This window comes from Hylobates moloch, unplaced genomic scaffold (assembly GCF_009828535.3).
Source record: "Hylobates moloch isolate HMO894 unplaced genomic scaffold, HMol_V3 SCAFFOLD_23, whole genome shotgun sequence".
Lineage (NCBI taxonomy): Eukaryota > Metazoa > Chordata > Mammalia > Primates > Hylobatidae > Hylobates > Hylobates moloch.
The window spans coordinates 24,427,945-24,572,123 of NW_026652298.1; the positions used below are offsets into that span (position 1 = coordinate 24,427,945).

Sequence of the window (144,179 nt, forward strand, 5' to 3'; positions counted from 1 at the left end):
TCCCTCTCATCTCCTGACGAGCTCTATTCCTGGAGAGGTGAAAGGCTCTGATCTGTCAACCACTGTTACCTCTGATCATCCAGCAAACACTGCCTAATGTGTGCTAGCAATCATCACCATCACGCAGTGTGCCAAGGGTTATGGTAAAACTTTGCAGGCAAAAAAACAACAACACAACTAAACAAACAAACTCTTTGCAGGCATTTTCCCAACTAATCAGCCCTAAGGGTTAACAACTGTCACCCTATTTCTGGACATGGTGGTATGTGCCTGTAGTTCCAGCTACTTGGGAAGCTGAGGCAGGAGGATCGATTGAGCCTAGGAGTTCGAGACCAGATTGGGTAACATAGTCAGATCTGTCTCAAAATAAGAAAAAAAAAAAAGAAAAAAAAAGAATTGTCATCCTATTTTTAGATGACACAGCCCAGTGGAGTGTTTAGCTACACTGGCTCTGACTTAGTTTGCTAGGGCTGCCTTAATAAAGTGCAACAGACTGGGGCTTAAACAACAGAAATTCATCGTCTCACAGTTCTGGAGGCTAGAAGTCTGAGATTGTGTCAACAGGGTTGGTTCCTTCTGAGGGCTGAGAGGGAAGATTTGTTCCAGTCCTCTCTCCTTGGCTTGTAAATGGCTTTCTTCTCCCTGTCTCTTCACATCTTCTTCCCTCTGTGTCTGTCTCTGCATTCAAATTTCCTCTTCTTTTTTCTTTCTTTTTTTGAGACAGAGTCTCACTCTGTTGCCCAGGCTGTCATGATCTCAGCTCACTGCAACCTTTGCCTCCTGGGTTCAAGTGATTCTCCTGCCTCAGCCTCCCAAGTAGCTGGGATTACAAGCATGTGCCACCATGCCTGGCTAACTTTTTTTATTTTTAGTAAAGGCGGAGTTTCACCATGTTGGCCAAGCTGCTCTCGAACTCCTGACCTCAAGTGATCTTCCTGCCTCAGCCTCCCAAAGTACTGGGATTACAGGCATGAGCCATCGTGCCTGGCCAAATTTCCTCTTCTTATAAGGACTCCAGTCATATCAGATGAGGGCTCACCTCATGACCTCACTTCAACCTGATCACCTTTGTAAAGACCCTCTCTCCAAATAAGGCTACATTCTGAGGTTAGGACTCCAGCAAATCACCAACCCATAACAAGGTAGGCAGCTGGGCCTGGGCTGGCTTTTTATCTCTATTGTAGTTACTTGACACTTAAACTTATTAAATCTTGACTTCCAGCTGGGCGCAGTGGCTCATGCCTGTAATTCCAGCACTTTGGGAGGCTGAGGCAGGTGGATCACTTGAGGCCAGGAGTTCAATTCCAGCCTGGCCAACATGGTGAAACCCTGTCTCTACTAAAAATACAAAAATTAGCCAGGCATGGTGGTGCACACCTGTAATCCCAGCCACTTGGGACGCTGAGCCAGGAGAATTGTTTGAATGCAGGAGGCAGAGGTTGCAGTGAGTGGAGATTGCACCACTGCACTCCAGCCTGGACAACAGAGTGAGACTTTGTCTCAAAAAAAAAAAAAAATTGTTTTGACTTGTTCAGTATGGTTTGTTACACAGCAGTAGTAGCTGCAATGCCCTCCCACCTTCTATGTCCTGTGTTCAAGAAGAAAAAGATAACTCGAATGCATGGCACAAATAAATAATCTTTAATTTCAATAAATAGCTCCCCGTCACACCAGACATTATGCTGTGGAAAAAGATACAGAAGCATCCAACAGAGAGGAAAGGGAGAGAGAGAAAGAGAGAGATAGAGAGAGAGAGAGAGAGATCTATTCTAACTACACTAATTCCTTAGCATGAGAGACATGACATTGGTTCACAGACAAACACAGAAAGATCCTCAGAATATGATTAAGGAAGAAGATCATCATGGATGGGGTGTGATGGCCATTTTAATCCATGTATCAGGTCTTTGTATGTCTTTCGTGGGTCACAATCACCATGATTCGGTCAAAAAATGTTACTTTTGCTCTATCATATCCTATTTACTTTACACACACACACACACACACACACACACACACTACTGTTACCCAAAATGGGATCTCTGACAGACAGGAGGACACTGGTTGGACTCTCACTGGACAGGAGAGGCAGACAGAAGGCAGTGCTCAGGGCTGAGGTCCTGGCCCATCGCCATGCTCTCCAAGAGGACACATAGGCACACACGTGTTCGCCTGTGAGGGCACATGCATGAGGACATACACATATATACCCACAGGGAGTTCCCTGGGATGAGCTAACACAAGGACAATTCCGTTAAGCCAGGAGAGGCTTCTGACACTGGAATAGTTTTGGTTGCCATTTGGTTTCTCCAAATGGTCCATAATCTAGTTATCACATTTACTAAGGAGAAGACAAAGATACTTACACCTTTGGAGAAAGGTATCAGGTTTGAAGAACCCCAGGGAACAGCAGCCTGTTCAGAAGTTACCCAGTGGGTGTGTGTTTTGGGAGTGGGGGGTGGTCAGGTCTCCCACACACTGGCCAAACTCTTGGTAAATTTAGTCTTGATGGAGGTTGGCACCCTTTGGGAGGTCCTTTCTCTGGCCTGAGGGTTGAAAGTGCATTTTGGGGCAGGAGTATTGACAAGAGCAGGCACTGCCAATAAGTCCCACGGCAGAGCCCACTGAACTTGTGATCTATGGATGGGGCTTCCGGAAAGTTCCTAGGCCTCACTCACTGAGGGCGGCCATTTTGTGATCATAGTCAGCTTCCTCTGTTTTGAGAGGATTTGGGGTGTCTGTGTGTCTGTGTGTGTGGACATGTGTAGACATGTTGCGAGTGTGTATGCAGGTGTGGATGTAATAGTATGTGACACATTTTTTTCCGTCTTTTTTTTTTTAAAAAAAAACAAATGAAAGCTGCCTTCCCTGCAGCCCTCAGGTCACCTCCAGGGAGGCAGGAGACACGCGGTCACACTCAGCTCGGGACCTCAGGCTATGCCACTGCTCCACGGCTGTGCGGTGCGTGTTGAGCATGCGCCTCCAGTGGTTGGACTCAGAGGGGCCTGAAGAGTACTGGCCAATGACGATCCTCCCGATGAAGTCGTTGCTGCTCTTCATGTTGTGGCCGAAAACTAGGGAGCCAGAGGGTCGAGGGCAGGAGGGAGGCAAGAGGAAGGAGGGGAACAGAACAGGAAGGCAGGCAGAAGACAGAGGCCATTAGTCTACACATTTGTCAACTGCAAACATGGGGGTCATCGTTTAGGGCACGTTGTCTTTTTCCTTTTCTTGGTGAGAACTCCAACTCCCTCATCTCGTCCTCCTGTGAGTCTCTGCAACAGCTGCACCTGGTTTCCTGCCATCCCATGCCAGCCAGATTCTTACCTCTCAGCCTTGGCATTGGCTGTTCCTTCTGCCAGATAGCTGCACTGCCTGCAATATGCAGCCTTAAACCTATGTCCCACGGCATCACCACACTGCATATAGAGCTCTGTAAGTGGATAGTTCTAGTGGAACAGTGAGCCTGTCAATGTAGTCCAGTTGAGCGATTAAACAAGGGTTTCTCAATCATGGAACTGTTGACATTATGGGTGGGATAATCCTTTGCCGTAACTGTCCTGTGCATTGTAGGATGTTTAGCAGCATCCCTGGTACCTACCTACTAGATGCTGGTAGCAGCTCTCTCTATAGCTGTGACAACCCAAAATGTCTTCGGACATGGCCAAATGTCCCCTGGGGAGGCCAATGCATCCCAAATGGGAACCGCTAGGTTAAGCCATGGGCCAGGGGACCAAATATCCTGGGGGTGAATCCTGGCTCTATCATTTGACCAAGCTCTGGGACTCTGAGGCAGGCGAAGTAACCTCTCTGAGCCTCAGTTTCTTTATTAGTTAAACAGGAATTTTAGTAGTGCTTCTCTCATAGGTCAATGTGCAATTTCTATGAAATAATGTGTGTAAAGCTCTCAGCACACAGTGCCAAGCAAGTGGTAAGAGCTCAACAAATGTTATACTGCTATTTCGATCCTAAATTTCTGTCTGTTGACTTTTTATAAAAGAGACTTCATGTCTCCTCTGTTCCATCAAATGGTGGAAGTTTGCTGAGAGTAATGGCTACGGCAATTTCTTCCACCCCTTGTTGTGCTGCATGTCTCTTTGAAAGGCTTCTCTGTTAATCTCAACTTAAGCTTAATTTGTGTCTTTAATGCCTAATGAGATGGTTAACTTGATTTATCTTCCCGGCCAAGTTCTGCCTAATTCTTGATCTGTGTGTGGGTAGTCCAGGCATGCCATCTCACTAATGGGAAAGCAGGCTATGCCTGTGTTATAAATGAAGGGCTACAGAATGGGAAATATCACAGATTCACCCAGCGTGAGCTGAGCAAAGGCGGGCTAGATCCCAGAAGGGATGCTGAATATCATATAAACCAACTAAAATATGCAGCCAAAAACAGAGCTTGAATGCTAACGAGCCTCTGTTCTCCCCTGTGGGTTTCACACCATGAATTCCAAATGATGAAAATGAGGGAGAAAAAGAAAAATGGAAAAATAAAAACAAAAACTCCATCCATTGTCCAAAAGCCAAAAAGACTTAGGGAAAACTAGGCTACGTGAAATACTATGTCATCTTCAGCAAGAGGGATAGGTACCTGTTAGCTCTGTGGAGAAAAATTGGACCATGTATATTTTTTGTACATTTGGTAACATGCTCAGTATGCATAGGTGGACCTCACTTACATGCAAATTACTTACAAAGAGAAATAATAGGAATGGAAGCTTTGCTTAATAAATGAAATTGCTAAGGAGCTCTCTGCATTTGAAAAAATAATTGAACAGGTAACACTCAAGGCTTTTAGGAATGACACTTAGTGGGCAGTGTAAGGTTTGATCTCACCAAATGAGGACAAGTAACCAGAGTCCCCTTCCCTGTGAGCCTCAAATCTAAAATAAGACACTATTATGAGACCACTTCAGGCCCCATTTAGTTTTCTTCTTTGGGGGCAAAATGTTCTATCTTCTTCTTCCTCTCCAAAGCTCAAGAATGACAATGCAGAAACTCCCCTTCTAAATGGGTATGGGTTCTACTTCTTTGTGAAAGGGATTTAAGAAAGGAAATTTTGACTGGGCACGGTGGCTCACATCTGTAATCCCAGCACTTTGGGAGGCTGAGGCAGGTGGATCGCTTGAGCCCAGGAGTCTGAGACTAGTCTGGGCAACATGGAGAAACCCCGCCTTTACTAAAAAATACAAAAAATCAGCCAGACATAGTGGTGTGTGCCTGTAGTCCCAGCTACTCGGAAGCCTGAGGTGGGAGGATCACCTGAGTCCGGGGAAGTCAAGGCTGCAGTGATGGTGCACTGCACTGGATCTAGCCTGGGTAGCAAAGTGACCTTGCTTGTCTCAAAAAAAAGATGGGGGGGGGGGGGGGGAATCTCAGTCTCAAGTACTCTCATGTGCCACTGGTGGAAAGGCAAGTTGGTTCAAATTTTGGGGTGGTTCACAGCATCTGTTCAAAATAAATATGTCATAACTCATGACTCAGCAATTTCACTTCTAGGAATTGATCTCATAGAAATTTCTGCACAAATGGACAAAAATACACATACAAGGATATTTTATACAGCAGGAATGGGCAAACTAGAGCCTCCCAGTCAAATATGGACTTTTATTGGAACACAGTCAAACCCATTTGTTTACATAATGCTGCTTTTGTGCAAAAAGGGCAGAGTTGATGTCTTAGTCCATTCAGGCTGCTGTAACAAAATGCCATAAACTGGGTGGCTTATAAACAACAAAAACTTATTGCTCACAGTTCTGGAGGCTGGGAAGTTCAAGATCAAGACACTGGCAAATTCGGTGTCTGGTGAGAAGCTGCTTCCTCATAGGTGGTATCTTCTTACTGAGTCCCCACATGGTGGAAGGGACAGGCTAGTTCTCTGGGGCGTCTTTTATAAGGGCACTAATCCCAATTATGAGGGCTTCAACCTTCATGACCTAATCATTTCCCAAAGGTCCCACCTCCTACTGCCATCACTTTGTGGGTTAGGAATTCAACATATAAATTTGGCAGGGTGGGGGGACAACTATTCAGACCACAGCAGCTGAATAACCTGGAGGCCATGTGGCTCTCAAAGCCTCACATATCTGCTGTCTGTCTGGTTCATCTATGTTGTAGTGCTACTTTTTATGGCCAGCTAATATTCCATTGTATGGATATGCCATGTTTTGCTTATCTGTTCATCAGATGATGGACATTTGGGTTGTTTCCACCTTTTGACTATTATTATGAATAATGCTACTGTAAACATTTATGTCCACGCTTTTTCTTTTCTTTTCTTTTCTTTTTTTTTTTTTTTGAGTCGTAATTTCACTCTTGTCACCCAGGCTGGGATGCAGTGGTGCAATCTCGGCTCACTGCAACCTCCGCCTCCCGGGCTCAAGTGATTCTCCTGCCTCAGACTCCCAAGTAGCTGGTATTACAGGTGCCCGCCACCATGCCTGGCTAATTTTTGTATTTTTAGGAGAGACAGGGTTTTGCCACGTTGGGCAGGCTGGTCTTGAACTCCTGACCTCAGGTGATCCGCCCACCTCGGCCTTCCAAAATGCTGGGATTACAGGCATAAGCCACCATGGCTGTCCTATGTACCAAGTTTTTAAGGTCATACATTATGATCCATTTATATGAAATGTCCAGAAGAGGCAGATCTTTAGAGACAGAAATTACCATTAGTGATTATCAAGGATAGAGGAAAGAGGAAATGGGGTGTGATAGCTAATTGGCACAGAGCTCCTTTTGGGGGTGATAAAAATGTTCTGGAATTAGATAGTGGTGTTGATTGCACAACCTTGAAAATATACTGAAAAGCACCGAATCATATACACCAAAAGGGTGAGTTTTAAGTTATGTGAATTTTATCTCAATTAAACAAATGCCAAAAGGGAATACAAAAAAAAAAAAAAAGATTATCTGGCTCCTTATAGAAAAATTTGCTGACCCCTGCACCAGGGCATTGTTTATAAGAATGAAAAACTGGAAATGGCAAGACTGTCCCTGAGGGAGTGTAGCTGGGGCTGGTGGTGCCCTGCCTACCCCTCAGCCCACCTTGGAGGCTACTCATGGTTTCTGTAGATAGTGTCCTACCTCAAGCACCTGCAGCTTCCTGCCTGAGCCATGCCAGCTTGTCTATGCTAACTGTGATTTATGGTGAGGACCTTGGGCCACTCAACATTAGCTTGACCTCTGCAGGAGCTGGAGACTAGGCTCAGCTACCCAGATGGTCAGCCATGACTATATGACCGACCTCCTCTAACTATGCTGGACACCAAGGCTCAGGTGAGCCTCCTTGGGGGCAATACCCTGAGTGTGTTGTCACACATCCTTGCAAGGAGAATTAGGCACTGCTCATATAACTCCAGTTGAGGAGAACAACTGGAAGCTTGCATCTAGTCTCTCTTGGACTTTTTCCTATGACAAAGAGGACTCTTTCCCCTTTCTTAGTTTGCTGGGCTGCTATTACAAATTACCATAAACAGGGAGGCTTATAAACAACAGGAACTTATTTCCTAATGGTTCCAGAAGCTAGGAAGTCCAAGATCAAGGTACCAGCAGATTCAGTGTCTGGTGAGAGCTTGCCGTCCTTCATATTGCCTTCTCATGCAAGAGAAGCAGCAAGGCAGTTCTCTTGGGTTTCTCTTATAAGGGCACCAACCCCATTCATGAGGACAGAGCCTTCATGGTCTAATCACCTCCCACATGGGGATTAGGATTCAACATAAGAATTTTGGGGGAACAAAACATTCAGACCATAGCAGCAATCTTTCACTTTGCTGATTTTGGTCTGTATGCTTTTTCTATAATAAACTATAACCATGAGAATAACAGTTTTTCCAAGTTCTGTGGTGAATCATTGAACCTGAGGGTGATTTTGAAGACCCCCCTATACTGCAGATATCCACTCGCCAAACATCCTTGATTTGTTTTCCTCCTTTTCCTGTCTCATCTGCCATTCCCTTATTCAAGCTTCCTGAGGTCACCTCCTAGTAGCCTACTTGTGCTCAAGTCACTAAGTTCGTCTTTGGGAGATACCTAGAATAAGACTGGAGGAAACGAATTAAATAACTTCTGAGATAATAATACCACAGAAATCCATGTTGCCATTAAAAATGAGACAGACTTAAATATATGAAATGGAAAAATCTCCAAGACATATTGCTAGGAGACAAAAGCACATTACAAAACAGTATATGTAAGCACAATCTTTTTGTTAAAAAGAATGTTAATATACATAAAGAAAACAATATGGATGTTCACCACACCATTCAGAGTGGCTCTCTCTGGGAGGGGGAAACAGAGGAAAACATCCACTTTCTGTATCATGTATGTACAGTTTGAACTTCTTACAGCAAGTACATATTATTTTGGAAAGAAAACAAAGGAAAAATAAGTCACCGTTAGAGAATCCACATCTAAGTCTCCAGAAAGGATGAAAACTACAAGGAAGTCTAATATCCTACACTCCTCATCCCAATTTGTAAAGTAACTTGGCTAGTGAATCACTTGGCCCTCGAAAGGTGGGAGTGCTTGAGTGATTCAGCCTTTCTGATGGGAGGCAGTACCTGCCATGGCCATCTGAGTTAATTAGCAGGCACTGGAACTTGCAAATCACTTGGTAAAGTTATGGCAATCTTAACAGTCTTAAAAAAATTTAAAATGCAAATTATAATAAAGTGAAGCTGAAGATAACTAATGACTTCTAATAGAAAAGTTGCCTGGGAGAGTATCAAGATTGCCATCACTGTAAATTCTAAGAAGTGTGTTGGAGAAAATAGAGAATTAAAACTAGACATGTCAGGGGCCAGGTGCAGTGGCTCACACCTGTAATCCCAGCACTTGGGGAGGTCAAGGTGGGAGGATCTCTTGAGCCCAGGAGTTCGAGACCAGCTTGGGCAACACAGCAAGACCCTCTTTCTAGAAATTTTTTTTTTAAAGACTAGACATGTAGAATCCAAAAAGGGGCTTAGGGACAGTGGGTCAGATACCCCAGCTCTCTCCATGTTCTAGGTAAGGAAACCAAGTCACATAGCTAATTGGTGATAAAATTTGCAGTATTTGAATAACCTGTGAATGAAGCCAATTCCTTATAACCGCATTCCTAAATTCCTTCTCTTTAGAAACATCCATAACTAAAAATTTTGTTGTAAAGTACCTCCCCCAAATATTTCCACTGATGGTTATGGGGGACTCTTTTTAATGTAGTCACTAATATATTTCTGGATATTGTAAGCCAAAAATACAATTCTAAGCCCGCTAACCATCTGAATGGACGCCTCCTCTTGGTCAAGGGCATTCCAAAGGTGGCCTGAAAAGCTAGTTCAGGCTGTGATGGGAAGAGGAAGTCAGACATGCCACCATTAACATCAAGACAGATCTTAAGACTGATAGAACTAATTCTTTCTTTTTTCTTTCCTTTCTTTCTTTTTTTTGAGACAAGGTCTCACTCTGTTACCCAGGTGCAGTGGCATGATCTCAGGTCACTGCAACCTCTGCCTCCCAGGCTCAAGTGATCCTTCTACCTCAGCTTCCCAACTAGCTGAGACCACAGGTGCACATCACTATGCCGGGCTTTTTTTTTTTTTTTTTTTTGTATTTTCTGTAGAGATGGGGTTTCACCACGTTGCTCAGTCTGGTCTCTAACTCCTCAGCTCAAGTGATCTTCTCGCCTTGGCCTCTCAAAGTGCCGGGATTACAGGTGTGAGCCATTGCGCCCAGCCAGAAGAGACTCTTTAAGTCTGGTAAGAAACATGTACCATCTATTCTCTCTGAAGCCTGCTACCTAGAGGCTTTATCTGCATGATAAAACCTTGGTGTCCACAACCCTTTATTGTAAGTTAGACATTGACTTCAGGTCTTTAGATAATAACCAATTGCCAGTCTTTGAATCCACCTAAGACCTGGAAGTCACCCCACACACTCCCCAGTCCCTGTTTCCAGCTGTCCCATCTTTCTGGACTGAACCAATGTATGTCTTACATGTATGGATTGATGTCTTATGTCTCCCTAAAATGTATAAAACCAACTTGTAGCCTGACTACCTTGGGCACACGTCCTCAAGACCTCCTAAGGCTGTTTCATGCACAGGTCCATAACCTTGGAAAATAAACTCCTGAACTGATTGCGACTTGTCTCAGATGCTGTTTCGTTTACAAAATGTACACACTGTAAGTGTACCCTAGTCATCTGGAAGCAATTTCTCAACAACCTGTACAGTCTGGAGTGTGGCAAGAAAAAAAAAAACATCAAAACACTCAGAATTGATGTCACAAGCCTATGTACGAAATCCATGAAGAGGGCTTTCTCTAAGAACCTATTTAATGCTCATGGATTTAGACATAATTCAAATAAACTCAGTCATCTGGTTTTCCCATCTGGAGTAACTTAATATAGTGGATTGTGAGTACCAGACAGATACAAGAACTCAAAAAACTACAATAGAATGGAACCATTTGGTGAAGAGGCAAATAACATTTTCGTCCTTCACAGGGCTGGGGGCTATTCTCAGTGTGATCATTTATTTTTATAATTATGATCATGAATCCATTAGAATGTTCTGCTGAATGGATCAAAGGAAGTATGGGAATTGTGGTATCAAACACAGTTAAAAAATGTTAAGCCTTGTTTAAAGCTTACGGGGAAAGGGATCAGTAAGTGGAAAGTTGACTCTCACCAGATGCTTTTAGTTCTCCTCCACCAATGACTATAGAGTGACACCTTGCACAGTACCTTGCTCTAATGCTTTCTCTTCCGATTTCGCTGAATCTCCAGCACCCTAAGGCTCCCCTCTGGGGACAGGCAAGTACCCAGAAGTCCAGTTCCCTTCTTCAGACAATGCATGGACACACTCTTCCTATTCCACTTTTAGGAATTTGAGACCCAACTTACCTGTAGAGTTATCAACATATCTGTCTATTTCCACCGTATCCCAGCAATTCAAGTTGGGGAAACACAACCAGGAAACAAAAGTGGGGTGGGAGGCACCTACCGGGGCTCAAAGATCAGGCTTTGAAGGAGCCCGGGATAAAGATCAGTTTATTAAGCACCTACTGTGTATTAGGGCCAGGGCTAAGCACGTCAGTGCATTGACTCATTTAATCATCACGTCAAGCCTCCGAGCAGGGTTTCTCACCCTTGATACTGCTGACATTATGGGCCAGATCATTCTGTGTTTTGCGGTGCTGTCCTAGGCACCCTAAAATGTTCGGTAGCACCTATCATCTCACACTAAATATCAGTAGCAATTCCTCCATCTCCCCTGTTTTATTTTATTTTATTTCATTTCATTTCATTTATTTTATTTTATTTTTTATTTTGGAGATGGGTCTTGCTCTGTCGCCCAGGCTGGAGGGCAGTGGTGTGATCTCAGCTCACTGCAACCTCCACCTCCCGGGTTGAAGTAATTCTCCTGCCTCAGCCTCCTGAGTAGCTGGGACTACAGGTATGCACCACCATGCCTGGCTAGTTTTTGTATTTTTTAGTAGAGATGGGGTTTCACCATGTTGGCCAGGCTGGTCTCAAACACCTGACCTCAGGTGATTCGCCTGCCTCCTGATGTGCTGGGGTTACAGGCGTAAGCCACCATGCCTGGCCTCCTCTATCTCTCTTGTGACTGCCAAAAGTATCTCTAGACATTGCCAGATGTACCCTGGGGACACAATTGCCACCCTTCCCACCCCCCACCTCCCACATTTGAGAAGTGCTTTAAGGCAGTTGCTTTCACTGGCTCATTTTACAGCTGAGGAGAGTAAGTTCTAGAGGGTGAAGGGAGATCATTCACTGCTCCAGTCAAAACCTAAGTACCCTGAATGAGTCAGGGACAAGTTGAGGCTTTCACCTGTTGATATTTGCTGTAAAAACGAATTTGTTCTTCACCATAGGAGCTAAATTCTTTGGTCGCTAATTTAGTTTGCCAAGGCAGACGGTTCTGGAAGGGAAGCTGGATGACTTAGAATGTGGGTGTAATAAACACTGCAAATTAAAAGGAAAAAAAAAAAACCATCTTTACCGATGGGAGCAGACTCAACAGCTTCTCATTTTGCATATTTGTTCACAAGGTAATGAAGGACTCTCATTTGTGCCCTAGGCTCTCGCTGCTCCCATATGCAACACTGAGTCTGACAGCACAGTGCAGGGACACCCCCAGATTATGGCTGGCACCCCAAAACCTCATCACTGTACCCTGCGATCTACCTCTTTGATGCTGGGTTAAGATGTTCCCCTATTTTTGAAAAGAAAAAATGCACAAAGCCAGCAAGACCACCCTGGGCTGTTTCATAGTCCTGCCTACTTCCTCATCCCCGAGGGGTCCCCACAATTCATCATCAGGGTGTTCATGAGTTAGCTTAACTGTTGGAGGAGACATAACGCAGTCTACACAGGCCCTGCTTCTTCCCCTTTTCTTTCTTCCTACAGGGCAGCTCAGACAGACTACAACACAGGTGGTCCTCATTGTCTTTCCAACTTTTGCAAAACCTCTTCTCACTGGAGCACTCTCTTTTTTTTCTTCTTTCGGAAACCTAGAAGCTTTTTCGTTTTTGTTTTTTTTTTTCCCAAAACAAGGTACATTATATCCCTTCCCTGGGCCTCAGTTTCCCCCTGTATACAATGAGCGGGTATATGTAGATTTTGAGTTCTTTTTTAGCTATGACATTTCTTTGGTTCTAAGAAGTTTCATCCATGACTTAAGGGTGATGTTTTTCAAGCTCTTCTGGCTCACTTCGTGATTCACAGCAGCTGCTGGGACAGAACTTTTTTTCATGTTTTTCCTTCCAACAGTCATAATGACAATTCAGTTAACTTTATTATAATAATTAAAAATCAGTAACAGCAAATCTCGAGGTCTGTGTACTAGGAACTGAGAAAAGCACTTTATATATGTTGTTGTTTTTCTTTTTTAAACTTAAATCCATATCACAGCCCTATTTTTATTGCCATTTTGCAGATGGGGAATTTGAGGCTCGGAGAAGTTAAGAGGTTGAGTGCTCAAAGCCACCCAGCCAGCACGAGGCACAGTAGAAATTGAAACTCAAAGTCCAGCCTAATTTCTTCCTTTATCTCAAAAAGAAAAGGCCAAGCACAGGGGCTTATGCCTGTAACCCCAGCACTTCAGAGGCCAAGGTGGGAGGATCGCTTGAGCCCAGGAATTCAAGACCAGCCTGGGCTAGTGAGACTGTCTCTATAAAAAAAATTTAAAAGTAGCTGGGCATGTTGGTGCATGCCTGTGGTCCCAGCTGCTTGGGAGGCTGAGGCGGGAGGACTGCTTGAGCCCAGGAGGTTGAGATTGCAGTGAGGCATGATCACACCACTGCACTCCAGCCTGGTCGAAAGAGTAAGACCCTGCCTCAATAATAATAATAATAATAATAGTCTCACCCATTTCCTACTTCCCTTGACCCTCTCATGTGATAAGGGCCAGATTGGGTAATAGAGATCTATGGTACGTGTGTGTGTGTGTGTGTGTGTGTGTGTGTGTGTGTGTGTGTGTGTGTGTTTGAAGAAGGGTTAAAACCTCAACCAGCATATAAGGGAAAAGACCAACAGTCAGAATGGCCCTGGAAAGTCCCACGAAAATCCTCATAAAGGCGCCATGTTGGGGCCCTTCTCGCCATCTCTCTAGGGTCCAGCACGGTCAGGATTGGCTCTGACTTTTGAATGAGCGGCTGCCTGTTCAGTCAAGCAGCAGATAAGGAAGGGAGATGTCCTATGTTAAAGACTCTTGATACGAAAAATACAATGATAGTACCCAACAGTTCTATAGTGCTTATCACATACCAGCCCTGTCCTATGGATTTCAGTACACAAATTTAATCCGCACAACAAATCTATGAGGTTTGTACTATAATTACCTCTATTTTATGATTTCCTTGAGCCTAGAGGGCACACACCGACAGCATGGTGCATCGTCCTGAGGACTGACCTAGACCAGCCCTGAGTAGGCCCTGGAAATAGGCTTCTGCTGTTTGGGTGGGAAATGCTGGGATCCCAGTATTTGCAGATGATCTAGAAAGGAAGATGTGGGCTCCTTGATGCCTGGACTCCTCACTCCATGAATTTCTTGCCTCCTCCCATTTACAGCATGAGGCCCAAGGTAGAAGCCCTCTTTGTCCTGGTCTGCAGGCAATATGACTTAGAATGAATTATTTAATTTTTATTTTAAGAGAGTACAGTGGAGTGCAGTGGTGTGGCATGATTATAGCTCACTGAAGCCTCAACCTCCTGGGCTCAAGTGATCCTCCTGGCTCAGATTCCTGAGTAGCTGGGACAACAGGGGCACCTCACCACGCCCAGCTAATTAATTTTTTTTTTTTTAGACATGGGGTCTTGCTATGTTGTCCAGGCTGATCTTGGACTCCTGGCTTCAAGCAATCTTACTCTCCTCGGCCTCCCAAAGCATTGGATTACAGATGTGAGCCACTGTGCCCGGCCTGAATTTTTTTAATGCAGTTGTTTTCAACAGGGACCAATTTTACCCCACAATCTGGAGGCATTTTTGATTGTCATGTCTTGGAGGGAGGGGTGCTGCTGGCCTCTAGCGGGTAGAGCTCAGGGATGCTGCTCACCATCCTACAATGCACAGGACAGGCCCTACAGTGAAGAATAATCCAGCCTCAAATATCAGTGTAAGTGGGGAGGTAGAAAACCTCTGCCTTAAGGGAAAAGCAGCAACGATAGGAGTTCCCTTCATTAAAACCAAAGCCTCCCCTCTCCCAACCAAAGGAAAGCCACTGAGATTCAAAAGACTATGGCAGATCCACAGGGTAAAGGAGCTGGGAGACTCAGGAGCGGGTGGGAGGAAAGTCACCTCCACTGAGCTAGACAGAGCTTGGGAGCTCAGCACAGAAAAAAATCTAGAGCGAATTTAAGGGGAGAGAAACGGGGGAGTGGAGGAGAAACCTCTGAGAAATGTTGCTTTGGCTTATGAATGAGATCTCTTTCTCCTTCCTCAAGAGATGAAAGTCAACAGTGAAATTTCTTTTAAGATTCCTTTGGGGCTGTGGGACCCCTTTATGCCTCAGTGTGGAGACTGAGCCACATGGAGCCTGCAGTGACGATGACATATGGGTTGAAGAATCACTTTCAGATCCACGTGTGAATCACACCGACTAGAAGGAAACACACTTAAAGGTGTCACTATAAAGCAACGTGCTTGTTTTGACATGAACAACCAAAAATGTATACATCTGACTGAGGGTCGTCTCTATATTTGTTTCAGAGAAGCTGGCATCGCTTGGGGGATGATGTGCACTGCAAACTGTCTACAAGCTAGTTACAATATTTCATCTATGTCATGAAATGTACACTGCAAACTGTCTACAAGCTAGTTACAATATTTCATCTATGTCATGAGCTTTGGGAATGAGGTAAGGCCTGCAGAAGGTCTGGAATCAAATTCCAGGTTCACCATGAGCACCTGAGCAAGTGTGGTGATATCATTAGAATGTTATGTTGTGACCTTCCAGTTTCATTTTTGTCTTTAGAGGATAACAAATCAGATCTTCCCCCCTCAGTGCCCAGCTTTACCCCCAAGAGATTCTGTTGATTGGTTTGTGGTTGGGGGCCTGGGTGGCAGTGGTTTTCAAATGCTCCCCGAGTGAATCTCATGTGCAGTCAGGTTAGATGCAGAATCAAAATATGAGTTGACTGGTGGCTTAGCTGGATTGTAGAAAGGGGCCTGATCCTACTATTTCCTCTTCTTGATTTAAAACTCTCTGATCATAACTGTGCAGGTTTTGTCCCTGCAAGGTGAAGCCTGTCCAGGAGGCTCACTGAGGAAGTTGCAGAGAATAGTGCCTATGGTGGGCAGGCAGGTCCCAGAAAGAACAGCAGAGCAAGAAGACCTTTAACAACTTAGTCCCATCCCACAGAGATTGGGACCTCTACATGCACACTCATTATGTTCTCAATTACGTAAGTCACCTCTTCCCTGGAAAGAACAAATAAAGAATTGAAAGAGGGCTGGGCGCAATGGTTCACCCCTGTAATCCCACCACTCTGGGAAGCCAAGGCAGGTGGATCTCCTGAGGTCAGGAGTTTGAGACCAGCCTGGTCAACATGGTGAAACCCCATCTCTACTAAAAATACAAAAAATTAGCCAGGCATGGTGGCGGGCACCTGTAATCCTAGTTATTAGGGAGGCTGAGACAGGAGAATCTCTTGAACCCAGGAGACAGAGGTTACAGTGAGCCGAGATCACACCACTGTACTCCAGCCTGGGCAACAAGAGTGAAATTCCGTCTTAAGAAGAAAAAAAAGAATTGAAAGAGAGTCCAGAGGTGTTACTCTAGGGCCGGGGTAGATACACTTTTTCTCTTTCTTTTCTTTTCTCTTTTCTTTTCTTAAGAAGCAGGGTCTTGCTCCATTGCCCAGGCTGGAGTGCAGTGACATGATCATAGCTCACTGCAATCTCAAACTCCCAGGCTCAATCTAGAGTTCTCAATCTCTGTGGGATGTGACTAAGCTGTTAAAGGTCTTCCTGCTCTCCTCTTCTTTCTGGGACCTGCCTGCCTCAGCCTCCCAAAGAGCTGGGACTACAGGCACACACGACCACACTTGGCTAATTAAAAACCATTTTAAAAAAATTTTTTTAAATATTCAGGGTCTCACTTTGTTGCCTAGGCTTATCTTGAACTCCTGAGCTCATGCTGTCCTCCCACCTCGGCCTCCTAAAGTCTTGGGATTACAAGCATAAGCCATCATACCAGGCCAACATACTTTTTCTATAAAGGGCCAGAGAGTAAATATTTTAGGCTTTGAGGGCCACCTATGGCCTCTATTGGAAGCATTCAACTTTGCTACACTAGCAGAAAGCAGCCACAGACAGTATGTTGATGAATGCATATGGCTGTATTCCAATAAAACTTTATTTACGAAATCAGGAAGTGGGCTGTAGTTTGCTGACCTCTGGTCTGTCTAAAGCAGTGGTTCCCAAAGTGTGGTCTCCACACTAGCAGTAGCAGCATCACCTGGAAACCTGTTAGAAATGCAAATTCTCAAGCCCACTCAGCTATACCGAATCAGAAACTCTTGGGCAGGGGCTCAGCAGTCTGTTTTAACAAATCTCTGGGTGATTCTGATGCATGCTGGAGTTTAGCAGGACTACACATAACTACCTAGGGAGCTTTTTAGACTATAGTGATGGGGGAGGGGATCTTCCTGGCCAATTGACACAATCTCTGGAGGTGGCACCCAAACATCCAACCCAGCTTTTTAAAGTTTTCCCAGTGACCCTATGTGTAGCCAGGTTTGAGATTCACTGGCCTCATGCAAACATTAAGTAGAGGAATAGAATCCTCTTCAAAATATCCAAAGAAATCAGCCTCATTTCTTTAGAATGATGCTTCATTTCTAATTTTTTAAAGGTGCTGCTGAGCTTAATCTAGATGAACCATTCAGCTTTCCATGACCTCAAGGTATTAAAATATATATATATATGTCTCAGCCAGACACGGTGGCTCACTCCTGGAATCCCAGCACTTTGGGAGGCCAAGGCGGGTGGATTGCTTGAGCTCAAGAGTTCGAGACCAGCCTGGGCAATATGGTGAAACCCTGTCTCTACTAAAAATACAAAAATTAGCTGGGTGTGGTTGTGTGCACCTGCAGTCCCAGCAACTTGGGAGGCTGGGGTGGGAGAATTGCTTGAGCCTGGGAGACAGAGGTTGCAGTGAGCCAAGATGACGGCACTGCACTGCAGCCTGGGTGACAGAGTGAGACCCTGTCTCAAAACAAACAAACAAAAACATACATGTTTCATTTCAAAGGATGAAGAATTCTGCCACATTTATGTTTTCTTTCAATGTGGGGCAGGCTCTTGAGGTAATTTCAAAAAGATGTCTCAAACATGGTTTTTTTTTGTTTGGTTTTGTTTTGTTTTGTTTTGTTTTGTTTTGAGACAGTCTTGCTCCGTCGCCCAGGCTGGAGTGCAGTGGCATGATCTCAGCTCACTGCAACTTCCGCCTCCTGGGTTCAAGCGAGCACATCTAGCTAATTTTTGTATTTTTAGTAGACACGGGGTTTTGCCATGTTAGCCAGGCTGCTCTCGGACTCCTGACCTCAAATGATCCGCCTGCCTCGGCCTCCCAAAGTGCTGGGATTACAGGTGTGAGCCACTACACTCAGCTCAAACATGTTTTGAATAGCGGTAACATCCCTTAAAATCAGTAGACCACATATAGAGGCCCTGCGGCCCTGTGTATGCACAATCCCATTCCACCCTCACAGCAGCCTAGGAAGAAGGTTGTGAGATGCTCCCATTTTCCAGAGAAATTGACGGAGGCTCAGGGTGTAAATACAATGAGCAGAATCGTCCAAAAGAGGCTCTGGGAGCTTAGGCGAAACATCTGCACCACGAACTGTCTGGGACCAGCTTTCCTCCCCCCCTGGGGGCTTCCCCCCCTGGGAAGAGGAAGCTGTCATTTCCCATGGGCCCTAAGGTCTCTGGTCACTGGTGCTAACCCACCTGCCCCCACTGACAAGGCTGCCTACTCACCCTTGCGCTATAAAATGGCGGGATGGTGGGCACAAAGTCCTGGCCCTAGAACTCAGACACACACCACAGACCTGCAGCATCTCTCCAAAGGATGGTGGCTACGGAGAGTGAATTCAAGCCTCTTCCTTTCTTGCCAATGCCTGTCCTACAGGCCTTTTCCTTATTCCCCAACAGAGTCCAGTCCTTAACCTATGCTGTGGATCAATGTGGCACGTGTCTGGAATCCTCGTGCAAGACAAGGTGTCAAATCCCAGTGACAGGAGGAGGTCCACCTGGGACCCAGCCTGTGGTCCACTGGTAGAGCAGGATTTGAATTCGGGTCCTGATGACATTTTATGAGTGAGTTCCAACTCCTAACCTCAGCTCTTGGCATATGCGGCATCCCAAATTACGCTCTGAAAGAAATGCCACTTGTTTTGATAGGCAAATTCTAGCATGTTTTAAAAATCACCCTATTACTAGAATGGATATGTAAATTGTGGTATAGTGACACTCTGAAACACTATTATCCCCAAAATGTGAATAGAAAAATGACAACTACACACAATGACACAAATTTCACAAAGATAATGCTGAGTGAAAGAAGGGGTATGATCCCATTTACATAAAGGTCAAAAAGAGGCAAAATGAATGTATGGCAGGAAAGGTCAGGATGATGGCTGCCCTGGGGGAGGGGTAAGTAACTGACATGGGCTATGAGGGAATTGCCGAGAATGTTTCTGGTTCTTAATCTGAGTACTGGTCACATGGGAGTGTTAATTTTGTATAAATTCATGAATTGCACCTTTCTGCATATGTGTTGGACTTCAACAAAAAGTCACCTTAAAAAAGAACTAATGGGGCCAGGCATGGTGGCTCACACCTGTAATCCCAGCACTGTGGGAGGCTGAGGCAAGAGGATCACTTGAGCCCAGGAGTTCGAGACCAGCCCTGGGAACACAGCAAGATCTTTACAAAAAAGATTTGAAAATTAGCTGGATGTAGTGGGGTGCCCCTGGAGTCCCAGCTATTTGGGAAGGATCGCTTAAGTCTGGGAGGTCGAGGCTGCAGTGAGCCACGATGGCACCACTGCACTCCAGCCTGGGCAACAGAGTGAGACCCTGTCTCCAAATACACACACACACACACACACACACACACACACACACACAAACATGTTTGAGACATCTTTTTGAAATTACCCTGAGAGTCTGCCCCACATTGAAATGGGATTAACATCAGCAACTGACTTTGAAATGTATGATAAAAATATGAGTCGAGAGAGAGAGTTGGATAGATGTGTGATAAAGCAAACAGCAAAATGTTCACTACAGAATCTGATGGGTAGGAATATGGGTGTTCATGGGACAATTATTTCAATACGTTAAAAAAATTTTAAATAAAATGTTAAACCAAAGCCTTTACAATAAAAGCAACCAGACACACAAACAACTCAATAATCCTACTTTTATTGCCTCTACTTGCTTCTTTATGCCATGGAAATGTTCATTTCCAGGTGAGGGTATCCAAGGACTGATACCATGAGCTGGGTGACTACTCAGTTCGCAGGCTGGTATGGGGCTGTTGGATCCTGAAGCAAAAAGAGGACTTGGTGAATCTGCTGGGGACAAGGGAGTGAGCAAGACAAGACAACCTGGATGAAAGTATGGAGCCCCCAGTGACTCCAGGTTATCCCAATGATTCCAGTAACAGACCAAACATGGCCAGAAACACCAACCAGGGCCTGAACCAAAGAGTCTGGAACCTTCATATTTTGTCTACCCAGAACACCAAACAAAGGTTCAATGGTCCTTTGTACCAATAAGCACACTGGATCCTGCTCAGAGCCCTCTCCTGCCTTTAATGCCTTCCACCTTCCACATGAAAAGCACTTGGAAAGATGTTCCACACCAACAGTCATCAGAAAATGCAAATTAAACCCACATCCACTTGTTTCATTTTAAAAAAATGTCCCTGTGGTCTTATTAAAGTCTGATTTACACAGAATAAAATCCATCCATTTCCAAGTATCTAATTTGGTGAATTTTAATCACTGCCTATGATTGTGTAAGTACCACCATAGATAATCAAGATACAGCTTTTTCCCTAAAGAAAGTTCCTTCTTCTTGTCCCTTTCCACCCCATCCCCTCCCTGGCTCAAGTTGGCTGGACACAGGTAGCAGTGCCTTGTCTGCTGCTTTCTTTCACCATAGTTTATTTACTTACTTACTTATTTATTTATTTATTTTTGAGATGGAGTCTCACTCTGTCGCCCAGGCTAGAGTGCCGTGGCGCGATCTTGGCTCACTGCAAGCTCCGCCTCCTGGGTTCACACCATTCTCCTGCCTCAGCCTCCTGAGTAGCTGGGACTACAGGTGCCTGCCACCACGCCTAGCTAATTTTTTGTATTTTTAGTACAGACGGGGTTTCACCATGTTAGCCAGGATGGTCTCGATCTCCTGACCTTGTGATCTACCCACCTCGGCCTCCCAAAGTGCTGGGATTACAGGCGTGAGACACCACACCCGGCCTCTTTTACCGTAGTTTTGCCTTTAGTAGAAGTCCATAAAAATGGAATCATACAGTATATGGTCATTTGCGTTCACTTAGCATAATGTTTTTGAGATTTGGCCACGTGTATGTGTACTAATATGTCCTTCCTTTTCACTGCTGAGTAATATTCTTTTTCTTTTTTTTTTTTTGAGAAAGAGTCTTGCTCTGTCACCCAGGCTGGAGTCCAGTGGCACGATCTCAGCTCACTGCAACCTCCGCCTCCCGGATTCAAGTGATTCTCCTGCCTCAGCCTCCAAAGTACCTGGGATTACAGGCACCCACCACCACGCCCAGCTAATTTTTTGTATTTTTAGTAGAGATGGGGTTTTGCCATGTTGGCCGGGCTGGTCTCAAACTCCTGACCGCAAGTGATCCATCCACCTCAGCCTCCCAAAGTGTGGGGATTACAAACGTGAGCCACCACGCCCGGCCCCGTAGTATTCTAATGTATGAATGTCTCACAATTTGTTTATCCATTTATTAGTTGATGGACACTTGGATCATTTCCACTTTTTTGGTGATTATAAATAATGCTTCTGGGAACATCTGCATACATGACTTTTTTTGTAGACATATGTTTTTGTTTCTCTTGAGTAAATACCTAGGAGTATAATTTATGGGTTGGATGGTAAATATATATTTACCCTTATAAGCCACGTTCATAACTGTTTTCAAAGTGGCTGTAGCATCTTGCATTCCCACCAGAAATGCATGAGAGTTCCAGTTGCTTCATATTCTCACCAACACTTCTTGTTTTCCATCTTTTAAACTTAACTGTACTAGTGTGCAGTGGTAACGTACTGTGGTTTTAATTCGCATTTCTGTTGACTAATGAAGAGCAGCATCTTTTCATATGCTTCTTTGCCATCCATGTATTCTCTTTTTGTGCAGTGTGCCTTTTCAAACCTTTTGCCCATTTTTATTGGGGTCTGCACTGTCTTATTGAGTTACAAGAGCTCTTTATATATTCTGGATATGGGCTCTTTGTTGGATATATGTTTTGCCAAAAATTTCTCTCAGGGCGTGGCTTGGCTTTTTATTTTCTTGACTATGTCTTTTGAAGAGCAAAGGTTTTCAATCTTGGTGAAGTCCATTTATCACTTTTTCACTCATTGCAAAAATAATAATCCACACACTGGATTTTGGAAGGCAGTAACCAGTATAGAACTGCTTTGCCTATGCCAACTATAAAATAAAAACTAAAGTCAAATCTGAAATTATTACATAATTAAAAATAAAGATGCTTTTTAAAGGTAAAGAGGGGTGATAAAAAATGTCACCTTGTGGTTGTTCAGAACTTAACAATTTTCAAAGCTTGCTTATGTCATTCTTACAAGAATCTTCTGCGGGGCAAGGAGTTGGGACCTCCCTGAGCTAAAACATTTTCCCAAGTCATCCGTTTCAATTGGATGCTTCAAGAAGACAGAACAAAATAAAAATTGTGCCACTGGCTGGTTGCAGTGGCTCATGCCTGTAATCCCAGCAGCACTTTGGGAGGCCGGGACAGGAGGGTTGCTTGGGGCAAGGATGTGCCATTTTTTAAAAAATTGCAAATTTGACAATATCTATCAAAATTGACCAACATGTATGCTTTGACCCAGCCATCCCGCTGCTAGGATTTAGGTCACAGTACATTTGGACACATCAGCAGAGATATATGTGAGGATGCTCACTCTAACAATGTTTCTAAGCACAGAAAAAGTGATCAACCTCAATGTTGACCAACAGGAGACCTACCAAATAGATTACTCTTCAACTAATCAACTGAATGGGATATCATGCAGCCATAATAATGAGAGGGCTTTATACTTCTCCACCTCAATCACTTGATCTCTTTGCTGTTTCTCCTGCCAGCGCCTTTGTGCTGCTGTTCCCTCTGGCTGGAATGCTTTTCCCACAAACATCCACATGGCATATCTCTGATCTCCTAAAAGGCTAGGATCAAAGGTCACCTTCCCCCTGGCCACCCTTTAATAACTGTCACCCTCACCCCATCCATCACGACCCTCTTTCTCTGTTTCCATTTTCTCATTTGGATTTAATATCACCTCTCAACTGCAAAATTCAGTTATTTGTTTTGTTTATTGCCTGTCTTCCCACATTAAAGCATTAGCCTGCTGAACCTGGGATTTTTGTCTAATTTGCTCACCGTCAATAGCTGCAGTGCCTGGCTCATAAGAGGGACTCATGAATATTTGTTAAATGAATAAATAGGTGCTAATTTGGAAAACTGTCTAAGATGTATGAAGTGAGAAAAGCAAGTGGCAGTAAAGCATATACATTTTGGATGCTAACAAAAGACAGTAGAGATATAGACATACACATACACAGATGTGCACATATATACGCACACACATACATATACATACCACGCACACACATATGTATACATATATACACACATTGGTGCATACATTCCGGGAAAGAGCCTAGATGTTAAAAAGTAGTTACCTCTAAGTAGGGGAAATTAGGGACTTTTACTTTTTGTCTTATTTCTCCCCATTCATGGTTGCACATAATACATATGTCTGTGTAGTTTCTAGATATTTGAATAATATATAAGTGATATTCATTTTTACATATTCATATTGCAAATATTCATTAATTGGTATCAATGTATTAATATCCATTACTAATATATTGATGGCTAATAATATTTATAGAAATAGTACATACAATATACACATATAAAATATATAAATTATAGGCCAAATATGGTGGCTCACACCTGCAATCCCAGCACTTTGGGAGGCTGAGGCGGGCAGATCACCTGAGGCCAGGAGCTTGAGACCAGCCTGGCCAACATGGTGAAACCCCGACTCTACTAAAAATACAAAAATTAGCTGGGCTTGCTGGTGGGCGCCTGTAATCCCAGCTAGTTGGGATGCCTCTTGAACTCAGGAGGCAGAGGTTGCAGTGAGCCAAGATCGCGCCACTGGACTCCAGCCTGGATGACAGAGTGAGACTCTGTCTCAAAAAAATATATAAATAATATACAAAATATAGGAATTATATCTAAATAATAATATGCATACACACATATGCATATATAGGCACATATATACATACATAGAGTATGGAAAAATTATATCTTTTATAACAGCAATACTAAAAAGCCATCAGTACTGCCCCTTCCCATGTAATCCCTTCACATCACCACATTCAGGTGACATGTTCTGCTCATCTTCCCAAGAGGGCTCCCTGCTCCCTCTCAAGCTGCGCTGAGCTGCATTCCATCTGCCCAGGCCCTGCCACCTGGGGGACGGGGCTTGTTTGCAGAGCAAGGTATTTCTGTTTGCCTAAGTTTTTATGGGTGGAGACAGGGAAGCCATTTGAAAAATCTGCACAGATGAGCGTGGACTCACTCAGCATGCTCTGGCTCTGAGCTCTTCACACTCAGGCAGTTAAAGAGAAGCCACTGGGAATGATGAGAGGTTAAAATGCCATAAGGAGAGTAAACAAGCCTCAAACAGGTGCAGAACAGGTGCTAACTGGCTCTGAGCCCACGCAAACCTGCCCTTCTCAGCGCCTGGTGGAGATCACCATCTCACCCCGAAAACCTCAGGGGACCCACAGAATCCCATCATTCTAGCTCAGGGTTTCTTAACTTTGGCACCATAGGTATTTGGGGCTGGATGATTTTCTGTTGTGAGGGGCTATGTGTTCACTGTAGGATATTTAGCAGCATCCCTGGCCACTACCCACTAGATGCCAGTAGCATCCCTGAGCTGTGACAATAAAAATGCCTCCAGGCATTGCCAAATGTCCTCTAGGGGGACAATGTCACCCCAGGTTGAGAACTACTGGTTTAACTGCTTTCATAAGTCAGCAAGTGACCCGGGCTCTCCAGCCAAAAGGTTTTCCAGGCTCTTGCCAGCCTGGAATTTGGTGGCGTGAGATTCCCCCACTGTTGACCCTGACCATAAACTCAGAGGCCACAGGTGCTCAGGGAGGTCGCGGAGCAAGCATGTCGAGGGCATGGACTGGCGCTTCTATTTGTCTGCTTGGGTATCTGAGCAGAGATGGCTGTGTGGTCACCAAAGCCTGTTCACTCTCTCCCTCAACATGTAGCTGGACTACATTTCCCAGCCTCTCCTGCAGAGTTTCAGCCAGTAGAATATGAATAGAATTGGAAGTGGAAGTGATGTGCATTACTTCTAGGCTTGGCCCATGAACACTTCCCATGCAGTCCTCAACTCTCTCTCCTCCCCAGCCACCAGCTAGAGAAGAAACCCCCCAAGGCCAGAGAAGATGGCAGAGCCATGAGATGGAAGACGCCTGGGCCGCTGAATCACCACATGGAAGGTCACTCATGACAGGATCCTCAAAGGACCATGGTGCAAGAAAGAAATAAGATTCTGGTCCAGGCTGGGTGGCTCATGCCTGTAATCTCAGCACTTTGGGAGGCTGAGATGGGAAAATTGCCTGAGGCCAGGAGTTCAAGACCAGCTTGGGCAAAACAGTCACACCCCATCTCTATGAAAAATTTTTTAAAATGGCAGGCACGGTGGCACACACCTGCAGTCCCAGCTACTGAGGAGATGGAGGCGGGAGGATCACTTGAGCCCAGGAGTTCAAGGCTGCAGTGAGCTAAGATCGTGCCACTGCATTCCAGCCTGGGCGACAGAGCAAGACCCTGTCTCAAAAAATAATAATAATAGAAAAGAAAAGAGAAAAGAAAAGAAAAGAAATAAGCTTCTATGGTGTCAAACCACAAAACCTTGGCAGCTGATCTGTTACAGCAGCTAGCCATACCTTAACTGATACAGTGACTTCTAGCTTTGTAGTGAGTCATGTGAGATCTCTGAGCTTCCGTTTCCTTCCCTGTAAAATGGGAAAACATCAGAACCTACCTTGTCTGGTTGTTGTGAGATCAGTTGAGACAGTGCTTATAAAGTACTTGGGACAGCAATTGGAGGATTCTAAGACTTTAATAAATGTTGGCTATTTTTATTATAAGAGCTACCGCTAAATTCCTGCCCCTCATCCAAGTTAGGAGCTCTTCCCATGATGTCTTTTGTGCCTTCTTTTCCAAGCCACACTTAATAACTTGGAAAAGTACAACTTGCCCTAGTCCTCAAGTGCCTTAGAAACTTATTGAGTCTTAGAGGCACTTCTTGTAATGAGGCTGGGGCCCTTATTTCATCATGAGGTTGTCCGGACATATCTTTTTTTTTTTTAGATGGAGTTTTTTCGCTCTTGTTGCCCAGGCTGGAGTGCAATGGTGCGATCTCGGCTCACCGCAACCTCTGCCTCCTGGGTTCAAGTGATTCTCCTGCCTCAGCCTCCCGAGTAGCTCGGATTACAAGCATGCGCCAACCATGTGCCCGGCTAATTTTCTATTTTTAGTAGAGACAGGGTTTCTCCATGTTGGTCAGGCTGGTCGGCTGGTCTCGAATTCCCAACCTCAGGTGATCCGCCCGCCTCAGCCTCCCAAGGTGCTGGGATTACAGGTGTGAGCCACCGTGCCTGGCCAGATCAGGCATATTTTAAGTGTCCTGGCTTCTCCTTACCAGACAGGCCACCAAGAGGGTAAGGGTGACCTTGCACAAGGATGGAAGAGGAACCCACCCACAAATCATCTAAAGGCTGCATCCTCTCTGCTTCTCTAGCCCAAATACAATTAAGCAGCATAAGATCCCAGAGCAGACATCTAAGGGGAACTTTGGCAGCCACATCAGCAGATACTCTCCCTGGTTCCCTGGACCAGTCACTCAAGATCCTCAAGGAAGTGAACAACAGGCCCCAAAGAGCCTCCTGTGGCCAGTGTGGGCATCTGCTCATGAAGACAGAGGCGAAGATCTTTTGCCCACTGCCCGCTCTACTGACTCTTCACCCACCTGTTTGCTTTGTTTTGCTTGGTAAATAATGCCCTTGCCTATGGCTGTTTCTAAAAATAATTTCCATGATAAGCCAACTACATTCTGTCCTGCTCTAACGCAGGGCATGGGGGGAGGCAGAAACCCAGAGAAGCAGTTTTCATGTCAACTCACAAATAGGAAGAGAGAGAAAATTACACCCACTGAGCATCTGCTGTGTGCTACGTCCTTGCATGCATGTCATCTCACCCAGTTCTTCATGGAGCCAGGAGCCATATCTCTTCTTCAGTTCTGTTTCCTCCATGCCTATCAGCCTTAGGCACACTATGGGTGTTCAACAAATACTCACCATCTAAGGCTGGGTGTGGTGGCTCACACCTGTAATCCTAGGACTTTGGGAGGCTGAGATGGGCAGATTGCTTGAGCCCAGGAGTTCAAGACCAGCCTGGGCAACATGGCGAAACCCCATCTCTACAAAAAAAAGTACAAAAATTAGCTGGGCATGGTGGCACACACCTATAGTCCCAGCTACTCAGGAGGCTGAGGTGAGAGGATCACTTGAGCCTAGGGAGGTCGAGGCTGCAGTGAGCTGAGATTGTGCCACTGCACTCCAGCCTGGGCAACAGAGTGAGACCCCATCTCAAAAAAAATTTTTTTAATTTAAAAAAAATGTATCATCTAAGTTCCTTGCTATAGTCTCTGCTAATTGCTCAGACCTCATTGCCTAATTCACTCCATGCGTTCACTATGTTTTGGACACTCTGGCCTTCTTTCTCTTCTTTGAACAAAATAAGCTCATTCCTGCCCCAGGGCCTTTGCACAATTCCCTCTGCCTAGAATGCTGCTTTCCTCCATCCTTGCACTGCTGGCCCTTTCTTACCTTATATATCAAATTTAGAGTAATTTTCCAGGCCTTCTCTGTTGGCTCACTCCACTATTATTTAGCTGTTTGTTTATTTATCATTTAACTCATCCCAACTAGAACGTCAAGGTCATGAAAGGATGAATTTTTTGTTTTTCTGTGTTTCTTCAGCAACTAATGCAGCACCTCAACAAAGCAGGGGCTAAACACTTGAGATATGTAACCCAGTAACTGAGAGCTCAGATTCTAGTCCAGATGATCAGGGTTTGAATCCTGGCTCCAGGATCCTAGGTAAGCTACTTGTCACCCTATTGTTGCGTCACTTTCCTCTTCCATAAAATGGCAATAATCACTCCTACTGATGGTAGCAAAGGGCCATCTGGAGCAGCCACTGCCATTGCTCTGGCTGTGGTGGTCAGGGGCAGGTGCAGGGAACAGGCAGTGGTGGTGGGAGAGACTGCAGGAGTGGCAGCAGTGGTGGTGGGACCCCTGTACCCTGTGTCCCTGTGCCCCACGTGCCGAAGGCAGCCAACTTTGCTGTCCCCACCCTTGCATGACTGGATGGGACCCACTCCCAGGCCCAGAGCCTCTGTGACTCCCGACCCTGGCATGCCTCACCTCTCTCTGCCCCTGCTGTAGCTGTGGGGAGGGCGCAGGAAAGAGGTGGATGGTCCTCAGAGCCTGCCCCCAGGAACCTTCACTGGAGCCTGCTGCCCTAGGGGCCACTGCAACGGGACTGGGCTGCGCCATCCACCAGCGGGAGAGCAGTGCGGTCAGGCATGGAAGAGTGGGCAGAGAGCGGCCCAGTGAGGACCTGGGCCCCCGCCCCAGGCTGCCAGGAGGTGCGGCCAGGGCTGCACACTCCAGCATGCTCCACAGAGTGGGTGGGAATAGTCACAAGCGGGATCCCTGCCTCTTCCAAAATGGCAGGGAGGGAGCTTCCTGGGTGCAGCCACAGCCACCTAGCACAGCTGCAGACCCAGGCATCTATGCACTCTTGGGGGCCCAGGAAAGCACCCTTCCCTCCCCACCCCCAATCCCCCATCCTGCCTTTGCTGCCTGGCTCCTCCCTGCTTTCAGCACCCACTCCTATCTCGGAGCAAAGTCAGAACTGAGCCTAGGTGCTGTGGCCCCCTGGCCAGGTATGCACATGCTTGGGGCAGTGCTGACATGACAGCCCCCTGATGCCTTGGCCCCCTCCAGACTTTGGGTGCCAGCAAGCATGAGAGGGAGGCCCAGGAGGGGCCTCAAAATTAAGACCCTGCATGAACAGCCTGAGCACCATGAGCAGCCTGGCCTGAGCAGCAGGAGACAGACAGGCTTCTGGGCAGAAGAGGGTTGGTTCCTGGTGAAGCCCCACCTTCAAACCAGGGAGGGCCTGAAGCCTGGGGGCCAGGCCACCAGTCCCATGGACCAGAGTGGAAACTTCTGGTGCTTTTCCCTGGGCACGCCCATGGCTGCCCATGGACCAATCAGCATACACTTCCTCCCCACTGAAGCCCATAAAAACCCTGGACTCAGCCAGACTCAGGGTAGAGAACAGAGAGATGATGGGTAGACTACAGGCTGACCAGGTGCTGACAGCTGGACACTTGGATGACCTGCCTAGCAGAGAGAAGCTACCCTCTCTGCTGAGAGCTGAACACTCGTTGGGACACCCTGGCTATGGAGAGGAGCTACCTGTTACAGGTCTCCTCTGAGCTGTTGTATTGCTCAATAAAGCTCCTCTTCGTCTTGCTCACCCTCCACTTGTCTGCCTACCTCATTCTTCCTGGATGCAGGACAAGAACTCAGGGCCTGCCAAATGGCAGGGCTAAAAGAGCTGTAACACAAACAGGGCTGAAACACGCCCCTTGTTTGCCATGTTACAGGCAACAAGAAGGAGAGAAGAAAGAAGGAGAGGAGAGTTGCAGCCCTTCAGAGGGCCCAGGCCTGGGAGCTCTCCAAGCCAGGTTTGTGACTCCCCCTTTGGGGCCCTGCGGTTCCTGGTGTCTCCAACCTTCTGGGCACCACTGTGTTCCCCGGTGCCAGCCACTGAAGCTGCTTGTGGTGAGCCTGGGCCAGCCACAGCCTCACAGTGAGCCAGCACCCATGCTGCCACCTGGAACTACCTGCCCCACTGCAGCAGCTGGTGTGCCTGACTGTGCACAGTGGCTGAACCCCCTGCTCGCTTGCTCGTATAACCCTTGCTACTCTGTTCCAGTCTCTTCAGAGGCATGGGATCCAGCCTGGTAGTGTGAGCCGAGCGCAGCCTGCCAGGATGAATGGGCCCAGTGGTTCCGGGCAAAACTCAGACAAAGGCGCCACCAGGCACAGTGGTTTCCAGCCAGAGAAGCAACACCCTCAATGATCTCATAACACTATGTCACAGCGTTTCTATGCAGATTAAATGAGTTAATTCATTTGAAATACTTGGAGCAGTGCCTGGCACACAGGAAGCACTATTTAAGTGTTTGCCATTATTACCATCAAATACTGCATGAACAACCCTGAGATAGATTTTATATGCATCTGATAGAAGAAAAATAAGAGGCTGAAAGAAATTAAAAGGTTCTGCTCAAAATGATACAGCACTAAACTCTGGGAGTCTGGTTTTCTAAGCCAAAGCTATTTCCACTACAGCACATTTCCTCAAAATGTAGGCAGACAGGTGGCACTAGAAGCTGTGCCCTGCAGGCCCTGGTATTTTAAATTTTTATTATACGTATATTTAAAATGTTTAGTTAATTAATTAATTAATTTTGAGACAGGGTCTTGCTCTGTTGTCCGGGCTGGAGTGCAGTGGTATGATTATAGCTCACTGCAGCCTCCAACTCCTGGGCTCAAGCGATCCTCCCACTTTGGCCTCCTGAGTAGCTGGGACTACAGCCACACGCCACCATATGTCCAGCTAATTTTTTTCATTTATTTTATGTAGAGATGGGGTCTTTCTATGTTGCCCAGACTGGTCTTAAACTCCTGGCCCCAAGCAATCCTCCTTCCCCGGCCTTCCAAAGTGCTGGGATTACAGGTATAAGCCATGGCACCTGGCCAGGCCCTGGCATTTTAAAAGTTAAGCATTCTGCTGACTGGCAGTTCTGGATTGGGAAAGTCAGAATGAGATGATGGATAGAAGGGATGTCTGAAAGCATATTCTTGGTTTCTGGTTTGATTTCGTGCATAAGTCTTCATCTCGAACCTACCCAGGTGCTGGCCTTGGCTTCTGAGCATAAGATTGCATCTTGCCACCACCAAGGCACAAAGCAAGCCTGAAATCTGGCCTCTACTGAACCCCTTGTATAGCTCAGGCCCTGCAGGCACACATGTGGTTGGATAAACCCTCAGCTCCCCGATGCCTTCCCCCCTGGGATCTGCCTGGAACAAGGTTCTATCCAAAGGCACCAGAGTCATTAAACAGCCATTCAAGTGGAATAAAAACCCTCAGGAGCCCTGGCAGCTGACCTGGTCTTCAAAAGCTGCCACTGGAACCCATAATGGATGTGTACAATCCAGCCAAGTTCTACCACCTGGTGGATGTTGGCAGACTCAAGGAGCTCTCAGGAGGAGAAGTTGAGGTCAGAGTGCTACTGGGGGCTCTGCCAGGAGAACCCCAGGGTGACAGGTCAGGTCTATTCTTCCATCTCCTGACCACCTGGCTAGAGTTCTGGCCTCTGCCCACATCCAGGTTCAACACCACAATCAACTGAGCCCTTGCTTTATGCCAAGCACTGCACTGAGCCCATTTACACACCATTTCCTTTTGTCCCCACAATAGCCTGTGAGGTGGGAACTGAGATCTACAGACAAGAAATCTTGATTCAGAAGAGATAAGTAACTTGGCCAAGATAGGGAATGGTCCTTTACAGCTGATCCATCAGCACGTTCTGTTGATCCTACCTCCAAGATTATAGTCCAGTGAGTGACTTCTCTGAAACCCTTCTGCCACCTCTCCAGTCCAAGCTGCCATTAACACAGGGGTCTTTCAGATGATTCTCCTCTCAACAGCTGGAAGGACATTTTTCAAACATCTAAGCCACATCACTTCCCTGGTCAACATCCTCCAAAGACGTCTCAATGTACTTAGAAAAAACCATCAACTTCTTATCCTACAGGCTCTACTTGATCTCCCCACTGATATTTCTGCAAACTCATAGTCCCCCAACCCTGCTCTGGCCAGATTGGGGTGACACGGGAGAACAGAGAAAGGGTCTCCTAGCTATTCAAAGTGATGCAGGGCAGGTGAGCCCCAAAGTAGGGCTTAGTCTGTGAGAGTTCCTGGGTTTGCCCGGGGAAAGAATTAAAGGGTGAGCTGGTGGTAGAGTAGAAGAAAACAGCTTTATTGAAGCAGCAGTGTGACAGCTCTGTGACTGCTCCTGCAGAGCAATGCTACCCCATAGGCAGTGTGCTGAGTAGCAGCTCAGGGCAGTTTTTTTTTTTTTTTTTTTGAGACAGAGTCTCGCTCTGTCACCCAGGCTGGAGTGCAGTGGCGCAATCTCGGCTCACTGCAAGCTCCGCCTCCCGGGTTCACGCCATTCTTCTGCCTCAGCCTCTCCGAGTAGCTGGGACTACAGGCGCCCGCCACCACGCCCGGCTAATTTTTTGTATTTTTAGTAGAGACAGGGTTTCACCGTGGTCTCGATCTCCTGACCTCGTGATCCGCCCGCCTCGGCCTCCCAAAGTGCTGGGATTACAAGCGTGAGCCACCGCGCCCGGCCTCAGGGCAGTTTTGTAATCGTATTTATACCTAAGTTTAATTACATGTAGATTAAAATGTGGATTATGCAGAAATTTCTAGGAAAAGAGTGGTAACTTTTGGGTTGTCGGGTCATTGCCGTGGAAAGGGATGGTAACTCCCAGGTGTTGCCATGGCAATGGTAAACTGACATGGCGCACTGTTGGGCGTGTCTTATGGAAAGCTGTTTTCCCCCATCCCCGTTTTAGCTAGCCCTCAATTTGGTCCAGTGTCCAAGTCCCACCTCCTGCCTCAGACCAGCACAGGTGTCACCTGGAACTTATTAGAATACAGATGCTCAGGTGCCCCCTCAGGCTTATGGGATCAGAAACTGCATTTTAACAAGACCCCCAGTTGATTCACAGGAATATCAATGTCGTGGTTAAGAGTGAGTGAAAAGGGCTTTGGAACCAAGCAGCTTTATGTTGGAAGCTCAGCTCAACCACTCACCAGCTGGATGACTTTGCACGGTTGCTAGTTACTACCTAAACAGTGAAAAAGTAATCTTACCCAAAAAGAGGCCTAGCCTTTATCTTTGGCTCTTAGGGGCTGATCTCTAGGTCCCTGGAATGTTCTGCCTAAGAAGAGTATCTTTGTTTGCCTAGGGGCTTTGACTCTTGGCTAGCCTAGCAATGTGATTTATGATGGGGGCTCTAGGATCACATAGTATCAATTCAGACTTATGGAGAAACTGCTCATGAAAGGTCTTACCCAGACCTCTGGGAGGGGATAGAGACTGAAGATCAGCAACCTGAGCAGTATGTGATTGAGGCTCAGTGAAAACTCTGGATGCCAAAGGCGTGGCAAGCTTCCCTGGCTGGCTATACTGTGTGCATTGTTACACACAGTGACTGAGTAGAGGTAATGCTGTCTGTGACTCACAAGGCAGACAGATGACTAGAGTCTCAGAGTTTGACCCCTCCTGGACTCTGCCCTATGCATCTCCTCCCTTAGCTGATTTTAATTTGCACCCTTTTGCTGTAATAAAACTGTAAAAATAAGTAGCACTTTCCTGAGTTCTAGTAGTCTTTCTAGCAAATTATTGAACCTGAAGGAGGTTATAGGGGCCCTGAAATTGTAACCAACTGGTCTGAAGGGAGGTGGTCCTAGAGATCTCAGCACTTACAGCTGGTATCTGAAGTGAGGGCAGTTTTGGGTGAACTGTTCTCTCACTCTGCAGTTGGCTATACTCATTGCACTTCCCACCCCTAAGCTTCGAGTTCCCCCAGCTGAAAAATGATCATAAAATAGATCATAACTTATATGTTTGTTGAATGATTAAATGAGAAAATCAACACACAGGTGGTTCATGATAAATAGAAGTATTACTGTCCCCATTGTTCAGACAAGAAAAAAACTGAGGTTCAGCGTGGTAAAGCAACTTGCCCACAATCACACAGAAGCCAGCTCTGGCTGACTTTGACCATGGTGCCACACAGCTTCCTCATGAGTTGCTAATGTTTTCTGAGAAGGGAAGAACAAGAGTGGTTTGGTTAAGCCAAGAGCCCAGCAATCTGGTAAGGAACTCAGGGGTTGTCTGGGGTGAGTCGCCTGCCTCCATGCCAATGCTCCCCACTGTTTTTTCTTCTTTCCTTCTGGGATTCATGTGACATAAATGTTCTGGAATCCATGTGACATGAACATTAAACTTTTTGATATTTCTCCATAGGTCTTCCCACCCTTTTCTTTCCCCCTGATTTTTTCACTCTCTGTTGCATAATTTCTCTGGATCTGTCTTGGAGCCCACTAACACCTTCCTCTGTCACCTCCATTCTGCTATTGAGTCCATCCAGCAAATATTTTATTTCAGTGATTGCACTTTTTCAGTTCTAAAATTTCCACGAAATTCTAATATCTTCTATTTCTCTGTTGATCTGCTGACATTTTCTACCTTATCATTCTTTTCAAGAGGTTTCACCCTTACTTCTTGGAGCATGATTATAATAGTTGCTTCAAAGTCTTCATCTGATAATTCCAATATCTGGGCCATCTTGTGGTTGGCATCTGTTGATTACACTTTCTCTAAGAATTTGCCAGATTTTGCTAATTCTTCGTAAATCAAGTCATTTTGGGTTGTATCCTGGACATTGTTAATATTATGAGACTCTAGGTCTTGCTTAAATCCTATTGAATATGTTGACTTTTTAAGAAATTGACATGGGAAAGTTCAGGCTACAAGTTCTATCCTGCCTTCTGTTTGCTGTTATTTTGATGTCAGTTCAGTTTTCAAAGGCTTTGCAATGCTATTCGTATCTGCCCCTCAGATGTGTCCCCAAGGGACCTAGGTGGTGAGCCACCCTATAGTTTGGTTTTCAGTGTCTTTAGTAAACTGTTTAGAATAATATCTACTTGTGCAGCTTGGAGATGAGTCCAGTAGTACATACACAGTTCTATGGAATCCATTCTTAAGTTCTTCCCCTTTATAATACTCCCCATACTGTAGCTGCCAGGGGCTCACTTTTGTGGCCCTCTGGCTTTAATCCCTTCACTCTGCAGCTCACTTCCCATGACTGGTCTGGCTCTAAGTGCCTACTGCCAGGTCTTGCTCTGACCTATCTCCCATACTGCCAATCCCAAGGAACTTCAGGGACCACAAACGCCTGGTTCTGCATCTGGGTTGGCACAGATTTGGTGTCAATTCCTGGCTCCCAGACATCATACCACTGGCAGCTTTGGAATGATGGTGAACAGGTGAGGGAGATGCTGGGGAAACAACCACAGGCTGCTGGGCTGAGCTATTAAATACCTCCAAAGCACCAGGTTTTCAACTGTTTCACAGACTGCAATGATTAAAACAGCAGATATAATTTTCCAAGTGGCCACTTCTGGATGGGCCCACAGGCTGATTTGCCTTTAACCCCCATAAAAAGAATGATTGCTACATTTTACACAAAAGTAAGCTGGAGCTCAGAGAGGCAGTATCACTTGCTTGAGGTCACACAGCTGATTTATCATGGGGCCAAGATTCAAACTCAAGTCTGTGTAATTCCAGGTCCTGCTCTTCTATGGCAGGGTCCATCAATTATCATCATCATCATCAATCATATTTCGCATTTATTGGGCACTAACTGTACAAGGCACTTTCTAAAGGTTTTTATGTAAAATAGTGAGATTTTCAGCATCAGAGGAAAGGTAAAAATAAATATATAAAATAAAAATTGAGATTGGAAGCTCATAACAGAGGAGAAACCTGAGATCCATCAAAAGAATAGTTTGCCTGATGCCTATACACTTGCTAGGTGGTAATGGTGAATTTCTTTCTTTCTTTTCTTTTCTATTTTTTTTTTTTTTTTGAGACAGGGTCTCATACTGTCCCCCAGGCTGGAGTGCAGTGGCGTGATCATAGTTTACTGCAGCCTTGGACTCCTGGGTTCAAGTGATCCTTCCAACTCAGCCTCCTGAGTAGCTGGGACTACAGGCACACACCACCATGCCCGGGTAATTTTTTAAATTTTTGTGGAGATAAGGTCTCGCTATGTTGCCCAGGCTGGTCTTGAACTCCTGGCCTCAAGCAATCCTCCTGCCTAGGCCTCCCATATTGCTGGGATTATAGGTATGAGATGTGAACCACTGTGACTGGCCAAAAGGTGAAATTTGAACCAAACTGTAGCTCACTCCAATCCATACTCTGAATAGCCATGCAACCCTCTCTCTATGAGGCAGAGCTGAGCCGGGTGCTCACTAACTCAGGCTAGAAGGGGAAAAGACAGAGGCTGCGGCATGGCTGCAGAGAGAAGGTATGTCATGGGTGGGCTGTGGCCAGGGTGGGGCTGTGGGGAAGCATCTGTGCCCTGGAACAAGCCCACACATCTCTCCATCCCAACCGAATTTCAGGCTCTCTCAGAATGCTGTGCCCCACTCGGAATTCCTTCCTCTTCTCTTCTCTGCTGGAGACCCTCTGCCTCTCCACTGTCCTGCTTCCCAAACTCCAACACTTTTTATTTTTAATTTAATTTTATTTTTTGAGACAGAGTGTCACTCTGTTGCCCAGGTTAGAGTGCAGTGGCATGATCCTAGCTCACTGCAGCCTTGACCTCCTGGACTCAAGTGATCCTCCCACCTCAGCCTCCTGAGTAGCTGGGATGACAGACATGCACCACCATGCCCAGCTAATTTTTAATTTTTTTTTTTTTTTTTTTAGAAATGGGATCTTGCTATGTGCCCAGGCTGGTCTTGAACTCTTGTACTCAAGTGATTCTCCTGCCTCGGCCTCCCAAAGTACTGGGATTATACATGTGAGTCACCGTGGCTGGCCCCCAACCCCTTTAAAGAACATCCTCCAGTACCCATTTGACCTGGGGTCTTTCCAAGCAAGAGGCTGGCATGCTGCCCTCCAGCCCTCCCATCCATTCCCTGCCACGCCTTCCCACCCATCTCATCTCACCAGCAGATTCAATTAGCCGATTTGATGCTACCGCTGCAGAAAGCCAAGCAATTATGGAACACAGACCAAGTGCCTTAGCACTCGCTCTCACAGAGGGGCCTGGGAGGCCTCCAGACAGACAGCAGGGCATGAGGGAGGCGGAACAGTAGAGGCAAAGATTGGCCAACCCAGCCTGCACAAGAGAGCCACCTGGGAGCTTTGAAGAATACAGATGCCTTCCAAAACCCCCAAAAAACCCAGATGCCTGGGTTGATTCAGTTTATCTGTTCTTGGAACTGGGCATCAGAATTTTTTTAAAGTCCCTGAGTAATACTAATGTATAGACAGGGTTAGGGAGTCAAATGATGTGCAGGGGTAGGGACCAATGCTAGAGAGTTTATTTATTTATTTATTTATTTATTGAGACAGGGACTGGCTCCATCACCTAAACTGGAGTGCAGTGCCGCAATCTCAGGTCACTGCAACCTCCACCTCCCAAGGCTCAAGCGATCCTCCCACCTAAGCCTCCTGAGTAGCTGGGACTACAGGCATGCACCACCACACCCAGCTAATTTTTGTATTTTTAATAGAGATGGGGTTTTGCCATGCTGCCCAGGCTGGTCTCAAACGATCCACCCCCTTCAGCCTCTCAAAGTGCTGGGATTAGAGGTGTGAGCCACTGTGCCGGGCCAAGGGTTTAATTCTGATTAATGCACTGGCATAATCAATCATCACTCACCCTGATGCCCTTCCTGGGTCTATTTGTTTCCCAAAATGTGTCTGCAGCCCCACAGCATCGGCATCACCTGGGAACTGTTAGAAATGCAGAATTCCAGGCCCACCTTGGCCTCCTGAGTTACTGAGTCAGAATTTGCATTTTAATAAATCCCTGGGCGATGCAGATGCATGTGAAAATAGAGACGCCACATTCTCTAGTCTTAGAGAACACCAAGGGTTGGCAAAAATTGAGGCATGTCTGTCATTGCCTTCTTTTCTGTGTATTCCATAGCTGTCCTGCACTGGTTATTATTGATGAGGCCCCTCTAAGCCTATGCCCTGGTCAATTCCTGCAGCAGGCAGCAGGGTGTGGGGGTCTTTCATGCCAACCCCTGGCAGTCTTAGCTCCCAGGTTGAAATATGACGTCAGCCTCCATTTCTCTTCTGGGGCTGGAGCCCGGCTGACCTCTGCATCCCCTGCAATCCTCCCTGCTGATTAATACCTCCTCATCCTTCAGCTCCCAGCTCACGTGTCAGCTCCTCTAACCCCACAGACTGGGTCAGACACTCTGAAATGTGCCCTGCATCTCTCCTTCAGAGCCCTTAGACCAATTTACAATTCAATCGTTATTGGTGCGGCATTTAATTAATGTCCGTCTGCCTCTACTAGAATTAAGCTCCATGAGAACACAGGCCGTGAATGTCTGGTTCTCTGTCGAATACATAACATCTAGCACTGTGCCAGGTACATAGTAGGTGCTCCAAAAATTTAATCAGTGAGGACAGACACATGGTCAGCTCCTGCCCTAGGGAGCTGGTCCCACCCCCTCCCACCTCAGCCATAACAGGTGGCCAGCAAGCAGCAGTTCCTCCACCTGCCCTCCCCCAGGCTTTGGGAATGCTTCTTAAGCCAAGGGCCACTTGACCAAGTTTGCCAAGGGAACAAGATGTTTTTTCTTTTCTTTTTTTTTTTTTTTTTTTTTTTTTTGAGATGGAGTTTCACTCTTGTCGCCCAAGCTGGAGTGCTATGGCATGATCTTAGTCTCCCAAGTAGCTGGGATAACAGGCACCCGCTACCATGCCCAATTAATTTTTGTATTTTTAGTAGAAACGGGGTTACACCATGTTGGCCAGGCTAGTACCGAACTCCTGACCTCAGGTGATCCACCCACTTCGGCCTCCCAAAGTGCTGAGATTACAGGAACGGGCCACCACGCCTGGCCTCCAGAACTTTTCTTATCTTCCCCAAATGAAAGTCTGCACCCATTAAATAATAACTCCCCATCCTGTCCTTCCCCCAGCCCCTGATAATCTCTATTCTACTTTCTGTCTATGAATTTGACTACTCTAGGTATTTCACATAAATGAAATGATATAGTATTTGTCCTCTCATATCTGGCTTGTTTCACTTAGCATAATGTCTTCCAGCTTCATCCATGTTGTAGCGTGGGTCAGAATTTCCTTCCTATTTAAGACTGAGTAATATTCCATTGCATGTATGCACCACTTTGTTTACCCATTTATCTGTCGATGAGTGTTCAGTTTGCTTCCACCTGTTGGTGGTTGTAAGGAAAGCTGCTATGAACGTAGGTGTACAAATAACAGTTTGTTTTCAATTCTTTTCGGTATATACCTACAAGTGCAATTGCTAGATCACATGGTAATTCTATTTTTAACTCTTTGGAGATTTGCCAGTAAGCTGCATTTCTTTTTTCTGGCTTTCTGATATGGTTTGCGTCTGTGTCCCCACCCAAATCTCAAGTGAAATTGTAAACACTAATGTTGGAGGTGGGGCCTGGTGGGAGGTGATGGATCATAAGAGTGGATTTCTCATGAATGGTTTAGCATCATCTCCCTTGGTACTATATAGTGAGTGAGTTCTCCTGAGATCTGCTTGTTTAAAAGTGTGTGGCACCTCCCCCTTCACCCTCTTCCTCCTGCTCTGGCCATGTAAGGTGCACGCTCCCTCTTTCCCTTCCTCCATGATTGTACGTTTCCTGAGGCCTCCTGGGAAGCCAGGCAGATGCCAGCCTCATGCTTCCTGTACAGCCTGAGGAACCATGAGCCAATTAAACTCTTTTCTTTATAAATTACCCAGTCTTAGGTATTTTATTGTAACAATGCGAGAACAGACCAATAAACTTTCTTTCCTTCTTTTTCCCCACATCCAGTAAAAGCCCAATCACCTCAGTGGCCAGCTCTACTTTACTTTGGTTCAGTAAACCTTCCTGAATTTCCTGGAAGCCCTCTGGGCTGTGTGTTGCTCTCTTGGGTGGTGAAAAGCAATTTTACCCCTCTTTTCGTTTTTTTATTTTTAAACTTCAGCTGCAGAAACCACCTGATTGAAAATTGCAGACGAATCCTCCTCCCACACAGGAAAACAAGTGTTCAGAAAGTCCAGCTTACCAGCTAATTACAGGCTTTTACCAGGGATTCACGGCAAATGCTAAATTGCAGGTCAACCTTACTTTTGTTATGAAGTGTTTGGAAACATGCTAATAGGCTGGGTTTTGGATCCTCGGCCTAGAGGTGACAGCTCTTTCCCTCAGTGGACAAATAAAGCAGGTTAGAACTTATGAATTTGAGTTCAGGAGAACTGCAGCTTTGCTGAGATACATACCAGCTTAAGACACCGTTCTCATATTATTCCAGCCAGTACCCTTTACATAAAATGCCACCCTAGCTGGGATTTCCACTCACAGCTGCGGTTTGGAACAATGAATGAGCAATAGAAATATCTGGGGTATTTTTTAAAAATAGCTACTTATAGATGCTCGGTGCCTCAGCCTAGTCCAGCTGCTTTGGAGTCTCTGCGGGATGTAGTGCAGCCATTGGTAGCATTTTAAAGCCCCCAGGTAACTCTAAGGTACTGCCAGGTTGAGAATCCCTGATTTAAGGGGGCGGGCAGGCAATGCTTCCTTCTCCAGAAAGAATATTTTCAACGAGCTTTTAACCAGAGCAGCATGAACTTCCAAGCCAGGGGCCCAAAACTTGCAGGAGAGAAGTGGGTCTTCTATGAATGGACAGTACAGGACTTCCCTGATAGCATCAGCTGACCACTGCCCCAGCTGACAGTTGCCACCTGAAGTGCTGTGGGTTGAATAAAAGATGTATGGGGGGGTGTGGTGTGACTACCCTTCTAGTTTGAGCCTTATGAGGTAACCATATGGAATTCAAGGAATTCAAAAAAACCTCTGCAACTGTATGCAAAATTTTCCATACTTCCATGTATTTTTCTGGAGTTCTAATCACAATCCCTGAAGCTCTGTCATACCCCCCACCCCCAGAATAAACAACCTCAGCTTTTATCATACTACATCATGCAACAGTATCTAATGCAGTTATTACAAATAAAAAGTTAAATCCATTTGTATTCATATTGATCTGAAGGCAATGAACACATTCATTGTTAATCAAACCAAAGCAAGTGTCAGTGTGGTATCCATGGAATGTCCTGGTAAGCTCCGCCAGGGCAGGGATTAGGTCTGTTTTGTTCACTGCTCTATTCCCAGAACTTGGAAGCACTGCCTGGCACAGAAGGTGTTTAATACACACTTGTTGAATTCATGAATAATGTTTTAAAGGAACAGAACCCTCTGTATGTGGATATTGTTTGTGTGAACAAGGAAAAAAGTGTGGAATGATACACAGCAGAACATTAAAGGCATGACTTCAGGGAGAAGGAACTGGAAAGGGGAAGGCATTAAAGGAAGACATGAGGCCAGGCACGGTGGCTCATGTCTGTAATCCCAGCACTTTGGGAGGCCGAGGTGGGCTGATTGCTTGAGGTCAGGAGTTTGAGACTGGCCTGGCCAACATGGTAAAACCCTATCTCTACAATAAATACAAAAAATTATCCAGGCATGGTGGCATGCACCTATAATCCCAAGTACTAAGGAGGCTAAGGCACGAGAATTGCTTGAGCCTGGGGGGCAGAGCTTGCAGTGAGCTGAGATCATGCCACTGCACTCCAGCTGGGCGACAGAATGAGACTGTCTCCAAAAAAAAAGCGGGGGGAAGGATTCCACAGCAAGAAAACACTCTGAAATAAACAAAACTGCATGAGGGAGTGAGAAGGCGGTGGCTGCCCCATGGGCGTCGGAGAAAAAAGGAAAACATTAAACTTTCCCTTTAATAGTAGTTAACAGTTGTAGAGTGCTTACTATGGGCGGCACAGTGCTCAGCACCGTGTGTTTATTGAGCTCACTGAATGCACATAACAATCCTGTGAAGTGTCCTGTATTGGTATCCCCATTTTACAGCTGAGAAAACCTAAGCACGCAGATCTTGCCCACGGTCACCAAAGTACATGAGTGGTAAAGCCAGGACCCAGACGCCAGCTCCCCAGCACAGGCACATAACCCCTGTTCTCCTCTGATTCTTTGTCCTTACACATCTTTTCATGGTGTCATTCATTATAACACGTGTGTGCTACATTTATCATGAAATGTTAAGTAAAATATGAAGTGTCAGGACTTTCCATGGGGGCTCTGAGTTTCCCCTGGGGTCCTCTCCTCATCTAAGCTTACAATAGGAGGTCCCTTATTCTCAGCAGGGACTTGGGAAAAGAGACTTCATTTTTCATCTGGGTCTTGGTTTAATATACAATAGTTCCCACTGCCTGCCTGTCCACCATTTAAGGAGTCAGGGGTGACGGTCTCCTGTGTTGGCCTGAAAGCTAGGAGAGAGTGAGGCCCTTGTCTAGTTGTAACTCCATCTGGACAGCAACCATCACAGACTGCATTAGAAGGGATCATTATATCTGCATAGGGCGGGCATCCCCTGATTCAATGCAGACTCTATGGGTGACAGGCCTTGAGAAAGCCCAGAACCAACCTGCTTCAAAGGGGTCTCAGAGGATAGACATTTGCAATCTTGGTGAGAAGGAGCAATAAGTTTATACAGGGGAAATCTTGGACGCAAGGCTTTCTTAGCCATGGATTGATTTCTTGGGAGACCTGGAGCCCAGGGTTCTAGACAAGATCTAACCAGAGGAGAGTTTCCAGTTACCCTGGAGAAGGATGTCTCAAAAGATGATGTCAGATCCTCAATGCTAGCGCTACCTGGGTGCTTGAGGAAATATAGATCCCTTGATATGTGGAGCTGGCAAGACCAGAGCTTGAATCCTGTTTCTATCAGCTTGAGATTTTGTGTAGGTAGTTTAGGTTTTAAGCCTCAGTCCCTAGATCTGTAAGTTGAGGATGAAGAGATCAACTTGACAGGGTGGGTTATGGTGAATGTTAGCAATGATATAGGGAAGTACATACTGTAATTAGAACACAAGAAATAATAACCATTACTCCTACTAACTCTATCCCTGTTGTGGTGAGTAGCTTCTAAGATGACTCCCAGTGGTTCCCACCTCCCACTCTTCATACCCTTGTGTAATCCCTTCCTCTTGAGTGTGGGCTGGACCTAGTGAATTGCTTCTAGTGAATAGAATATAATGAAAGTAATAGGATGTCATTTCCAGTATTAGATTACAAAAAGACTCTTCCTTGCCATTCTTGCTCCCTCACTTGACCTCTCTGATGAAAGCCATGTTGTGAGTTGTTCTATGGTGAAGCCCATGTGGCAAGGAATTGAGGAAGGTCACTGGCCAACAACCAGGAAGGAACTGAGGTCCCCAGTTCAACAGCCTGCAGGGAACTAAATCCTGCTGAAAACTGTGAGTGAGCTTGAAAATAGATCCTCCCCCAGTTGAGCCTTCAGATGAGACTGCAGCCTCAGCCAATACCTTCATTGCAGCCTTGTCAGAGATATTCAGACATTCAGACAGAACTATACAGCAAAGCTTTGTATGCCTGAATTTCTGACCCATAGGGACCATGAGATATAAATGTTTGTTGTTTCAAGCTACTAAATTTTGGGGTGATTTATTATGCAGCAATAAATAACTAATATACCCTGGAAATAATACATTAGATTACACCCTGGAAAAATTGACTAAATTCTACCAGACAGAGGCACAAGAAGCCTCTACTTAAATACTATATCCTCTGGGAAGACTTTAAAAATCCCTTTCCCTGAGTTAGGTGACCCTGTTTTTTCATATGTTTCTCTATTTGACTTCAGGGAACTTGAATCATCACCACCATCATCATCAAAACTAACACATAGAGAGTACTTATTATGTACCAAGTATATTCCAAAGTCATAAGTCATTTACTGTTCACAACAAACCTATGCCACAAGTACTATTATTGTTCACATTTTGTAGTGAGGAAACTGAAGCTCAGAGGAGTTAAGTAACTTGCCAAAGACCTCAGTTATTATGTGGCAGTCTGAGGAAATTTGGCTCGAGTCCACATTTCTAACAATTATATTATAGGGCTCTATGAGTCCTGCCCCAGTTCATAGATGTTAAGTGGGTTCAACCCCAGGTGGTTGAACACCAGACATTAAGTTCTTAAGTGTAACTCTCTCTAGATGCCTTCTGTCTATAGGACAGTAAGTTGAACATGCCTCACCTGGAGTTCATCAGGTTTTGGAATGCTACCTACCTGTAAACACTAGGCTGGCATTTTCCAGTTCTTCTTGGGGAACTTTGAAGCTGAAGGATTCATTGTAGAAAGGATCAATTGTGCCTCTTAAGAAGGATGTCTTCTTGGTTTTCACAAGTTTGAGTCCATGCACCAGCTGGATTTTCACAAAGGGGTCTGAAAATTAGACACAGCATCATAGAATGTTGGAGATCATGAAACCTAATCTGTCCAGTCATTCTGCCATTCGATCTCCCATCCATCTTTTTATTCCTCCATTCTTCTATCCATCCACTCATTCAACTTTTCATTCATCTCATAATCCATCCATTCATCCACCTGTTTATCCATCCATCCATCTTCCCATCTGTCAGTTCACCGATCCATTCATCATCTCACCATACTTTTATCTATCCATTTTCTATCCATCCAATTTCTCACCTATTTGACAGTTCAACAATCCATCCATCTATTATCCATCCATTTTCCTATCCATCTGCTTATCCCTTTCCCTCTTCCTTTAGCCATCTAATATTTGTTGAGCTCCTACCATATGTCAGCATTGTGTTCATTTTACAGATGAGCAAACTGAGGACTCAAGGTGAGAAATCAGTTTTAAAGATCTTGCTGGTGGACAAAGAACCAGACTCAGAGCCTGCCCTGGATTTCTGTATGAGGAAACCCATTATCATTTCAGTGAGCCCATAGCCCATATACAGGAGAATAGAGATGACAGAATTGTAATTCATTTTTAGATCATTTTATAGTTTACAAACGGATTCATGTACTTTATCTAATTTAATATTTGTTTAAACAACTTATCAAGATGAATACTGTTATTATGTCAATTTTTGAGATTGAGAAATTGAGGCACATAGTGGTTACGTAACTTCCCCAAAGCCACATCATTTGACTCCTAAACCCTTAATGATTTTATCATACTGACTCTCCCATTGTGGTGAGTCTGAAACTCTTCAGTCTTAATACCATTGCCTCCACTAGCCCTTTCTAAGCCTCTGTTTTTATAATGTGGCTTTTGAGAATGCAAGGTGTCTTCTCGCTGTCACCTTACTGCAAAAGTAATTTATTTTAGCTACCGCACTTAGAGAAGACAATAATTCCACCACTGAGGTGAACAGATCCCTGTGACTACAGCTGCTTTCACAGTAATATCCTTTGCTGTCATGGGAGAAGCAACATACAGATGGAATAGAATCTGTTCCGTTCCATTAAGTCATGTTTGAATGGTTTTTGCTATAATATACACACTTTAAATACAAGTCTTTTCAGAGCTGGAATTCATAAAGATTTATGGCACACATGAAATGAGCTGGCAAAAAACCTCAGGATGTGTCCTCCACGCTCATTGATTAGAATGGATAGTCACTGCACACTATCGCCACCTGCAGGATGGCGTCTCCATTGCAGGAATAGCGTTTGGAAAGGCCAAGTCACTTCCTTGGGTTCAAAGAGGATTTAAGTTTCCAGTAGTTATCACTACGAGTCTCAGTCAACTTCCCAGTTCCAATAGGGTTACTAAGATGGCATCATTTACCTGCCTCATCTTGAGATGCATAATGCTCATCCAGGATACAGAAAAAGAAAACTGGGTCCCCCACACAAACACAGATGCCCCATTAATAAAGCGAGAGAAGGGGAATCACAGGGTACCTGAACCTTGGCTCACATCTGTCTGAAGAAGTTGCTTGGCTCGAATGACATCAACATTCAGTCTGCCAGCACTTGGGAGATAATTCAGTGACAGAAGCAGCTCCCCCAGCTCCACTTCATTCTGTAGAGAAAGGAAATGATCAGGAAGTTGCCTTCTCCTTTTATTCCTTTTGCACCCACTATACAAGAAATTGATTGCAGCAGCTCACAAACAGGTTGCTGTGGGTGCATTAGTTGACAGTGGGAGCCTCTGTGTGTGACTTCTTTTCATCTCTGCCTCCAGTTATTGTGGTCCATCTATCTCTGAGTTTTTTCCGCTCTTAGATCACTCAACAGCAACAACAATAACAACAAAAGCAGCAATAATAAAAAAAAATGCTTCACTGCCATGTACTATGCTGAGCGCTTTACATGTAATGACTAATGAGTCTGTGAGGTATCAGTATTAACTCTGTTTAACGGATGAGGAGACCAAGGCTCACAGGGTTAAATAACATGTCCAAAGCCACAGCAAGAAAGCAGTAGAGCTGGTACTTAGACCCAGGGAGGCTGATTTGATTCCAGATACTCTGACTGCTGTTATTCTGCCATTCGATAGGATACCTGGGAGGTAGAATGCCCTGCAGAGGAACTATCTGAGTGAGAAATCTGTTCTTAACCTGCAATCCCCAACAGATCCCACACTTCTAACCTCACAATAGCAACACTTGGCACAGTGACATCCCTTGTTGAAGAGTACCCATCCCCTTGATGTCAGCTCTATCACACTGTGGAAAATTCCCGTGAATACCTAAGTGCATGACTCCATACTGCCAAAAATACCTAGAAAACAGAAGGCCTCCCGCTTCTCTGTCCCCTTTGAAAAAAAGTATTGTAGAAAATTTCAGCCATATACAAAACAATAGACTAGCATAACAAATCTCCATCTATCCATCACAAAACTGTAACAATTATCGACATTTTGCCAAATGGTGTTTCACCGATATCCTGACTTGTGAAACATTTTAGCTGAATATTTTAAAGTAAGCCTTCAACATGGTGTCATTGTACCTGTATATCCTTCAGAATGCATCTTTAACTGATGAGGACATTAAAACAAGCATTTTAGTGTGGGAAATTTCCAGTCATATTCAAAACCAGACAGAAGAGTATACCCCACCATCTTCATACCCAAACATCATTCAGCTTCAAAAATTCTCATCCCATGGTGAATCTCCCTTCACTTACACCTGCATTCAACTCCCCATATTCCTCTGAAGTAACTCCGAGTCATTATATTATTTGTAATATTTCAACGTGTATCTTTAAAGGGTAAGATCTCTATCTATCTATCTGTCTCATCTACCTATAATCTAACCATCTATTATCTATCAATCATCTATTTATCTATGTCTATTATCTATCTTTATCATCTATCTATCTTTCATCTGTATCTTTTTTGATGTCAGTCATTTCAGCAAATTAATGCCAAATGCCTAGTACAATACCCAGCAGCTCTAGAACAACGCCTAGCACATAGTACATACTCAATAAACATCTACCGACAGGGTGAACAGTCAAAGCGAAAGATTCCTGTACTGAGTGAGTTAGTCCCCAAACAAACAAGAAACAATCTCGCATGTTAACTCAGAAGTTGCTAACAAACAGTCTGCAGGTGTGTTTTGTTTGCCCCACATCACATTTTAACTTATAATTACTTGTTAATTATTATACAATTCAAGAATCAAGCTATTTCATATTTTTTTTTAAAATCTGGATTTCTTGCCTTGCTTGAAAAACAGGAAGATCTGGTAACACTGGCAGTCCCACCAGGCAAGTGACAAAGATTCTTTACTTGACCAAACTTTAGTCAGGCTCCTAAACCTCCTAGGCCCATCAGTGCACCACCTTGTAAAATCCAGTTTCTGCAAAGAACTCTGCTAAGTCAGTTTGGTCAGGTTCCTCCTTCTCTCTCTCTTTTTTTTTTTTTTTTTTTTGAGACAAGGTCTCACCCTGTCACTCAGTCTGGAACAATGGCATGATCACAGCGCCCTGCAACCTCAAATTCCTGGGCTCAAGGGATCCTACTACCTTAACATCCTGAATAGCTGGGATTATAGGCATGTGCCACTATGCCTGGCTAATTTTTTTTTTTTAAGAGATGAGGTCTTCCTGTGTTACCCAGGCTGGTCTTGAAACCCTGGCCTCAAGTGATCCTCCTACCTTAGCCTCCCACACTGTTGGGATAACAGGCATGAGCCATCATGCCCAGACAGGCTCTTCATTCTTCATCATCCCTCAGGTAATGTCCGATCACCCTGGCCTACCTCCAGCAAAAATCCTGCTAGGTTGATTTAGCCAGCGTCCCCCTTACTCCTCTGATGCTTCCTCTTAGTAATTTTTTCAAAAATCCCTCACCCCCCACTTTGCTCCATGGCTATAGATTCCCACTTGTCTATGCTGTATTTGAGGCTGAGCCCAGTCTCTCTCTGTGACTGCAAAATCTCATTACTGTGGTCCCTATACATATCATGATGGTCCTCAATAAAGTCTGCCTTGTCACTTTAAGAAGTGTCTTTGAGGGCCGGGCACAGTGGCTCACGCCTGTAATCCCAGCGCTTTGGGAGGCCGAGGTCGGCAGATCATCTGAGGTCAGGAGTTCGAGACCAACCTGGCCAACATGGTGAAATCCCGTCTCTAGTAAAAATACAAAAATTAGTCGGACATGGTGGCATGCACCTGTGATCCCAGCTTCTTGGGAGACTGAGGCAGATCACTTGAATCCAGGAGGCGGAGGTTGCAGTGAGCCGAGATCGCACCACTGCACTGCAGCCTGGGTGCCAGAGCGAGACTCCATCTCAAAAAAAAAAAAAAAACAAGAAAGAAAGAAATGTCATTGAATAATTTTCTTTAACCCAACATCTGGCCACAGAGCAGTGCAGTGCTCCTTTAGATGGGACCTGCCCCCTTCACATCGCACCTCATCTGTCCACTTCCACCCCTTTACATTCCTGCTGCCCTGCCCTGGGTATCCAAGTATGGAGATTTTAAAAATAGGAATGGTCAACTGAGTGTCTTGAGTAATAAAAGAAGTTCAGCCCCTTTTGCACTGTTGCTAGGGGTTTCCTGCTGCTTCTCAAGGGCTTGGAAGATGCAGTGTCTTTAGGGCATGACCCTGCTGACACATCTGCTCTAGTATGAGCAATGCTGAGAATTCTCAGGAGCCCAGGCCATCCAGGTCCTCCTGGACTTTGCTCCTCCCAGGTTTATAAGTCACAGTGATATTTCCTTTTATTAAAAAAAAAAAAAAAACAGTTTACTATGTACCAGGACTAAGGATACATCAGTGAGACCCATCCCTGACTTTACAGAACATACACTCCTGTGGGGGGGGATGGGCAGCACACAGATTTTAAAAAATACATCAATGAGATGATTTCAGGTAATGCTAAGTATTAGGAAGAAAAATATAACAGAGTGAGAGAAAGGAAGAACTTTTCTTGGGTGATGGCAATATGCTATATCTTGATTGTGGTAGCAGTTACGTGTGCATTTGCCAAAACTGAACAAACAGTAAGTTCCACCTCAATACAGTTGATTGAATGGGGGTGATTTGAAGTAAGCAAATGTGGCAAAATATTGGCAACTTACGACATCTGGGAGATGGATACATGGGTGTTTGTTTTATTATTTTATGTGGGAAATATTCCCATTAAAAACAAAATAAATATGAAAAAGGTAAACAAGACAAATTAGGCAGTGTAAGAGAATGGATGGGGTTCGCGTGGGAGCTGCCCTTTCAGTCGGTGGATGGGGTAGGGTTTCTCTGAGAGGCGAGGTTTGAAGAGGATGAGGGAAGAAAGAGGGATAGGGACTCATGGAGCAGAGGGAACAACAAGTGCAAAGTCTGGGATGGTGGGAGGGAGGAATAAACCCGGCATCCCTCAGTCGGTGTGTTCAAAGGAACAAAGAGAAGGCCAGTGTGGGCAGAATGAATGGATTCTAGAGATGCCTACAGGAACCAAGGCAAGCTGCCCAGTGGTTGATCCCAGGGGCTCTGCCCAATCCTGGAAGTCTTCACAAATTGGAAGGAGAAGGTGAGGCCATCTTCTGGGCCCTCAATACCTAAGAGCCCCTCAAGCCCTCTCTGCAGCCTTCAAGGGTGGATAGAATTGTTCCTTCCCTCCCCTGGGGCCATTGATCGAACCTTCAACAAGGCACTTCCTGAAGTCATCCTTTTTCTAAGACGGCTGAGTGTTCTTCATCTTAAGGAAGTAAAGCTCTTTTATTCCTTCTTCCCTTTGCAGATACAAGCTCACTGTACTCTCTACCCATCCCATCCTCGATACGCAGCGTGCGCATCAGGGATTTCAGGTTGTACTTTTCCAGGGAACCATTCCCATTGATCCAGCCACTCTTTCTGTCTGCCTTATCTGGGGAGTGATCAATTTGTAACACTATTGTCTGGAATCAGGGGGGCAGTTGATAGAAAGTAAAAAAGAGGGCTAATTGTGCAATAGCAAAGGAGTCATTGATTCATTTAACAAACGCTCGTGTAACAGGTACTAGGTCCAAGCACTTGGGGATGTCACGATCATGATTGTTACAGCAAACCTTTATGGAGAAATCACCATAGTCCAGGCACCGTCCTAGCACTAAAGCTGAATCACATTTCTTTTCCTTAACAACTCCAGAGGCTTCTGTCTTGCAGATGAAAGAATTCAAGCTTAGAGAGCTTAAGCTGCCTGACTTGCTCAAGATCATATATCACAAACAAAAAGAACAAGGTTCAAACTCAGCCCATGGTTAACTCTTACACAAGGTTTCTGGTGATTAAGCAGCAATCCCAGACATCAAACAACTCACTATCTATTGGTGCAGAGCAAGGAAGATATAAAAACAAATCAAAATTCCAGGGGCTGCACACCCACTAGGATGGCTATAATAAACACACACACAAAACCATAAGAAGTGTTGGCCAGGATGTGGTAAAAAAGAACCCTCTATACTGCTGGTGATAATGAAAACTGATGCAGTTGCTTTGGTAAACAGGTTGGTGTACGACCCAGCAGTTCCATTCCTAGGTGTATTGCTAAGAGAACAGGAAACAAATCCACATGAAGACTTGTACGCAGATGTTCATAGCAGCACTATTCACAATAGCCAAAAGTGGAAGCAGCCTAAATGTCCACCAACAGAGAGATAAAGAAAATATCACCTATCTATGCAATGGCAGGTTACTCATTCATAAAAACAATGAAGCATTGATACAATGTAGACAAACCTCAAAAAAGTGAAAGAAGCCAGACACAAAAAATCACATATTGCACAATTCCATTGATAAAATATCCAGAATAGGTAAATCCATAGAGATAGAAAGTAGATGAGTAATTGCTAGGATCTGGGAGGAGGGGGAAATATGGAGGGACTGCTTAATGGATACAGGGTCTCCTTTGGGTGATGGGAATGTTCTGGAATTAGATAAAGGTGATGGTTGCACACCACTGAGAATTTACTCAATGCCACTGAATTGTATATTTAAAATGATTACATTTATACTATGTGAATTTCACCTCAATTAAGAAATAATTGCAAACATATGAAAAAAGCTCATCATCACTGATTATTAGAGAAATGCAAATCAAACCCACAATGAGATATCATACTCCAGTTAGAATGGCGATCATTAAAAAGTCAGAAAACAGCAGATGCTGGAGAGGATGTGAAGAAATAGGAAAGCTTTTACACTGTTAGTAGGAGTGTAAATTAGTTCAACCATTGTGGAAGACAGTGTGGCGATTCCTCAAGGATCTAGAGCCAGAAATACCATTTGACCCAGCAATCCCATTACTGGGTATATATATCCAAAGGATTATAAATCATTCTACTATAAAGACACATGCACACGTATGTTTATTGTGGCAGTATTCACAATAGCAAGGACTTGAAACCAACCCAAATGCCCATTAATGATAGACAGCATAAAGAAAGTGTAACACATATACACCATGGAATACTATGCAGCCATAAAAAAGGATGAGTTCATGTCTTTGCAGGGACATGGACGAAGCTAGAAACCATCATTCTCAGCAAACTAACACAGGAACAGAAAACCAAACACCACATGTTCTCACTCATAAGTGGGAGTTGAACAATAAGAACACATGGACACAGGGAGGGGAATATCACATACCAGGGTCTGTTGGGGGTTGGGGGGCTAAGGGAGGGATAGCATGAGGAGAAATACCTAATGTAGATGACCAGTTGATGGGTGCGGCAAACCACCATGGCATGTATATACCTATGTAACAAACCTGCACATTCTGCACAGGTACCCCAGAACTTAAAGTATAATTAAAAAAAAGAAATAATTGTAGGGCTCAAGTATTAATCAGCCATATAAATGAAACCCAAGGCAGACTGAAGCACAAGCTATTCTTGGGAGGGGCGTGGTCAAGGAAGTCTTCATGGAGGAGGAGACATTTGAGTTAAGCCTTGATAAGCAGGATTTAGTCCAGCAAATATTGCAGGGAAGGGTGCCGCATACAGATGGAACAGAATGAGGGAAGCCTTCACTAAAGCCCCAATAGTCTTTGTTGTGTTCTGATCCTGAATTTATCAATATTATTATGTAAAAGTTGATATGGTTTGGCTGTGTCCCTGCCCAAATCTCATCTTGAATTTCCACATGTAGTGGGAAGGGCCCAGTGGGAGGTAATTGAATCATGGAGGCAAGTCTTTCCCATGTTGTTTCCGTGATAGTGAATAAGTCTCACGAGATCTGATGGTCTTAAAAAGAGGAGTTTCCCTGCACAAGTTCTCTCTGTTTGCCTGCTGCCATCCACGTAAGACGTGACTTGCTCCCCTTGCCTTCTGCCATGATTGCGAGGCTTCCCCAGCCACGTGGAATTGTAAGTCTAATTAAAACTCCTTCTTTTGTAAATTGGCTAGTCTCAGGTATGTCTTTATCGGCAGCATGAAAACAGACTAATACAAGGGCCAAGTAACTTATTATTAATAATAAAGTTGGCTGGGTGCAGTAGCTCATGTCTGTAATCCCAGCACTTTGGGAGGCCAAGGCTGGAGGATTGCTTGAGGCCAGGAGTTCAAGAGCAGCCTGGAAAACATGGTGATATGCCCCACTTTGCTACAAAAACATTAAACAATCAGCCAGCTGTGGTGGTGAGTGCCTGTGGTCCCAGCTATGTGAGAGGCAAAGGTGGGAGGATTGCATGAACCCAGGAGTTTGAGGCTGCAGTGAGCTATGACAGAGCCTGGGCAACTGACACAGACCGTGTCTCAAAAATAAGTAAATAAAATAAAGCAGCCAAAGATGGTTAATAATTTGGATGTTTGAGATAAATTAGTGAGGATTCTCCTTAGAAACAACATCACCTTCACCCATTTACATTCCTGGTTTGTTGTTGTTAAGTGTGGAAGACAATACTGGTTTCTCCCTTAGAACAGGTGTGTGCTCTTGGCCACTTAGGAGTGGATGATGCCCTCCCCACTTCTACATCAAATAAATTTTTAAAAAAGAGAAATATAATTTTTGGCAAGAATTTGATATTTCAGAAATAGCACTGCAGTGCCCGCTGAGAAATCAGAACATTGCTGAGATTTACATTTGAGAATTATTGCAGCAGTCCTTTTTGTCTGGGCATGGTGGCTCATGCCTGTAATCCCAGCACTTTGGGAGGCCGAGGCAGGCAGATCACTTGAGGCTGGGAGTTCGAGATCAGCCTGGCCAACATGGTGAAACCCCATCTCTACTAAAAATACAGAAAGTAGCTGGGTGTGGGGCGGGTGCCTGTAATCCCAGTTGCTCAGGAGGCTGAGGTGGGAGAATCACTTCACCCAGAAGGCAGAAGTTTCAGTGAGCTGAGATTACACCACTGCACACCAGCCTGGGCAACAGAGCAAGACTCTGTTTCAAAAAAAAAAAAAGAGAATTATTATTATCTTGAATGACATATGGTGAGCAGCTCCATAATTTTCAGGGCTTGGGGGCCTCAAAGCCTTATCCTAACCCAGCCCTGGAGGAAAAGGACAGTTGCCACACACTCAGGGTCTCTGCCCCAGAATATGTTGTATGTATGAATAACATCATTCACTCGGGCATCATAAATGTCAGCTCTAACAATCTAAGGACAAAAATGTCCCTGGGGGGTTCCTGGAGCCAGTATCTTCTCAGTCCTTCTTCCCCAGAAGTATCAGATGCTACATCTAAAAGCTGACGAGGGCCAAGCATGGTGGCTCATGCCTATAATCCAAGAGCTTTAGGAGGTCAAAGTGGGAAGATCGATTGAGCCCAGGAGCTCGGAGCTGCAGTGAATGTTGGTGGTGCCACTGCACTCCAGCCTGGGCAACAGAGCAACACTTGGTCTCTAATTTCAAACAAAACAAAAAAAAGCTGACCAGGAGCCAGCTGATAAGGAGCTTAGAATGTAGGAACAGAAAGCAGGACCATCTAGTCCAGCAGCTCCTCAACTTGCCCCACTTAGGAAGATCATGAAATTAATGGTGATCTTTACAGACATCCATGAGATGCAGGGACATCCAACTTGCATCAACCTGGGGTAATTTTGTCCTCTCTGCTGCCACCTCCAGGGACATTTGGCAATATCTGGAGATGTTTTAGTTGTCATAACTGGGGAATAGGGTAGGGTCTGCTACTGGCATCTAGCGGGTAGAGAGAGACCAGGGATGCTGCCAAACATCCTACAAGGTACAAGACAGCCCCCCTCAATAAGGAATGGTCTGGCCCAAAATATCACTAGTGCCAAAGTTGAGAAATCCTGAACTAAGCCTATAAATCTTGGGCTGATTCAGATTTTTTAAATACATAACTGTACCCTGAACAAAATTTTAACAGGAACTGAAGACTTGGAATTTTTGGTATAAGAACAGTTCATCAGGTGCAGTGGCTTGAGCCTCTAATCCCAACTACTCGGGAGGCTGAGGTGGGAAGATCAGTTGAGGCCAGGAGTTTGAGGTCAGCCTGGGCAACAAAGCAAAAATTTCCCACCTTCCATTTCTAAACTTTTTTTATTTTTATTTTTTAATTAGCTGAGCATGGTGGCATGCATCTGTGGTCCCAGATACTCAGGAGGCTGAGCCAGGAGGAATGCTTGAAGCCAAGAGTTTGAGGCTGTCAGATGCGAGAAGCTCCTCTTCAAAGGTTTAGCTTGTTTAGTTTCCTTGTTCTTTGTTCTCTACTTTCAAGGCCAAACTTCCTTGCTCTCTGTACCTCCCTGTCTTGGTTTCAGTAAACAACTCTTCCACTGGTCCTTATCTACAGAGCCTACATCTACTACCCACTCTGTAAATTACCCCTCCCATCACAACAGCTCTTCCCACCAAAACTGTCCTTCCCGCCAGTGTAACCGCATGCCTGCACTTTACAAGTTAGCCAACCAGGTTCAGCTTAGATTGTGTGGTCCAACTCCAAGCAGTGGAGGCAGGACGCAGTAGCAGGGACAAGCCACATTAGGGATAAAAACCCCTTCCCTCCTTTGTTCAGTGCACTCTCGTGATGACTAGACCTGTGAGAAACACCCTCCGACAGAAGTAAATTTTGCCTTACTGAGAAATCCTTTGTTTTAGTGCTCATTTTCTTTGTGACGCCGAGCATTTGTTTCTAACAAGTCTTTAGTAAGCTATGATTGAACCCCTGCACTCTAGCCTGGATGGCACGGCAAGACCTTGTCTCTTAAGAAGACAGAAAAGTCTATTCACCACCTCCACTGAGTTTGTCTTCAGTACCCTCTGGATCTGAAGAGGCCAAAGCACCAGCTACAAGCCAGAGCCCAGAAAGATCCAACTAAGATTTCCTTCCTTCTTCTTTCTCCTTAAGCCATTCTTCTTCACTGCAAAGTGGACATCCAAGCACCAAATACAAAAATCCTCCTAGGAAGTGGGTTCAGCCCTCCCAAGGAAAACGGATTGCTTGTTCTGGTAGGATCTCCAACTCCATGAAGTCTTCCTTATCCAAATTTAGTGAGATAACGTTGGAATGTCAGAGCTGAAATAATTTAGACCAATACTCTGGTTTTCTAAAAGAAAACGGAACCATGCCATTACCTCACTTCCCTGTTTATTTCTTATTTTATTTATTTATTTATTTATTTATTTATTTATTTATTTATTTATTTATTGTGACAGGAATCTCGCTCTGTGGCTCAAGTTGGAGTGCACTGGCACAATCTTGGCTCACTGTAGCCTCTGCCTCCTGGGTTCAAGTGATTCTTGTGCCTCAGCCTCCCGAGTAGCTGGGATTATAGGCATGAGCCACCATGGCCAGCTAATTTTTGTATTTTTAGTAGAGATGGGGTTTCACCATGTTGGCCAGGCTGGTCTCAAACTCCTGACCTCAAGTGATCTGCCCACCTTGGCCTCCCAAAGTGCTGGGATTACAGGCGTGAGCCACCATACCCGGCCTCACTTCCCTGTTTAAAACCCTCCATCTCTCAGGATAAAATTCAAAGTGCTTAGCCTAGTCAACAACAGGGTTTGTCAACCTCAGCACTATTGCCACTTTGGGCTGGAGCATTCTGTGTTGTGGGAGCTGTCCTGTGCATTACAGGAAGTTTAGCAGCATCCCTGACCTCTACCCACTGGATGCCAGCAGCATCACCCGTCTCCCCAATTGTAAAAACTCAAAATGTCTCCAGACATTGTCAAATGTCCACTGAGGGCAAAAATCACCCAGGTGAGAACTAATGGTCTCTAAAATAATTTATCTACAGGATTGAAATGATTTGATCCAAATGATTTGATCCCTGCCTACCTCTGAGACTTCACTCACCAACCGCCTCTGCCTTGTTTCTATTCTTTAAAAATACAAGATCATTGGCCAGGCACGGTGGCTCATGCCTGTAATCCCAGCATTTTGGGAGGCTGAGGTGGGCAGATTACGAGGTCAGGAGATCGAGACCATCCTGGCTAACACAGTAAAACCGAGTCTCTACTAAAAATGAAAAAAAATTAGCTGGGCTTGGTGGTGGGCACCTGTAGTCCCAGCTACTCGGGAGGCTGAGGCAGGAGAATGGCGTGAACCCAGGAGGTGGAGAGGAGCTTGCAGTGAGCTGAGATCCCGCCACTGCACTCCAGCCTCGGCGACAGAGCGAGACTCCTTCTCAAAAAAAAAAATACAAGATCATACCTGCCCGAAGGCTTGAACTTGCTATTCCCTGGGAATCTCAACTCAACAATCACCTCCTCATCTAAGCTTTCCATTAACACTCAGTTGAAAACAGCCCTCTGCCTCCATCACTTTCCATCACACCACCTTGTTCATTTCCTTCATGGTACTTGGTCCTTACCTTTTTCTCCATAAAGGCAAAGAAAGTGCCCATGTGTCCACTACTATATTCACAGCACCAGGAACAAATGCAAGATCAAGCAGTGCAGCCCCCAACACACAGGCTGAGCTGCTGCCACACCACGGGCCGAGAGGGGTTGTCAGCACGATGTTCTGCCCCCTGTCCTATCCAACCCCCAGAGAATCGAAGCCAAGACAGGAGAAGGAACTGGGTGACAGGCCCACTTCTACCTCGTCCCTTGTGGAAGCAATGTCACAAATAAACAGGCCTCATTTCCTTTCTTGTAAAAGCCCGATGCGCTTAATTTGGTCGGACCACGTGGGGTGGGCTAGGGAGAACCAAAATAGACCATCTGTAAATTACTCAGATGAATCCAGCAGCCGGCTTGGGCAAATGTGGCTTGGCTCTCTCCTCTCTACCCAGACAAAAATTCTCTCTCCCTGCAGCCTTTCAACACAGTTAATTTCTAATCAATAAAAAGGAAATCAAAGAAAATCATCTGGGACAAAAGACATTTTCTGGAGAAAGCAAGAGCCCAGCCCTCCTCCTCACAGGTTTGCTTTGAACTCCTTCTCGATGGTCCTTTCGCTCTCTCTCACCTAGCAAAGGGTTTCAAATGTGTGCACACAACTTTTAGTGAAGCCCCAACACAGCTGCTCTGCGCCCCCTTATGCCTTTGCTCTCATGGGTTGGATAAAGTCTATTGTCTCTTAATCTGCTGCACAAACAACATTAAAATAGAAATGGATTTTTTAAAAAGCAAACTGCAACCGCAATGCCAGCGCTTTACACATTTCATCAAATGCTTTCCTTTTTTTTTCTTCTCTTCACTTGTTTTCCCCAGTCTTTGTCAATACCTCAACCCTGTATTTGCATAGCTGCATTGACAATACAGTCACAGTCTGAAATGCCCTTTAAGAAAAAAATAGGGTATTTTTTTTAAAAATACCCTTTAAAAAAAAAAAGAAAAAACACCCTTTTTTAAAAAAAAAAAATACCCTTAGATCAGAGGGGAGAGGATGAAGAGAAGTGGGTTAAAGGGTACAAACATACAGTCAGCGAGAGGGAAAAAATTCAGTGTTTGCAGCTGGGCACGGTGACTCATGCCTGCAATCCAAGCACTTCGGGAGGCCGAGGTGGCAGGATCACTTGAGGCCAGGAGTTCAGGACTCCTGCCTGAAGCGAGACTCTGTCTCAATTAAAAAAAAATAATAATAAATGTTTGATAGTAGAGTAGGTGGCTATATTTAACAAAAATGTATTGTACTAGAATGACAGAAGCCCTGAATACCATGACTTGATCACTATGCATTATATATGTAACAAAATTTCACGTGTACTTCATAAATTTGTACTAATAAAAATAAAATAATAAAATATAATAAAACTAAAAGAATTACACACACATTTTCCATGTGACTATCTAGACATTATAAGTGTCATTATAAATGTTCACATACAACATTCCATTAGGCTGAAATACTGTAACTTATATTAACCATTTTCCTATTGCTAGATACTTAGGGTTTTTTTGTTATTGTTTTGTTTTGAGACAGTCTCGCTCTGTCACCCAGGCTGGAGTGCAGTGGCGCGATCTCAGCTCACCGAAAGCTCCACCTCCTGGGTTCACACCATTCTCCTGCCTCAGCCTCCCGAGTAGCTGGGACTACAGGCGCCCGCCACCACGCCCGGCTAATTTTTTGTATTTTTAGTAGAGACGGGGTTTCACCGTGTTAGCCAGGATGGTCTCGATCTCCTGACCTTGTGATCCGCCTGCCTCAGCCTCCCAAAGTGCTGGGATTACAGGTGTGGGCCACTGCACCCAGTTGATGCTTAGGACTTTTTTTTGTTTTCGTTTTTGTTTTTTGAGACAGGGTCTTGCTCCATTGCTCAGGCTGGAGTGCAGTGCTGTGATCTTGGCTCACTGAAGCCTCTACTTCCTGGGCTCAAGTGATCCTCCTACCTCAGCCTCCCAAGCAGCTGGGACTATAGGCCCGAACCACCATGCCCAGCCGTTTTTTGTAGTTTTTGTAGAGACGGGGTTTTGCCATGTTGCCCAGGCTGGTCTTGAAACCCTGGGCTCAAGCAATCCACCCACCTCGGCCTCCCAAAGTGCTAGGATTACAGGCATGAACCACCACACCCAGCCATTTAGGTTGTTTTTAATAATCTAAACTGGGCACCTAGGTATTTTTCTTCTTTTACTTATTTATTTAAATTTTAATTTTTTTTAGAGACAAGATCTTACTCTGTTGTCCAGTCTGGAGTGCAGTGGCACAATTACAGCTCACTGCAGCCTCAAAGTCCTGGGCTCAAGCAATCCTCCTGCCACAGCCTCCTGAGTAGCTGGGACTACAGATGTGCACCATCGTACTCAGCTAATTTGAAAATTTTTGTAAAGATGGAGTCTCACTAGGTTGCCTAAGCTGGTCTCAAACTCCTGACCTCAAGTAATCCTCCTATCTTGGCCTCCCAAAGTGCTGGGATTACAAGTGGGAGCCCTCGTGCCCAGCCTATTTTTCTTTTTTTATATTACATCCTTCTAATAAAACCCAGGAGTGGGATCACTGGCTCAAGGAATATCAAGACATTTGTCTGCCAGTCTATAAACTGCTGGACTGCTTGCCAAAAGGACTGCACTAATGTCACAGCCAGCAGCAGAGGGGAGCACAGATGTCTCCCGACAAGCTTACCAGGACTGGGTATTAACCTTTTAACAAGCGGACGTGGGGACAGTGTGACTGCTAAAATATATGCACCTAAGATGGCACCATATTTGTTGTTTGCATTTCTTTGAATATCTAGTCATATATTGATATAACTGCATTTTCTTTTTTGTGCAGAAATGTTGCTTTTTTTTTTTTTTTTTTTGAGACAGAGTCTCACTCTGTCTCCCAGTCTGGAGTGCAGTGGCACGATCTCGGCTCACTGCAAGCTCCGCCTCCCGGGTTCACGACATTCTCCTGCCTCAGCCTCTCGAGTAGCTGGGACTACAGGCGCCCACCACCATGCCCGGCTAATTTTTTTTTTTTTTTTTAGTAGAGACAGGGTTTCACCGTGTTAGCCAAGATGGTCTCGATCTCCTGACCTTGTGATCCGCCCGCCTCAGCCTCCCAAAGTGCTGGGATTAGAGGCGTGAGCCACCGCGCCCAGCCGAAATGTTGACTTTCTATGTGAGTACAATGCCCTTCCTCCATAAGCCCCCAGTGAGGCTGACAAGCTACATTTCACACTGGATTATATTGGTCTGTTACTGTCAGGCTTGTCATTAGTCTCATCTGACGGGTATCTTGTGGGTTTAATCTGGGTTTCCCTGACTGCTAAAGAGGTGAGCACCTTGTCGTGTTATCAGCTACTCATGCTTTCTCATCTATGAAAACCCTGCTTATTTCTTTTTGATCAATGTGTATTTGTCTTTCTCTTATTAATTTCTAGAAGGGCCTTGAAGTATTATGGATACTATTATTCAGCAGTTATGTATTTTTATGGGTTGAATTATTTCCCTTCCCAAAATTCATATTTAAGTTCCAACCCCCAGGATCTCTGAATGTGACCTTATTTAGAAATAGTGTCCTGGCAGGGTGCGGTGGCTCGCGCCTGTAATCCCACCACTTTAAGAGGCTCAGGCAGGCAGATCACTTGAGGTCAGAAGTTCGAGACCAGCCTGACCAACATGGTGAAACTCCATCTCTACTAAAAATACAAAAAATTAGCCAGGCGTGGTGGTGGGCGTTTGTAGTCCCAGCTCCTCAGCAGGCTGAGGCAGGAGAATTACTTGAACCCAAAAGGCAGAGGTTGCAGTGAGCCGAGATCGTACCACTGCACTCCAGCCTGGGTGACAGCATGAGGCTCTGTCACAAAAAAAAAAAAAGAAAAAAAAAAGGAAGGTTCTTGTAGAAGTGATTAATTAAGATAAGGTTATACTGGAGTAGGGTAGGCCTTAATCCAATGACTGATGTCCTGATGAAAAGAGGACATTTAGACATGCACACAGGGAGAATACCACGTGAAGATGAAGGCAGAGATCTATAAGCCAAAAGACACCAAATATTGCCAGCCAACCACCAGACACTGTGACAGAGGCCTGGAACAGATAATAGCCTTGCCAACACCCTCCTGACATGGTTTGGCTCTGTGTCCCCACCCAAATCTCATGTGGAATTGTAATCCCCACATGTCAGGAGAGGGACCTAGTGGGAGGTGATTGGATTGTGGGGTGGATTTCCCCATGCTGTTCTCGTAACAGTGAGTGAGTTCTCATGAGATCTGACAGTTTAAAAATGTGTGGCACTTCCCCTCTCACTCTCCTGCTGCCATGTAAGCCGTGCTTTGCTTCCCCTTCGCCTTCCACCATGATTGTAAGTTTCCTGGGGCTTCCCCAGCTATGCAGAACTGTGAGTCAATGGAACCTCTTTTCTTAGTAGATTGCCCAGTCTCAGGTGGTTCTTTATAGCAGTGTGAAGGACTAATACACCTCCAATAATTGCAGAGAGTAAATTTATGTTCTTCAAGCCACCAGTTTGCGGCATTTTGTTACTGCAGCCCTAGAAAACTAATACATGTGTATAGCAAACGTATCCTCCCGGTCTGTGGCTTCCCTTTTAATTCTTTTTACTGTTTCCTGATAAGCAGAAGTTCATCATTTTAACGTGGTAGAATGCATCCCTCTTTTCCTTCATTGGTTCGTACTTTATTTTCTGACTTTTTAAAGAAGTGCTTTGCTATACTAAGGTCATAAAGATCTTTATTTCCTTATAAAACTTAAAGTTTGGCCACTCATCAGTTCCTGACCATCAGGATTTGATTTTGGTCTGTGTTGTGAAGTAAGGCTCCATTTTATTTATTTCTTTTTTTTTTTCCTGTTTTGTTAGAGATGGGGTCTCACTGTGTCACCCAAGCTGGAGTGCAGTGGTGTGATCACAGCTCACTGCAGCCTTGAACTCCCGGCCTCAAGTGATCCTCTTGCCCTGGCCTCCCGAAGGATTATAGGTGTGAGCCACTGTGCCTGGCCACATTTTCATTTTTGAGGGAGTGGCCACCTTGTTCCCTATCTTTCTGCTCCACGAAGCTGTGAGCTCATTGAGGGTAGTGACCTTACAGAACTTTCCCCCGATGTTGGAGGTGAGGCCTGGTGGGAGGTGATTGGACCATGGAGGTGGATTTCCCCCTTTGGTGCTGTTCTCATGATAGAGTTCTCAGGAGATCTGGTTGTTTAAAAGTGTGTGGCACCTCCACATTCTCTGTCTCTTCCTCCTGCTCTGGCCATATGAGGTATCTCATTCTCCCCTTGCCTTCCGCCATGATTGTAAGTTTCTTGAGGCCTCCCCAGCCATGCTTCCTGTACAGCCTACAGAACTGTGAGTCAATTAAACCTCTTCTTTATAAATTATCCAGTCTCAGGTATTTCTTATAGCAGTGTGAGAACAGACTAATACACCTGTAAATATGACTGTCTTAGTCCATTTTGCATTGCTATAAAAGAATAGCTGAGGCTGGGTAATTTATAAAGAAAAGAGGATTAAGTGGCTCGTGGTCCTGCAGGCTGTACAAGAAGCATGGCACCAGCATCTCCTCTGCTTCTGGTGAGGGTCTCAGGCTGCTTCCACTTTTGTCAGAAGGGAAAAGGGAGCTGTCATGCGCAGAGATCACAGGGCATGAGAGGAAGCAAGAGAGATGGGGAAGGCGCCAGGCTTTTTTAAGCAACCAGCTCTTGTGCAGAACTAACAGAGCAAGAACTCACTTATTACCATGAGGATGGCACCTAGTCAGTCATGAGGGATCCACCCCCATGACCCAATACCTCCCATTAGGTCCCACCTCCAACATTGGGGATCACATTTCAACATCAGGTTTGGCAGAGGAAACACATCCAAACTATAGCAATGGGGGTCCACAGTCCTTATTTGAAAAGAGGAGTTTTGCAGATGTAATTGAGTCAAGATGAGGCCATACAGGAGTAGGGCAGGCCCTATATCCCATAGGACTGGATTTATGAAATGGGGAGAAGAAACGTGGACTAAGACACACAGGGGAGAATGCCAGGTGAGGACAGAGGTGGAGGCTGGAGGGATGCACCAGGATTGCTGGCAGCCATCAGAAGCCACAGGAGAGGCCTGGGGTGCTTTCTCCTGTAGAGAGCCACAAGGAATCAACTCGGCTCACACCCTGAATTTGGACTCTGAGCCTCCAGGGTTGTGAGGGAGTAAATTCCTGTTGTCTTAAGGCACCCAGTGTGTGTTACAGTGGTCCCAGAAAACTAACACACTGGTGGATTAAGACAAAAGACAAAGAGTCACAGACCTCTATGGCAATCCCAGCTCTCCCACATACACTGAGTGTGTAACCTTAGCCATGCTGCTGAACCTCTCTGAGCCTCATTCCTTTCCTCCTAAGAAAAGGAGGACACATACCATATACCCCATGAAGTTCTAGTGGAGGAGGCTAGATCTTTCTTGAAATTCTTCCGTTGGTTCACATGACACTGTCCGCTCCTGCTTCTCCTCTTATCTTCTAGCTTCTATGTCTTGGTCTCCACAGTTCTTGTTTCTTGTCGCCTGCCCTTAAATGTAGTTTTCCCCAGAATTCAACTCCTAGTCACCTTTTCTTTACTTTATATGGTGTTTTTGGCAATTTTCTTGATGCCTATCACTTCTACTATCACATTGACTATGTAACCCAAACATACTTTCTTTGTGAGTTCTAGTCCTGCCTACGCCTCCTTTTTTTCTCTTTCTCCTTTCCTTTCTTCCTTCCCTTCCATAAATATTTATTCGACATGTATTATGTACCACTGGGGAACAAGACAGAAAAAAATTCTCCTTTTGGAGCTCACATTAAAGTGGAAGAAACATAATAAGGAAATTAATATGTAATGTCTGATAGCAGTTAAGTGCTAGGAAGAAAAACAAAGCTGGCATCGGGGATAGAAAGTGATAGGGCTGCTCTTTAAAAGGAAAGTCAAGGGGCTGGGTGCAGTGGCTCACGCCCATAATCCCAGCACTTTGGGAGGCTGAGGCAGGTGGATCACTTCAGGTCAGGAGTTCAAGACCAGCCTGGTCAACATTGTAAAATGCTGCCTCTACTAAAGATACAAAAAGTAGCTGGGTGTGGTGGTACATGCCTGTAGTCCCAGATACTCAGGAGGCTGAGGCATGAGAATCACTTGAACCTGGGAGGCAAAGGCTGCAGTGACCTGAGATCACGCCACCGTACTCCAGCCTGGGTGACAGAGTGAGACCTTGTCTCAAAAGAAAAAAAAAAAAAGTCAAGGAAGGCCTCTCTGAGATGGTGACCTGAGTGAAGAAAGGAGGGAGCCATGAAGGTATCTAGGGGGAGAGCATTCCAGGGAGAGACATGGCTAGTGCAAAGGCCCTGAGGTAGGGCCATGCTAGGTGTGCCTGAGATACCCAGCAAAGTTGATGTGGCTGAAGCAGAGTCCAGGAGCCCACTGACCAGGGAAATAAAGTTGGAGGGAGATACAGGGGCTGAGTCTCATTTAGATTTTATGTTGAATGAGACAGGAAGCCATCAGAAGGTTAGATGCAGGAGTAAGACATGAACTGACACTGAATTTACTGTATTCCCCTGGCTGCTGGGTTGAGAAATGCAATGCGAAGGAATGAAGCAGGGAGACCAGTGTGAGGGGCGTCCTAACACTGCAGGTGAGACGTGAAGGTGGCCCGGACCTGGTTGTAGGAGTAGAAGGATTTGAAGGGTTTGGTGGGGCTGGCCTGATTTGCTGATGAGTGTAGGCTATGACTCCTGGGTTTTGGGATAAATGCGGGTGTCACTGATGGATATGGGGAACACCAGTGGAGGAGCAATTTGGGGCGAAATCAACAGTCCAGGGTAGCAGTGAGACGTAAGCCAGCTACTCCAGCAGGCGGCAAACCTAACTTCAGTGTTTCCAAAGCTGCCCTCGACAACAGAGCCACTGGGGGTGCTTGTAAATACAGATTCCTGGGGCCTCCCAGAGTCTACTTGATCAGATTCTTCAGGGGAGGGGTCTGGGAATCAGAATGTTTCCCAAGTGCCCCGGAAATACTGATAACACAGGTGTTTCAAGCCATGGCATCGGATGAGATCACTCAGGGATCTTTAGTTAAGTCCACTGAAAGCCTCCTCAGGGGTGCTCATCCTCAACCCCCCGCACCCCAAACTTAGCTCATCAGCACCATCCCTGCCCCATCCTCACCTGCTCCTCCTACCTCACTGTCCAGCACCCCTAACCAGCAAGCCCCTCAACCCCGAAAGCCGAGTGAGGCTCTAGAGACCTCCCTCACCCTCTGCCCTTGTGTCATTTCCAACTCCAAAACATCCTCCAAGCCCCCCATGCCTGTCCAAAATCACTCCTGGAACCCTCCCCCACCACATCTAAGGTCACGTGCCCTGTTCTCAAACACCCTCAAATAGGTGGTTCTTAAGGGGGTGATTGTGCCCTGCAGGGGGCATGTGGCAATGTCTGGAGATATTTTGGGTGGCGACAAGTCGGGGAGAGGGAGTTACTAGCATCTAATGGGTGGGGCCAGGGGTGCTGCTAAATCTCCAACAATCCACAGGACAGCATCTACAACACAGAACGGTTCAGCCCAAGGTGTGACGAGTGCCAAAGCTGAGAATCCCTGCTCTAGGTCCACCTCGTGCTCTGATCCAGAAACAGCAACCTCAAATTCAAATCTGACCAGGGCGTCCCCTATTTTTTGTCTTGTAACGGCTCCCATCCCCCTCAGGATAAGTGCTAAGATCCATGGCCTGGTCTGAGGCTGCTCATTCCCCAGCTTCCGTTTCCCTCAATCTTATGTTGCACCATTGCCCACAGGGTAAAATTATCCTCATCACATATGAGAGTAAAGGGATCTTTCATGCCTGAAAGGTCCAGGCATGTGCTGACATCACATTGTAAGCAGGTGGCAGAGCCGGGGTGTGAATAGAAAATACATATTTGATCTTTGTTCCCAGTTCCTGGCAAAGACCTTCCAAAAGCCCTGAACATTTGCAGAGGTCGAGGTGGAGGGATAGCTTGAGCTCACAAGCTTGAGACCAGCCTGGGCAACCCCATCTCTACAAAAAAATAGAAAAAAATTAGCAAGGCATGGTGGTGCACACCTGTAGTCCCAGCTATTCGGGAGGCTGAGGTGGGAGGATTGCTTGAACCTGGAGGTCAAGGCTGCAGTGAGACATCATTGCACCACTGCACTCCAGCCTAGGTGACAGAGCCAGACCCTGTCTCAAATGAAAATAAAAATAAAATGCCCAGAATCTCCAGAATGATCAGTGTCTTTTGTATGCTAATGAGATGACTGGATGGGACTGGTCTTCAGAAGGATCAAAGCATGATTAAAAGGTTGGTACCTTCAGCTGCACTCCCAGACCTCCAGGGAGGGGAGGGGCTGGAGGTTGAGTTCTGTCACCAATGGCCAATGGTTTAATCCATCCTGCCCATATAATGGTATCTCCATAAAAACCCTAAAAGAAGGGATTCAGAAAGCTTCTAGGTTAGTGAATACATCAAGGTGCTGGGAGGGTGCTGTGCCTGTTGAGGGCACGAAAGCTCCACGCACAACCCCTTGCCTCATGCCTTGCCCTATGCATCCTTTCTACTTGGCTGTTCCTAAGTTGTGTCATTTATAATAAACTGGTCATAGTAAGTAAAGTGCTTTCCTGAGTTCTGTGAGCCTTTCTAGCAAATTGTTGAACTTGAGGAGGGGGTCGTGGGAAGTCCCAATTTATAGCCAGGTCAGTATAGGTGGCACCCTGGGGCTTCTGACTGGTATCTGAAGCAGGGGCAATCTTACGGGACTGAGACCTTAACCTGTGGGGTCTGCACTAACTCCAGGTATTTAGTGTCAGTATGAATTGAATTGAAAGACACCAAGTTGGTGTCCAGAGAAATGGAGAAGTGGTTGGTATGAGGGACAAAAACCCACAAACTTGGTGTCAGAACGGTGAGTAAAAACAGTTTACAGGTATGAACATAAAGAAACTAACTCCAGATCCCGAACTCTTGAAAACTATGCTTTTTGGCTTTTACTCCCACTTTTCCCACTGAAAATTGAGGCTCAGAGAAGTCAAGTAACTTCCCCAATGTCACACAGTGAGTATCCCCTGGAACACTAATGCCTGGACTAAGCAAGTGCTCAGTAAGTATCTGTTGAATGAATGAAGGTATAAGTGGTCAAGTCAGGGTTGGAACTTGGGTCTGTCAGATTTTAAAGCCCACTCCCTTACCCACTATACTGGCACACCATAAGAATCTAATAGACCTATTGATCTTTTCTTTTTTTTTTAAGCAAGGGCATCCCTTGTAGCTACTTTCCTTTCTTATGTCTGCTGCCCTTAGAAGCCCTCCCTATTATTGAAAATGGCACCTTCTCTCAGTCTTTGGTTTTGGGGGGCCACAGAAGAGGTATCTGTGGCTTCTATCTATTCAGCAGTCCTCCCCACCCCACTTTTTCCAGTGTCAGAAGCTCTTTTGCTGTGATTTGGGTGGGGCTGACACTGGGCATTTGTACAGGAGTCAGCTGGTGGTCATCGATTCTAACAATCTACTGTGTAAGAGTCTATCTGATGACAAGATTTGAGTCCCTGAATTCAGCTGTGCCTGAAGCTCAGGGAATTCCTGGGGTTCTCAGTTCCCTAAGTACCTCTTCCCCTGTCCCCCATGAAGGAAGCCTGAGTTGGGGCTGTGTCCCTGGTGGCCCAAAGGGTCCTGACACATCACTCAAATCTCAGGAGGCAAGTCTTTCCATGCCACAGATAAACAGGCCTCCATGACCACCTTGGTGCCACCCAGAAACCAATTTCCTCTCTCACACAGGCTGTATGTGCAGGTGATGTGGTCCCCTGGACTGTCCAGCAGTAGCTGAGGCCTCAGTGGGACCTGGTGCTGAAGCAAACCTCTACTGTTGGCCTCAAGAACACTGAGGGACCATTGAGAGAGTCCTGAGTGGTGGGGAGTTGGAGCTGCCCCCCAGCTGGTCCCCCCACTGGAATGTGCAGCCTTTATTCCAGTGATGCTGATGAGCTGATCTGACCTTCTGCCTCCCCACATCACCTCTCAGTTGCCCAGTTTAATTCCCTAAGGAAGGTCACAGGGTCACCAGCGTGGACAGAAGCTCTTTTGAAACTAAACCCTCAATCTCACCTCTCCTCTTCTCTTCTTTCTCTCAACACTGGGTTTACACACATCTTGAGGCCAATACCAGCTGTAGTAAAAGTCGAGATCAAACACCTTCTAGCCACACCATCTAGACATATCTGACTGCACCTGCCCTGGACACCCTGCCCAAGGGGGCAACCCACTGGATTCTCTATCACCTAGAAATAAAACTTGAATGGAGAGAAATGAAGAGGGAGTGACCTCAGTCCATGGAGCCACGTCAATTAATCTGATCCTTCTGAGGCTTTGCTGTCAGTAGAGGAACCCCTTGCCTCTTATGGCTGCTGCACACTTGAATAGGGCTACTGCAAACTGAGATGTGCTGTGAGTGTAAAAGAGGCAATGGATTCAACCATTTAGTGTGAAAAATGAATGTAAAATTTCACACCAATAAGATTTTACTTTGATGACTTGTGGAAATGATAACACTTTGGATGTATCACGTTCCGTAAAATAATATTACAGTAAATTTCACCTATTTCTTTTTAGTTTGCAAAATGTGTTTCCTAGGAATTTAAAGTTATGGTCATGTATATGGGCCCATGTATATGGCCCATTAATATGCAGCCCATGTTGTATTTGTTGGGCTGCACTGCTCTAGAAAGAAGTCCATGGGGACCTAGTCTAGAGAGTCCCAGAGCTACCCTGAGGTCCTGGTGATTCACTTCTTTTGATACTATAAACTGCTCCACTATCCTTTCAATACCACTCTCTCTTTCTCCCAGAGAGTCTGACATGAGTCCTGGCTCTGCCATTTACTAACTGGATGACTGTGGGCAAGTTTCCTAACTCCCTGGCCTCAGTTTTCTTATCTGTACAATAGAGATAGTAAGGACACCAATCATATAGTTGTTGTGAGAATTAAATGGGTTAATATATGTGAAGGGCTTACAGCCCAGATTTAATAAATAAGCCTATCATCATCTTATTCATCATTTCCTTAAGCTGCCAAAGTCAGTTTTGCTGCTGCTTGAAATCTAAAGACCTTTTTCTTATAGCCCCATTAGTTTTCTCATTCATAGATATCAATATCATCATTTTTTGTTTGTTTGTTTGTTTTCTTGAGACAGGGTCTTGCTCTGTCACTCAGGTTGGAAGTGCAGTGGTGCAATCATAACTCACTGCAGCCTTGAACTCCTGGGCTCAGGGGGAATCCACCTACCTCAGCCTCTCAAGTAACTAGGACTATAGGTGTGCACCAACATGCCTGGTTAATTTTTTGTTTTGTAGAGAAGGGGTCTTGATTTGTTGCCCAGGCTGGTCTTGAATTCCTGGCCTCAAGCATGTTCCTGCCTTGGCCTCCCAAAGAGCTGGGTTTACAGGTGTGAGCCACTGTGCCCAGCCTAATATGATAGATATTGAGGGCCATGACTGTTTTTCAAAGGCAACTTCAGGTAATAAGAATATTGAGCTCAGAAGTCACCCTGTTTAAGTTCATATCCAAGCTCCACCATTCCGTGAATAACCTCAGGTGACTCACTCATTGACCAGGACCTCAGTTTCCTCCTGTATATAATGAAGGATGGTCACCATACCTCACAGGCTTGAGTGAGTCTGCAGTGGGACCACATATAGAAAACACCTCGCACAGTGTCAGGAAACAGGACACATCTGACAAATGCTCGTACTTATTACACTATGATGAGAGTCTCAAGGGCAGGGACCAGGCCCTCGCTCATGTTTGTAGCCCTGGAACCTGCCATACATATGTGGTCAATCAATGTTGACAGCCCTTGGAAACATTCAGCTTCTCCCTCTCTGAACAAAGCCCTTCATGTTCTCTCTGGAGCTTACCACCAAAAACCTGGGCCACCCACCCACTGACCACTCAGAGCTCATAGCCTCATCTTCTCAATCCCAGATAAAGTTGATGAATTGCTTGGATGACAATTATTACTTTATTCTCCTTAATCAAACTGAGTTGAAATTTCTTGGCTAGGAAGATTTCAATGTAATTATCATGGTAATGACTGCCATTGACATTTATTTAGTGTTACCAGTAAGAAGTTCACATTAATTGAGGCCTTGCCTCACGCCACAGGCATTATCAGATGACAGCCTAACTATGACTGTTGATGTTGGGGTTGTTATTCTTGCCATTTTCCAACAAGCTGAGCCTCAGTGAGACAGGGTAACAGTTAACACAGCCTCCTCAAGTTCAATGGAACACAGCCTCCTCCATTCACTAACTTTATGGCCTTGGGTAAGTTACTCAAACTTTCTGTGCCTGAGTTTCTTTAACTGTAAAATGGGAATAATAATAGCCCCTGGGTGGAAATGAAAGCCCTTAGAACAGTATTTGATCCATGGTAAGTACTCAGGGAGAGCTAGCAATGATTATTATCAATGACATTGAGTAATTACCCAAGGTCACACTGCTGGAAGTGGTTGGGCTGGCTCTGACCTGAAAATTAAAGGACACTAGGTCTGTGCTTTTGATCATGACATGGCACCACTGTAAACATGTGCCAGGCTCTCTGATCTTGGTGCTTCATAAGGACTAAGTCTGACTGCCCACAATAACCCTTTGAAGTAAGTACTACTGCAATCAGTGTTGTGATGGTAAATGTTTAGTTCTCGGGGTGATGGGGGCAGAGGTTCTAACTTATGACACTGGTCAATTTCATATACGATAGCTGGTCTCCAGCTATCAATGTGATGATTGCAAAATTCCTGAAAACTGAACAATTGGCTCTGGGAGCCAGCACACCACATGATGCCCATTTACAGACAAGGAAATTGAGGCTTAGAGATGACAAGTAACTCACCTGAGCCTACACCTCTAGTGGATGGCAAAGCCAAGACTTGAAGCCAAGTCTGTATGACTCCAGGGTCTATGCTCTTAGCCATCATGAGATCGCCTCCCTTGTGGAGTAAAGAAGTTAGTACAGTGAGTGTTGGTACAGTACAGCAAGACCTCCTGCCCGAAAGCCATGTGACATTGGACAAGTCACTCAACCTCTCTGTGCTGCAGTTCTCTAGTCTATATAACAGGAAAGTTGGTCCAAATCACCTCTGGTTCCTCTTCTAGTTCATTTTATAACTAGGAATCAAAAGTCCATGTTGAGGCTGGTCACGATGGTTCATGCCTGTAATCCTTGCACTTTGGGAGGCCAAGGCAGGTGGATTGCTTGAGCTAGAAGCTCAAGACCAGCCTGAGCAACATGGCTGAGCAAATTAGCCAGGCATGGTGGCTCATAACTGTGGTCCCAGCTACTCAGGAGGCTGAGGCAGGAGGATTGCTTGAGCCAAGGAGGTAGAAGCTGCAGTGAACTGTTACTGCACCACTGCACTCCATTCTGGGCAACAGAGTGAGACCCTGTCTCAAAAAAAAAAAAGAATAATAACAAACAAACAAACAACAACAACAAAAAAAACCTGTCCTCTTTCTTTAGAGGCCCTGTCTCTAAAAAAACAAATCAAAACGAACAAAAAAGTGCATGTTGACGTCTAAAATGCAAAATCAATTTCTATTTAAGGAGGAAGAAAACATGAAGGACCGCGTGACAAGAAACTTCTAGTTAATGGCTGCTTTGTAAGACTCTGGCCTGGGCCCAGCTCTGGCTACACAACATTGCCAAAACCCTGCTGTTCATCAGAACCTGAGCAGGAAACAATTTTAACTTACACACAAAGGCCAGGACCCTACAGAGAGGGTCAAGGCTGACAGCAGCTCAGGGCAAGTTAAAGAGGGATTTCTCATTAAGAAACCTGGCATTTGCCTTGTCAAGAGCCTTGGCTGGTAAGGTACCAGGCGGTGAGTGATCTCAAAATACAAAATGCAGTAAGGTGTCTCTGTTTACCAGGCAGTTTTTGGCAGCTGACAAGGCAGGCTGGGGGCATTTATAACTCCAGGCAGTTTCCAAGTACCAGGTCCAATGAGCACATAACTCTGAGCACCTCAAATTATCAAGTATTTTGGCTTAAAAAAATGTCCCAGAGAAACTATTCTGGATGACATTACAATGGTGGACCCGTGTCATTATACATCTGTCCAAACCCACAGAATGCACAGTGCCAAGAGCATCTTAATGTAAATTATGGATTCGGGGTAATAATGATGTGTCAGTATAGGTTTATCAGTTATAACAAATGTACTATTCTGGTGGGAGATGCTGATAACAAAGGAGATTACATATATGTGGAGGCAGGGTGTATATGGGAAACCTTTGTCCCTTCCTCTCAATTTTCCTATAAACCTAACACCACCCTAAAAAGTAAAGTCATTTAAAAAAAAAAATTCTTCAGCTGGGCGCTGGTGGCTCACATCTGTAATCCCAACACTTCGGGAGGCCAAGGCGGGTGGATCACAGGAGGTCAGGAGTTCAAGACCAGCCTGGCCAACATGGTGAAACCTTGTCTCTACTAAAAATACAAAAATTAGTCGGGTGTGGTAGCACACGCCTATAATCCCAGCTACTCAGGAGGCTGAAGCAGGAGAAGTGCTTGAAATCAGGAGGCGGAGGTTGCAGTGAGCCGAGATCATGCCATTGCACTCCAGCCTGGGCAACAGAGCAAGACTCTGTCTTTAAAAAAAAAAAAAAATTCTTCTATCTACTGTCTGCCTGGGGCATGGTTATGACCAAAGTAGTATAAATTGAAACGCAAATCAGATTCTAAGCCAATTCCTTCTGGTTTCAATCTCAATTGTGCCTCAATCTCCCCCCTTCTTGGTACGTTCCTTCCTCGGGTCCCTCCCTGTGACCTTCTGGCACCTGGGTTCCCAATCACCATTTATTCAGCGTATATAGCAGGACTCCATCTCTTTTTGGGTCTTTTTGGTTTTAGTAGGTTTTTTCTTTTGAGACAGGGTCTGGCTCTGTCACCCAGGCTGGAGTGCAGTGTTGCCATCATAGCTCACAGCAGCCTCCACCTTCCATGCTCAAGTGATCCTCCCACCTCAGCCTCCTGAGTTGCTGTGACTGTGGATGCGCATCACCACATCAGGCTAATTTTTAAATTTTTTATAGAGATGGGGATCTCACTCTTTTTCTCTGGGCTGGTCTTGAACTCCTGACTCACATAATCCCCCCGCCTTGGCCTCCCAAAGTGCTAGGATTACAGGGGTGAGATGGAGTCTCGCTCGTTCACCCCGGCTGGAGTACAGTGGCATGATCTCGGCTCACTGTAACCTCCACCTCTCGGGTTCAAGCGATTCTCCTGCTTCAGCCTCCTGAGTATCTAGGTAGGATTACAGGCACCCACCACCGTGCCCAGCTAATTTTTGTATTTTAAAGATGAGGTTTCACCATGTTGGCCAGGCTGGTCTCGAACTCCTGACCTCAGGTGATCTGCTGCCTCAGCCTCTCAAAGTGCTGGGATTACAGGTGTGAGCCACCATGCCTGCCCCCACTCCCCAATCTCTTTAAAAAAAAAAAAAAGTTTGTTTTGTTTTGTTTAAAAAAAAAAAAAAAGGTTAAATAAATGAAAGAAGCAGTGCCATGGAGTAGAGTGACTGAGAGTACAGCCTCTGCAGCTGGATGACATGGGTTCAAGTCCCAGTTCTGTGGCTTGGATGGGTTGCTTAATGCATGCCTCAGTTTCTTCATCTATAAAATGGGATGATGATAATAGTTCACACAATAAAAGCACTTAGCAGAATGCCCAGCGCACAGTGAATACTATGTGAGAGCTTGCCACCATCATTATCCTCACAATGCTCCCCCAGTTCCCCATGCAGTAAGAATTATTATCCCTAATACACAGCCTAGGAGTTAGACCCAAGTTCACACAGCTGGGAAATGGTGAAGCTGGAACTTTTAACCAGATCAGTCTAACTCAAAAGCGCATGCTCTTTACACAACAATATTTGTTCAATTCAGAAGACATCTACTGAGTTCCTTCCAACTACCAAAGATACCAAGACTAGAACCCTTTTATTTGGCTGGGCACGATGGCTCACACCTGCAATCTCAGGACTTCAGGAGGCCAAGGCAGGAGGATCACTTGAGGTCAGGAGTTCGACACCAGCCTGGGCAACATAGCAAGACTCCGTCACTACAAAAAATAATTTAAAAATTAGCTGGGTGTGGTAATTCACACCTGTGGTCCCAGCTCCTTGGGAGGCTGAGGCGGGAGGATAGCTTGAGCCCAGGAGTTTGAGGCTGCAGTGATCATGATTGCACCACGGCACTCCAGCCTCGGTGATAGTGTGAGACCCTGTCTCTAATACATAAATAAATAAAGATACCAACACGAAATAACAGCAAATGCTGATGTCTGTGGGATATTCACTCTGCCCCAGGGGCTGGCCAAACCTTTTCCTGTGCATCAGCAGGATGCTGAGTGAGGGTGTCTCCTGTTGACCCCAGAATGTGCTGCCCTGGCACAAAGTGAAGACCAAGGAGAAGTACCTAGGGGCCAGCAACATCTGGGACACAACATCTCTCTCTGGGATTTGTAAGAGGCGGAGAGGTGGTTCTGCAGCGTTCACAATCCTCCCTACTCCCAGTATCTACATGTAAAAGGGATGAGGGGAGAGGGAGCATTGGCTGAGTGGAGACAGCTATAGATTTCCCTTGTCATCCGTTCCCCTAAAAGTTCAGAGAGAGACATGGCTGCCAAGACAGTCACTTGCAAAGATTGGGCACCTCTATAAGAAGGTGGGACTGGCATCTTTTTCTTTACAGGTTTCTGCTTAGCCAATGTTCTTATATCTCTGCATTGCACCTTCCTGATCAGAGGAAAGGGGAAATGAAGAGAGATGGCAAGCAGGGAGAAGGGGAGGCATGGAAGATACTGCATTCTGAGCCCTGAGGGTGGCAAGAGAAAGTGTAGCAATGCTAAAGGTGCCTACCACAGCACCTAGCCCCAACCAGAACAGACTTTGTTGACTGCCTACTGTCAGCCCTATATCTCCGCTTAGGTCTCTCTGGCCAGTGGAGTCTTTCCTACTTGTGCCCACAAGGCAAGCTGGAGGTGCCCAGGGAATTAAGAACTTTTGGGAGCATCCTGCAACCCATGCCAGATGGGAACTGGGTGAATAAATACCCCAGCTCCCTCACCCCTGGAGTAGGCTACACTGAGTTCCAGTAGGATTAAGCTCTAGTTGCCCACAGTGGTGAGACACTTTATTGGTCTCATTTTCTCCCTTCTCTTCTGGTGTTTCTCAGCATCACTTCCTAAAGAAAATGCATGCACTCAAATCTTTGTCTTTAGAGGAACCCAACCTAGGATAACAGATGACTTTCCCAGGTGTCAGCAGACACTGGAGAAGACAGCTTGGTTAGTGGCCACATGCACAGGCTCTGCTTCCTAAGCCACAATGCTCTGAATTCTAGACATCTAAGGTCTAAAAGGTTTTCATTTGGACAGTGCAAATCTCAGGTTGAAGCAATGTTTGGAAACATAAATATCCAGCATTCCAGTGTGCAAATATCACTTTTGACTAAACATATTTTCTTCTTCCAGGCCCAAATCAAACGTTCCTCTTCAGTGGGCAATCTGGCTTTATAATGTAAGATACTGCACCCTGGCATGACTCGGAACTCTTCTACATGAATGCCTAAGAGCACTTTAACTTGAATCTACTCCTTCCTGGAATGGCTCCACAAAATACCATCTTAGTGGCAGCCCTGTATTGGGTGCACCCTGCACACCGGCCACTCAAGCAGCTGTGCACAGCACTTGCCATGCCAGCTTATGAAATCTTCACAACATCCAACCCCTGAGTGGCAGAGCCAAGTTTTAGATGCAAGTCCGTCCAGCTCAAATGTCCGAACCCTTTCTATCTTCCACCTTTCACCTTTTACCTTCCACCTTCCACCAGTCACCCAGTGTTTCTCAGAATGAGCTCCAGAGTTTACCTACATTAGAATCTCCCAGCCCATTGGCTCAAGTGCAGATGCATGGGCCTCTCACCCAAGATGTGGGAAATCAGAATCAGGGAGGCTGAGGTCTGGGAGCCTCCACAGTCACAGCTCCCAGGTGATTCTGATGCTTGTTAAAGTAAGAGAACCATCAGAGTAGTAGAAACCCACTGGACCACCCCCCACCGACCCCACACTGTCTGATATTCCTTGTTTATAGTTTCCTCAAAGGCTGCTTCTGGGCATCAAAGACTCTGCTTTCAAATTGTGTCCTCTGTCACCGCCACCTTACACGGGGTCCAGATCATCACCACCTCTCACCTAAGAGACCACAGCAATTTTTCCTAACTGGCACCGGTACCTCTTGTCTTTTGCTCCTTAACATTTTCTTATGAACATTCTCTCTCTCCCTTTTTCCTGTAGAAACAGGGTCTCTTCATGTTGCCCAGGCTGGTCTCGAACTCCCGGCCTCAAGCAATCCTCCCACCTGGCTTCCCAAAGTGTTGGGATTTTAGGCATGAGCCACCACACCCAGTCTACCTTTCTTTTTTTTCTCTCTTTGAGACAGGGTCTCGCTCTGCCGCCCAGACTGGAGTGCAGTGGCACGATCTTGGCTCACTGCAGCCTCTGCTTCCCGGATTCAAGCGATTCTCGTGCCTCAGCTTCCCGAGTAGCCAGGACTACAGGCATGCGCCACCACACCCAGCTAATTTTTGTACTAAAAAGTAGAGATGTGGTTTCACCATGTTGGCCATGCTGATCTCGAACTCCTGGCCTCAAGTGATCCTCCCTCCTAAGTCTCCCAAGGTGCTGGAATTACAGATGTGAGGCACTGTGCCTGGCCGTAGCTTACACTCTCAACACTTTCAAATACAGAGAGGCTTAAAGAATTGTACAGTGTGGCCACACGGTGGCTCACACCTGTAATTCCAACAATTTGGGAGGTCAAGGTGGGCAGATCACGAGGTCAGAAGATCGAGACCATCCTGGCTAACACGGTGAAACCCTGTCTCTATTAAAAATACAAAAAATTAGCAGGGTGTGGTGGCGGGCGCCTGTAGTCCCAGCTATTTGTGAGGCTGAGGCAGGAGAATCACTTGAACTCGAGAGGCAGAGGTTGCAGTGAGCCGAGATCATGCCACTACACTCCAGTCTGGCGACAGAGTGAGACACAGTCTCAAAAAAAAAAAAACAAAAAAAAAAAGAATTGTACAGTGCACACTCTTAAATACATCCCCTAGATTCTACAATGAACAGTTACTGATATTAAGAATGCTATAATTATATTTAAAATATGCTCTATTTGCTTCTTCCCTATCCATCTATCATTCTATCTTTTTTGAACGCATTTCAAAATAAGTGGCTGACATCGGTACACTTCCCCACTGTCTTAGTCCATTCAGGCTGCCGTAACAAAAATACCATCAACTGGCTGGCTTGAAAAGAACAGAAATTTATTTCTCACCCTTCTGGAGACTGGGAAGTCCAAGATCAAGGCACCAGCTGATTTCATGTCTGCTAAGGACCATTCCTCATAGATGGGACCTTTTGGTTTTGCCCCACATGGAGGAAGAGGCAAGGCAACTCTCTGGAGCCTCTTTACAAGGGCGCTAATCCCATTGATGATGGCTCTGCCCTCATGGCCTAACCACCTCCCCAAAGGCCATCTGAATACCATCCCCTCGAGGTTAGGATTTCAACATACGAGTTTAGGAAACCTTCAGACCATGGCACCCATACACATTTCGGCATATCATTAACCAGAGTTCAGTGTTTGTTTATGGTGGGTTTTTTTTTTTAGATTAAACTTATATACAGTGAAATGCACAAACCTTAGGAATACTAGATGAGCCTTGCCAAATGGATACAACTGTGTATCCTTCCTAATGCTCAGAAAGGTTCCCGCATGGCCACGGGGCATGTAATCTCTCCACTGCCCTTGTTCTTCCTTCCCCAAACCACATGAACTCAAGAGAAAATGAACCACCTACATCGTGGATATATTTACGGCTTAAAAAAAACACACACACAGTTGGTCAAAAAGCCATCTGTACACCCATGTTCATAGCAGTATTATTTATAATAGCCAAATGGTGGAGGCAACCCAAGTGTCCATTAAAGGATGAATGAATCAACAAAATATGACACACAAACACACACACACACACACACACACACACACATACTGGAATATTATTCAGCTCAGCCTTAAAAAGAAAGGAAATTCTGACTCATGCTACAACACAGATGAAACTTGAAGACATTATCCTGAGTGAAACAAGCCAGCCACAGGAAAAATAATCTATGACTCTACTTATATGAGGTACCTAGAATTGTCAAATTCATAGAAAGTAGAATGATGGTTGTCAGGGGCTGGGGGGAGAGGGAGATGGGGAGTTATTGATTAATGGGTGTAGGGTTTCAGTTTTGCAAGAGTTCTGGAGAGGGATGGTGGTGATGGTTGCACAACAATGTGAATGTACTTAATGCCACTGAACTGTACAGGCAAAAATGGTTAAGAAGGTAAATTTCATGGTGTGTGTATTTTCCCACAATTAAAACTAATAATTTTTTTTTTTAAATTTCAAGACGGATTTTCACTCTTGCTGCTCAGGCCAGAGTGCAATGGCACGATCTCAGCTCACTGCTACCTCCACCTCCCACGTTCAAGCATTTCTCCTGCCTCAGCCTTCCAAGTAGCTGGGATTACAGGTGCCCACCACCACACCTCACTAATTTTTTGCATTTTTAGTAGAGACGGGGTTTCAACATGCTGGCTAATAATTTTTTAAAAGAGTTGAGCCTACACAGATTTCAATGGCTTTCAATCTATTCCGATGAGCAGAATTTCTCTAAATAGCCAGTGTAATTTCATGTCTATGTCAATCCCCTCATCCTACTCACTGTATGGTCCTATTTTCATTATCTTCCGGCCAACCTTATCACTGAGACCCCAAAAATGCCATAGCTCCATTAGCTGCCAGTTTCCTGAATGCCAAGATCAAAGATACAGTCAGATGGGACGTTGCAAGACAGATGGGATGTTCTGCCCTGACCCAGGAGGTGCCTATATGGTGGCCCCACCAGCCACCCATTCATTTTCCATATGGGTTTTCCAAGAAGAAAGTATAACTAGACACTAAGTGTTAGCCCAACTCCACACACCATTAGACTAGGCTAAAAATCAGAAATTGAATACTTTTGTCTTATACACCATTACACAACTGCCTACTCTCCTTTCCATTCCACTGACCAACCAACCAATCTGGTGAAGGCAGATGTTAGCTTCTAACAAAAATCAGCAATCAGGCCAGCTATACTGGCTCACGTCTTTAATCCCAGCACTTGAGGGGCCAAGGCAGGAGGATCGCTTGAACCCAGTGGTTTGAGACCAACCTGGGCAAAATAATGAGACTCCATCTCTACAAAAAAATAAAAAATTATCTGAGCATGTTGGTGTACACTTGTGGTACCACATGGTCCCAGCCACTTGAAAGGCTGAGGTGGGAGGATTGCTTGAGCCCAGGAGTTCAAGGCTGCATTGAGCCATGACTACACCACTGCACTCCAGCCTGGGTGACAGAGCAAAACCCTGTCTCAAAAAAAAAAAAAAAGACAGGTTGAGGTCCTAAGCCCCAGTATCTCAGAATGGGAGCTTATTTGGAAACTGGGTCATTGGATATGTCGTTACTTAAATTAAGATGAGGTCACACTGTAGTAGGGTGGGTCCTAATTCAATATGACTGGTGTCCGGTGTCCTTATAAGAAAAGAAGTGGCTCACGCCTGTAATCCCAGCACTTTGGGAGGCCGAGGCGGGCGGATCATGAGGTCAGGAGATCGAGACCATCCTGGCTAACACGGTGAAACCCCGTCTCTACTAAAAATACAAAAAATTAGCCAGGCGTGGTGGCGGGCGCCTGTAGTCCCAGCTACTCGGGAGGCTGAGGCAGAAGAATGGCATAAACCTGGGAGGTGGAACTTGCAGTGAGCCGAGATTGCACCACTGCACTCCAGCCTGGGCGACAGAGCAAGACTCGTCTCAAAAGAAAAGAAGAGAAGAGACACAGACACACACACAGGGCAAAAATGGCCGTGTGATGGTGGAGCAGGGATTAGAGCAATGCAGCTCCAGCCGAGGAATTCCAAGGACTGACTGCAACTACCAGAAGCGAGGAAGGAGCAAGGAAGGCTTCCCCTCCAGCTTTCAGAGGGAACATGACTCTGCTAATGCCTTGATCTGGGACTCCTTGCCTCCAGGCCTGTGAGACAATAAATTTTTGTTGCTTTAAGCCACTCAATTTGTAGTGCCCTGTTACGGCAGCCCTGGCAACAAATCTACATCCAAATCCCCATCTCCAGCTCTGCTTCTAGGGAACCCGGCCAAAGACAACCAGCTTGTTTTTTTTGTTTGTTTTTTGTTGTTGTTGTTGTTTTTGCAGAACTTAATTTTTTTTTTAACTTTTATTTTAAGTTCAGGAGTACAAGTGCAGGTTTGTTACACAGGTAAACTTGTGTCATGGTGGTTTGTTGTATAGATTATTTCATCACCCAGGTATTAAGCCTAGTACCCATTAGTTATTTTTCCTGATCCTCTCCCTCCTCCCACCCTCCATTCTCTGAAAGGCCCCACTGTGTGTTGTTCCCCTCTCTGTGTCCATGTGTTCTCAGCATTTAGCTCCCACTTACAAGTGAGAACACGGAGTATTTGGTTTTCCATTCCTGTGTTAGTTTGCTGAGGATAATGGCCTCTAGCTCCATCCATGTTCTTGCAAAGGACATGCTCTTGTTCTTTTTCATGACTGCGTAGTATTCCATGGTATATATGTACCACATTTTCTTTATCCAGTCTATCACTGATGGACATTTAGGTCGATTCCACGCCTTTGCTATTGTAAATAGTGCTGCAATGAACATAACGCATGCATGTGTCTTTATAACAGACCAATTTATATTCCTTTGGGTATATGCCCAGTAAAGGGATTGCTGGGTCGAAAGGCATTTCTGTCTTTAGGTCTTTGAGGAATTGCCAAACTGTCTTCCACTATGGGTGAACTAATTTACACTCTCACCAACAGTGTGTAAGTGTTCCTTTTTCTCCATAACCTCACTAGCATCTGTTATTTTGGACTTTCTAATAGTAGCCATTCTGACTGGTGTGAGATGGTATCTCATTGTGGTGTTGATTTGCACTTCTCTAATGATCAGTGATGAGCTTTTTTTCGTATGATTGTTGGCAGCATGTAAGACAACTGGCTTTTCCACTCAAAGAGCATAAATTCCAGAGTAAGCATTAGCTGGGCAATAGCAGCATATTCTTCCCTCAGTCAGAGGCTCCAGTGCCTCTCTTTGTGTGAGCTTCTTGCCTCGCTAGTATGAGTCTAGTATTCAAAGTGAAATACTCATATAGCATGACCTTCCTAGTGGATTCCATCATTTAAAACTTCTGCCTGAAATACATTTGCTCCCCAAATGTGAGCAAATGCATCCTGATCCACTCCAACGGTGCAAGACCTACTATATTGGAATTACTGAGAGATGGTACCTCAGTCTTCAATATGGTGCCCATTTTCAAGGCAATTTTGGCTCAGTATCTCACGCCGATAATCCCAGCAAACTTTAGGAGGCCGAGGTGAGAGGATCGCTTGAGACTATGAGTTGGAGACCAGCCTAGGCAACATAGCGAAATCCCCATCTCTGAAAAACATATTTTTTAAAAAACTAACCAGGTGCAGTGGCATACAACTGCAGTCCTAGCTACTCAGGAGGCTGAGGTGGGAGGATCTCTTGAACCCAGGAGTTTGGGGCTGCAGTGAGCTGTGATTGCACCACTGCGTTCCAGCCTGGGCGACCGAGCAAGACCCTGTTTCTAAAAATAAAAAATAAAACAAAATAATTTAAAAAAATCAAAATGAGTCCTGATTTCCCATTTAATACCACATGCAGCACACTGCATTATGGCTTACTGTTTACCAAACTGTCTTTCCCACTAGACTGGAAGTTTCCTGCTGCTAGGAATGGTATGGTATTCATTTTCATTAATCCAACTAGAAATGCCGGGCACATAATAGGACCTCAAGAAAAACAGAATGAAGAAATGAGCAGATCAGAGAAGAAAAAACAAAGAATAATAAAGAGGGGAGAAGAGAAGGAAAACAAATATCTTAAGGGTCCAGATGACGCTTCCAAAAACCATTTTGAACAGTACTAAGAAAACACTCATCATCATCAGGAATGAGAGACAGAAGGCATTTACAGCCAGGATTTAAGAGTCAAACCTACAATTAAAGGCATTAACGGCACTACTTGGCTGATAATAGCACCAGCAAGGCTGGAAGCCCGAGTGTGACAGACCAGAGTGTAAATCAGATGAGCAATTAGAGCAGTTGATCTGCCTGCAATATTTCAACTTTATACACACTTACGTTATTTTATTTTTTTAGAGACAAGGCCTCACTCTACTGACCAGGCTGGAGTGCATTGGCGCAATCATAGCTCAGTGCAGCCTCAAACTCCTGAGCTCAGGCAATCCTCCTGCCTCAGCCTCCCGAGTAGCTGGGAATACAGGCACATGCCACCATGCCTGGCTAATTTTTTCTTTTTTTTTTTATGTTTTGTAGAAATAGGGTGTCACTATGTTGCCCAGGCTGGTCTCGAAATCTTGGGCTCAAGCCATCCTCCCACCTCAACCTCCCAAAGTGCTGGGATTACAGGTGTGAGCCATTGCACTCAGCTCTATACACATGAATACTTTTAATTCATAGAGGCACCGAAAGGTCCCCATGAAACTAAGGCACGGCCTGTAGCTCTATCAAGGGTGAGGAGGCAGCCCTTGTCTGGGAGAAACCTGCTCCCGCAGTGACATGAAACAGGCCCGGCTGTCCCTCCTCAGATGGAAAGGAGACGGCAGCCCCAAGATTAACTCAGCTCAGGAGACGCCAGGTCCTCTGCCTCAAGAAGGCTCAGCATCAGGAGTGAACGGGAACACTCCCCGCCTCTTGTCTGCCCAATTAGATATTCACCAGGTGTGAATACCGCTTAGTGCACTGGAAGGCGACACATTACAGGCTCCCTCTGAATGGGTTCACAATAGAAGACATCCTTTCCTGACAACTGGGGCTGCCACTGTGGAGAGCTCACCACCCGCCAGGCCCTCGCTGCGAGGTGGTGCTACCACCTCCACTTCACCTGAAGTGAGGTAAGAGAGCAGAGGGGCACAGCAACAGTTGGCAGTGGGAGGAAGGTTGCAGACTGGACCCAAGCCCATTTTCTCTGCATGTCACCAAATGGCTCCCCATGGAAAGGCAACTTTTCTTTTTTTTTAAGAGACAGGGTCTCACTCTGTCACCCAGGCTGGAGTGAGCTGGAGTGAGTGCAGTGGCTCGATCATAGCTCACTGCAGCCTCAAACTCTCGGCTCAAGAGATCCTCCTGCCTCAGCCTCCCAAGTAGCTGGAATTACAGATGTGCACCACCATTTCTAGCTAATTTTTAAATTGTTTTTTGTAGAGACGGGGTCTCACTGTGTTGCCCAGGCTGGTCTTGAACGCCTACGCTCAAGTGATTCTCCTGCCTCAGCCTCCCAAAGTGCTGGGATTACAGGCATAAGCCACTGCGCCTGGCCTGGAAGGCAACTCTTATTGACCTCATGGTGGCCAGAGCCCCCTCCCCTGTTTCTCCATCTCCCGTCCCTGTTCCTACACCAGCCATCCTACAGGACAGGGAGAGAAGGAAGGGAAGAGGGGAGGAGGGGAGGGAAGAAGGAGGGGAGGGAGGGAGAAAGGGAGGGAAGAGGGAAGCGGGGAAGGAAGGGAGGAAAGGAGCAAAGAGAGAAGTGGGAAGGGAGGGAGGGAGGAAGGAGTGGCTGGGTCTTTTCCTTTCCTTGGGCTCCCCACATCCTTCTACCCACAATGGGTAGACAGTTATCCTCTAACATGCAGGAATGCCCAGCAGCCGACTGGAGACACAGCCTGGTCCGTGGGCGGCTTCCCGAGCAGCCAACCACATTTCCCGGGCTGGACAGGGGGAAGGAAGCCAATCTAACAGTTGGCCTGAAAAACATCCATGCATCATCCTGTTTTCCAGCCTTCACTTTTTCCCCAAAAAATCAATTTCTGAAAGTCAAAATGATTGATAGCTTTATACCCTGTGCAATCATTCTCCTTATTAAATAACTCAGCATCAATGATTTTAAAAAGGCTTCCAGAGTGGTGGTGGTTACATGAACCTATACATGTGATAAATTTTCACAGAACGATACACACATGAGTGATGCACGTAAAAACTAGTGAAATCTTGAGGTCAGGAGATCAAGACCATCCTGGACAACATGGTAAACCTCGTCTCTACTAAAAAAAAAAAAAAAAAGAAATACAAAAAATTAGTGGGGCATGGTGGCGGGCACCTGTAGTCCCAGCTACTCAGGAGGCTGAGGCAGAAGAATGGCGTGAACCTGGGAGGCAGAGCTTGCAGTGAGCCAAGATCGCGCCACGGCACTCCAGCCTGGGTGACAGAGCGAGATTCCGTCTCAAAAAAAAAAAAAAAAAAAAAACTAGTGAAATCTGAGTAAGCTCTAGGTTAGTTACCAATGTCTATTTCCTGGTTGTGTAAGATGCTATCATGCTGGATCAAGAGGACACAGGAACTCTGCTATTTTTGCAACCTCTTGTGAGTCAAAAATTATTTCAAAATAAAAAGTTTTAAAAATCCAAAAAAGCCTTTTAAACAGTAAAATAAAATAAAATAAAAATAATCACTTTTTTAAAAAGCTCCCAGGAGGAAACACCACAAACCCATCTCTTACCTGAGAACTGGGAATCAGCGCCTTCCACCAGTGCCCGCCCTTGACCAGGTCAACTTCACACAAAGGCACGGAAACTTTCCCAATGACACAGTGGCGGGAGAACTTATCAAAATCCACCACGGTCAGGAGCAGGGTCCTCCTCTGGGCCTCCAGGAAGGGGATCTCGAAGGTGTAGCGCTCCTCAAACACGGGCTTCTGGGTCTTGCGTTTGACCCCGGTCTGCTTTGAGTTCTTCTGGTCCGGCAGGAGACAGATCTTGACGTAGGGGTTGGAGTGTGCCATGTCCTGGCGCGAGCCGTCGTGGGAGATGGGAGGTGGCAGGTCCCTAGCCTCGATCACGCGCACGGTGAGGTGGTTGTGCAGCAGGTCATACTGAGTGCTGAAGTGCAGCATGCCCAGCTGGTACTTGGACAGGATCTCCTCGTCTGTCAGAGAGTCCACGTCGTCGCTGTTGGAGTCGAGGGAGTACAGGTGGGGTTCGAACTTCCTGAAATAGTCGTCGGGGGTATAGGTCCGTCTGAGCACCGAAGGCTGGATGGGCTCCTTCTTGGCGCTGAGAACGCCAAACTCGATGGGTTTAATATCGATGAGTGGAGAGCTGGGACGTCTTGACTCAAGACCTGAGAGCCACCAGAAATAACAATGAAAGCCACATACGGGGCAGACCTGGGCCACTCTGCAGGTGAGCAGACTCTTGCATTGTTTACTCTGCTTCAGAATGACCTTTGCCATCTTTCTCCACACTCTGAAATACTCACTGATTCTGTGACAGTTTGGTGGCACTATTGTCACCTTGCCGTCATCACAGCAGCTAAGTGCCAGGCACTGCTCTAATGGACTGTGCGCATTACATCATCTCATATGTGCAATCACAATCTTCACATCCCCTTGAATTATTAGATAATTCCTATTATCCCCACTTTATAGACAAGGAAACAGAAGCTTTAAGTAACTTTCTGAAGGTCACGCACTTGCAAGTGGAGGACCCAGGGGTCAGGCTGGTCTAGCTGGCCCCAGAGCCTGCCTCTAACCATTATCCTATGATGTCTCCACTTTAAGAGAGTGAGCTCTGGGACCAGAGTGCCTGGGTGGAATTCCATCTCAGCCACTTACTCACTACTCATGTACTCATTACCAGTGAGCCATGTGACTCCAGCCATATTCTTTTGACTCTCTGGGACTCTGTTTTTCCATCAGTAAAATAGAGTTAATAATGGCACCTACCTCAAAGAATGTGGTGAAGATTCACTGAGCCAGGGCATGCAAAGGGCATGGCACAGAATGTGCCCGTAGGCACAGACCAATAAATGGGAACGATTGTACTTCTTCAGGGTTCATATTCAAACCTCATTGCTTAGGGGCCGCCTCTCTCCATTCCATGAACCAGCAGAGTGCATTGATCCCAAGTTCATTATTCCAACCTTTGCACATCCCTCTCTTCTAGCAATGAGCTCATGGCATTCTTGCTAATTGCCCAAACAGCTGTCTTTATGAGACATTTGCCAGAGGCATGGGAGGTACTCTGATAGATGTATGCTAAATGGAAGTCACCTGTGTTGAGAGCTGGGCATGAGACTTAGAAATTATCTAGGCCCACACTGTCCATAGAAAGATAACACAAGCCAGAAATGCAAGCCACACATGTAACTTAAAATGTTCTGGCAGCCATGACTTTTAAAATATGCAAAAAAAAGGGCAAAATTCATTTAATTTTATTTATTTGTTTATTTTGAGACAGAGTCTTGGTCTGTCGTCCAGGCTGGAGTGCAGTGGCGGATCTCGGCTCACTGCAACCTCCACCTTCCAGGTGCAAGTGATTCTCATGCCTCAGCCTCTCAAGTAGCTGGGACTACAGTTGTATACCACCACACCTGGCCCATTTTTGCATTTTTAGTAGAGATGGAGTTTCATCATGTTGGCCAGGATGGTCTTGAACTCCTGGCCTCAAGCAATCTGCCTGCCTCGGCCTCCCAAAGTGCTGGGATTACAGGTGTGAGCCACCCCGCCTAGCCTGCAAAATTAATTTTAATATTTTATTTTATCTACCCCACTATATCCAGTGTATACTCATTTCAACATGGAACCAATATAAAAATATTTTAGTGAGATACTTTAAATTCTCTCTCTCTTTTTTTTTTTTTTTTTGAGACAGAGTTTCATTTTTGTTGCCTGAGCTGGAGTGTAGTGGTGCAATCTCGGCTCACTGCAACCTCCACCTCCCGGGTTCAACCGATTCTCCTGCCTCAGGCTCCCAAGTAGCTGGGATTACAGGCATGCGCTACCATGCCCGTCTAATTTTGTATTTTTAGTAGAGACGGGGTTTCACCATGTTAGCCAGGCTGGTCTCAAACTCCTGACCTCAGGTGATCGTCCCGCCTTGGCCTCCCAAAGTGCTGGGATTACAGGCATGAGCCACCGCGCCCAGCCTTTTTTTTTTTTTTCTCTCACTGTCTTAAAAGTCCAGTATGTATTTTGCACTTACAGAATATCAGTAAGATTCAGTCTCACACCACTTACGTGCTCAACAGCTACGTGTGTCTGGTGATTGTTATACCAGACAGCACAGCTCTAGACCAGCCCTCTCATTTTACAAATGGGAAGACTGAAGCCTAAAGAAATCCAGTGCTCCCTCTGTTTCACTATTTCATGCTCTTGAACTCTTTTTTTTTTCTCTACTTTTTTTCTTTTCCCTCTATCCCCAGGAAAGGCTGGACACCAATGATCTCCACCTGAATGGATTTGTTTCATGCATTTTAAGCTTTTCCCTCTGTTAGGTGAATTTCAGACATCGGTTCACGCAGAGCAGAGATACTTTTGTGGAGCAGAAGGAGGTTGGGAGTCTCTGGGTGTTTGTCCTCTTTTTTCCTCCTCGCCCAAATCATGCCATTTGGTCAACACATATGCCACACAACAGAGTGGACAAATTGGGTGGTCAAATTTGATGGCCACACATACATTTTGTTTAGGCTTGAAAGTAAGAATGTTTCACATAAAAAAAACCCAGATTGCCAATATCTCTTTACAAAGATCAGACAATACTGGGCCCCAAATCTCATACAGCTACCATTGGCCAGAGCTGAGTAGCAGACACCCTGCCCCCTTTCAATGGGGCATTCGCTTTTCAATTGACCGAAGTCCCCACCCTGCCCTAGTAACTCTCCAGACAGAGCGGCAGCTGCCATTTGTCACTGCACTCAGGCAATGTTTATCTCTATGCAACCTCTGCACTTGGCCACCGATGCAACCCGCCTAGCTCCCAAAGTCACCAGAATTGACAAGCCCTGCTATATAATATAGCCACACTCATCTTTCAGAATCTGAAATAATATACACTGACAGTGTTAATCAATTCAGCCAATTCAATCAAACTTAAAATTAATAAAAGCAAAAATCAATCAAAATGATTGCTTTTGATTAAACTCAGCAGCAATCAGGTGTGATGCCCTCCTCTGTCACACCGTCATTATCTCTCTCTCGCCCTGTCTCCTGGACTGTCATCCCACTCTGCCGCCCTCCCCCAGCAACAACACTGCCCTTCATGACTCTCCGTGAGAGAGTGTCTGGGAAAGCCAGCCAAGGCCCCCAGAAAGGTACAGCAGAGATACTTACTCGAAATCCTCCGCGTCAGGCTGTATGTGGACTTGGATGTGTCTGAGGACGAGCGTCTTCCATCCGGGGAATTGGTCCGTGGGGTCAGCGGCACTTCGCTGGCCGTGTGAACAGAGTCACCATCCTTGTCACTGCTCCGGCTGGCCATCCTATAGGAAGGGAAGTGGTCTCAGTAGCTGTCCAGGGATCCCCGGGGACTGGCATCTCTGTCCCTTAGGGGTTAAGACCCACGATGAAATCGCTCTCAGACCCATTTTATGCAACATGGAATAATGCAAATTTGAAACAGTGTGGTGTCCTTAAACTCTCAACAACGTCTTGTTTTTTGCACAAAATGTGAAATGATATGAAGAAATATTCCCCAATTTAGAACAATCTGTCAAGAACTTGCATAATTTCAAAGCTGGGGTTGGGCGGAGAGCTGTGTAAACTTAAGCTGTCGCCACGTGGGGGCGCCACTTTGGCTCAGTGAAGCCCGAGACCTGTCAATCTCCAGTCTGGAGTGAACCGTCTGGTTGTTTTACAGGCATCCAAACTTCTGCTTTTGGTTACAAATGTCCTGGTATTTCAACAGTCACTGTGTCTATAATTTAAGATCTTTTAAAAATATCCTATAACAATGTCACTCAAGGGTTCTTTGAGTGGCAGAAATGGCCCTGAAAATCAACAATTTCTGAACAGAAGTTTGATGTAAAGAAATAGTTATAAATTAGCAGCAGCCGTGACTCAATGTGCTCCCAATAAAGAACTGCTGAGAGATTGGGAAGGAGGAGGTAGGGGTGGATGGAGAAGGAAGACGATACAGGGTAGTGACTGGGAGAACCGCTGGGGCTGAACCCTGGCTGGGTGCTAGGGCAAGTCCCTTTCCCCTCCCATACCTCCATTTCCCCATCTGTAAAGTGGAAATATTGACAGTACCCACATTATATGGTGGTTGTAAACACTGAATGAGTTAACACATATAAAATGCGTAGAGGCCGAGCATGGTGGCTCACACATATAATCCCAGCATTTTGGGAGGCCAAGGCAGGAGGATCCCTTGAGGCCAGGAGTTTGAGACCAGCCTGGGCAACACAGCAGGACCTATCTCTACTAAAAAAGTTGGCTGGGCATGGTGGCCCACAACTGTAATCCCAGCACTTTGGGAAGCTAAGGCAGGAGGATCACTTGAGCTCGAAAGTTTGAGATCAGCCTGGGCAACATGGCAGAACTCTGTTTCTACAAAAAAATTTTAAAAATTAGCTGGGCATGGTGGTCTGTGTTTGTCGTCATAGCTTCTTGGGAGGCTAAGGCGGGAGGACTGCTTGAGCCCAGGAGTTTGAGGCTGCAGTGGGCTAAGATTGTGCCACTGTACTCCAGCCTGGGTGACACAGCAAGAGACCCTGTGTCAAAAATAAATAAAATGCTTAGAACAGTGCTTGGTTGTGTAGTAAACAGGTGTTCAATACATCTTGAAACATTTTTTATTGATTGATTGATCATTTCATTGATTTTTTTTAAGAAACAGGGTCTCACTATGTTGCCCAGGCTGGACTCGAACTCCTGGGCTCAAAGTGATCCTCCCGCCCTCAGCCTCTTGAGTAGCTGGGACTATAGGTGCATGCCTCCATGCCCAGCTTAGTTGATGTTATTACAACTGGGGTGGCTTTAAGATCCCCCCCAGTACTCATAAAGCTAGGTAAGGATGCTGGAGGGATGGGAAAGGAGGTAGAAAAACAGCTGGTGACGTCGTTTTGAGACTGATGCTGCTAATAACATGCCGCTAAGCCATCATGGCTGTAGATTTATGCCTTCTCAGGCTGCATCCCCCTCAACTTGACATGAAAGCCTACGGGAAAACTCGTCTTGAAAAATGCAAGTTTTGAATGCTGTGAGGTCTTCAGACTCATCCTGTGCATGAGATGAGACTGATCTGATGTTCTTCAAAAGCGTTATCAGGAGCTAGGCATGGTGGCTCATGCCTGTAATCCTAGGACTTAGGGAGGCTGAGGTGGGTGGATCACTTGAGTTCAGGGGTTCGAGACCAACCTGGCCGACATGGCGAAACCCCATCTCTATTAGAAGTACAAAAATTAACCTGACGTGGTGGCACGCACTTGTAGTCCCAGCTACTTGGGAGGCTGAGGCATGAGAATCACTTGAACCTGGGCGGGCATGGTGGCTCACGCCTGTAATCCCAGCATTTTGGGAGGCCGAGGCAGGTGGATCACAAGGTCAGGAGATCAAGACCATCCTAGCTAACAAGGTGAAACCCCATCTCTACTAAAAAAAAATACAAAAAATTAGCCGGGCGTGGTGGCAGGCACCTGTAGTCCCAGCTACTTGGGAGGCTGAGGCAAGAGAATGGTGTGAACCCGGGAGGCAGAGCTTGCAGTGAGTGAGATTGCACCACTGCACTCCAGCCTGGGCGACAGAGCAAGACTCCATCTCAAAAAAAAAAAAAAAAAAGGAGAATCACTTGAACCTTACCCAGTCTTGGGTATCCCTTTATCGCAACACAAAAAAAACTAATACAGGTTGGGAGAAGGATGAATAACTAATTTGCACCACTGTTAAAAGGCAGAACCCCAACTAAGCCAGTAATGCTAAACTCTAAATGGCACACTCTCCCAATCGCCAAGTGGGGCATCTCTGAGATGCCTGTAAGAGCTCTGCACATTGTAGGCATTCAACATGTGCTTGTTGGACAAACAATCAACCAACTTGACTGTAATTCACTCTTCAGTGAGGGTCTTTCTGGCATTGCTTCAAAAGGCACCAGTCAGATTGTGCAGTGTTCCTAATCTTCACCAGCCCAGCCCAGCTAAGAAAAGTTGGGGGCCCACAGGACATGAGCGTATGTGATAATTAATGTTGTGTTCCCAAGATCACACGCAGAGCACACACAAAGGGCCAGCTCATCTGCCACGTGCCAGTCCACAGAGGCAAGTCCCATGGTTCTTGGCTCAAATGTCACAGTAGGAACAGCACTGCAAAGCCCATACGCTTGACATTTCTACTTCCTGTCTGTTTGATAACATGCAGCTGCCCACTTGGTAAATAAATCTGGGGAAAACACAAAGCTGTAAATTTACTTTCTGAATGATTTAGCCATCTTCCCTTTACAGATTTCTCTTACCGTTTTGCATTATGCTCAGTGTCAAAAATGTATTAAGCACTGCCCAGTGTTCAAAAGAGACCTCATTCATCCTGGGAAGCACAAAGGTCATGCACAGCTGTTCAGTCTGTAGACTGCACAACCCTAGGTGGTGCCATTCATAATGGCCACCATGTGAATGGCACCACCTGGAGTTTTGTGGTGTATTGGCCCTGCTGGGAAAGTTCCAGTCCACTTCTCTACTAGTGGCAAAACCAAAAGAAGTGTTTTCCCAGAGGGTCCCAGCCCCCCTTGCCCCTGCTTACACAAAGGGTCAGCAGCAGTCAAGGCAAAATGCAACTGTCCTCCAGCTCAGCATGAGAACCTAGGCTGTGCATCTGTAACACTCAACATTTGTATATCTAGGGGGCAAACAGGTACCTGGCTGTGATATTCAACACCTACGAGGGGTCTCCGCTGGTATAGAAAATCCAAATTCCTACTCCGGCATTCAAGACCCAACTCAACCTGAGCTTGCAGGTTCCCCCAGCTCTTCCTAGATGTAGTTGTGGACTGAATCCTACAGGTGTGTGTAGAGTTGAGATTTTTGGTGAAAGCAACTCATTAATCAAGCGATAATTCACAGCCGGGTGCCGTGGCTCTCATCTATAATCCCAGTGCTTTGGGAGGCTGAGGTGGGAGGACTGCTTGAGGTCAGGAGTTTAAGACCAGCCTGGGCAACACAATGAGACCCCTATCTCTACAAGGGGTGATGTCTGCCCACCTCTCTAGTCAATTTCCTCCTCTCTAGTCACAACACCCCAATTGTCTATTACAGAGGTCTGCAAACTACAAAGCCAAATTCACTGCCTGATTTTGTAAATGAAGTGTTAATGAAACACAGATGTGCCCATTCATTTACTGTCTACAGCTGCTTTTGCATAACAACGGTAGAAATAAGTAGCTGCAACAGAGACCATATGGCCCATGAGGTTAATATATTTCTTATTTGGTCCTTTAAAAGTTTGCTAACCCCTGGTCTAGTAGTTTAGTTCATGTTTCTGGTGGAAATGACCATTTCCCTGGTTTCCTCGGTGGGCAGATAACTGGCATGATTCTAGCACCATTTCCTCCAAGTGAAAGTGATTGGTACATAACCCAAGCCAGGCTAATAAGAGTCTTTCCTTGTTTTGTTTTGTTTGTTTGTTTGTTCGTTTTTTATGCAACTGCAACAGAATGCAAGTCTAGTGCTGCCACATAGAGAAAACAAGCTTAACAATGAGGCCAATACAGAAGAAACAGAGAAAGAGAGAGAGAGAAAGGCTCTGATGACATGATTTCTGCTCCTGGATCCAGCTATGCCTGAAGCCATCATTCCTGATTCTTTCATGACAAGGTCTTATGCAGGACAGTCATATATGGAATGCAGGGTGTAAATGTACAACTCTAGGGGGCAACCTGACTTACATACCTGCCTTACCTCCTACATGAGACTGAAAATTCCCTGAGCATGGTCACAGGACCCTATCTAGCCCTGTATATACCACAGCGCCTGGCACACTGTACTTAAGAAATAACTACAAAGGGAACTGAGATTAACTTTTCAACTGACGATTGGCACTTTCAGGATGCAAGTTCTGCCTGTAGGATCGTCTGTCAGTCAACAACTTTTTCTGAGTGAACAAGACAGGCAAAACTCCCTGCCCACATGGAGATAGCATTCTTGTGAGCATAGCTTTAAGGACATTAGATGGACTGAACTAACGTCTGCTACATAGACCAGTAGAATCCTTTTTTTTTTTTTTTTTTTTGAAGTCTTGCTCTGTTGCTCAAGCTGGAGTGCAGTGGCATGATTATAGCTCACTGCAGCCCTGACTTTCCAGGCTCAAACGATCCTTCCACCTCAGCCTCCCGAAGAACTGGAACTCTAGGCACCAACGTGCCCAGCTAATTTTTAAAATTTTTGTAGAGATAGGGGTCTCATCGTGTTGCCCAAGCTGGTCTTAAACTCCTGACCTCAAGCAGTCCTCCCACTTCAGCCTCCCAAAGCGCTGGGATTACAGATGAGAGCCACGGCACCCGGCTGTGAATTATCTCTTGATTGATGAGTTGCTTTCACCAAAAAGCTCAACTCTACACACACCTGCAGGATTCAGGCCACAACTTACGAATAATGAATAATGGAAGAGTTCTTTAACATTGTGTTCATATCAGTTTAATTAATCTCTATTGATACCTAATACTGACAGAAATAAATGCTCATAAAACTTTTACTCTGTGCTAAGCATATTATATGCATATCTCATTTATTTATTTATGTATTTATTTTTGAAACAGGGTCTCATTCTTTCCCAGGCTGGAGTGCAGTGGCGCAATCACAGCTCACTGTAGCCTCAATCTCCTAGGCTCAAGCGATCCTCCCACCTCAGCCTCCAGAGTAGCTGGGGCCACAGGCACACATCACCACATCCAGCTAATTTTTTGATGTTTTGTTGAGATGGGGCGTGGGGGGTCTCACTATATGGCCCAGGCTGGTCTTGAAATCCTGAGCTCAAGTGATCCGCCTGCCTCAGCCTCCCAAAATGCTGGGATTACAGGCGTGAGCCACTGCGCCCAGCCAGAGTTACTTACGTGTATAATCACCAACAAATTATCAAGCATTCCTAACTACTTTTCCACATTCCAAATTCATTGACTCCCTGCAACAACTCTGAGAGAGTTATCATCCCATTTCACAGATGGGAAATCAAGGCACACAGAGATCAAACCACTTGCCCAAGGTCACAGAACTAGAAATAGTAGTTGAGATCACAGAGCCTGGATACAGAGCCATTTTGCTATGGAAATATTTGATACTTGCTTCTAAGAAGAGAAAATGAGAGGCATGAGGCATGAGCCCCCAACTTGGAGGGAAAGATGGGACACCAGAGACTTTTGGAATCTCAGGCCAAGGACTGAGCTGAAACAGCGCTGCCTCCTTCCACTCTGCCAGGCTCCAGCTGTGGGTCCTGGCCGCTGTCTCTCTTCCTCTCTGGGCCCGCCCCTCCAAATCATGACAAGCTCACTTGATGACTTCTTGATCCTTCCCAGCCCCGACCTTCTTGACTGTACCCAGGCTCTCGGACCATGTCCCTCTCTCAGTCACAGAGAGGTGGACCAGGCACGTGGCTGAGAAGCTTCAGAACTGTGTTCCCAAAATATCTGAGCGACTGGCAGATGGAGATGTTGTATGCAGGCGCGGGAGGAGAGCGAATTAGAAATAAAACGAAAGATGCCAGAGAGAACATAAACAGCGTTGGAGGACAGGATGGAGCCTGGAGGTGCTTTTCTGCTTCCCTGTTTCTGAAGTTCTTGTTCGGAGCAGCAAAAAGGCACTTGTTTGTTCATTCCGTCTACCCTTCCATGCAACAGATATTTATCGAGCCTTTACTATGTGCAGGCCCTGGACTGGGTGCTAGGGAATCTTGTCACGCTGACTTGGATGGAAACCCTCAGAATGCGGTCAGCCCCTGAACAATACAGAGGCTCACAGATCTCCTTTTCTGCTTGGAACAACACTCCACGTGACTAAAAATGCCCACACACTTAGCATTACACGGTTCACATCTCAGAAGGCCCGATGTGCCACTAGGTGAACTAAAACCACACCACCAGCTGGTCTCGCCAGCTTGCCGAACAAAATGAGGGGTACAAAACATATCCCCAGTCTGCAGCAAAGTTGCCCTTGGAAACTCAGCCTGCTTCTCTTTCATACCCCCAAATCCTCCCTCCCGTGGCCCAGACCCCCAACCCCCCTTCTCAGAAAAAAGGAAAAGTCTTGAAATTGATTTCAGAGAAGTTCAGAGCAGTTTTACTTACAGCCAGGGAGGGGTCTGAGCAGGGAAAGGTCCCAGAATTTCAACTTCATCCTCACTTGACTGGCAACAGCTGGACTCGTAGCACTTCTGACAGCAGTGCCGGCAGGTCCATCTGCACAGCAGCAGATCAGAGATTCTAGAAAGAAAACCCTGAGGCCATTGGGGGAGGCGGGCGGGGGGATAGGGGGAGAGGGGAGGTGGCCAGGGTGGGGAAGAGGAAGAGGAGAAACAACACCCAAAATTACAGGCAGCCGATCGCGGATGAGAAATAGACATTCAGGAGTTCTGGCTCTGCTGCTGAGTACTTAGAACAAAATGTTTTCCATTTCTATTTACCAACTGCAGGCACAAAGATAGCAAACATCAACTCGCTGGAGCCGTTAGTAGCAAGCAAAACATTTGCAGGTATTTTCTTTTGTAGTTTATGTGAACGTCTTTCTTGACATGTGGGTGGTTTATACAACATCATAAGGGCTATACAGTATGTTCAAAACATAATGAATATTACTGTGTCTTCTTGAAAGCGGGGACAAAATATTAAAAAAAAATCTCGGTGACATGAAACAGACAGAGATAATGAAACGGAATAAGTAGGGGTGGAGAGGGAAACTTGTCTTGTCAACTGGTGTCTTTTCAAAACCGGGATCTCCTTTCGGTAGAAAGGAATGGAAACTGTGCTGTTATTAACACCAGCTTATTGTTGAATATTCAATGTCCCCACAGCCCCACATAAGACTCCAAAATGAAAGTCAGGCATTTCTTGATTAGAAACCAGACCAAACAAATCATCAAATGAACCCACCTCGTTTAATGGTTCCAACTGCCCTTTTAAGATCCACGATGAAGCCAAGGGCGTAAGGGAACGAAGGGGTTAAAGAAAGAGAGACAAGACCAGTTTAGCAATATTCCAGCAACTCAAAAAAAATTTAAAAAAAAAAAAAAAAAAAAAAGAAGCCCTGCATATTTCCACTTACCATCCTGGGAAGGGAGCTGACTTCCTAACATCCTAACAAGGTGTTGCTATTTTCAGGGCTGCTGGTAGCCTCCTGGTTAACCCACACCAAATAAATGGGAAACTTTAGCATTTCGATTTGATTTGCACCGTATGCTGTTATGAATCAGAGCGGGCGGATAGATAGTCATGCTATCCAATGCAGCCACACTTCAGGAGAAGAGCAAACCTTCCTATACAGAAATAGCCATGTAGCCAACCCAAAAGGACATGATTAGCTAACATGCAGGCAGGCACACAGTGGATGTTACTTGGCTCCCCCGCCCTCCCGGAGGCCCTACCTTCCAATTCTGCTCCAATGGTGATGGTGGGGTGTTTCCTATCACCACCCACAAATAGAGGGAACTAAAAAGGAAGCCCTAATCTGGTCCTCTTGAGGAAGGAGGTCCTCCCTTCCTGTTGTGGCCCCACCCCGCCTCCCCATCTTCGTCTCCTGGGTTCTCAGGACACAGACTCCCTCCTTCTCTTTAAAATGGTTTTCCAAATGGGCCAAGTAGACTAGATAGGTTAGAAGTACCGCATCCCAACCTCAGGCATGTCCCAGAGGTGAACTGAGGTGGGACTCAAACTCAGAACTTTGAATCAAGGGGGAGAAAGTTATTATCTTTTTTCCGATTCTCCTTCAAGGAGGAGAAAGTCTCAATCTGGTACCACTACATGTTAACATCTTTTACCACTTACCAGTTTCCACCCTCCCCCATCCCCTTTCTTTTAAACAAAGTAGATCTTGTCCAGAGCCTTGGAGACAGTCATGTCCACCTAGAATTCAATAATGTGGCATTATTCCCATTGCGTTTATTCTTCTAGTTGCCTTCTGCCCATATTACATGGTCTTGGTTTCCTATGTTTCCTTTTCATATGATTTTTTTAAAGTAAAAATAAAAGTGAGCCCATTTATAGAAAAACAATTAAGTTAATAATAGCATAGGTAGGGCTGGGCACAGTGGCTGATGCCTATAATCATGGCACTTTGGGAGGCCAAGGCGGGTGGATCACCTGAGGTCAGGAGTTTGAGACCAGCCTGGCCAACATGGTGAAACCCCCTCTCTTCTAAAAATACAAAAAATTAGCCAGGCACGGTGGCAGGTGCCTGTAATCCCAGCTGCTGGGGAGGCTGAGGCAGGAGAATCACTTGAACCTGGGAAGCAGAGATTGCAGTGAGCCGAGATTGCACCACTGCACTCCAGCCTGGGCGACAGAGTGAGACTCTGTCTAAAATAATAATAATCATAATCATAATCATCATCATAGTACAGCTGGTACATGGCTTGTGAAAAAATCAAAATCCTCAAAGTGGTAAGGGAATAACAACAGCTTGGGAAATGGTCAAAGGCACTTATCAAAAAATCTCTAAAGCCGAAACTCAAACCATACACAGAACAAGACCCAAAGGTGCTGAGGGGCCATGCAACAAGCTAAGCCAGGAAGTACTAGAGTCCTAGTCTCACCATTGACTGATCATGTGCCTTGGGCAAGTCAGGGGGCCTCTCTGAGCCTCGGTTACCTCTTCTTTAGTGGAAAGGCTACTCTATACCTCAAAGGCATGCTGCTGAGGTGGCACAGGACACTGCCTATGCAAATACTTGCATGTGGTCCAGCTGAAAAATCAAATGCACCCTTTCTGTGATGAGAATTAGGTGACTGTCAAGACCTAGTGGAACCCAGTAGGCACTGGGTATTGTCCTGGCAGGTACAGCAGGGCACAAAACAGCAAAATATTATACCCTCATAGGGCTTACATGAAAAAGTGCTTTAGAATGTTTAGGATAAAGTGATACTTTTTCCTAATAATTCATGACCATTTTCTGAATATAGGGAAGCATTTCCTAGACATGTGGTGGTCAAAAGAGGCCATTTATGAAACCAAAGTGAACAGAGACAAGGCCACCTCATGGTCCTGCTGAAAAACAGCCTCCCCAGCTATCTCAAAGCCCAAGTGCAAGATGAGTGTCAAGGAGCAGAGAGAAACCAAAGAAGATGAAACAGGGTGCCCTGACGTTCCCAGGCATGCTGAGTCTTTCTGGCATTGGGTCTCCTGGGCTTACGTGTTTGACACCGATGGAAGAGAACCAATGCACACCGGAAAGAAAGAGGAAGAAAGACAACCCATGCATTCTAAACAGAGGTGGGCAAACTAAGGCTGGCAGATCAAAACCAGCCCCGCAGCCTGTTTTGCTACAGCCCTTGAGCTAAGAATAATTTGTACGTTTTTAAAAGGTTGAAAAAAAAAAAAGATGAATGCCTCTTGACTCGTGCAAAGTATACAAAATTCAAATTTTGGTGCCTGCAAATAAAGTTTTATTGGAACACAGCCACGCCCACTCATTTACTACTGTCTATAGCAGTCTTGGTGCTATAGTCAGAGTGGAATAGTTGTGACAGAGACCATGTGATCCTCCAAGAGAAAAAAAATAGCATCTGGCACTTTACAGGACAAAAAAGTTTAACACCTTGTTCTAGAAGGAAAACCAAGATCTCTGGGTCATTGTCATATGAGATGCTTAACATATCTACCACAGTCCCCCCTTGAGATCCCACCTTGACCCCTAAGCAGCTGTGTGGCCTTGGGCAAGTCACTTAATTTCTCTGTGCTGAAGGCGGCCATTAAGAACCCCAGGAGCCGGTAATCATGTTCATTTCTCACTAAACTGTGCACTCAGAGGGGCAGAACTGTGCTGTTTTCATCACTGTATCCCCAGTGCCAGCACTTAGTAGGCGGTCGCCCAAGTGTTTGTTGGGCAACTATTGAATAGTCCCTGGACAACATTCAGCACACAGTGGGTAGACAGTAATGTGACCTTCATTGAACTTGAAAAGAGAAACTGGCGATTCCACGAAAGGGAAGCCAATCCAGGGAATCTAAGGCAGGAGACGAATGGAAGAGGCTCCGCCAGGTGACACAGCACAGAGTTCCCGGCAGGCTGAAGCATGTGAGGACACGATGAGGGGGATATGTGAGCCAGAGGGGAATGGGAGGACCAGCAGCACCCCTAGCTGTGGCTGAGGGGACAAGATGTGAGCCAAGATGCACCCTGGACGTGGGAGTCTGTAAGCTTCTCTGCCCAGCTCAGAGGCGCCAGCACCAGAAGCAGCAGCTCAACGGGTCTCACTGCGGGTCTGCCTGCTTGACCTTGGCGCTGACCTGCGGTCACTTCCCTTCTTGCAGAGGAGAAAGGTCTTTTCATCAAGAAGCCCGGCCCACCCCTCCGCCCCCTCCCCCCAAAAAAGGCTGCTTAGAAATTATTTCAGAATTATTTCAGCCCAAGGATTCTTGGGGGACGTTTCTTCAAGGTGAAGAGGGTCCACATCTCCCAGACCCCAGTGCAGCGGAGTAAAGTAACAGGCTCCCTTCTCTTCACCAGCGCACCTCTGGCCTCCGGGTGTCCCCCACCCCTCAGCACCCAGTGCCCGGGAGAGACGACGTCCTTGTCCCTCCTGGTCGGAACAGCTGCCTCAGGCTCGCTCCGCCGGCCAATTAGCCCGAGCCGTCACCACGGCAACGGCAGCTGGCGGGCCGGGCGGCTGGCGCGCCCCGGGCCGCCCTCCCCACGGCCCCTCCCCTGGGGTGGGGTGCCAAGGAGAGGGAGGGGGCAGGGGAGAAGAAAAGTCCGCCCCACCCCCCATTCCCTCCCCCAGAGGCAAGGGCGCGCGTTGCAGAGTACACATAGGACCCTCCATCCCAGGGTTTGGGGGTCCCCAGTCTCTCCTCCCGGGGCGCACCCCTGTTGCTTCACAGGTTGCCCGCGCACGGGCACCCTTTTTCTCGAAGCAAGTTTGTGGGAGCCTAGCCGTGGGCCCTCTCTTCCGCGCGCTCCCAGCCGGAGGGGGCGCGGCACCCCCTACCCGCACCCCGGACCTTGCCCCCAGCCTCAGCCCTACCTGGATGTACGCCATTTTCGCCCGCGCGCACTCACTCCGGCCCGGGCATGGCGCCGCCACGGCCACTTTGCCCTCGCCAACAGCGGAGGGGGAAGAAAGCAAAGGGGGAAAGGAAGAAAAAGGCAGCCGGTGGCCCCAGACGTGACTGGCGTGGCTGATGAGCGGCGCCCGCCCCTCCGCCGGCCGCCCCGTCCTTGCCTTTCCCTGCGTTCCGGCTCTCGGAATCGGGGCCGCCTCCCCGGTTCGGAGAGATTCGGCGCCCAGGGCCCCCGCCTCGGCCTCCCTCGCTGTCCCGTGCTCCCCCCCGAGGCGCTCCCCAGGCTGGAATAAGGCCGGGGCGCCTGGGCAAGGAGCCCGGGGCAGCTGCGGGGACTGCAGCGACCCCAGCGCAGGCGGGGCCGGAGACGCTGGGGCCCGAGCGCGCGGGAGGCGGGGGATGGGATGGGGATGGGGAAGGGGGTGGGAGGGGGCGGTACACAGGTCAGCCCATCCTGCTGGCACGGGGGCTGGCACCTACCGAAAGAAGCGCCCCCGGGGCAGCCGTGCAGCCGAGGGGACACAGGGCATCCTGCCATGAAGTCTGCAGCAGGGAGGGTCCTTCCCATCCAGCCCTCTCCCCAAACTGGGTTGGAAAAACTTTATTCCCGCCCCACCCGACGCGCCTAGCACGGTTGCGGTGAGGCTTGCAGAGGCTGCTTGGATGGGAGCCTCAAGTTAAGGTGGGCGTAGGGCGTCCCAAACGGAGGTGCTGCGTCCAGGGCTGCAGGGGGCGCGCGGAGGGAGCTGAGCGCCCCTTTACCCTAAACCCGCCGGAGTTGCTCCCTGGACGCAACAGGTCTTGCGCGGGGCGGCCCGGCAGCGCCACCCAGCGTCGTGTCCGGCCTCGTGCGCTCCTCTGCCCACCGGCAGGCGGCCGCCAGCGAGCGTGCGCCCCGGGGCGTGTCCACCGCCGCCCTCCTGCCTGTCCTCGTGGCTGGGGCGCCCTGGACCCACAGGCCTCCATCAAACCTCCCAGCCCAAGGCCTCTGGCTCTCCACTCAGAGATTCGAGGTGGAACATTGCCCTCCGCTGGATTTCTTTTTTATTTTATTTTATTTTATTTTATTTTGTTTTATTTTATTTTATTATGTTATTTTATAGTATTGTATTTTTGACACAGATAGTCACTCTGTCACCCAGGCTGGAGTGCAGTGGGGTAATCTTGGCTCACTGCAACCTCCGCCTCCCAGGTTCAAGGGATTCTCGTGCCTCAGCCTCCCGAGTAGCTGGGACTAAAGGCGCATGCCACCACGCCCACTAATTTTTGTATTTTTAGTAGAGAAAGGGTTTCACCATATGGGCCAGGCTGGTCTCGACCTCCTGGCCTCAAGTGATCTGCCTGCCTCGGCCTCCCAAAGTGCTGGGATTACAGGCGTGAGCCACTGCTCCAGGCTGGATTTCTTTTTAATATGCCCAGTCATCTCCTGCTGCTGAGCACCAGCTTATCAGCCTTTTAATTTTAACCTCCCAGGGCCTCTTTTTCCTCAGTAAAAACAGGAGAAAATCTCCGCCCTGCCTATCCTCCAGGGCTGATTTGTGGGAATAAATGAGAAAATGAATATGGGAGTAACAAACAAAAGATAGATATTCAGATGCATATATTTTTTGCCTAAAAATCTAGCAGACCTATACATTTTTTAGTATGATATATTTAGTTTGTAGCATATAGCACATAACACATATTGAGTGCTTATGATTCTGCAGGCATACAAGCCTCAACACTTCACAAGCATTATTTCATTTCAACCTGCAGTACCTTGATCACTTCTATCAGCTAGCAGCCTGTCCAGCCAGAGTAGGCACTCAGTAATTGTTTTTGTTGCCCTTATTCACTCTGCCTCCTGAGGGAGGTGCTATGATTATCTCCAATTTATGAGGGACTGGAGTCCAGACAGGTAAAGCCTCTACGAAGGCCTGACAGCTGGTAGCCCGGGGCACTGACCTTTGAACCCACAAGTCCAGCAGTGAACCCAAAGTGGCCACTCCTAACCACTTTGTGGTATTTATCCACAATCTTTCTCCAGCACTGATGGCAAGGCATGCCAGGTGGGGAGTAGGCCTCACAGAGGAGAATGCCTATTGGGACGGGTGCTCCTTGGGGGCACTTGAGGGAGTTGGAGGAATTTGCTAGGTGTTCCCATAAGTAAAAATAGTTAACCCTTTTTCACCTGAGGTCAGAAGTTCAAGACCAGCCTGGCCAACATGGCGAAACTCTGTCTCTACTAAAAATACAAAAATTAGGCAGGCATGGTGGCAGGTGCCTGTAATCCCAACTACTCAGGAGGCTGAGGCTAGAAGAATTGCTTGAACGTGGGAGATGGAGGTTGCAGTGAGCTGAGATCATGCCACTGCATTCCAGCCTGGGTGACAGAATGAGATACCATCTCAAAAAAAAAAAGTTAACCCTTTTTGAGTTCTGTGTGCCAGGCACTGTTTTCAGCCCTTTACACAAATTTCGATCTTTTAATTCTCTGATTACCATGAGGTAGGCACTAGTACTATCCCACTCTTTAGGTGAGAAAAAAAGAGGCATAAAGAGGTGAAGTTAGCCAGGCATGGTGGCTCATGCCTGTAATCCCAGCACTTTGGGAGGCCAAAGTGAGTGGATCACTTGAGGCCAGGAGTTCAAGACCAGCCTGGCAACATGGTGAAACCCTACAAAAAGTTTTTTTACAAAATACAAAAATTAGCCCGGCATTGGTGGCTCACACCTGTAGTCCCAGCTACTTGGGAGACTGAGGCTGGAGAACCGCTTGAGCCCAAGAGATTGAGGCTATGATGAGCTGAGATCACACCATTGCACTCCAGCCTGCATGACAGCGTAAGACTCCATCTCAAAAAAAAAAAAAAAGTCATTTGCCCAAGGTGTGTCATGCCAGACCACTGTTAACTCCTATAGGAATGGTACCATGTCCAGGAGGCCAAAAAAGAGACCTAGAGACAGTGAATGAGACATAGGGTTTATTGGGGGAACTTACATACAGGGACAATCCAGTGGCAGCTGGCTGGACAGGAGAACCTCTATTGTTTATATAAAAGGATGCAGATTATGTAGCATTTTCACTTAGCACCCTCCACCTAGCAACTTCCCTTTAGCCCTTTAACCCAAAACAAAGGGCCTCGATTGTTTATATAAAAAGCATGTTTATATAAAAAGCACGCAGTTTATATAACATTTTCGCTTAGCACCTTCTATCTAAGCAACTTCCTTTTGGCTCTTTAACCCAAAACCAAGGGCCTCAATTGCCTGTACAGCCTGCATTCCAAGGGATAGGCAGGGGACCCAGACATCCTTCATAGATAAGGAGTGAATCTCCAGGTTGGCCACTCCCGGATTCCTTAGCTCTGAACTGTGAATACACATTCTTCTTAGACCATAGGGTCATTCACAGGGTAAGCTAAGTTCAATTATTGCCGTCAGATGTGTCTGCCCTGCAGGGTGTGTATGGCTTCCAGGAGCTGGGATTCAAACCCAAACCTGAATCCTTTCCCTAGCCCCTGCACCATGTTGCCTAATAATGCCTGATCTTGGAGGAGGAGGATGACCCCGTCCCCAGAATATTTTGGTACCTTAATCCCTTATGACCTGAAACTGTCCAAGAATACTAAGCACCTCTCGAGCAAAAGAAGAGGTTATTTAAAATGTGGATAATAGAACCTGCCTCTGGTATTATGAAATGCTTTAAATGTATGCAAAGCACCTGGCAAAATAGGTGTTTGATAAATGCTTGTTGAATGAGCAAATGGGTTGCAACAACAGCTAACATGGACCCTTTCAACTCTCAGCCAACTGGTTATTATGATTGAGTGCTAAGCCCTTCACATTCGTTTTTGTTTCATCCCTACTGGAGCCTTACAAGGTGGGTACTGCCATCGTCCCCAGTTTATGGGTGAGGAAACTGAAGTCCTGAGATGAGAAGCAAAGTGAGTTGCCCAAGATAAACAGGTGACAAGAGACAGGGACAGGATAAAAATGCAGATCTCGTTAGCAATAAAAGCTCAACTCATCATGGCTGCACCATCGTCAGATGAAAGAATGGACGAGAAATCGGTTTAAGTCCTTCATCAGGGGAGTGTCAGATGAGTTCCAGGATCCCACTGTTTTGCAAGCCTCTCCTGCCTTTCATGGGGACCTGAAGACCAGCTTTTCAGTGTAACTTGGACTCAGATCAAGGCTGTGCCTGCAAAACTGGCACCTTTACAGATCTCAATGAAGAAGGCCCCAATCTAGGAGGTAGACAAATGCATGGAATTATATGTGACCTGTGGTGTGATAAAGGGAGGCTCAGGGGACTGTGGGGTTACAGGTGAGGTGCCCCAACCTAGTGTGATGAAGGATCACAGAAGGTTTCCCGGAGGGGCTGACATTAAGCTGAGTTCCAAAGAACCAAAGATGAGGAGTGGTGCTTATTTGGAAGGTCCATGAACTTAGAAAGAAAAAAAGTTACCTCGCCATTGTCACCAACCTCCTTCTGAAATTTAGTGTTTCCTTCCATTATGAATGCAGGCAACAAACCAAAACAAGCTTAGCACTTACTCAGGACTTTGTCACCAACAAAGATCATGTGTAGTCCATCTCATTACACTTGCAGTTGTTGCAAATGACTTGAAATTTCATTTATGTTCTTTACTGCTTGAAAATTACAAATAGTTATTAGGCCCACCTCTAAATCATCTATTTAATGTGTTAACAAAGAAGCAAAGACATGACCATATTTAAATTTGTTTAAATATTTTGATAACTGTATATCAGTCTTCATTATAATTTCATTATCAATCTATGTATTCTATTCTATGATTCTAAAAACATTATTCCAAGAGGGCTCTATAGGCTTTGATGGACTGCTCAGGGTTTCATGAGAAAGAAAGCCCTGAAGGTAGCCTCTGCATTAGCTTAGAGTTGAGAATGGGAACTGGGGAGAGGCAGGTGCCAGGTGTGGCTCCACAGGTAGCAGATGCCAGATGTCAGGTGGCCTCCTAATTTACCCCATGGAAAAGCAGAGAGGACTGTGATCAGAAAGATTTTGGCAGGGCTGTGTGCATGTCTGTCTGTCTGTCTACCTGGCTGTCTTTGGACATAGAGCAGACAAGCCTGGAGGCAAGGAGGCCAGTGAGGAGATGGTTGCAACAACCTAGGTGAGAAGTAATGTGAGTCTGAACCAAGATAATGTCAGTGAGCCAATGGCAGTACCAGAGTGAGAGGTGATGAGGTCATGGAAGGCAAGGAAGGCTAGAGAGATGCAGGTGTGCTGCAGGAGGAGGAGGGGTTTGTGTCTGGATATGTTGAGTCTCAGATATGTATTATCTAGGGTTCCTGGAAGAAGTCCAATTCAATCCAACTTGGGCAGAAAAGAATTTATGGGCTCATTAACTGGAAAGTCCAAGAGCAAATCCTGCAGGCATGGCTGGAAATAGGGATGCAACTGAAGTCATAAGAGCTCACTCTATATATATATATATCCCACCTCTTTACAGCATCTCTCTGAAAATCAGGGGTTTTTTTCTTCCTTGAGTAAGTTTGCTTTACATGGCAGGAAAATGGCCACTAGTGATCTTAAGTTTATATTCTTACAGTTTATGCTCCAAAAAGAAAAAACTATTTTTTTGTTTTGAGATAGAGTCTTGCTCTGTTGCCCAGGCTGGAGTGCAGTGATCTCAGTGCATGATCTCAGCTCACTGCAACCTCCACCTCCCAGGTTCAAACAATTCTCCTGCCTTCACCCCCCAAGTAGCTGGGATTACATGCTTGTGCCACCATGCCTGGCTAATTTTTGTATTTTCAGTACAGATGAGGTTTCACCATGTTGGGCAGGCTGGTTTCAAACCCCTGACCTCAGGTGATCTTCCCAGAGACTCCTTTTTTTTTTTTTTTTTTTTTTGAGACAGAGTCTCATTCTGTTGCCCAGGCTAGAGTGCAGTGATGCAATCATGGCTCACTGCTGCCTCCAATCCTGGGCTCAGGCAATCCTCCCGCCTCAGCCTCCCAGGTAGCTGGGATTATAGGTGCATGCCACCACACCTGGCTAATTTAAAATTTTTATTTTGTAGTCATGGAGTCTCACTATGTTGCTGAGGCTGGTCTCAAACTCCTGGCCTCAAGCAATCCTCCCACTTTAGCCTCCCAAAGCACTGGGATTACAGGCATGAACCACTGTGCCCGGCAAGAAGAGATTTTTATACCAAATCTAATGGAAAACTTCCGGCCCTACTTAGGTCTCATGCCTACTGTTGTCCAGAGGACCCTGTACTCTGCTTCAGTCGGCCTGGATCAAGTGACCAGGTGGACAGGGATGTGTGAGCACAATGAGCTGTGATCCCACAAGGGCTGCAGAGAGGGGAGGAGTTGGTGTTCTAAGAACAGCTGCTGGGAGACAAAAACAAAAAATAAAAAAACAAAAATCATGGCCATGACGAGGTCGCATTGGAACACTCAGGCGGAGATGTGCAATGGGAAGATTAGATGGTTTTGGAATTCAACCCCTCTTAACACAGAACGACATTCAGAGCTGATGAGCAGGGAATGAGTCTTCAGTCACTTCCTGAAGGCATCCAGGGGCTCATTTTTATCTCCAACTTCTAAAAGGAACCATGCCTTTCACCTTCTTCCCTTGAACACTCACTCACCCAGCCCTGGATGGCAGACACAAGCACATAATAATGGTCTTCTCTTCAGGATCCTTAGATAGGTAGTTAGAGGTGCCAAAGCAAACTACGGTCCTGAAAATACCTATTATAATTAAAAAGCACCAGAACTGCAAAAGCAGCCCCTCGTATCTATACGAACAACACAGATTCTGGTTAGGTGACTTTCTATTTCTGCCATACAGGCTGGTGGCACTTGTTTCCTAAGTCAGTTTTAATTATACAGCTTCTCAAACATGCTATTCAGATCCTATTTTAGCTATACCTGTAACGCTGGGCAGTGTTTTTGAATGCCAGGGAAGTAAGAAGGCCCCAGGCTAATTAAATAGCTTAGTCTGAAATAGGAATGGCAGCCTCTGGTTAACTATGATCCCAAGAGCAGACATAACCAAGTAACCCCACATGGAAGTCAGACTCCTTTCATCTCCATCCTCCCCACCTGCTGTGTGGTTTGATAGCAAGAGATCTGACTTGGGCCAGGCACGGTGGCTCATGCCTGTAATCCCAGCACTTTGGGAGGCCGAGGTGGGCAGATCATGAGGTTAGGAGATCGAGACCATCCTGGCCAACATGGTGAAACCCGTCTCTACCAAAATACAAAAAATTAGCCGGGTGCGGTGGTGCGCACCTGTAGTCCCAGCTACTCAGGAGGCTGAGGCAGGGGAAGCACTTGAACCTGGGAGGCGGAGGTTGCAGTGAACCCAGATCGTGCCACTGCACTCTAGCCTGGTGACAGAGCAAGACTCCATCTCAAAAAAAAAGAGAGAGATCCGACTTCTAGTCCAGCCTTGCTTACGTGATAGCTGTGTAACCTCAAGTAAGTCACTTCACCTCTGTGAGCCTCAGTTTTCCTCATCTGCAGAATGGGTATACTCCGCTACCAGGCTGGTGAGAGATAAAGCAAAAGAGAAAAATATACTTCAAACACTGACATGTAGTTCACGAGTAGTAGTTCTCTGTTTCTTCTGCTTAAAAGCATAAGGTTATTTTTATTTCTTTTCATTTTCTTTTCTTTTTAAGACAGGGTCTCACTCTGTCACCCAGGCTGGAGTGCAGTGGTACAGTCACAACTCACTGTAGCCTTTGATCTCCAGGGCTCAAGTGATCTTCCCATATCAGTCTTTCAAGTAGTTCAGACTACAAGCACACGCCACCATGCCTGGCTAGTTTTTTAATTTTTTTGCAGAGATGAGGTCTTGCTATGTTGCCTAGGCTGGTCTCGAACTTCTGGGCTCAAGCCATTCTCCTGCCTCGGTCTCCCAAAGTGTTGGGATTACAGGCATGAGCCGATATATCTGGCCCTCTCTGTTTTTATTTTATAGTTGGAAGAGAAGATCATGTTAGGGAGGAAGAAGGGATAACATGGAAGTTAAAATCCCGGACTTTGGAGTCAGCCTGCCACTTACTAGCTGTGTGACCTTGGACATGCTTCTCTGTGTGGCTCAGCTTCCTCCTCAGTGAACAGGATACTAACAGCCACCGTTTAGTGGAAGTAAGGATTGAGTGGGACAATCTAGATTTATCCCTTAGCACAGCACCTGCCACCATTTATTTACTCAATAAATGCTAGCTAGTACTATTTTTATTTTCAAAATATAAACACATCACACAGACAGGTTATATTATTACTAGTCATTATACTAGGTGCTTTATTTACTCTGAACAATTTTCTTTTTTTGTTCATGGCTCACACCTGTAATCCCAGCACTTTGGGAGGCTGAGGCAGATAGATCACTTGAGCCTAGAAGTTCAAGACCAGCCTGGGCAACATAATGAAATTCTGTCTCCACAAAAAATACAAAATTAGCCAGGTGTGGTGGTGTGCACCTGTTTTCCCAGCAACTTGGGAGGCTGAGGTGGGAGGATTACTTGAGCCTGGGAGGTTGAGGCTTCAGTGAGCCAAGATGGAGCCACTGCACTCCGGCTTGGGTAACAGAGTGAGACCATGTCAAAAAAAAAAAAACAAGAAAGAAAGGTTGAGAAGACAGAACAACACATCAGACAGGAGGACAGCCATTCATCAAACTTGACTGTGCACAGAAAGTAGGGAGCTGTGCTGTATCCTGAAACTCCTTATTTTCAGACTCCTCACCCAGAGATTGTGATGCAGTAGATTTAGAAGTGAGGTTTGGGGATTTGCATTTCCTAACGAGCTTCCCTAGAGATGCTGATGCAGGTGGTCTAAACTTTGACCTTGACCTTAGCATGCTGGGACATCATTTTGGTGATGTTCACACACTTCCTACCTAGGACGATGCCCACCACCAGCCAGGCTGCACCCCCAACCCCTACCCCAAAGGATGTTCCATTGGCTAAAACAGATCAAGGTGGGAGATTGCACAGAGAGGGAGGATGGGCCTAATGGTGCCCATAAAGCCCTGAAGATGTTTGACTCACCCGTCATGCTTGACCTCCAGCCGGTCCCTGCCTCCTACGAGACATCTCTTCATCTTGCATGCTGTCTGCTGATGTCACTCCTAAGGATCTTGCTTAGGGGAAGGAGTCTGATGGTCTCGCCTTTGAAACCCCCTGAAGCCCCCGTGCCACCCTACCTCCAGCCTCCACACTGGTTCAAGAATTTCCACTACAGATGTTCCCGTCTGAGGCTGGTAGCTACAGTCAGCCAAACCCTCTCCACCCCATGATTCAGAAAAGGGTAGCTAATTATGTAATCTTCAAGAAGGAAAATGTGAGGGCAATTTAATAATGGGCTGCAAACATATGAAGGGTTATTAGCAGGAAGCTGGTGACCACCTGTTCCCTCTCTCTGCCGCGGCTAGGAAGAACAGAGGGAGGATTTACCTGCAGAAATCAAAGAGAGCTTCAGGGTAGGCATAAGCATTGGTAGCACTGATGTGGTTACAAGAGGTGGCATGTGAAATCTGCTTTCCTGGGACTTATGAAAAGGGAGGAAGCGTTGGATCTGATGTGGTGTTTCCTTTAGAGGCAGGGAGGAGAGTGTGAGGCTGTGAGCAACTTTGAGGCAGGGATTTTGTCTTGCTCAGCCCAGATCCCTGGCACCTGGCGCACTGTAGACCGGTGGTTCTCAAAGCGTGGTCCCTGGACCAGCAGCGTCAGCATCGCCTGGGACCTTGCCAGAAATGCAGAATCCCAGGTCCTTCCTATACAGACTGAATCAGAGCCTCTAGGGGCCAAGAAATCCTCCAGGTGATTCTAATGCTGGCTGAAGTGTGAGAACCATGAAGCTTTCAAATTTACTGTGCATTTCACTCAGGGAATCTTGTGAAAGAGTCAATAAGTCAGGATCATGGCCTGGGATTCTGCATTTTTAAAAGCTATTTATTATTTTTTTAAATTTAGGTTCGAGTGTACATGTGCAGTTTTGTTACATAGGTATATTGCATGATGCTGAGGTTTGGGCTTATAATGATCCCGTTGCCCAGATAGTGAACACAGTACCCAATAGGTTGTTTTTCAACCATTGCCCCCCTTCCTTCTCCTCCCTTTTGGGGCCTCCAGTGCTTATTATTCCCGTATTTATGTCCATGTGTACCCAGTGTTTAGCTCCCACTTATAAGTAAGAACATTCTGTGTATGGTTTTCTGTTTCTGCATTAATTTACTTAGGATAATGGCCCCCAGCTGCATCCCTATTGCTGCAGAGGATGCTATTTTATTCTTTTTGTGGCTGCATAGTATTCCGTGGTGTATATTTACCAAATTTTCTTTTTCAATCCACCACTGGTGGGCACTTAGGTTGATTCCCTGTCTTTGCTGCTGTAAATAGCGCTGCCATGAAGATACGAGTGCCTTTTCGGTAGAATGATTTATTTTCCTTTGGGTATATACCCAGCAATGGGATTGCTGGGAGTTTCTGCATTGCTTACAAGCTCTATGTGATGCTGATGCTGCTAGTCCACAGACCATAGATTAAGTAGCAAGGATCTAGAATAGATGCATTTACCCCTGCACACACGTGAGGGCTCAACCCACTTCCATAGGGAGCATGAAAAGGACCAGAAGGCAGATAGACCCTGTCCCAAGGCAGGTGGGACACAGTTGAAAGAATGTAGAGTCACAGAGACCTCAGTTCAAAAGGGACTATGTTGCTCACCAGTTTTCTGAGGCTTGGTTTCTTCATCAGTAAATGGGCATGTAATCTGCTTTCCTGGGAGGTATGACATCCCAGGCGGTTGGAGGCGCAGGTGAAATGAAGGAGTTGGAAGCTCCTGGCATAGTGTCTGGCATGTGGTACCCATTCTGCCATATAGTTCCCCTTCCTCTTACTGATCAGGTTTCATGTGATGGTCTGGGGCCTATCATGATTGAGGGCACCCATCAGTCATGCCAACACCAACATCAACAAGGTGTTCTCTCTTTCTCTCCTTCTGCCTTGACCAACTGCCTGCCTTTTAGAGCCTTGTTATCTAGCAGAAAATGCAAGGTATCCACCAAAGTCCATCTTCCTTTTTCCTATGGAAATAGAGTTATGGCTGAGCATGTAGCTGCCCAGCTAGAATCTACATGATTTACTGGTGTACCTGAGTTTCCGATAGATCTGGACTCAGGAGCTCAAATCATGAAGCTGGTTCTCTGCCTCTCCACTTCTCATTTTTCCTTTGGCCTATCTACACAAATCTCCAAAATGTGTTCCCAGCCCGGTTGCCTTCTCTGAACTCCAAGACACCATATATAACCTGCCGCTTCTTCTCCAACTGCATGTTTAAGAAAGGGGTTTTCAAATTATGGTTAAACACAGTTTCTCACCTGTCTTTGTAAATACAGTTTTATTGGAACACACATTTTCTACGGGAGTTTTCATGCAGCAGTGGCAGGGTTGAGTTGTTGTGACAGAGACTGTATGGCTTGCAAAGCCCGAAATATTTGCTATCTGGCCCTTTACAGAAAAAAAAAAAATCCAACCCCTGTCTAAGAAGCATAACAAGTTTTGTATTCCAAGACCAAATTTCTGACCTGCCCCTTAATCCCCTAAACCTGCTTCTTCCACTGTCTTCCCTCTCCAAGTTACTCAAGTCAGAACCCTTGGAGCCATCCTTGAGATATAGATATAAAAATATAGATATAGATTCTCTTGTACCCTACACCCAATCAGAAAAGCCCTGTTAAATCTTGTCCTCTTTACATTCCAAATATACCCAGAATCTGACAATTTATCATCATTTCCCATGAGGTCCCATGAGAGACGTTGAGGTCCCATTATCTCTCCCCTGGATTATTTCAGTAGCTTCCTGACTGGACTCTCCATTTTCTCCATCACCGACTCCTACCTGATACTCTATTCTCAACCAGCAGCCCACATGAGCTGTAGAAACATTAAGTCATACCATGTCATTCCTCTACTCAAACCCCTCCAGTAAATTTACTTTAACTGAGTAATTTACTCAGTTAAAGTAAAAGTCAAAAAGATTCCACATAACCTGGCCCTCCATCATCTACCTCTTTGTTCTCATCTTTACTGCCATCCCCTCATTCCATTCCAGCCACACCAGCCTCCTTGCTGTTCCTCAAGCACCAGGCAAGCTCCCAGCCCAGGGCCTCTGCACTTGAACTTTCTGCCTGTTTCACTCACCCCTCTGAAATCCCCCATGGCTCACTCCTTCATCTCTGTGACAGGCAGCTTCTAAGATGGCCCACAATGATCCTCCTCCTGGTATTAACACCCCTGTGTAATCTCCTCCCATTGAGTGTGGGCAGGACCTATCACAGGTGATGGATGTCACTTCTGTGATTAGGCTACGTAAGGCAGTAACTTCTGTCTTGGCAGCAGATTCCCTTCCTTGCTGGCTTTGGGGAAGCAAGCTGGCATGTTGGAGAGACCCACATGGCAAAGAAATGAGGGTGTCTAGCTAGGAACTGAGACACTCAGTCCAACAGACCTAGAGGAACTGAAATTCTGTGAACAACCACGTGAGCTTGGAAGCTGATCCTTCCCCTCACTGAGCCTTCAGATAAGAACACAGCCCAGCCAGCATCTTGATTAAAGACTTGTGAGAGATCCTAAAGTAGATCGAGCTAAGCTATGCCCAACTCCTGGACCACAGAAACTGTAAGTTAATAAATATCTGTTCTTTTAGCAGCTAAATGTAGGGTAATTTGTTAAACAGCATTAAATAATACTTGCCCTTCTCAGTCCAATCTTCTTTGACTTTTCTCTTTAAAATAGCAACCTTTATTCTTGCCTAGGAGCTCCCAGTTCCCCTGCTCTGCCTAATTTTTCTCCATAATACATATCACCATGTGACATATCATATAAAAATATATTTTTTATATTTTTTGTGGTATGTTTCCTCAACTAGAAGTAAACTCTTTGAGCACAGGGGTTTTATTTCTTCCACAGTTGAATCACTAATATCTAGAACAGTGCCTAACATGTAGAAGCTACCCAATAATATTGTCAGATGAATGAATGAATCAATGAATGAATGAATTCTGTTGACAGTCTCCTTCCACAAAAGTGGACAAATTGCACTAATAGATGTCAGCTTTACAATTTCTTAGCACAGCAATCCCAATGAGAAAAGAGATTTTTCCAGACATCCATCTTTATCTATCCAAAAAAAACCCAATTGGCCCTACTTGGGTCTTGTCCCTCTTTGTTAAGAGAAACATGGAAAAATGTCCTAAGTAAAGCCTGAGATCTTCTGACACCCCCATAACAATTTTGCCTTCTCAAGAGTAGCAGAGAGTTTTAACACTTTATCCATTGTTCTCAAATAAGGCTCAATGAGGCCTACCTATGTACTATTGCAGGAAGAGCTTGTTTCTCTACGTGAGGAAGAATTCAGTATTGTCTGAAGAGCCATCACTCCGCATGAAGATTTACATGCCAATGTTCACAACAGCATTATTCATAATTGCCAACAAGTGGAAACAATCCAGAAGTCCACCGATAGGCTAACGGATAAACAAAATGTGGGATAGTCATACAATGGAACGCTTTTCTGCAATAAAAGGGAATGAACTACTAATGCATGCTACAACTTAGATTACCTCAAACACATCATACTAAGTGAAAGAAGCCAGCTGCACTGCTGCCCCCGCCTCAAAAAATAAAAATTAAGAAAACCTGCACATATTGTATGGCTCCATTTATATGAAATATCCAGAAAAGGAAAATCTATAAAGACACAAGGTAAACTAGTGGTTTCCCAGGGCTGGGAATGGGAAATGGGGAATGAATGTAGACAGCACAAAAGATTGGGGGGGTAGCGGTGGTGATGGAAACGTTCTAAAACTGTACTGTGGTGATGGTTGCATGACTTTGTGAATCACTGTAGATCACTAAATTGTGCACTTAAAGTGGGTGAATTTTATGGTATGTAAATTATATGTCAACAAAGCTGTTTTTAAAAAGAAAATAAAATGAAAAGCTCTTGCTAAACTTTTTTTTAATTCTATGTTGAAAGGATCCTCTGTCAAATTGTCTTTGAGAATTATGTTTCCTTCCTTTTTAGATGTTTGTATGAAAGATCAATGTAAAAGGTCCCTTCAGTGTCTCAAAAATATAAATGAAGTTTATAAATAAATTAATGAATACTTTTAAATGGCCTGATTTCTGCCCTGTGTAAGGCAATAAAAGGGGCCATAACATTCTGACTTTTGAAATGGTTTTCTGGTCATGTTTGCAGAGCCATCATTGTCTGACCTCATCACTGAGTGAACTGCACCAGCTCCGAGGACCATTGCCCATCAAAGCAACTGACAAATGCCACATTCACATAGAAAACAGGAATAGTGAAAGCAAAGTCTTGCATTGTGACTACTGGGGATTGAGGAAGAGTAAAATGCCCTGATTTGCCTGTCTTGTAGTGACCTGCAATTTCCATTTCAATGCAATCAAAGGAGGATGGAGGTAATCTCAACTTTGGTAGCCCTCAAAGTGCTACCCTGGATCAATGGCAGGTGCAAGGGAGGATGTAGCACTGCAATTGGCCCAGCCTGTGTCACGTGTCCATGCCTATGGGGAGGGGTAGCGCACCAAGATTTGTAGCCCGACTAGAAACATGCAGAACAAGAGATGGATAGTTCTCACAAAAGGAAGTAAAATGATGAGACAGAAACATCAGGTAACTTATATTATTCCCATGTGCAGAAAAATCATAATGGGTCAAGATACTCTGGGAATAAGGGCAGTTGGTATTGTAAGTGACAGTTTAACAGATGCTCATGGGGCAGTGCCCTGGTTATAGCAAGACCTCTGGTTAAAGTCAGCCTTGTACCCATCCAAGTCTTCTGTCTCCATTCAAGGGGACATATACGTGTTGAGGACTCTGGGAGGGCATGTGTTGCAAAGGTGATGGTCCCTGGATGACCCACATGGTAGGCAGCTCAACACCAATTCCCTTCCACTTCTCAGACTTAAGCTTGTGCAGATCTGGCTACACAAAATTAGCAGGATTCTGTGCAAGATGAAAATTCAAGACCCCTAATTCAAAATTGTTAAGGATTGCAAGATGACCATGGCAATGCATCAAACCAAGTAGGGGATCCCTCTGAGCATTGAACTTGCGCCATTGCCCAGGTCCTATGCTCACATCACCAGTCCTGTCCTCATGAAATAAATTTCTTTCTCCTTGTCCCACCTAGGGGACAACAGTACCTTCTCCCCTTCTCCTCGGAGTCACTCCTGCACTACCTCTTCCTTCATCCACAGCACACCCGCTTACACAGAATTGAGAACTAAAATCGGAAACAAAAAAACCAAAAGATCAAGACAGCCACTTCCCTCTGCAAGTTTAAATCTAAATATCTTTGAGGCTAGAGAACTCTGTGAAGAGAAAGAAATTCACATGTTTAAGAGTTTATTTTTTAGCTGGGCATCGTGGGGCGCATCCGCAGTCCCAGCTACTCGGGGGCTGAGGCAGAAGGATGGCTTGAGCCTGGGAGTTGAAGGCTGCAGAGAGCTATGGTGCCATCACTGTACTCCAGCCTAGGTAACAGAGTCAGACTCTGTCTCTCAAAAACTTAAAAATTAAATTTAAAAAAATAGTATATTCTTAAAGTGTCTCACGGTGTTTACTCTCATCCTTGCCTAGAAATAACTCCAGTATTCTTTGTGGGACTTGGGTGGAAGGTAATGGAGAGAGTGGCATCCAGGATGGAGCCCCAATCACAAGGGCTGCCACCACTTCATGGTGTTTAATAATAACGATTTTTGCTGGGCACGGTGGCTCACACATGTAGTCCTAGCACCTTGGGAGGCCGAGGTGGGTGGATCACTTGAGCGCAGAAGTTTGAGACCAGCCTGGGTAACATGGCAAAACCCCATCTCCAAAAAATACAAAAATTCACTGGGCATGGTGGCATGCAACTGTAGTCCCAGCTACTCAGGAGGCTGAGGAGGGAGGATGGCTTGAGCCCAGGAGGCAGAGGTTGCAGTGAGCCAAGATCGTGCCACTGCACTCCAGCCTGGGCAACAGAGTAAGACCCTGTCTCAAAATAAAACAAAGCAAAACCAATTTTCATCTATCGAACCCTTACTATTTGACAAAACACTGCCTTAAGATTTTTGCATATAGGTATGGCTTTCCATTCTTACACCAACTCTGCAAGCCAGGCACAGAGACAGAAAAAAACTACTATTCCCATTAAAAAAAACAAAAAACAAAAAACAAAAAAATGAGGCCAGACGGCTAGTAAGTGACAGAGTAGGATTTGAATCCAGATCTGACAGAGGGTTTCTGCTACACCAAACAACATTTGATCATTCTATTTATTTTGTTTGTTCAGTTTGGGGTTTTCTTTGAGACAGGGTCTCACTCTGTCACTCAGGCTGGAGTGCAGTGGTGCAGTCACAGCTCACTACAGCTTCAACCTGTCAGACTCAAGCAATCCTCCTGCCTCAGCCTCCCAAGTAGCTGGGACTATAGGTTCATGCCACCAAACCTGGTGGGGTTTTTTGTTGTTGTTGTTGTTTTTGTTTTTGTTTTGTCAAGACAGGGTCTTGCTATATTGCACAGGCTGGTCTCAAACTCCTGAACTGAAGTGATCCTCTCACCTCAGCCTCCCAAAGTGCTGGGATTATAGGAGTGATCCACCTCCCCTGGCCTGATCATTCTATTTCTAACCCCTGAAGACTCAACACAGGGCAAATGAAGACATTATATCTTAAGCTGCATTTTGATGCCTTTTGCAATAGTCAGATTATGTTAAAATTGATGAACCTTGAAAGTTATCATGGAAAAAATGTCAAAGATAGGCCAACCAAGGCATTTTTGGTGGGGCTCAATGTCAAAGCCTAACCGATTCCCCATTGTTCTAGATATCTGTGGGTTCAGAGTTAAGACCAATGAAGCTCAAGCCACTAATCTTAGTGAATAAACCAAACAGGAGATCAGTAAAAATGAAGAAGCATAAGCCATCCTTCAGAAACAGGATGGGTCAGAAATCGTTTTGGGTCACTGGAGAAGAGAGTGCACTAAAATAGAGGAAACTTTCCCAGGTCTTCCTCAAACGTTGCTTGGATCATTTATTCCACAAGGTGCAATGAGCATGAATTAATGTGAGCCAGCACTGCCCTGGGTGTGTGATATGGAGAATACAAGCCATGCCAGTGCTCAGCTCAGAAGTTTCCAAGCTCTGGCCAGGCACAGTCGCTCATGCCTATAATCCCAGGACTTCAGGAGGCCAAGGCAGGAAGATTGCTTGAGGCTAGGAGTTTGACTGCTCTGGGCAACATAGAGAGACCAAGTCTCTACAAAAAAAAAGAAAGAAAGAAAGAAAAAAAAAAAAGCTGGGCATGGTGGCAGGCACAGGCAGCTGTAATCTCAGCTATTTGGGAGGCTGAAGAGGGAGAATTGCTTAAGCCCAGGAGGTTAAGCCTGCAGTGAACTATGATTGTGCCACTGCACTCCAGCCTGGATGACAGAGCAAGACCCTGTCTCAAAATTTAAGAAAGAAGCTTTCATGCTCCCATTGCCCAGCATTCAAGGCTTTGTAGGCTTCACCCCTCTGGTAGAGGGCATGTATACAATGCACGGAAACCGCGAGAAGGGGAAGGATGATAAAGAGAGAGCTGAATTAAAAGAGAAGTGTCGGGCCTTCGGAAGGAGGAAGTGTCTCCTGACTGTCATACCCTGAGTTAACAGTGACTTTTTTAAGGCTGGGCGCGGTGACTCACGCCTGTAATCCCAGCACTTTGGGAGGGGAGGCAGGTGGATCACGAGGTCAGGAGTTTGAGACCAACCTAGCCAACATGGTGAAACCCCATCTCTACTAAAAATACAAAAATTAGCTGGGCATGGTGCGTGCACCTGTAATCCCAGCTACTCCGGAGGCTGAGGCAGGAGAATCGTTTGAACCCAGGAGGCGGAGGTTGCAGTGAGCAGAGATGGCGCCACTGCACTCCAGCCTGGGCGCCAGAGCAAGACTCCGTCTTGGAGGAAGAAACAAAACAAAACAGTGACTCTTTGTGGTTAGGCTGTCTTCACTGATGGACCACATTTTGCCTCCCTGACCACCAGACTGCCCTGACGAGGAGAGTGGATCCCCCACCACAGTCTCAGAAAGAATAGCATCCAACACCCGAGTGCATACCCTTCAATCTTCACATTGGAGTAAGTTCAGCCAGTAACCGTAAGCCTTTCCCTTGGATCTGGAGTGACCCAGAGAGACATTTCCTGTCTCTCAATTCCCACCTCCAAAGAAAATGCTGCAGTGAGTAACTGTGTAGTTAGTAAATGGGGCTGGTCCCCTTGATTGCAAGTTGGCTCTAATGCTGTCAGTTCAGCCAGCTTCTTTGAGAAAGCCATGTCTACCCCCACCTAACTGCCTATCAGGTCTTACTTGGGATCCTTATAGGTATATCTGAGCTTCCTACCAACCCTTCCCCTGCAAACCCAAGCCTTGTAAGGCACAGACCCTTTCTAGTCTCAGACAGATCATCTTAATTTACCAAAACCTTTTGGTGCAACTTAGTCAACTGTGAAATTCCACAGCAAACCTGACACTTATCCCCTATGATTCAGTTGTGCAAAATGAGCAAGATTTTTTGTTTCATAATTCTTCTCATCTGGGTCTGGAATGTGAGGAGTGTTGTAAGCCCCTGGGGTTGGGGAGTTCAGCACCGGCCCAGGGTCCAGAAGGCTGTCCCTGAGTTCATCTCCACTCCACGTCTTCCCTCTGTTAATCTTCCATTCCCACACCATCTTGAATGTGGTGCCCTGCCAAAGCACATTACTCTGAGACCTGCAATCTCTCAACTTTTTTTCTTTTCTTTTTAAATATTGTATTAGTTCACTGATACGCTGCTATAAAGAAATACCCGAGAGACTGGGTAATTTATAAAGGAAAGAGGTTTAATTGACTCACAGTTCTAACATGGTTGGGGAGGCCTTAGGAAACTTACAATGATGGTGGAAGGGGAAGGGGAAGCAAGGACCTTCACATGGTGGCAGAAGAGAAAAGAGTGAAGGAGGAATTTCCGACCACATGTAAAACCATGAGATCTCGTGAGAACGAACTCACTATCACAAGAAGAGCATGGGAGAAACTGCCCCCATGATTCCATCGGCTCCCTCCCTTGACACGTGGGGACTACAGGTCCCTCCCTTGACACATGGGAATCACAATTCAAGATGAGATTTGGGTAGGGACACAGAGCGAAACCATATCAAATATAAAATTTGTTTAGAGACAGTTTTGCAGCCTCAAACTCCTGGTGTAAGCCATCCTCCCATCTCAGCCTTCCAAGTAGCTGGGACCACAGGTGCACACCACCACACCTAGCTAATTTTGTTTTAATTTATTTATTGTAGAGATGGGGTCTCATTCTGTTGCCCAGGCTGGTCTTGAACTCCTGGCCTCAAGCAGTTCTCTTGCCTCAGCCTCCCAAGGTGCTGGGATTACAGGTGTGAGCCACATACTAAACCTCTCTCTAGGTTGTGCCATGGAAAACTGGACACCACCCCCAACTCTCTCAGATCCCCCAAACCTCTCTGGAGATTTCTACGACACACTTGTCCTTGCTACCTCCTCCAGGAAATAGGGAGTGAGCGTTCTTGAATCTAATCTCTTACCTCATTTCTTCTCTCTTTCTCCTCCTCCCTGCCCAGTAGACACTTTGCTTCCCCATTATCGCACAGAAATCTTCTTTTATCATTGCCTCATGACTATTTTCTGTCTGTGCAGTAGTTCCCAAAACTATGGTCTCCAAACCTGTAGCATCAGCATCATCTGGGATCTTATAAAAGATGCAAATTCTTAGCACCTAAACCAAGCCTTCTGAGTCACAGTCTCTGGGACTGGAACCCAGCAATCTACGTTTTAATAAGCTTTGCAAGGGATTCTGATGCGTGCTCAAGACTGAGAACCACTGCTCTAGGGTCTGAATCAGTGGTTCTCCATCCTGTTCTCCATCCTGGCTGCCTTAGAATCACCTGAGTGGGCTCTTAAAAATTACTGATTCTATGTAAATTAGTACAATCTCTATAGAAAACAGTATGGAGATTCCTTAAAGAACTACAAGTAGATCTACCATTCGGTCCAGCAATCCCACTACTGGGTATCCAGCAAAGGAAAAGAAGTCATATGAAAAAGATACATGAACATATATGGTTATTGCAGCCCAATTCATAACTGGAAAGATATGAAACCAACCTAAATACCTGTTGACCAATGAGTGGATAAAGAAAATGTGGTATATCTACACCATGGAATACTACTCAGCCACAAAAAGGGACAAAATAACGTCTTTTGCAGCAACTTGGTTGGAGCTAGAGGCCGTTATTCTAAGCAAAGTAACTCAGGAATGGAAAACCAATGTTATAAATGAGTTATAAGTGGGAGCTAAGCTATGGGATGCAAAGCCATACAGAGCACAGTAATGGGGTTTGGATACTCAAAAGGGAGAGAGTTGGGGGTGTAGGGTAAAAACTACATAGTGGATACAATATAAACTACTCGGGTGATGGGTGCATTAAAATTTCAGAATTCACCACTGTAGAATTCATCCATGTAATCAAAAACCACTGGTACCCCAAAATCTATTGAAATAGAATTAAAATAATAATAAATACATAATTACTGATTTCTAAGCCCCACCAGAGACTAGTGAAACCAGAGGCCAGTGAAGAGGCCCAAATATCAATCCAGTCAGATTTAAATCAGCAAAATGGTCCAACTGACCCATAGGCACATGAACCATAATGTGTGGTTGCTGTTTTAGGCAACTAAGTTGGGGCTGGTTTCTTACGCAGCAGCAGCTAACTGCTACACAGCATCTATATGAATTTCTGGTGGTATAGTGACTGATCTCCTCACTTCTTCAAATGCAGCTATTGGTTCTGTTCCATGGATGCTCTCCTAGCTGTTCCACCCGCTGGGAGGATACCCTAGCATAGGTCCCCTTCCCAATGACTCCACCCCAGCCTCCAGCAGCGGGATCAGACAGGAGCAGGGTGAGGTTCCAAACCCGTGATGGCCAATAAAAACATAATGTGAGCCACATAGTTAGTTTAAAATTTTCTAGTAGCCACATTTTTAAAAGAGATAAAAGGAAACCGTGAAATTAGTTTTAATAACATACTTTATTGCATATTTTATTTTATTATACATTTCTTTAACTCAGTATATGCAACATATTATCATTTCAACATGTGGCACTAGGCACATCGCAAGTGTTGATTAGCCACCTGTGGCTACCAAATTGAACAGAATAGTTCCACACAGATTCTTACACATGTCCCTTCCAGAGCAATGTGACAGCAGGCATGAATAAGAAACAGAAGGAGCAAAAAGAGCTGAGCCTCTGCCAAACCCAAGTCATGTTAAGCCTTTTTTTTTTTTTTTTAGAAATAGGCTGGAGTGTAGTGGGGTGATTGTAGCTCACTGCAGCCTCGAACTCCCCAGCTCAAGCAATCCTCCCACCTCAGCCTCCTGAGTAGCTGGGACTACAGGCATGCACCACTCCACCTGGCTGCCCATGCTTTTAATACCTGGCCCCTTGCCAACCAACGTATGGTTCTTGGACCATCAGCATCACCTGGGAGCTTGTTGGAAATGCAGAATCTCAGGCCCTGATCCAAATCGACTGAATCAGAATCTGCATTTTAGAAAGATTCCAGGTGGCTCATGGGAACATGATGTTATGAGAGTCATTGGCCGAGGCTAGCCTGTAATTTAGTTACTCGTCTGTTTCACCCATAGGCCACTGCCCTACAAGGGCAAGGACTGTCCTTTTCTTCACCACTCTGTTTTCTGAACATCTACTATAGAGCTTGGCATAATAACTACCTGGACCAGATAATGAATTGAGTTCTTCTTGTCCCACCCATTCACCCACTGGGGTTTCTGTAAACTAGCCCACTTCCTTTTCTCTTTATTTTTATTTTATTTTATTTTATTTATTTAAATTTTTTTTTTTTTGAGACAGAGTCTCGCTCTGTCATCCAGGCTGGAGTGCAGTGGTGCAGTCTCAGCTCACTGCAGCCTCCACCTCCCGGGTTCCAGCGATTCTGCTGCCTCAGTCTCCCAGGTAGCTGGGATTACAGGCACGCGCTACCACGCCCGGCTCATTTTTGTATTTTTGATAGAGACAGGCTTTTACCCTGTTGGCCAGGCTGGTCTAAAACTCCTGACCTCAGGTGATCTGCCTGGCTCAGCCTCCCAAAGTGCTGGGGTTACAGGCATGAGCCACTGCGCCTGGCCATTCTCTTTTTCTTTAAATGCCGCCTGGGAAAAAGAAAAAGAGTACATTGTGCATGACCAATTTAAAAACACCTGCCTGTGTCCTCAACAATAGCCTGTTCCACTTTAAAAGTGCAAGGCCTGACAATGCCCTGGGGTTCCTAGTGGCTTAGATAAACTGTAGCCTTTGCAGAGCTGACCTCCCAAAGCTGTTCCCCCAAAGCTGTTGGAAGCCAGGGCCAGGATTCAGCTGTGCCAGTCTGAGGTTTACTTTTCACCAAAGTATTGAGTCTGAATAGAACCCATTCTGCTATTTTAGAAAGTGTAAATTTTGGGGGCTACTCAGGAAAGGTAGCTCTGAGGAGGAGACCCAAGAAGGGGCTTAGAATTGAGACTGTAGTAGGGAGGAAGACTTGAAGATGAGGACCTTTACTACCCCATCAGAATAGGAAAATGTCAGGTGTCTATATTAAACATTGGTGGGCTGATAGAAATTGGGAGATGGGGAATGTTAAACCTGCCAGTGCTGTCCCCATGGAGCCACCACTGGTATTCAGGTCTCAAGAAGGGAAACCACAAATCACCAGGAGGATGGGAGTTTGGAGTTCAATGTTGGTCCCAACCAAGGTAGCAGAATTTTGTATCTTAGAACATCAGAGCTGGCTGTGACATGCCAGAAGTTGGGTGTTTCAGAAATATTTGTTTAAAATTAAGTAGGGATTAGCTTGGGTTGTGATTTTGCTCATCTTTTTGATGTCATTGAGACCAGGGATCCAGCAATTCCTGAATCTTGTTGTCCATCTCCTAACACCCTCCTGTTCGCTCCACCCCACTCCCAAAGTTCCTTAGGGAGCTATATGCAAGAAGCAGCAGCTAAATTGGAATCAAAACACATTTTTATTAATAGTTGAATCTGGATCTAATAGTCACCAATGTAGAGCTTCCTTTAAAAAGTTAGAATATCACTTGAGCTCGGGAGTTTGAGGCTGCAATGAGCTAGGCTCACACCACTGCATTCCAGCCTGGGCGACAGAGCAAGACCCTATCTCTTAAAAAAAAAAAAGAGTTAGATTAGAGCACTTGGTTTAGGCTGTAACCTAAAACAGTTTTTCTAGTCCCACCCCACCTCCCAATTAATGAATCTAAATCTTGGAGTCTTACCAAACTTAATACAGAGCCCAACCCAATGGCTCACATGTAAGGCAACGTGGAAGAGCCCAGGCAGGCCATTAGATCAGAGCACAGCCCAGCCTGTGACAGGGGAAGAAGAGCAGAGCTGCAGCCTTTGCCACACAGTGACACTAGGGACGCATGGCCCAGGGAGTGTCTAGGACTCTGATGGAGCCAATTAGCACCTTCTCCTTGCAGAGAACCTAAAAGGATAACAGGCAGAGAGTGGCCAGCTATGCAATCTGAAGAGTCCTCTCTGCCTAAATAAATGAATAAAGAAATAACCTCTCAGGCAGCATTGAACTCCTATACTTTACAGAGGAGAAAACTGAGATCCCCAGTGGGAAAGAGGCTAGCCCAGGGTCACATAACGGGACCATTGGCACAGGTGGAGTGAGAACCTGGGTTTCTGATTTCTGATTCAGAGCTTGGGAGATTGGACTCAATTGGACTCAGTTGGTAGCTCTTCCCTATTGGATTCAGCCTTCAGGACGTATACAACTCTGGAAAAGAATGAAACAAGCTTAAGTGTAATGGAATCTCCTGGAAATGACAGCAACACTCCCATTGGCCAAAATAGGATCAGAGGACCATCCCTAGATGCAAAGGAGTCTGGGAAAGCAGGGAATGGAATTGAGCAATTGATTGGCTTATTGACCAACCATCATCCATAGTCTAGAGCGAGCCCACTCCTAATTGGAACAAATTCAGAGTAGACAAAAAAGTAGGGGGAATGGGTCACTTATAGGTCACATTTTCCAACCCAGTGATAATATTATGTTCATATTATAAAGAAAGAGCCTGATATTAGAGAGCTAAAGTGATTTGCCCAAGGTCACAGCTAATTAATGGTCAAATCACATTTCTGCCTTATTCCAGAGTCTGAGCTCTTAGCTACAATGGAATACTGACTTTCAGAAAGAGCACAAAAAATATGGAACTCTTCAAGAGTTTGAGAATCTTACATTGCAAAGCTATGCTAATGTTCTCGAAATCATCTAATCAAATGATACTTGAAATTAGTATGTATTTTTTCATTCAAAGCAACAAAAAATCATTTTTTAATCATAGCAATTTGAGAACATTCTTTCTTCACAATGGAAGCATATAGCACCATTAAGTTGTACAATCCCAGGAGATGCCATTCATATAGCAGCCCGTATTCATAGCACCTCCTACAGTTGTGCAGTGCACAACCCACTCAGCCAGATGTTAAATCATGCAAAATTAAACATGTTTGCCTGGTCCTTCATTTCCTCATCCACAAAGTGAGCTCGTTGTTCTAGAAAAATTCAGAGGTTCCTTTTGAGACTGAATAAGATACTGCAACAAACCATGTATATTCACAAGGAGAATAATAAATAGGCAAGAATATAAAAGTGTCTTATGCCTTCCCAGGAAAGCTTGCTTTGCAAGGTGCAGAATAGAGATGGTTCTGAAATATTCCTCATAATACAGCCTTTTCAGTTATAAAAACACCCTCGTTAACAATCCAGAACACTCTGGAGCTTAATTTCATCAGAAACAAAGTACATCCTTATAGTCACATAAAGTGTTCCCTCTTCCTCGTCAGACTAATGGCAAATGGGGCATTGATCCCTGAAGGACACTATTTATGGGCAGTGCGCCTGCTACGAATTGGCATGACCTTTTTTCCCATATCTGTCTAGTCCCCAGAGGGATAGGCCCTCTTATTACATTTTCCCAGCCGGGAGTTTAGCTCCACAGGCAACCTCCTGTCATTTGTTTGTCTGATGGGTATTATTTCTTCTAAGAATCTAATTAGGATCTTTTAAAGAGTTCAGCCTGGGAGTGAGGGAATTAAATATGACTCAGAGTGTGCGCTGCCCAGAGCCAGGCGAAAAGTCAGATGATCATTCGTTGATTTATTCAGATATGTATGCAGTCCGCAAGCCCTGACAATGTACCTTTGTGTGTGTGTGCCAACCTATGCTGGGAGTTGAGGCAAGTGGACAGGAATGGAGGATCTCTCTCTACCTTGAGGAGTTTAGCCACATATCGCTGAAAAATTCCACTGAAAGGGAAGTAATTGAACACATAGCACACAATGTCATGTGTCCACCAAGTCCTCTTTTTTTTTTTTTTCTTTTTGAAACAATCTCACCCTGTCATCTAGGCTGGAGTGTAGTGGTGCAATCATGCCTCAGTGCAGCCTTGACTTCCGGGGCTCCAGTGATCCTCCCACCTCAGCTTCCCAAGTAGCTGGGACCACAGGTGCACACCAGCACATCGAGTTAATTTTTATAGAGACGAGGTCGTGCTATGTGGCCAGGCTGGTCTTGAACTCCTGGGCTCAAGGAATCTCCCACCTTGACCTCCCAAGGTGCTGGGATTAAAGGTGTGAGCCACAGCACCTGGCCTCCAAGTCCTCTTTCATTTCCTTCTTTTTTGGGCCAAAGGAAGACTGCATTTCACAGCTCCCTTGCAGTGAGGTGAAGTCTTGTAACTAGTTCTAACCAACGGGCTGTAGCAGAAGTCACCATTGTATTCAAGAACCCAGGTGAGGCCGGGCGCGGTGGCTCACGCTTGTAATCCCAGCACTTTGGGAGGCTGAGGCGGGCGGATCACGAGGTCAGGAGATTGAGACCATGGTGAAACCCGTCTCTACTAAAAATACAAAAAATCAGCTGGGCGTGGTGGCGGGCGCCTGTAGTCCCAGCTACTCGGAGAGGCTGAGGCAGGAGAATGGCGTGAACCCGGGAGGCGGAGCTTGCAGTGAGCCGAGATCGCGCCACTGCACTCCAGCCTGGGTGACAGAGCGAGACTTCGTCTCCGAAAAAAAATAAATAAAATAAAATAAAATAAATAAATAAAAAAAAGAACCCAGATGCAGCTGTCAGCTCTCCTTTACGCTGCTTTGGGGACCAAGAATGCAGAGGTTGTATGTATTAACATCTGTCAGCCTGAATTTCTTCAGTCGGACAAATTCACCTTGGTTTTGGAAAATGTTAACATTAGGATAAGTGGGTGAAGGGTATACTGGAATTCTCTGTACTATCTCTGCAACTTTTCTGGAAATCTAAAATTATTTAAAAATTAAAAGTTGGCTGGGTGCAGTGACTCACACCTGTAATCCCAGCACTTCAGGAGGCCAAGGTGGGTGGATGACCTGAAGTCAGGAGTTCGAGATCAGTTTGGCCAACATGGTGAAACCCCATCTCTACTAAAAATACAAAAATTACCCAGGCATGGTGGCACATTCCTGTGGTCCCAGCTACTCGGGAGGCTGAGGCAGGAGAATTGCTTGAGCCTGGGAGGCGGAGGCTGCAGTGAGCCGAGATCACGCCACTGCACTCCTGCCTGAGCGACAAAGCGAGACTCTGCCTCAAAAAAAATTAAAAGTTGTTTAAAAATCAGTGCAAATGTTTTCCAGGTATCTACTCTGAAGGTTGCATAAGTGAAGCAAATCTGTGTGTAGGGTTGTCAGAAAAAAATACAGCAGTCCCTAGGCCAAGGAAAAAATACAACAATCCCTAGGCCAAGCCTGGAATAGACACAGAAGTTGCAAGCATGAGTACGATGTGGGCGCTGGTATCTAGCATCTCCCAGTCCAGTATGAGTCTCCAGGTATATCCCAGCCCCTGGCGTAGTGCCTGGCACTAAGCCACAGCACCATTACTGTTTGTTGCTTGAATGAGTGGGTGCACGACTTCATTCATTCAAGGTACACTTAATTAAGTACCTACTGTGAGCAAGGCCTTGTTCTAGGCACTACAGATGCAAACACTGCACATTAATTACAGTGAACAAGACAGACAAAAACTCCCTGCCCTCATTATAATTATCTACCAGTGTTGGGGCAGGGGAAATGAAAACACAAAAAAGTGGCCGGGTGCGATGGCTCACGCCTGTAATCCCAGCACTTTGGGAGGCTGAGGCAGGCAGATCACCCGAGGTCAGGAGTTGAGACCAGGCTCTCCAACTTGGCAAAACCCCATCTCTACTAAAAATACAGAAATCAGCCGGGCATGGTGGTGGGCGACTGTAGTCCCAGCTATTCACGATGCTGGGGCAGGAGAATCACTTGAACCCAGGAGGCGGAGCTTGTGGTGAGCCAAGATCGCACCACTGCACTCCAGCCTGGGTGACAGAGCAAAACTCTGTCTCTAAAAAAAATATATATATAAAAAAGCAAATATATGGATATTCAGATAGTGATCAGTGCTACAGAGAAAAATGAAGCAGAAGAGGAAATTTGGGAGTATGAAACAAGGTGGGCAGTGTGATTGCAATTTTAAAGAAGGTGTCAGGGAAGCCTCGCTGGGTGACAGTTCAGCCAAGATCTTCAGGAAGTGAGATGTGTATAAAAGTATATCCAAAGGAATGAGAAGTGCCCTGGCAGCTTTAAGTAAATATCACAGCCTGGGTGCCTTACCCAGCAGACACTTATTTCTCATAGCTCTGGAGGCTGGAAGTCTGAGATCAAGGCATCGGCAGGTTTGGTTTCTCCTGAGGTCTCTCTCTGGGGCTTGCAGGTGGCCACCATCCTGCTGTGTCCTCACATGGTCGTCCCTTGCTTCTGTATTGTCTGAGTCCTAGTCTATTCTTATGAGGACACCAGTCATATGGGATTAGGGCCCACCCATATGACCGCATTTTACATTAATTACCTCTTAAAGGTTCTATCTCCCAAATATAGTCACAGTTCTGAGACACTGGGATTTAAAATATCAACATAGAAATTTTAGGGAATGTAATTCAGTCCATAACAGTGAGTGAATGAATGAACGAATGAATGAATGAACTAGTCTGCTGCTTTGCTTATGGGTGAGAGCGTGAAGGCAGTCAGAGAAACATGGGACAAAAGGAACAGGGGATGAGGGGCAAAAAGCCACATCAGGAGAAAAAACCAGAGATTTGACATGTGCGGTTTTTCAATTCCCTCTTGGCCAATTCAAAATATGTTTTTCCCAGCTCTGACTCTTAATTATTTCCGGAAACGGTTTCATTAACTGCTGTCCTGCAGCAGGATGCTACGAAGAAATCTCTGAACTTAAGAGCCAGAAGATGTGAGTTCTGCTCTGTTGGGTGACTTTGGGGGAAGTCACTCACCTCTCTGCGCCTCCTTTCAATGGGAATGGAAATCCCTGCCCCCTCTCAGAACTGCGGGAGAAGTTCAGGGAGGTAACTGGCAGGCAGATGAGGGCTTTGTAAACAGGGAAATGTAATATAAATAAAAACCTAAGGTATTGCTGTGAAGCTTGCTGTGAAAACCACTGCAGACAGCTCATGCCTGGGGCCTTCTGGTCATTTCGAAGGCTGCTTATTTATTAAACTCCAGCTTTTCCCTGGTTGTTCTCTTCAGCCCTTCAGGAAGATCAGAGAGCTGGGGGAGTGCAGGGCTGGGGAGAAGAAAGAAGAAAGGAGAAGAAAGAGAAACGGATTCCACCTGAAGCACAGAGCTGGTGATTTTTGCCTCATCAAGGATTCTTGCTGATAATTGACCAGCAAGACGTTGACACTGATGGGAGCTGACATTGATGGGCACCTTCCTCATTAGGCTCTGTGCTAAATCCTCCCCAGGCATCAACTCACCGAATTCCCATAACACCCTCTGAGGTTGGGGCTATAATCTACCCACTTTGCAGGTGAATATACTGAGGTTCAGAGGCATTAAGTAATCGCCCAGGGTGAATTAAGAGGCAGAACTGAGCCCAGATCTGTCAGCTACTCTCTTAACCTTGACCTACACCGCCTCATCATTCCTCGAAGTGTCCTGGCATTTAGTAGGTACTAAAGACATGTAAGATCTCTAAATTCTCTAGTTTTGAATCCCAGCTTTGGCATTTTCCAGCTGTGTGAAGTTGGACAAGTTATTTTCTTTCTCAGAGGACAAAAATCCCTGCCCTGCCCACCTGTCAACTCCAGTACTTGCCAAGTATGAGTTGGAGGCTGGCGGCTGTTACTTAACCTCTCTGAACCCCGATTCCTGTAGCAGTAACATGGGATAATAACAGTTGATATTCCAAGTGTAAAGCACACAGCCTAGTGCCAGGCACATAGAAAGTGGTCAACCAGGCAGCTATCAATTCAGGATAGAGGTGACAACATGGCACCTATATCCCATCCAGGATAAGTAAGAAGAACAGAGATAAAAACACAGACCGGAAGGATAAATTTAAAATGTTCACATCTGCTGATTTCAGAACTTAAGATCAAGAAAATAATTATCTCAGCTAAAGATGTGCAGTTTTCCTTTTACAAGAAAACAAGATATTGGGTGATGCATTGCATTTTCCTTATTGCTTTGCCAGAAAGCTCAGAGCTAAATCTAATTCTTATTAAGAGTAACTGCATGAATCTGGGTTTAGCCTTCCTTTATATGATATGTATTTTTAAATTTCTGTTCTATTGACTTTACTGTTTCTGTAACATTCAGAGTTAACTTTAGAGAAATTGTTAAATCTAGCTGCTTGAAAAACAGGCCAGGTTAAAAATGATCAATACATATTATGTGATTATAGTTTAAAGTAATGCATTTGATATCAAAGTATTACCCATTACTTGAATTTTAGACAAAGATAAAAGGCACAGAGGCAGGTCCAGATCTATAAATTTAGGTTAAAATATTGTTTTAAAGAAAAAAATAAAAGGCAACTAGATGCCAGAGATTAATTTCAAAGTGGAATTAGTTCACATGAAGCATTTAGAGGAAAAAAAAATTGCAAATCTTCCCCAGAGCTGACCAGTCCTGTTTGCAGGCAGGGAGTCCCCTTGGCCCCACCCAGGCTGACACTTAGCTTTTCTGAGTCCCAGCTCTCAGAGGAACAGAGGCCTCCTCCATTTTCCCATGCTGGGAGCGATTTCCTGTTTATCTTTCCAGATCGTGTGTCCACATGCACGAGATGTGAATCCGGGGCAGAAGCCAAGATGATGAGTGCTATTTCTGCAAGCAAGTTCAATATTAAACATGCAGGGAATGAAGGAAGTTTACATGTAAATCAAATTTAGTCATGTCCCATTGTCTGGGGTCTCCAGAAAATGGTGTGTGTGTGTGTGTGTGTGTGTGTGTGTGTGTGCGACACACATGCATACACTTACATCCAAATATGATATTTTTTTTCTTTTTTTTTTGAGACGGAGTCTCACTGTGTCACCCAGGCTAGAGTGCCGTGGCACAATCCTGGCTCACCACAACCTCCGCCTCCCGGGTTCAAACGATTCTTCTGCCTCAGCCTCCCAAGTAGCTGGGATTACAGGCAAATGCCACCATGCCCAGCAAATTTTTGTGCTGTTAGTAGAGATGGGGGTTCACCATGTTGGCCAGGCTGGTCTAGAACTCCTGACCTCAAGTGATCTGCCCGCCTTGGCCTCCCAAAGTGCTAGGATACAGGCCTGAGCCACTGTGCCTGGCTGATATTCTTTCCAAATACTGTAGACCATGGGTGTTCAATCTTTTGGCTTCCCTGGGCCACAATGGAAGAAGAATTGTCTTGGGCCACACATAAAATACACAAATACTAATGAAAGCTGATAAGCTAAAGATAAATAAATAAATAAATCTCATAATGTTTTAAGAAAGTTTACAAATTTGTGTAGGGTCACATTCAAAACCATCCTGGGCTGCACGCAGCCCACAGGCTGTGGGTTGGACAAGCCTGCTATAGACTCTTATAAGGATTCTCATTTTGGCACTGGTGTAATGGCCAAAAGATTGGAAACAATATAAAATTAATCGATGGGAACTGGTAAAATGATACACCCACGTGATGGGAACAAATGCAGGTATTCACAAAGAAAGAGGACATAGCCACTTTGGAAAATAGTTTGCAGTATTTAAAAGCTGAACATAGGCTGCGATTTCTCCAGTACTTTGAGAACAAACCCCTAAGTCCCTCGCACCGTGTATAACAGGATTTCCCAAGCTAGGCACTACTGACACTTGGGGGCCAGATTATTTTTTGTTGTGGGGGCTGTCCTGAGCATCATGGGATGTTCCCAAGCCTCCACCCAAAAGATGCCGGTAGCCCTTTGCAAGTCCGGGCAGCCAAAAATGTCTCCAGGCATTGCCAAAATGTCACTACATGCAACAACATCCATAAATCTCATAAACTAGTGCTTAGCCAAAGAAGCTAGACACACACGCAAAGAGTACATATTTATAAATCCGTTGTGGTTGAGGGAGGGGAGGGACGGGCAGGAGGGTTCTGGAATAAAGGTAACATTCTGGTTTTGGATTTCAATACTGATTACTCGAGTGTTTTTCACACTGTAAAAGTTCACCCTGCTATGCAATTTTCTGTAATTATGATTCAATAAAATGGTTTTTAAAATGAGGCATATTGAGGTGGCTAGATATGGAAAGATCTCCAATACGTATAAGTGGTGAAAAAAAAAAAAAAGCAAGTTGATTGCATACGGTAATTCCCTTTGTGTTTGTAAGGGATGTATCAGAGCATCCAGGAAGCACACACCGCTTGCTGATGTGAGTCCACGTTGTCAATCACTGCAGAGTGCGCCAGCCCTCATGAATAAATGCAGAAGTTGTCCAAACCCTACGACTCAGCACGTCTGGTCACCAGGGATCTGTCCTAGAGAAGCTCCTGCCTGTTGCCCAAGGGCACATGTGCAGGAAGGCTCATTGCAGTGTTGCTGGAATATCAACTGAGGCTCAGAGGGGTTAAGTGACTTGCTAAAGATCACACAGCTTATGAATAGGAAAGCCAGCAGCTGAGCCCAGGTTTATTTAAACCCAGAGCTTGAGCTCCTAACCACCATACTGTATGACTGCTACCTCTGCTCCCTGCTGTACACTGGCTGGGTGGGGTGGTATAGACACGAACAACTTGGCCAGCAGGCTCGGATCGCATCCAAAGATCATTCCATCCATACTTAACTAATGAAAAGTTTGTGGGTATGGCATGGGCCCGCTCCTCAGTTCTCGGGGCACACTGGAGCACTCCAAGCCCTTCTACTATCCCTTACTCTTGTCAACCCTTGGGTCCCTCTCCTGCCCCCCACCCAAGGTCTCACTTCACCGCAGTCAGAGTTCACATCTAGATGGGGAAAGGGAGCTTTCCATCTTCAGAGTAGAAAGCGGGAGGAGTGAGGCTTTTCAGTGACCTCCAAAACCAGACTGTGCAGACTGATTTAGCTTACGCTCCTCAAGAAGCGGACCCTGAAACAGGGGTTGGGGTGTGAGTAGTTTATTTGCGCAGTGATTCCAGGAAACACCGGGAGGGAGGGGCAGTGAGAGACAGGGATGGGAATGGAAAGGCAGCCAAGAAAGGGTGTGTTCCCAGGCATGTTCCTATGGGGGAGTGGGGAGGGGTGGCAACTGAGGTTCAGCTCTTCTGGGGCCAGGGCAAAGCATGCATCCCAGAGCTGTCCCATGGGAAAGGCGAGGGAGCTGGGCGATTATCCACCAGTCCCATCCGTGGTTGATTGAGCGCTGCTCCCTGGGGCTCAAACACTCCAGCAATGTCTGCCTTGTCCTACATGTGGGTGGAATGTCCTGTCACAAACAGATAAGAACTCCCTGGCCTGAGCTGCAGGTGTTCACAGGAGGCCACCTTCAGAGTGAGGACGTGAGTGCAGCATGGATCCACAGGCTGCAGGGGAGGCAACTCTGCCATCATCTTTGTCTGTCTCTTTGCCAGCCTTGAATTACACCACAGGTGGCTCTCCTTTGATTGCCGCCTTGGAAAAATGACAGCACAAAGGGAAAGAAACCCACCCTCGCATATACTGTGGGTTAACCTGGAATCCCCCCAAACTCCACGATGGGTCCGGCAGCCCCCTCCGTCAGCCCCAGCACAGTGGGAGACTAACGGTGGCAGCAAGCTCAGGCTTGTACCCAGAGCCCTTGCAGGAGGAAGCCAAGGGTGCCTCTTGCCTTTGGGAAGGGAGAAGCCGTGAGTTGACTGAAGTGATCAAAGGCACCTCCATCCTTTACAGATGCAACGAGCTGCTAACACTTTCCAAGAGGGATTAAATAAATGAACATCAGAAACTCTGTCCCTGGGCGGAAAAGAAAAGTCATCCGCAGGCATGAACACACTCTAGAAACTCTTGCTAGCATCTGAGCTGTTCCCCTGCTTTCTCTCCTTCTGATTTTGGATCAACCACCAAAAAAGGCAAATTCCTTTCCATACTGGTAATGATGGTGATAATGATAATAACAGCAACAATGATAGCAGTGGCCCTCACTCCTGAGACTTGTAAACATCGCTTTACATCTAGCAACTCATCTCATCTTCCCAAAAGGCCTAACAAGGAGGCCAAGCACGGTGGTCCATGCCTGTAATCCCAGCACTTTGGGAGGCCCAGGTAGGCAGATCACTTGAGGTCAGGAGTTCGAGACCAGCCTGGCCAACATGGTGAAACCCCATCTCTACTAAAAATACAAAAATTAGCCAGGTGTGGTTGTGCATGCCTGTAATCCCAGTTACTTGGGAGGCTGAGGTAAGAAGATCACTTGAGCCCGGGAGGTGGAGGTTGCAGTGAGCCAAGATTGTGCCACTGCACTCCAGCCTGGGTGACAGAGTGACACTCTGTCTCAAAAAAAGAAAAAACTGCCTAACAAGGAGACTCTAAAATTAGCCCTATTTTGTCAGTGAGGAAAGTGAGGCTCAGAGAAAATGAGTCGGGGTCACAAACTCAAATGCCTACAAGGGCAGGCAGACAAGATAAACCAGCGAGTTGGGTGGATATCACATATAGAATGTGATTCATGAGGACTATGTGAACTGGAAATGGAGCAGGCAGCCCCTCCGGAGCCCCCGCCTCACCACTGCCACATGAGAACATGGACACGGTGTGACCGATCTTATTTTTCAAGTGAAGACAGAAAATTGGATTTAAATGTGACATTTTCCCAGTTTTGTAAGCAGCTGAAATCAGTTAGAATTAGGTCCCTCTCCTTATAACAAAATAACAGGGCTAACTAAGATAAAAGTTTCTTTCACACACCAAAAAGGAGTTGGAGGCTGGGTGGGGTGGCTCACACCTATAATCCCAGCACTTCGGGAGGCCGAGGCGGGTGGATCATTTGAGGTCAGGAGTTCAAGACCAGCTTGGCCAACATGGTGAAACTCTGTCTCCACTAAAAATATAAAAATTAGCTGGGCATGGTGGTGGGCACCTGCAATCCCAGCTACTCAAGAGGCTGAGGCAGGAGAATTGCTTGAACCCAGGAGGCGGAGGTTGCAGTGAGCTGATATCCATCTCAAACAATAAAAATCAAAATAAAAAAAGAAAAAAGAGTAAACAAATTGTCTTGCAGGAGGTACCGTGAGGTGGCAAAGATACTCCCCAAGGGCTGGAGTTGGGGAAACCCAGCATTAAGAACCAGCTCTGAAGTCACATGACCCTGAACTTCTTTCTGGAGCTCCTGCTTGTTGGCTGTATGACCTTGGGCAAATCACTCAAGCTTTCAGAACCTCATTTCCTCAATTGTGTACTGAGGATTCTTAAATACTCCAGCCTCCTATGGCTGTTGCTAGCATCACATCAGCCTTGTGAGGAAGAGCACATGGCTCTGGCACCAGATCACTGGGACATCAGTTCTGGCTCTGTTGTTTCCTGGCTGTGTGACCTTGGGGAAATTACTTTACCTCTCTGAGCTTGCTTCATCTTCTGTAAGAAGGCATTATGGTACCTAACTGCTAGAATGGTCACAAGGATTCAATGAGTTAATTTCATCTTTTGAGTGGCGTCTGGTAGTAGTGAATGTTCAATCAACATCATTATTATTAGTCACCCCAAGGATGGCTCTGATACAAGCTGAAGTGGTCCCTTCCAGGGGCTTTGATCATGGGCACTACCCAGCTCCAGGCTAAGGCTGGTGTCAGATTGCTACATTGGAAGTCTACATCCTGCCATTGTCCCCAACACCCACTGTCTCAAGGCAGGGAGATGAGGTCCTGGGAATTGATGTTTTTGTCCTGAAGGGATAGGCAGGGGTGGATGGGCAACCCCTCTCTCCCACTCCTGATTGCTAAATGGGGAAGCTTTGACCTGAGTTTCTAGGGGTGTCCAAAGATCTTTGCTTCTTTCCTAGACATTTCTGTATACTTGAACTTTTTACAGTGAGCAAATATCACTTCTATGATAAACAAACAAACAAGAAAGCTATTTTCATTTTTGCAGAACCAATCCAGGCCTGGCTCATACCCTCCTAGATTCCCAGAGTCACTTTCTGACCTATCTGGGTCACTTGTTTCTTGGCCTGACTCTGTCTAAACACAGAGCCACTGTGTTCCAATAAAACTTTATTTACACAAAGAGGCTGCAGGCAGGATTTGGTCCATGGTCCATAGTTTGCCCTGACCTGAGATACTGTCTGGAACACAGTAAGTGCTATACGAGTGTTTGCTATGAGTGAATGTGTGTGAGCTCACAAGCACGTATGTCTATGCGTGCGTGTGTGCACATGTGTATCTACATGGGAAGCATGCCTCTTAATGTGTATTGTGTCTGTGTGGGGGATCTGTTTAGTTCTTCTATAAAAACAAAACAAAAAGCTCGTACCAGCCAACGTTTCAACGCAGCTACCCCAAGACTTCCTGCTTCTATTCTGGTGAGAAAGGGAAGCTTCGGGCGCCAACCCCCAGTGGCCTAATGGAAAGGGAAGCTTCGGGAAAAGCCAAGAGAAGAAAGAGCTGGTGTGTCTCTGTCATTTTCATCTGGGTTAAGATTGGAGGGAAGTCATCACTGGTGATTGTGCTACTGTAGGGCCGGCAGCCCACGCCTTCCCATCTGCTGAAAGGATGAAGTCTGTCCTCTGGGGGGAAGGGGGTGGAGAGGGGACTCTGTAAAAATGAAAAAGGAAGCTTTTTAGGAGCTTTGAAGGAGGGGTTGGGGCAGGGGAGAATGATTCCCCGCTCTTGTGGTGGGTGGCTTTTCCAGGCAGCTTGTAAACATCTGCTTGCTTGTTTCATTTTGATCTCCCGCTGTGGGACTTCTGAGGGGCTACTTCCTGTATGACTAACTTCCTTGGCTGGCTTTGCAAGGGCCAAGGAAATGCAGTGAGCGTTAATTTTGGAGTCAGCAGATGAGGGTTCAAATCCCTGTTTGCACTTCCTTACTAAATGCCCTGGGTGCATATGATCTCATCCCTCTGAGCCTCAGTTTCCACCTCTGTACATTGGGGCTCCTATTATAATAGTATTACCTCCTAGGACGATTGCAATGATCAAAGGAGAACTGTGTGTGTCCAGCATTTGTCACACAGCTTCACTCAGTAAGTGCTCCCAAAGGTGACACCCTGAAACAGACCCCCATGGGCTAGTGTGCTGGGCTTCAAGATTTCAGAGAAGCCTTCCCTAATTCCCCCAAGCAGCACTAGGTCCCTTTGACTTATAGTGTCATAAAAACTGGCTTCTTTCCTTCAAAGCATTTACCTCTGTTAGTTTTGTTTTTTGTTTGTTTTTTGAGACAGGATCTCACCACTCTTGTCACTCAGGCTGGAGTGCACGATCACGGATCATTGCAGCCTCAACCTCCCTGGCTGTGGCAATTCTCCCACCTCAGCCTCCCACGTAGCTGCAACTACAGGTGTGTGCCACCATGCCTGGCTAATTTCTGTATTCCTTGTAGAGATAGGGTTTCGCCATGTTGTCCAGGCTGGTTTTGAACTCTCGGGCTCAAGCGATCCACCCGCCTTGGCCTCCAAAGAAGTAGGATTACAGGCATGAGCCACGGTGCCTGGCCCTCTGTTAGTTATTTAGCACTCACTGGCACGCTTATTTGCAAGTGGCTGTCTCTTCCAGCAGACTGTAAACTGCAGGCCAATAAGATGGTGTTTGCACTGCTAACCACTCTATTATCCCCTGTGCCAGCACAGGGCCTGGCACATAGTTGGCATTCAATCACTATTCAGTAGGCTCCCAATGGGGTCTTCAAAAATGGGGTCTTCCAAAATGGGGTTATGATAGGCGCTGTCTTCAACATCCTCGTGTTACCTCGGCAAATCCATATGGGTCTGCCACAACCTCAATTCCTGCCTCCTCAAAAGAAAGAATTCAACTGAGGGGCAGAGGGCAGAAGGCAGAAGGAGAGACGGAGGCGAGTTTCAGAGCAGGAGTGAAAGTTTCTTAAAACGCTTTAGAGCAGGAATGAAAGGAAGGCAAGTACCCTTGGAGGAGGGCCAAGCGCATGAAACCCTAAGACAGAGATCATGGCAATAGTCCTAGGAGGTGATACTTAACCTCTCAAGTGCCCCATTTGAACTTTGACTGAGGGTTTTATATGTTGGCCTACTTCCAGGGTCTCGCATCCCTTCTCCCCTGATTCTTCCCTTGGAGTGGGCTTTCCGTATGTGCAGTGGCCTGCTAACACTTGTGGGGGTGGCGGTGGAATGTGCAGTGTGCTTACTGGAGTTATATGAGGTGTTCTTCCCTTACCAGCCTAATGTCTCTAGAAGGTCATATACCAGTTAAACTCCGCCATTTTGCCTCTTAAAGCTCATGCTTGAGTCCATTCTTCCAATTCCTAAGATCTTATTTGGAAGCTGCTGATCACCAGTTTCACGTTTTTTTTCTTTTCTTTTCTTTTCTTTTTTGAGATTTGCTCTTGTTGCACAGGCTGGAGTGCAGTGGTGCGATCTCAGCTCACTGCAACCTCCGCCTCCTGGGTTCAACCGATTCTCCTGCTTCAGCCTCCCGAGTAGCTAGAATTACAGGCACCCGCCACCAAACCTGGCTAATTTTTTGTATTTTTAGTAGAGATGGGGTTTCACTACGTTGGGCAGGCTAGTCTCGAACTCTTGACCTCAGGTGACCCACCCGCCTCTTTAACACATGGCTTTTATTACCTCTGTAGGATCGTGCACACATTCCTTTTGCTCCTTGCCCATTGGTGAACCAGTCACTTGGCCCTGCCTAACTGCAGGGGACTGGGAGATAGAGGGTTACTCATGCATATTCAGCATATGGAAGGGGAGAGCTTAGACTCTGGCTGGTCCCATGAGGCTGGTTTAGTGAGAGGAAGCCCAAATGCACTTTTAAGCCTTGCAAAGTGGAGATCCATACTAATTAGACTGCTTTTGAAAAACAGGTATTTATCAGAGAAAAAAGAATCATCACAAATCCATTGCTTAAAATCTGGAGCAGGGTTTCTAGCCTGCAGTTTTCTGCCATGCAAGATCCTGAAGGTTTCTCTTCTTCAAACGCCACAACCATTTGTCTCCAAGGTTGAAATATGTTTTAATGGTTTCATTTTGATAAGGATCGACAGTTGCCCATCAGAGGCATAGCTGCTAATTTGAGGAGACTAATGATTGAATAAACCATGAAGATAAAAATCATTTGAGAGATTTGGTCTTTAAAAGCTTTTAGCCTGAGTCTGGCACGCAGTGGGACTCCTAGGGGCATTTTTTCCCTGGCTTCATTAGAAGGTGTCTTGATAGACTTTATTTTTTTTAAGTGCCAGCCCAGAGCCACTACATCTAAAGATGAGTGGGGGAGAGAGATTGAGATAATGTGGGCAAAACCATTGACTATTCATGAAAAGAGCCAGCATTTTGTGAAGACAGGCTGTATCTGACATATGTTATCTGCAGGCTATAAGATTAAAAGAAGGGGGGCAGCCAGGCATGGTGGCTCACACCTGTAATCCTAGTACTTTGGGAGGCCAAGGTGGAGTATCCCTTGAGGCCAGGAATTTAAGAACAGTATGGGCAACAGAGTAAGACCCCTGTCTTTAAAAATAAAAATAAAATAAAATATAAAATACAATACGATACGATACAATACAATACAATACAATACAATAAAATGCAAAGCCAGGCGTTGTGGCAGCACCAATTACTCAGGAACCTGAGGCAGGAGGATTGCTTCAGCCCAGGATTTCAGGCTGCAGTGAGCTATGACTGCCCCACTGCACTCCAGCCTGGGCAACAGAGCAAGAAAGAACAAGGGCACTGTCCCTCTGAATATTGAGGTGTTTCATTACTGAGAAGTTTCAGGATGACTCTGATGCCTCTTTTTTTTGTTTGTTTAACTGTTTCCTTCTCCTTGGGGCTGGAGAAAAGGGGAACTGCCAAATGGATGAAGCCCCATGCTCACTTAGCAATTATATTTTGCCTTGTGTCTCTCAGCTGAAGAGCTCTCTCCTAGGATTTGGTCCCCCAGCACCACCACCACCACCCTTAACCTTTCTGTCTCGGCCACGTAGCAAACCTCATGCAAGCCAGCTGGTGCTTCCACAACATCTGGTGGAGAGGTTGCCGGTACTCTATGGAGCACTGCAGGTTCCAGAAGGGCCATCTGACCTAGGTCACTGGTTCACAACCCCAGCTGCACTCTAAAATCTCCAGGGAGATGTAAACAGCTCCCATGCCTTGGCTGCATCCTCCTAAGTTCTGATCTCTCTGGTCTTGGGTGGGGTCCCAAGGATGAGTATTTTTACAAAGTCCCTTACCCATTGTTATGAAGCTAGGATTGAGAACCACTAGCCTAAGCTTTCTGCCCAAGAACTCAAGCAATGAAAATCAGACTGGGGAGAAAGATGACACACTTTAGAAGTAAGAATGAGATAAGCATGTGGTTGATGCTCTCACTGGATCTTCTCCCTTCTGGGGACGCACCTACAACAAAAAGTCACAACCGCAGACTCATTCACAGTCCTGTGGGAAAGGAAGTTTGGTGGCAGGGAGACATCCGGCAGAGTGCCTAAGAGTGATTCCTTCTTAAGAAATGGACTCACCTTCCTGTGGTTCCAAAAATGCTGGTGCACTCCTAAGAGAACACAGTCGACATTTAGATAACACTTCTCAGTTTCTCCATTTTACTTTTTGACTCTTCCAAGGAAACTATAAGAGGAGAGATTATCTCCTTCATTTTGCAAATGAAGGGATTGATGTCCAGACAGGTTAATTGATTTGTCCAGAAGAATACACCCAGTGACAGATGGAGCTGAGACATCAATCCTAACATTTATGGGGCATTTACTAAATCCTAAAACTTACGCAATACGCAAGTATTAACTGAATAATTACAGAATGGTAAATTCTCTAATTACTTCTCACTTCTTTGACAGTCTTCAGCTGTGTGTTTGTGGTACTTCTCTGGCAGACTTTTTTTTTTTTTTTTTTTTGAGATGGATTCTCACTCTGTCACACAGGCTAGAGTGCAGTGGTGCGTCTCTTGGTTCACCGCAACCTCGCCTCCCGGGTTCAAGCAATTCTCCCGTCTCAGCCTCCTGAGTAGCTGGGACTACAGGTGCACGCTACCATGCCTGGCTAATTTTTGTATTTTTAGTAGAGATGGGGTTTTGCCAGGTTGGTCAGGCTGGTCTCAAAGTCCTGACCTCAGGTGATCCACCCGCCTCAGCCTCCCAAAGTGCTGGGATTACAGGTGTGAACTGCCATGCCTGGCCTCTGACAGACTCTTATTTACCCACTATACTCATTCTTTCTTCATCTACTGCTCAGGGCTGCTGTATGCCATGTGCCAGGCTCTCTTTCCCAGCTTCCCTTGCAGCTAAGAATGGTCATGTGACATTATTCTGGCCAATGAGATGTCAGAGGAAGTCTACCGAGTCCCTAATCCAGCAGTCCCCAACTTTTTGGCACCAGGAACCGGTTTCATGGAAGACAATTTTTTCATGGGCTGGGTGTGGGGGGAGGATGGTGTTTGGATGATTCAAGTATGTTACATTTATTGTGCACTTTATTTTTCTTATTATTACATTGTAATACATAACGAAATAATTATACAACTTGTCATAATGTAGAATCAGTGGGAGCCCTGAGCTTGTTTTCTTACAACTAGATGGTCTCATCTGGAGGTGATGGGAGACAGTGACCGATCATCAGGAGATGGGTCTCATAAGAGTCTCATAAGGAACATGAAACCTAGCTCCCTCACATGTGCAGTTCATAACAGGGTTCACGCTCCTATGAGAAGCTAATGCTGATGATGATCTGACAGGAGGTAGAGCTCAGGTGGTAATGCGAGAGATGGAGAACAGCTGTAACTACTGATGACGTTTCACTCACTTGCCTGCCACTCGCCTCCTGCTGGGCAGCGCAGTTCCTAACAGGCCATGAACTAGTACTAGCCCATGGCCCAGGGATTGGGGACCCTTGCCCTAATCCATTCTCTTTCTTCCCTTCTTTAAAGAAAGTCAAAGGAGATGGGATCTTGACATGACGAGCATGAGGATACAAAGCAAAAACACCTCGAATAGCAGAGCAAAAATATCCCTGGTTCCTGATTCATCCTGACCTGCTGCCTGCCCACCTCTAGGCTTCTAGCTGCATGAGAAAAGCCCCTATCTGTTTGGGTCACTCTAGGTTAGGGTTTTACAAGCTGTGGCCAAACGTATACCTAATGGATACAATTTCCTATATGCTCTTCCTTGTAGTTGTTCTTTTTCTTCGCAATTAAATACATCTATTAGCTTAGCACCAGTGAGCACGGGACTGAGGCTGCAGCCTCAGCATGCTGGGCATGCAGAGTCCCTGTCTCGGCTCTATCACCTTTGAGACCTGTGGCATCTTGTAACCGAATCAATGCTTTCATTTTCCCAGCTTCCATTTGTTTTTACAAGATAAGGCAAATGTGGGAACATATGCAAACAGCTGTGTAAACACTTTGCATGGGGATGGCAACAGTGCTACAACTCAACCATTTCTTGGTGGACCAGGCACCCCACTGTGCTTCAGCCAATGAGGGAAGCCCGGATTCATCACATGGAAGGTGGTTTGGGGTGTCAGTCAAGTACCTGTATAAAATTCTGACTGTTTGAAAATCAGATGTACAGAAGTTAAGGACTGCCTGGACCAGGAGTGGTGGCTCATACCCACACCCATATTTCCAGCACTTTGGGAGGCTGAGGTAGGAGGACTGCATGAGGTCAGGAATTCAAGGTGAGCCTGAATAACACAGCAAAATCCTGTCTTGACCAAAAAAATACAAATTGAAAAAATTAGCAATGCATGGTGGTGCATGCCTGTAGTCCTAGCTACTTGGGGAGCTGAGGTGGGAGGATCTTTTGAGCCCATGAGTTTGAATCTGCATTGAGCTATAATGGCGCCACTGTACTCCAGCCTGGGCAACAGGGCAAGACCCCATCTCTAAATAAGCAAACAAACAAACAAACAGAAAAATGAACTGCTTCTATTTACTGCAGTGGCAGCCTTTTTACGCCAGATTTTCCTAGGCATCCATATCAGTTAGTTATTGCTGAACAATAAACCACCTCTAACTCAGTGGCTTAAAACACAAAGTATCTGTCTATTATTGCTCAGAGTCTATGGGTCAGCTGGGTAGTTCTGCTGATCTGGGCCAGGCCCTGCTTATCTTGGCTAGTTCACTTGAGAGTTTCCATCAGTCAGTGGTCAGGTCTATTGGGGCACTGGGGAGGAGGTGAGGAGGCTGGTCTAGAATGTGCTCATTCCCATATCTCCCAGTTGGCTGGCTGGCAGCTCTGGAAGGAGCCATGTGATCACTCATCCCCCAGCAGGTGAGCTGTTCACACGGCAGCAGTGGCCTTCCAAGAGAACAATAAGAAATAGACAAGACCTCTTGAGGCCTAGGCCAGGAACTAGCACCATGTCCCTCTGCCACATTCGATTGATCAAAGAAACTCACAGCTGAGTGTGGTGGCTCACGCCTATAATCCCAGCACTTTTCGAGGCCAAGGTGGACGGATCACCTGAGGTCAGGAGTTGGAGACCAGCCTGGCCAACATGGCAAAACCCTGTCTCTACTAAAAATACAAAACTTAGCTAGGCGTTATGGCAGGCACCTGTAATCCCAGCTACTCGGGAGGCTGAGGCAGGAGAATCGGTTGAAGCTGGAAGAGGTTGCAGTGAGCCGATATAGTGCCACTACACTCCAGACTGAGCGACAGAGTGAGACTCCATCTCCAATAAATAAATAAATAAATAAATAAATAAACTCACAAAGCCCTTCCAGATGTAAGGGGTAGGCAAAAAAGCACCCCTTCTTGATGGAAAAGATTGCAAAATCACTTTGCAAAGGGCATAGGTGTAAGAAAACTGGAGAACAGAGACTATTGTTGTAACCAGTCTACCATAGTATCCCGAATAAAACCTTTTCATAGTGGAAAATGCCCTGCACATCAAGGAAGGAGATGAACAAAATCTTGGTAGCAGAGAGATGATCGGGGGTGGACAACAGGGAAACAGACCCTGCAGAGGAGAAAGAATGAGCTTGAGCAAAGTGAGCAGAGGAAGAGGTTGGAGACACAGATTATGTGAAAATGCCACTCTAGTTTTAATTAATTTATTTGTAGAGATGGGGGTCTCGCTATGTGGTGCAGGCTGGCCTCGAACTCCTGCACTCAAGTGATCCTCCCACCTCAGCATCCCAAAGTGCTGGGATTACTAGAATGGCATTTTCAGGCCATTCTAATAATTGCTTCTACACTGACTCATACTGGGTGCTTAATCTGTGCCAAGCACTTTGCGTGCAAAAATCTCACTTAATCCTTAATCACTCCTATGGGCAAGTTTCCATTATTAATCCCATTTTACAGATGAGGGAATCAAGATACAAAGAGGATTAGGTAACTTGTAGAGACACGTAGATAAGAAGTGCAGAACACAAGATTTGAAGACAAGTCTCTTTTGCTTTTTTAGTTTTTGAGATAGAG

At 45.8% G+C, this 144,179-nt stretch overlaps 1 protein-coding gene across 5 annotated transcripts; it reads right to left on the reverse strand.

The window, feature by feature from the left end:
* Positions 1–1,620: 1,620 nt before the first annotated feature.
* SYT17 (synaptotagmin 17) lies at positions 1,621–100,559 on the reverse strand. 5 transcript variants are annotated; one of them, XM_032144832.2, is made up of 8 exons: positions 100,138–100,559; positions 96,049–96,066; positions 95,248–95,396; positions 88,314–88,462; positions 84,705–85,324; positions 45,636–45,756; positions 43,986–44,141; positions 1,621–3,074 (listed from the first exon to the last, which is right to left on the reverse strand). In XM_032144832.2, the coding sequence occupies exons 1-8, from the start codon at positions 100,150–100,152 to the stop codon at positions 2,878–2,880; spliced, it is 1,425 nt and encodes a 474-aa protein (XP_032000723.1). In that variant the 5' UTR covers positions 100,153–100,559; the 3' UTR covers positions 1,621–2,877. The 5 variants fall into 5 exon arrangements, with proteins under 5 accessions (XP_032000723.1, XP_032000724.1, XP_032000725.1 ...); XM_032144833.2 differs by lacking the exon at positions 100,138–100,559 and adding an exon at positions 96,221–96,500; XM_032144834.2 differs by having other exon boundaries at positions 1,738–3,074; positions 96,049–96,071; positions 100,138–100,213.
* Between the last annotated feature and the right edge of the window lie 43,620 nt (positions 100,560–144,179).

Bases quoted from the DNA above. Each gene is read 5' to 3' on its own strand.
- SYT17 (XM_032144832.2), bottom strand. The intron at 85,325-88,313 runs GTAAGTATCTCT...GGTGGCTCTCAG, and splicing joins CCTGACGCGGAGGATTTCGA to GTCTTGAGTCAAGACGTCCC. The intron at 44,142-45,635 runs GTACCCTGTGAT...TCTAATTTTCAG, and splicing joins AGATGTGAGCCAAGGTTCAG to ACCCCTTTGTGAAAATCCAG.